A 124,503-nucleotide genomic window follows, 5' to 3' on the forward strand; every position below is an offset into this window, starting at 1 on the left:
CTGCTGCTAAGATGTTTTGAATTAAAATGTATAACAAATATTTTTTGTTAAAAGAAGTTAGTGAATTTTTAAAAAAAAACAATACAATTAATAGTGACAATGAATGTCCTTCAATTAATTAAAAAAAATTATAGATTAAAAGATTAAAACTTATTTGATTATTTTTTCTCTCCTTTTGTATATGTTAGCAAACAATGTTTATGAATGGAGAAATTATTTGAGGAAACCAAAAAACGGACAATTTGACGAGTAATAGAAACCAATTAAAATATTTTTGGTAACTTATTCATTTTTTCCATATAATTATAATATTGTTTTCAAATTTGGCTCTGAGTTTTTTTTAATTTCAAAAAAAATTTTTTTTAATTCAAGATGTTAAAATTTTTTTAAAATAATTGAAATGTTTTTTTCAAAAATTACAAAAAGAAAAAATGATTATATTTTATGTTAAGAATAAATAATGACATTTAAATGAAAATTTATTTATAGACAACGGTTTTGCTCAAACTTTATTTAACGTAGCGAATCAGTAAATAAGTGTTATTTATAAATATAGATGAAGCTATGATAAAATTTGAAATGTATATTGTTGTAATTGTGTATGTTTCATTATATATATAACTTTCTATCATATCCAATGTCTATCAACAATGTTTCAATTTCGTAGATTATATATATATATATGTATATATTCAACCAGTTAAATATAAGAAATCTTTCTATCGGCAAACAGATAAAAATTGGCATCATGCCAGTATAGGGACAGTGAAGGGTACGATATTTACATCAACATCAATTATCTCGTAAACTGCTAAAATACACGGAGTTATAAATGAACTAAAAACTATCACGGCATACCTTGACTTGCGTCAATATCATATTTTGAGTAAAAAGATTAATAGACGAACTTGAATTTGGAGGAAAATAAGATATGTTATTTCTGATAAATGTCGATTATAATATAAAAGGTTATCCTATTATACAATATAAAGGTTATTGTATATATAATACAATATTATTTAAATAGTATAGGTTTTAATATTACAAATAATTAAATAATTCGCTAACAAAGTATATGTACATGTAGACATCTATATTAATAAAGTTTACTATGACCATATTTAGAACTATAGAACATAAAAACTTCTTTATCTGTTTTCATTCTGATATACAAATTAATAATTTTCAATTCAACCCCAAAAAGATATTACCTATTCATAATAGTAGAGTTATAATTTATAAATTCTTAGCTAGTATCATTCTATTTTTTATAGATAATTAACTATGACGTCTTAAATATCAAATTTGTTATATCTTTTAACTAATTAAATTTTTAAGAGGATATAAAATTAACTATATATAATGAGCCAAATTTGAATTTTCGCATTATATTTTATTGCAATTTAAATTAGTTAAGTAAACTCAATATTCATCCAATAAACAAAATAAATTATTCATTATGACCTACCCAGATTCTCTATCTGCTAAAGATGAAGAGTATTAAATATTTTTTTTTTATTAATATGTATCTCAATTAATGTTGCAGATCGTTTGCATATGTTACTATAAAATATCGATTACCCACTATTTTGGGTAAGGTTATAGATTTTTTTAACCGATGTAGCAAAGATTTTAGGGCCAGTTATGGAATTGTAATTTATAATTATAATATTATTATGATTGTTTCAAGGAAGTTGAAAAGGATATTGAGGAAATAAATGGTGCACTTTTAAAATTAAACTATCAATTGCGAAATAATAAGGCCATTGAAAAATTTAGAAGCGATAAAAATGACATCGACTTTTGGAATGTGGAATTTGAAAGAATATTGAATAGTAACTCAAAGATTAATTGGCATGAAAGTCCTTGGTTATTTGTCGAATCTTATATGTACAGGAATATCAATGAAATATTTTATAAAAGGTAACTAAATATTATATATTTTAATTAGTTTATATAAGTAAATATCTACAAGACTTTGATCCATTTTTTGAATCAAAACATAAATCCTTCAAAAATTCAATTAATAATATATACATAATATGTGAATATATATACATGTTAGAGAAAATAGGATGGGAAAACATAGAGTTGCAAGAAATATTTAATAAAATTTTGAAAGTATTATAGTTTTTAATAGCATTTAATTAATTATTCTTACAGATTTCATTATGGGGTAATAAATTCGATTTATCTTTATCAAATATGAATGTCCTACAAGTTAGTGAAAATCTTTTAGACAAATTGCAAACATATGATCAACATATAATATGTGATGATTCTCAACAAATATTTGAATATCTTATCAAAAAAAAGAATGAAACAAATGATAATATTTTAAATGAGAATGGTAACCAAGTTATTAACCATTCTAATAATAGAATAATCAATTTAATCATTGATAACTCAGGATTTGAATTATTTACTGACCTTGTCTTAGTTTATTTTTTATTAAAGACAAATCTTGCAGACAAAATACTAATAAGAGGCAAGAATATGCCTTGGTTTGTGTCTGACGCAACTGCAAAAGATCTGAAAAGTCTTTTGACATGGTTATTGTATCCAGATAATAATAAAGAAGGTAATTGTATATGTAATGGTTTATATGTAAGTGAAATTTTGAATCAATTGCCAAAAACAAATAAGACCCAAGAATTAGATAATAATATGAATTATTATGGAGTATGGTTTGCTCAAGAAATTCTAAAATTAATGGGAAACTTTCTGGCAATACCTGAAAAAGAAACAGTTAAAAACTCAAAACCTAGCCTAATATACATTGATAATATGTATTGGACATTGCCTAATGATTATGATGCAATGATGGAACTTGATCCAAAATTATATGAAGAACTTTCCGAATCTCTTTTGATAATTTTTAAAGGCGATTTAAATTTCAGGAAACTGGTTGGAGATTTGAAATGGGACCCTCAAACTCCATTTAAACACTCCCTAAGACGTTTTACCCCAGCTCCTTTAGTTACTCTAAGAACTGTTAAAAGTGATACGATTGTTGGTTTATCACCTGAAACTATAAAAATATCTAATTTAACTTACCCTAAAAATTGGAAGTTTACAGGTAATTATGCTATCATATATTTTAACCAATAATCACTGAACAAATTGATGTTATTTAATAATTTTTTTACAAATTTTCCCTATTAAAATATTTTCTCTTCTTGTTATGATTCTCTGTCTATTTTTTAAATTTATTATTCATGTGAAAATTTATTATTATTTCAAATATAAAAATATAAAGTAATTATTGTTTTTGTTATGTGTATTATGAACATGACTAAAAAGATATATTATGTAATTTGACCCTGTCAATGAAGTAGATATTCATAATTCGTTTAAATTTTTTCAATATAAATAATAATGGCCAATATTAACCCTTCAATACTCTAATGGATAAAATAAAGTATTTACACTGGTGTAGGTTTAATACCCCAATTTTAAATGAAATCCATTTCCCATTCATTAATTTATTTTTTGATATAAGATAGAACTAAGGTAAACTCTTTAAAATGTATATTTATTTTAATTTATAAACCTTCTTAGATATAAAATGTTAAGCCAAAGTTTTCTAAAATAGGGAAATTTAACTATATATAAATTTTTTTTAAATTATATATTAAAACGAAAACATTTCATAAAAATATAATTTATTTATCAAAAAAAATGAAAAAAATAATAATTAATTACCTATCCTAACTAAAATTTTAAAAAATAAAACTTATAAATTTTCTCTATTGTGGTTTCAATAAACCTCAACTAGTCATGGAATGCATAATCTCAAAAATAAATTAGATTCGGAATATAGATTCCCAAGATATATTTAATGAAAAACAGTGAAAATTCTAGTTCAGAATAATTAACCGTTTTTTTAAATATTATATCTATTCTAGTATTTTTGAGGTGCTATATACCAACCCCTGAATGCTTTAATGAGGGAAGACATTTCTTTTAAAATTAAAATATTCATTTATTATACCTCTTAAAAATAATAAAACCAAATTTAAAATTAATATTATATTGAATAGTTTATGTTGTTGTTTTTGTGTAAAATATTTATTTTTCATTATTATTAATTATCATATGAATAAGAAAAAGAATATTTTTTTGATATGAAATAAAATAAAAAATCAATTGCACTAATTATTTTGACATTAAATTTCGATAACTATTAGCATTAGAGAACTGCAAAGTAATTTTTTTGCAACCCGAGCCCGACCCGAGCCCGAATTTAAAATTTTTTTTTGTCCGAGCCCGACCCGAGCCCGAGCACACATTTTTTAATCCGACCCGACCCGAGCCCGACCCGAATAAAATTTTGCAATTTAAGTTTTAATATTATAAACCAAAAAAAAATTTATGTGTATTTATTCAGTTCAGCCACCTTAAATAAAAGTTTATTTGACGGCCATAATCTATTCAAGATATATATTAAGTTGCATTTTTAAAATTTGTAAAAAATATTATAAAACGATTAAAATACAAGCGAATTTAAAAATTATAACGATTATATAATAAGCATCATTTATGCGAATATAGATATGATGTAAAAGTTAATAAATATATAAAAAATATAATGAACATATTATATTATATATTGACCTCATCAATATCATTATCAAAATTATCACAAAGTGAATAATTATGATATATAAATAAAGAGGCGTCCAGTTTATCTGGCTTTAAACGAGTCCTTCTCTCCTCAAAGGCCCTACCAGCAGCTGAAAACGCCCTTTCACTGCTAGCCGACGAAGCAGGGATAGCCAGGAATTTAAGAGCTAAAATACTTAAATTTGGAAACTCATAATGGTTTGTTTTCCACCATTTTAAAATATTATCGTCATCAACACATAATTTCGGATCTAGATATTTTTTTAGCTCGTCAACTTCGGCGCTAGCATCAGAATACGCATTGTCAGCCTCCCATAGAGAGAAGTCCAAAAACGTATCTACCACCTCTGTAGTTTCTTAAGAAAAAAATATTCAATAATAATATTAAGATATATATTTACACTATTATTTTTTAATAATTTTACATATTTGATGATTAATATTTTTTTTGATATATGATATTTTTTTATAAAATTTATGTAATTATCATTATTCAACATTGATTTAATAAAATTTGAATTTTTTGAATTTTATTTAGTGATAATAAAATAATTAAAGGAAGTACTGAAAAAGAAAATTTTATTTCAGTAATTTTAGGAAAATTTGTCTAACTTTTTTTTGGAAGTAAATATTAATCTAAGATTTTGTATTTATTATCTCCAATATTTTTTAAATATATACTCAAAATTTTAGATCTCAATTTTTAATATGTTTTGAGATATATCTAATCAAAATTTGGGGTAAAATAGACCCCACCTTTGTAGTTAAGGGAGTTTTTTCTACCTTTGTAGTGAAGGGTTAAAACAAATGTTAAAAAAGACAATGTATAGGCTAGTTAAATAATAAATAAAACTTACATAAAATATGTCTTATCTTGTAATTTACGAGAAACACAATTTAGTAATAAAATAGTTTGGTATCCGGTTGTTAGGTTTATAAAATAATAATTAATAATGACATGACATTTTAATCCTAAAATGTGATAAATATTAAATAATATGATTTTATAATTAATATTATAAATTATAATAACTATTTAAGATATTAATATTATTATATATATTTTCGGGTCGGGTCGCGTTTTCGGGTCGGACAGCTTTTTCAACCCGACCCGAGCCCGAACCCGAGAAATTTTTTTTTGATGTCCGAACCCGACCCGAGGCTCGGGTCGGGTCGGGTCTGGCTACGGACAGCCCGTGCAGTTCTCTAATTAGCATTACATTTCAAAAATAATATATATTTTTTTTGTATCTAATATAGATATCCAACCTCTTTTGAAAATTACAACTAAAATTAGATCAGATTTAAGATAATATTATAAATTCACTTTTATTTTTTTTTAATACCAAGATATTTATTATGTTCAATTTTTTTTTTAAATTAAGTTTTGTATTTTATATTATTTCGAGGTTATTATAAAAAGTGTATGTCACAATGTCCTTAGATTATTTTTGGCAATCGTAAATATTAATTTGAAAAACAATAAGAAAATACTTGTATTTGTAAAGCGAAAATATATGTAAAATGTAAATGAAAGGCCTATTTATAGTTAATTAAATATATTCTTGGCAAATGCTCTCACTGATTTGTTCATATTGGCAATAAATTCAAAGCAGGGCAATATATTTTTTTTTGCCAATGATGTTAGTTATAAAGAAAATGTGATTAATCAATGATAATGTTAGGTTATCTATCATAAAAATTATTATCATAGTATATCAAAACCATCGCGGCATTATATAGGCGAATTTAATACAAGACTTATCAAAAATATATCACAATATAAGGGTAATTTACAAGATAATAAAATTAAAAAGAGAATGAATGTCTTAAAACAACATTAAAATCAATGGTTTTTTTAATCTAGTTTATCAAATATTAATGCTTTTTCAACGGAATATTTAAAAAATTATTTACAATGTCCAATTCTTATTTTAGATAGAAAACATAGAAAATTTAGCTAAAATATTTTTTTAAATAAAAGCTTTTAAATATTTTTTTTTATTGTCAATTTACTGATATATTGCAATAAATAAGTCATTTTTTTTAATGCCAATATAGTGCTTATAACAATTGTTTTAAATATCGTGATTTTTCTTATTTTCCGAGAATATGTCAACTATCACATTTATTTTGAGATCTGCGCTTCATACAAAATTAATTAAGTCATCGTATATGACAGTTATCCCATATTTTTTAAAAATATTTTTCCCATACTTTATACACACGTGACATTCAAAACGTCATTAACTTCTCTTTCTTTTTTTTATAGTCTAAACCTAATTGCACACGAACATATGCAATTATTACAATTTATATTAACGAGAATAATATATTGTTTCTAACCAAGATTTACTAACGTCATAATTAATTTAACTGTTTTGAAGTAGAGATAAATAAACAGATACTTTTTTGTTAAAAAGGAGTTAATGAAATTTTAACAAAGTACAATTAATAGTGGCCATGACCTTCATTTAATTAAAGAATTTTACAAGTTTCTTATTATTTTTTTAAAAAAATAATTTTAAAATAATTTGATTATTTTTCCCCTCTTTACGTATATATGATATCAAAGCAATGATTACGAAGACTGATAATTTGGCGAGCAATAGAAACCATATCATGTCCTTGTCGTAAATTTTGCTTATATTAATCTTTTTTTTTTTCAAGAATCTGTGTATATACCTATTCCCATGAAAAAAAAAGAAGGTTAAATCCCATCTAAGAACATTAGAAATATTAAAGATTTTTTGGAACTCACTCTTAAATGTTAGAATTCAAGATCGATATTACAGCTGAATGTAATAATGGGAACGCAGTAAATTTTCGGAGAATATGTTTAGCCACATTACCAAAAAAAAAGATTAAAAATATTTGCTAGTGGTGCTTTTTGGGGTTTTTATAATCATTAATTTTAATTTCAAGTATAATGGGGCAGGGTAAAAATTTACTAGTGATCTACATCGGGCCTAATTTTTCGAGCCCGGCCCGTATTTTTTTAAAAAAAGTTTTGCCGACCCGGCCCGTACTTATTTAAATAATAGAAATTATTTTTTTATAATTACTCAAAATAAAAGACACGTATGTTATATGGCGTCTAGTTATATAAATAAATCAAAATATTTTTATTTTACATAAAAAATTCGATATTAAAATTGATATTTTAAAAAATTTCCAAGACTTCGGGCCGAACGTTCGCATATCTCTACGTTTAATTACGTGAATAATATTAAAGTATTTAAAAATAAATTTATGATGGTAAACTTATTCATTTTTTTTTTAAATATAATGATATTACTTACAAATTTAAAGCGTTTGAAGTGGTTTTTTTTATTTCAAAAAAATTTAAATTTAGAAGGTTAAAATTATTATTTTTTTTAAATATTCAACATTTACAAAAAAGAAAAAAAAATTGTATTAATATTTTAAAAACACAAAGAAAAAAAACGTTAACAAATTAGCGCGATTTAATTATACAATAAAACAAAACGCCATAATTTGAAAGTAGTGGTACCATTTGTAAGGCCCGGTCCAGATTTAAAAAAAAAATTTTATCAACCCGGCCCGGGTAAATTGAAAAAAATTAAAATACGGCCCGGGTGTCTCTTCTATTAAGCTCATTTTCTGTTATTATGATCAGATTATTTTTAATTTTTATAAATGTTACTTTAAAATCTAAATGTATTCCATCATGTTTAGAATACCCAACCCGAGTTAGAATACTTTGTCAGGAACTTTCTAACTTAGTTATTTATATTCCGTTTTTTCCCCCAAAGATTTTTCATAATTAATTATAAATGACTCCAAAAGTTCCTGACAAAATATATCTAGAATTCTAGTTAGAATACTTTGTCAGGAACTTTCTAACTTATAGTTATATTTATATACGTTTTTTTTCCCCAAAGATTTTTCATAATTAATTATAAATGACTCCAAAAGTTCCTGACAAAATATATCTCTAGAATTCTAGTTAGAATACTTTGTCAGGAACTTTCTAACTTATAGATATTTATATTCGTTTTTTTCCCCAAAGATTTTTCATAACTAATTATAAATGACTCAAAAGTTTCCTGACAAAATATATCTAGAATTCTGGGGGTACGTATTCCAAACATGGTGGAATATACATTTCCGTAAAATCAGATTTTTAAATTTAAATAAAACCTGCTCAAAAAATAATTTAAAGTTGAAAAAATAACACATTGCTTGCGGGGAAAAACACATTGAAGCTAACATAAATAATTGGCGATTTAAAATATTTAGCTTTAATATTGAAAAGAATTTAAAATACGGCATGGCAGTGGACCTCAATCTCTGATTTAATATATATATTATATTCAATTTAATTCTGAGTGGACCTTTAGCCATGTTTATTTAAGAGGTCATCTGGAAATGAGGCAATAAAAAAAAAATAGTAAGAATTTCAACAAAAAAAGAAGTAAATCAAACGAATTTTTAGTAAATAGTATAGGTACAAAAACTGTTCCCATGATCAAGCCACTTTGATAGATAAACAAAAGGGTTAATGAGTTTATCGAAGAAACTTTTAGATTATAAACTTATGAATAAACTACAAGAACGATATTTATTATATACTAAAAAAAATAGAAAGAAGAGAAAATAGGTAAATAAATATAGATTTTAATGGAAAAAAATATATGTAGGCCACAGCTAGTGTCGTTAAATGGCTCGATTTAAAAAAAAATCCAATATATTTGCAAATCACCCCAAAAATCTTACAAAAATAAATATTATTTCTGAGAGCTCAGTATTTGAAACATCCTGCTGCCTGAATATAAAATCTGCTACCGTTTTGTATGGTTTAATTAAAGAAGATATGAGAGGCATAAAATAATGAATTATTAGTGGTTAAAAGCATCCAAGAAACGAGGAAAGGAAGATGTGTAAAATAAACCACTAGGTCATAATTTGGTCTTCTTAACCTTATACGAAGATAGTTTTCGATAAATGGAAATATTGTTACGAATGTAAAATATAGAACGTTAATAATGATTTTTATTAATATCCGAGAGCTAAAGTAAACGCTGAAATCTATTTTAATATTATAAGAGTTTTTATTCGAGTATTATGCATGATAAATATAAATTAAGAAGTAGAGTATACAATAAATAGTAATAGGTAATCGAATAACTTTTCTCTTAAAAAAAATACTAAGGACATGATTTCGTTGTTGGAAAAACCAACTCCCTCCTACAATTCAATCGCTCTGAGGAGGAAGGTTAAAAAATTTGGTAATGTCCGCTTTACGTTCGCCAATCTTGATTCGTTTTTTACTCTTATTAGCAACGCCCGCAGCATTCTTAACTTTGTGCTTAACAGTGTTCTTGTTATTTTTAAGCGTTTGACCACTTTTCCTGGTGCGTAGATTGGTGGCCGGGGAATCGTCATACAAATTTTTCCCCCTTTTCTCTCTGTCAACTAACTCACGTTGCTTGATTTTTTTCTTAGCGGCCATCTCTTTGTAGTCTAGATTGTCCCGAATTTCCCATTTTATGCTTTCCGGTAACGATTCGAAAACTTCTTTATCCATTTCCTGCCACGAAGTGGGCGATACATTTTGGCCAAGTAAATCTGATTCCGCTTTACTATTTTTATTATCCACAGTTTTAGCAAGTTTGGAAGGCGAAGCGGACGATTCCGTAATCGTATTAATAGACGTAGAGGGGGGTATGGGCGAAACATGGGCACCAGCTCTGGGAGATTTTTTGCGTGATGGAGATGTTGGTGCGGTAACGAAAGTGTTGATATTGCTATTCCTACCATTTTTAGGATGCGCCGGAACAAAGTTGTTGGCGGATATTGTGATATTAGTTATGGGTGGGCCCCTTAATATTATTATTTTTTTTTTTTCAAATATCTATTTAACATTCATAATAATTCATAATGGATAGTAATGCATCAACAATACTAACACTCATCATTGGTTTCGAATCGATATTGTTGTACAAGCCATGACTGTATATTGAGATACCCTGCGTTCATAGTTTGCGCAAATTCGCAGCAGTTATATTAAATATTATATTTATATATACATCGGCACGAATATGCGCTAATTATGAATGCAGGGTTAGATGGTAAAATAATGTTCTATGTGCCCTCCACTATGACTTTCACTAGATGCACACTTACGGAAAACACGTGACAGCAATGGGGGGGGGGTTAGAAGAGAGCTTGAAAAAGAAGTCTAATCATTCGTATTGAATAATAAAAAATTATAAATAATTATCTTAAAACAAAAAATGTATTCTGGAGCAAAATGAATGGGAATCAAACCCCGGTTCGAATTGCGAGACATGTGAAGCAAACCGGATTTATTATATAATTAAACTTTCTTTTTTGGGCGGAGGGATCTCTGATTTTTAATGGATTGCTATATTCACAAAAATGGCTAATCATTAAAATAGTAAACGATATGTTTAGGTCCAACTATAGTAAATAACCGGGTTTATGGCGTTCCTACAAATTTAGACCGATAATTTATATATTTTTAAATGGTGAATTTAAGAAGTGTACATAACATTCAAGATCCGCCATTTTGTGTTGAAACATTTACTAAAAAAATATTATTACAAGCCAGGAGATTTTGCTCATGGAAGGCAGAAATGTTTGGATATCCATTAAATCTCGAAGCTCGCGTAATGTTATTTTGGCTAAAATCTTAATTTTAAAATTGGCTAAATCGAGCCGTTTAACAAAACTATCGCCATCTAAGGATGTTTAAAAGAATTTCAATTGGTGTCCATTACAGCCAATGGCATAGTTTGCATTAATGTCACTTCCGGTTATAAAAATTTTATTTTATTTCTACGGCTCACAGCTGATTTTTTTGTTCGTTTGTTGTTAAATAGTCGAGTTCATTCTTCGACTCAGAGTTGGTTTAGTTGACTAAGTTCACAACTCAAGATATGAACTAGAGGACGAATATTTCATAATTACCTTTATTTAAAAAAATAATATTTATTTTCGTTTTTTTTTTGAAATAAAATTAAGAATTTGTAGTTAATTTTTTGAATAAGAACCTGTGTTTTCTTATGTGATAACAAAATATATATTTGTATATGAATCATTAAAATGTAACAATCATTATTTTAATTATAATGTGATATCAGCTAAATAAAGTTTTTTACCCCGTTTCTGTATCTACATACGTTTTTAAACGATGTATTTAGTAATATTAAATATTACTTTTTAAGATATTCAAAATTAAATATAATGTATTTAAGAATTTTGGCGTTTCTAAAAAGGTCCATATCTCATCAGCCCAGATTTAAGGAAAAAAACCTTTTGAATATTATATCTAAAAAATAATAAATAAACATATGTTACAAAAAAAAGTTAAATAAATATAATATAAATTTTATTAATTAATTTTTAAATATATATTTCTTATATTTTAATAATAATTTATTTTTTTACACATTCATATTTAAAATTATTATATGATAACAACATTATTAAAAAAAATCATTTTCCTATATTTTTTTTTATTTCACATCTTTCCATACTAAAATGTCGTACCTAAGATAGTGATGAAGATACAGCAAACCTCTACTAGATAATATGGATCTCAACTTGGAGTTATAATTATGTAGCAATTTTTTTGCAATTATAAGTGCGTGTCCTTGCATACAAACAAGATCTTCTGGATGATCAAGATCAAGACATTAATATGAGTCAGATATCAATAATATATCTTATTCCTCGATTAGTACATCGATAGTTAGTACTTCCTTTAATACAATGAGCCTGTTTGAATTAAGCTCCCTAACAAAAATGGCCGAGTGTGTAAAATGTGAGGTGGGTAGGGATAGATTTTGAAGGGCGTTTGCTACCATGCATGTAGTAAAACCTTTTATGGTTTATCCGTTAAAAAGGTATTTAAAAAATTATACTAAAATTATTTATTTTATATTTAGATAAAAATTCAAGCATATTATCATGCTATTCAATTAAACAAAAAAATACCAAAATCATGGATTATTAATAAAATGGCCGGTGAAGAATGGTTTTCTTCATTTATGAGAAGAAATCCAAGATTATCTCTAAGATCTCCGGAAGCTACAAGTTTAGCTCGAGCGGCTGGTTTTAATCAAGAGGCTGTTCTATATTTTTTTAATCTTTATAAGGGAATACTAGATAAAGACCTATGTCAATTTACAATATGGACGAAACAGGCTTGACAACTGTGCAAAATCCATCAAAAATTGTTGCGCAGAAGGGTCAGAAACAAGTCGGATCCATCACTTCCGCAGAGCGAGGCACTCTAGTAACAATGGCGCTGGCTGTTAACGCTTTAGGGAATTATATTCCCCCGATGTTTATTTTTCCGCGTAAAAAATATTATAATCATTTTGTTAGAGACGGTCCTCAGGGATGTATTGGCGCATCCAACGGATCGGGTTGGATGCAAGAGGAGGAATTTATTATGTTTTTAAGTCACATTGTTTCTCATACAAGATGTAGCCAAAAATTTAAAATTTTACTAATTTTGAATAATCATATATCCCACCAATCATATAATGCGATTCAATATTGTATAGATAATGGTATAATACTTTTATCTCTTCCTCCACACTGTACTCATAAATTGCAACCCTTAGACAGGACAGTCTATGGGCCTTTAAAAAATTTTTATAATAATGGGATAGATTCATGGATGCGAAATCATCGTGGAATCTCTTTTTCTCTTTATGATATTCCCTCTATTGTAAAGGATATTTTACCTTTAGCAGCCTCTTCAAAAAATATTCAAAAGGGATTTGAATCTCGTGGAATATATCCCTACTATGAAAATATTTTTCGGGAGGAGGATTTTATTCCTTCATCAAATGATGAAAGATCGTTTATATTAGGAGAAAGTTCAGGACATCCGCCTTCAAATTCGTCAATTATGTTAATTCCTAGCTCTTCTACTAATTCTCTTCCCATGCTTTATTTGTATAATATTCTATTTACAATTATAACATATAAAATAACAATCTTTTTTGGCACATGACCCATGCGCCCAACCTTTACATACTCGACATTGAAACCAATCCTCAAAATTATGAAAATTTTTATAATCTTGTTTACATATAATACACACATCTTTTATTAATTTTTTAACAATATTTTTTTTTGATTTTTTATTCTTTTCTTTAAATAAAAGTTCACTCTTGAATGCGGATGAGGTAAAGATCTCAGCCTTTTTTTTCCTTGATCCTTTAGTTTGCGAATTACCAGATGAGATTGATATCGGAGTAAATGACGGACCTGGGAGAGTATTGTTTGAAGGGACAGTATCCCTAATTGAGATATTAGTAGAGGGGCTAGGAATAGAAGAAAAAGTGGAGCTAGAAATTAACATAATTGACGAATTTGAAGGCGAATGTCCTGAACTTTCTCCTAATATAAACGATCTTTCATCATTTGATGAAGGAATAAAATCCTCCTCCCGAAAAATATTTTCATTGTAGGGATATATTCCACGAGATTCAAATCCCTTTTGAGATATTTTGTTAGAAAGAAAGAAAGCTAGCTAGAAAGAAAGAAAGAGGCAAGGTAAAATATCCTTTACAATAGAGGGAATATCATAAAGAGAAAAAGAGATTCCACGATGATTTCGCATCCATGAATCTATCCAATTATTATAAAAAATTTTTAAAGGCCCATAGACTGTCCTATCTAAGGGATGCAATTTATGAGTACAGTGTGGAGGAAGAGATAAAAGTATTATACCATTATCTATACAATATTGAATCGCATTATATGATTGGTGGGATATATGATTATTCAAAATTAGTAAAATTTTAAATTTTTGGCTACATCTTGTATGAGAAACAATGTGACTTAAAAACATAATAAATTCCTCCTCTTGCATCCAACCCGATCCGTTGGATGCGCCAATACATCCCTGAGGACCGTCTCTAACAAAATGATTATAATATTTTTTACGCGGAAAAATAAACATCGGGGGAATATAATTCCCTAAAGCGTTAACAGCCAGCGCCATTGTTACTAGAGTGCCTCGCTCTGCGGAAGTGATGGATCCGACTTGTTTCTGACCCTTCTGCGCAACAATTTTTGATGGATTTTGCACAGTTGTCAAGCCTGTTTCGTCCATATTGTAAATTGACATAGGTCTTTATCTAGTATTCCCTTATAAAGATTAAAAAAATATAGAACAGCCTCTTGATTAAAACCAGCCGCTCCAGCTAAACTTGTAGCTTCCGGAGATCTTAGAGATAATCTTGGATTTCTTCTCATAAATGAAGAAAACCATTCTTCACCGGCCATTTTATTAATAATCCATGATTTTGGTATTTTTTTGTTTAATTGAATAGCATGATAAAATGCTTGAATTTTTATCTAAATATAAAATAAATAATTTTAGTATAATTTTTTAAATACCTTTTTAACGGATAAATCATAAAAGGTTTTACTACATGCAATTAGATATTCAACAATTTTATTTTCTTCATCATCATCAAAAATTTTTTGTTTATTATCTTGGCCTATCTTGGGCATAGTGCCAACCAGTTTGTATTTTTTGTAATATCTTAAAAAATTTGTTGCAGGTATACCTAATAAAATATATAATAAATTTACTCAAAATTTATCTAATTGTATATTTAAATATATAACATCATTTGAATATCCTGAAAACTAAAATGTTCATATCCAATAAAATGTATTAATTTGAATCATATTATACTGTTAATTATAATTAATATTTATATATAAATATTGTTTGCTTCACATAATTTATATTAAAAAATTGATCTTATCATCAGGCTAAAGTTTATTTACTAAAATGTTCATCCAATAAGATGTATTAATTTGAATCATATTATACTGTTAATTATAATTAATATATATAAATATTTGTTTGCTTCACATAATTTATATTAAAAAATTGATCTTATTATCAAGCTAAAGTTTATTTACTAAAATGTTCATATCCAATAAGATGTATTAATTTGAATCATATTATACTGTTAATTATAATTAATATATATAAATATTTGTTTGCTTCACATAATTTATATTAAAAAATTGATCTTATCATCAGGCTTAAGTTTATTTACTAAAATGTTCATATCCAATAAGATGTATTAATTTGAATCATATTATACTGTTAATTATAATTAATATATATAAATATTTGTTTGCTTCACATAATTTATATTAAAAAATTGATCTTATTATCAAGCTAAAGTTTATTTACTAAAATGTTCATATCCAATAAGATGTATTAATTTGAATCATATTATACTGTTAATTATAATTAATATATATAAATATTTGTTTGCTTCACATAATTTATATTAAATAATTGATCTTATTATCAGGCTAAAATTTATATATGCAATATATCTATGACAATATATATTTAATTATCACAATATATATATATATACAAAGATTTTATTTGCAAGATATTTATTTAGGTCTGCTATTATATTAAAATTGAAATGTATTATGAAAAATTACATGAATAAATTTATATAATAATTATTATTTTTATATTACATTTATAAAATATTATATTTTAACCTGTAATAGTTAATATTTTTCTTGATGAGATCTTATTTTCATATAGTCTAATAGCTTCTTCAAAATCACTATTACTAAATATTTTCCTGTTTTGAATTTTTCGTATATATCGGCGTACCATATTAATATTATAAACATTAATTGATTGCGCCGACTAGCCACGATTCTACTAACCTCAATATGGTAATATTACTAATATAATCTTAACATATATTTAAGCATTATGTATCAATCTGAAACTTTCCCAGATATTAAAATAGATATTTTAATTTCATATATTGTGCATTTTGTCATGTTTAAACTTTTAATTTTTTAATACAGCTTAATAATATTAAGGGAAAATATTCTGAAATTCATGTCAAAAACATGTTATAACAGATAAAAATTTAAATAGCTAAATATTATAAATTATTTTTATCCCCAAATATGGATATTATAGAATTCTATTTTAGAACAAAATTTCAGTTATTAATCGTTACTAGTTTTAAAATAAAATCCTTTGAACCGACAAGCCCCTTGCGCCGACTAGCCCTGGTCTCCCCTATCTTATTCCTCGGTTAGTACATCGATAGATAGTACTTCCTTTATTACAATGAGCCTGTTTGAATTAAGCTCCCTAACAAAAATCGCCGAGTGTGTAAAATGTGTGATAGATATTTTAGTGTTCACACTGATAATACAGTCAATAAGATACATACATATATATATATATATAATGATTTCATATTGTAATATCCCTATTATTTAAGGACATGCAATGTTTAAATGTTGTCGATGACATCCTGTTTTGCTTCCTGGTCAAAAAATCAACTGCTTTTCTGAATGCTCTTTCACTTGGAAAGTTGGACGTTTGTTGAGCAAGGTAATCTTTAGCTATCAGCGACAAGGTTGGGTAAAAGTCTTTATTTTTTGCTCACCAATCAAGTGTATTGGTTGAAGCTGGTGCAACCGGTTCAGCAAATAACAAATAAAATTATGAACTATATTTATTTTTATATCCAATTTTTAAAAAAATCACGTTATAAGAAATCATTCAGAATTAATTGGAAATGGAGAGAGCGAAGATGTACCAAAATGCTTAGTTGGTATTCGTAGATTATTACCTAAGGAAAACGAATGTCTTAACAAATTACAATATTCCTTTCAAAGCTATGGATAGCAAGGAGTTCAGAAATATTTTTTCCTTCATATTCAAGCATGATAAAAATCTGGACAAGACAAACAGCTTGCAAATATATTGGAAAAAATATATGAAAAGTTCTAAATTAAAGCTTATCACAAAGTTAAAAAATGTTAAAAGCAAATTAGCCATCACAACTGATATGTGGACATCAATTAATTCATCGTCTTTTTGGGTAATTACATGCCGCTATATGGATAAAAAGTGGAAAGTTTCCTTCTAGATTTACTGGAGCTACCATATCCTCATAGTGGTGAGGATATAACGATATTTGTTAGAATCTCTCGATGACTTTGAGATCAAGGACAAGATTATCTCCTTTACGCAAGATATGATGAGCTGTCCACATATCTTTCATGATGGCCAATTTACTTTTAACATTTTTTAACTTTGTAATATGCTTTAATTTAGAACTTTTATATATTTTTTTCTAATATATTTGCAAGCTGTTTGTCTTGTACAGAATATGAAGGAAAAAATATTTCTGAACTCCTAATTACTATCCATAGCTTTGAAAGGAATATTGTTCTTTATAATTAAATCTCAAAATTAATTTGTTAAGAAAATTCGTTTTCCTTAGGTAATAATCTACGAATACCAACTAAGCATTTTGGTACATCTTCGCTCTCTCCATTTCCAATTAATTCTGAATAATTTCTTCCAACATGATTTTTTAAATTGGCTATAAAAATAAATATAGCTTATAATTTTATTTGTATACTGAACCGGGTAAACCAGCTTCAACTAATATACTTGATTGGTGGGGCAAAAAACGGCAAATTTTACCCTAACCTTGTCGCTGATAGCTAAGGATTACCTTGCTCAATAAACGTCCAGCGTTCCAAGTGAAAGAGCATTCAGCAAGACAGTTGATTCTTTATGACCAAGAAGCGAAACGGGATGTCATCGACAACACTTAAACATTGTATGTGCTTAAATAATTGGAACGTTACAAATGTGAAGTCATTATATATATATATATATTTGTATCTTATTGATTGCATTATAAAATCTTGTTATTTTGTATTATTAAGTTATCGATAAATAGTGTAATTTTATATATTATTTTGAAGATATTTAGTTTAAAAAAAAATCTATTTAATATAAGATTATAGGCTTTTTAAAAGCTTTTATCTAAGGTTTCACATATTTAAAATTCAAAGATCAAAAAAAAATTTCATAACGCTCTCAAATGGAGATATTTAATCAAATTATATTTAGAATGTTTTTTTCTGTAATGACTAACGAGTAATGATGACTAAATTATAATGATGAGCTACAATATTAATTATATAATAACAAGTTATGAAGCATCTTAATATCGAAAGCTAAATTATAAACCGTAAAAAGAATATCAATACTAGATTAGATCTATGATAGATCTTACACCTCAATCAAACGACAACGGATTATAATGAAAGGAAACACTTGAAAAATCACGGATCTACAATTCTCAAAATGGTTGCTTTTAAGACAAAGCGTAAGGAAAATGATAAAGATTTTAGCCAATCAGATCTTTATACCAATTTATTATTATTCAATTTTAATTTATATATTCTATATTTTAATAAATAATTTTTTATGTAAAGTTAAAAAAAAAAGTAGTTTAACCAACGAATTTATTTTTAAAAATTACCTCAGCCTTAGAAAATTTTTCAAATATCAAAAATTATGTGAAATTCAATTCGCGTAAATTTTTGCAAGAATATTAAATATAGAATTATTAAATCATTCACATAAAATTATTTTTTGAAAATTTGATAGAAGATTTGGGACATGTTATGAATCTCTCAAAACTCAAGAAAGTTAGGCAATTCATGAAACTTTTGATTAGTTTTTCTTATATTTAGGACACAAACTAAAAAAAAAGAAAACTTAAATTAGTTGCCTTTTTTTCCCCAAGAAAAATCTCCTTTTTTTTAAAAAAAAATTGTTAAAGTAAAGATAACATGAAAAAAAATATGATTATTACAATAGAGGGGAAGTGGTAAAATTTCAATAAGCACTGGTGATAAAGACGAGACCCGACGGGTTCGGGAAATTAAAAATTGTTTGGTTTGGGCATCTTGAAACCAGAGAACAAACAGAGACAGATTTTAGAACAACTCATTAAACCCGGGGTAAAATGGACCTGAAGCAGGTTCGGACCCCTCTTAGGAAATCGGTTTCGATTAAATTCTTGTTATCAAAATTTCTTTTAAATGAAATTTAAAATTCTTGAACCCGGGTTCACATCCCTACCTCAAACATTGAACAACTTGGATTGTAATCCTAAATAGGAATTAAGCAATTTTGACGAGGAATCAATTATCTTTTAATTCTATATTCTAGTCCATTTATTATTATTTTTTAATATAGAAAATTAACCAATTGTTTAAAGAAACAAATAGCATTAAAAAAGATATATCAAAAACAAATTTCTGCCTGATTCGGTTTAGTTTTGGCAATTTATTGTATACCAATGTAATTCGTATTTAAAATAATGCTAAATATTCAAATTTAAATAATAATAATTTAATACATGTATATATTTTGCGTTTTTATTTACCAGCAAGAATTTAAAAAAATATATCACTAAATTGTAAAAATGATATCATATTTAAAAATTTATACAGGGCCTGAAACTCTATAAAAAAATATTAGACCCAGTCCGAACGGAAATTATATAAAAAAAACACATCTTTAATAGGAACAGAATACTTTATACTACCCTATCCTTACCGATTGTCAGAGTCGTTAAAGGATACTTTTAAAATGGTTTCAGATATATCGTCTAAAAAAAGGGATTTATACAAACTATCGCCATTTTGAACTGATTTTTAAAAATGATTAACTAAATATTTTCGCCAGAAAAATATTACCTAAGCCTCGAGATTTCGCGAATAGATGTCAAAACTGCCACCCACGAGCAAAATCAGGTTCGATACATTTATAAATGTATCCTGATACATAAACTGAGCTAAAAAAATTTATTGTGCTGATATCACATCTATACCATTCGTACGGCCAGGATCAGATGTTTTTTTTAAAAAAACTTAGGCCCGGCCCGTGTACCCAGGCCGGGCCTTCAGGTCTCTGGTACAAATATATATTTTAATTTTTTCTTATTACATAAGAAAAGGCGGGGATCTTATCCAAAAAATTATCTAGAGATTCTTAAATTTATTTTTTTTAAAAAAAACGAAAATAAAAATTATTTTTTTAATTTAAGAAGGTAATTTTCGTCCTCTGGTTAATATCTCGAGTTTCATAACTTTAGTTTAGGAACTTAGTTTTACAACTCTAGTCAGTTTCGGGACGATTTTTTCGACCCAAAACTTGGCTCCAGTTTTCGGCTAAGTCGATTAGAACACTGCTTTAAAAAAAAATCGGCGTTTGGCGTAAAACCTTTTACGCTGCGGAAATTTATAATATACCATTTATCTCCAGATTTGTTTTCGTTAAATTTTTTAAGGTTGCTAAGACAAATTTGAGCGAATTCTTCGGTGTTCTTGTAATTAGAAGGAAACGGTATTTGATGAGACACTCGACTAGTGTCGTGAATATTTTGGCCCAAAGATAGGTGCAAAGTTTTTGGAGATCTTTGATTCTGCCAATGATTTTAATAATAAATTACATGATAATTAAAAAAAAATATGAAATTTTAATTATTATTATTTTTAAAGCAAAAATAATAAAAGGGTTTATTATATAGGGCATGTTCGATATCCAAATATTGGTTCGCGTTCTAAATCGCGAAAAAAAAATGGAATCAAATATATATCACATTTTAACTATTTTTTTTTTAAAAAAAAATAAGAAATTCAATTAAAAAAATAAGTATTGCCTGTCCTAGCGTTTATTCAATATCAACATTATTTTAAGGATTTATATATATATATATATGTGAAATATTCCCAATTTTTCTAGCGTTTTAGAAATCTCTGTCCAAACCATATTTTATCAAAATTAGAAATTATTTTTGTTCCGAAAACCAAATAGATTATCTTCCTCTATCTAAATCATTATACTAAGCAAGCAGCACACAAAACCAAAACTTTATTAGTGATTCGTTCCCTTAAATATATATATATTTAAAATTCATAAGTTCCACTAGTATAATTTACTGTAAGTATTTTAAATAATTTTAAATAAAGGGTTTTATATTTTTGAAAAAAAATGGTATGTTCAGAGATATGTTCTAAATCGCTAAAAATTTGATACGATATGAGACAAAATATTAAGCAAACCCTGAAGATTTTGGTTATAGATGGCACAGGTTTTAGGCGATATTTTTTTAGGTTAAAATATTTAGTTAGCCGTTTTTAAAAAATCGCCTCAAATCGATCCCTTTAAACAACATCAATGTGAGAGAAGTAAACTCTGGAATCTAAAATTCAGCTTTCAAAAAAAAAAATCGGTAAAGATGGAGAAATCTCTTTAATATTTATAAAATAGATTTATCGAATTCAGAATATTAGTATTCCCGTTATTTCATTTAATTGGATTTATTTGGGGGAATTTTTTTTTTCTTTAATCTCTAAAATATAATAACCTCGATTTTGTCTTTACCAAGTCTCTCTAACAATTCATCAACTAGTTGTAACATCCAATGATATATCTAAAATAATAGAAGCGCAAAATATAGACAAGTAAAATTTCTTTAAAATAAATATATGCATCATTACAGGTATATAAGAAATTGCTCGAAATTCTTATGAGAATTCAGGACAAATCATTATACCTGTAAAACGTGATATGACATGTAATATTTATAGTAAGTAAATTTTAGATGAATATATATTTAAAACATATGTGGATTGTATGATTATATGAACATAGTTAAATATTATCCCAAAAATGACTAAAAAAAAGTGTAATGAACAATCGCTTAACTAATATTTTCGCCGAAATATTTTTTTATTTTTTCAAAAACGTGTGCATTGAATGATTATATGTATAGACTAAATACAATCTTAAAATGACTAAATGTGAGGAAAAGCTAAAAGAGAAGTGAATTTAGCTATATTAATAAGTAAGTATATATCAGCCGAAATATTTATTTTTCTTAAAAAAACATGTGTGGATTGTAAGATCATATGAAAATTGTCACGAAGAATTGCTAAAATAAAGGAACTAAGCTGACTATAAAAAAAGGGGCTAAAATAAATAAGCTTGTAAATCATCGCGTTTGGCTAAAAGAAAAAGAAGAAAGTCGTTGCGAGAATCGATATCGCGCTCATGTTTTCGTTTACACTAAATTTAGTCTTCCTATCTGATTTGACTAGACTAAAAATTTTGATTGTAAAAATAAATTCAATATCACCATATACTGATGCCTGGTGATTTTTGCTCATAGATGGCAAGAATGGATTGGGATTCCACTTGGCAAATCTTAAGGCTCACATAAATATTATTTTAACTAAAAAAATATTAATCGGGCCGTTTTTTAAAAAAATCTACCCAAATCGAACTTTTTAACAACAACAACACATAAAAGTAAAAACACGTTATAGCTAATATTACAAGGGAAAACGGGATATTTTGATATACGGCGAAAGCTAACCATATTATCCGAGTATTGACATATATATTTAACTTTAATAACTATATCAGGTTAAAAAAAATGGAAAATAACTATAACGAAACATTGCGAGATAGACGGTTAACAAAATTTAGCTAAGAATAGCGAGGAGTTATAAAAATGCTGGTCACACACTTTCACATTTGGTCAAAAATTAAGTGTTAACCGTATCTGAGATCACTCTTAAAAAATTTTACTGTAAACTGGGTTAAATAAAAAATAGATACTTACAATTTTGTTATTGTACAAAAACCAAATAACAGCATATTTTTTTTAAGATTCCTTTCGTCATGGGGGTATGCCGAGTTTAAATTTCTGGATATAACCGAGAAATTGAAGCAAGTGTAGATCCAGGGTAGGATAGACCATTAGACCAGGGCATTAGGCATCTGCCATTTGAAATCATTGAAAAGATTTGCTGGTTGAAAGATGAATAGCATGTTTGCTTAATGAAAGCTTGCAACATATATTGTTGCTTAGTGATGAGGTTGACATCCGCAGGAATACTTGCAATGGAGTTGGTACTAGCCTTTATTGCCATATGGTCACAGTCTACACAATTAGATGTTACCACGATGCTGCCTGGCGGAGTGAGATGCTGATTCCCAAGTTTTTCTCCAGTCAGATTTGGGGATAGCCTCGAACCATTCGGGGCAAGTTCTTGCTTTAAAAAAGAGGGTTGAGCGTTCGTAAGATGCAACAGAACGGACAAGGAGATAGTCAGTCTTTTTATGCGAGGGAGATTAGTCTAGCTGATAGAGCTAAGACGTCACATGGGAAGGTAGAAATTAAAGAAAGAATAAATTGTTTGAAATGAAAGGCGATATTGATGGATACAAGGAATCTCACCGGATTTACATGGCAAGTTAATTTGAATTTAAGGCAAGCAGAATTAGAGAACTTTAGGTTTTAAAAGGATATCTGTAAATATTTAATTTTAAATGAAGCCAGAAGATCTTCATCTTTGAAAATAAGTTATCCCATCGCTCATAGAATTTTAAGTAAGTTATAGACATCTTTTTAGTATAAAAAGCTTAAAAACAGGAAAGATTTTTAAGAGTTCTTAAAATTAGGGAAAAAATGTTAACCAAATCCTTATGGGGAGGGAAGGCACTTAAGTGAACTAATCTTTGGATAGGAATGGGTAGGGAAAAAGAGCAAAAGAGGGAAAATGAGATGGTGAGAAAATCTCACAAATGAAGATATTAGAGAGTCTTCAATTAGGTTGGGGATGGAGAGGACAGCTGAGATATCACAGGTAGATTTTGCCATAATGCATTAAATTAAAAAATAATAATATTGACTTGTTTTACAAAAGATAAATAATCAATAAGTACAATTTTATTTTAACAGATCTCATGATTACAAACCTTATCTCTTTTGACTAGACCTCCAGGAAAATTTTTACCGCATCCAATGGATTTAGGAATTAATCTATTTTTAATGGGTTCATTTTCAATTCCTTTGGATAAATCATGCAACCATTCTGCACATTTATTACCAAAATCTTCTTTTAATCTTGCCAAAGGTATTTTAGTCAATTCGTACATATAGGTAATATCATATTTGCTTTGCAGTGAATTTCCCAATTTGCCACCTAATCCACTTCTAAAAAAAAATAGATTATATTTTAAAAATAATAAGAAGATCTTAATTTAATAAAGTGTCTAAATTAGGAACCTGCAGATCTTGCTCAGAGAGTGTTTTAAAATGATATAATTTTAAAAAAATAAGGTGTACATTTCTAAATTGAAAAAAATTTAACAAGCTGATGGGCCTAAAAATATTATTATTTTTTTTACAAGATCCAGTTTTACTCAATTTTTTCAAAATAAATGTAAATTATAGTAATTAATCATTTGTAAATATATATAATGGATCAGTTATTTTACTTATAGTGGCATTTCTAATTTAAAGCAATCAAAACATGGGTCTGCCAAAAAATAATTCTAAAAAAAAATCTAATTGGAGTGAAAAAATGGATGGGAAAGATATCCTTAAAATTTGATCTCTGCAAATCTCTGATAAAAATATAATTTTATACATCTTTTTAAGTGGAACAGTTTTGTATAATTCTTCAATAGCATCTGGTGCAACGATAGTTTGCTTATTAGGCTTATTCAACCCACATCCTAATTTTGCTAAAATCTTAAATTAAATAAATTTAATAAAATATTAAAGTATAGTTTACCTTGTTTTGAGATATACCTGCAGAACATTCGAAACCACATTTAGATAATATAGAGTTTCGAATTTGCTTTGTTAAAATTGCTCCATAAACAAGTGATAGATATTCTATAATTTTATCTGGTTGCTTATCAATGTATGTTTTTATGTCAGCAAAGTTAGACACTAAAAAATAATGAGATTTGAAAATAGTATTATTCAACCTGATTTCAAAGGCGCAATACAAGTATCTTCTGATATTAATGCAATATCATCTGGAGTAAATAATGAGTTTAATAATTTATCATTTAGTATTTTAGTGTTCATAATTATAGTCCTATATTTATTAACTCTAGTCTCTACAATTTTGGTTATATCTAAATAAGCTTCATCAATGCTTGCTCTTTCAATATCAACACAATGCTCTTTAATAACATCCAGAATCTTCACACTTTCATCCCGATATCTATAAAATATTTTGAATTATCAGAATTGTAAAATAACATTCTTAGATAAGTTGGCTTTGCCTCTTGATTCTGGTACAGTGATTAATTCTATATCAGGACACTTTTCCTTAGCATCCTCACCTCTCATGCCTCTAGTAACACCAGCATTTTTTGCTTCATATGAAAGTGCAATGATGCTATAGTATAAACAAATAAGATCATGTTAAAATAATTTGTTATTAAAACTTACCCACCACCTTTCCATGGATTATATTGTACTACTGCACATGGCTTATTTACTAAATTTAGATTTAATAACCTTTCAACCTGCACGTAAAAACAATCAATATCAATCAAAACTATAATTCTCATTAGGTTGCATCCAAATATGTATCAAAAAGGTTTAAAAAAAGACGCGGAAAACTAACAATTAAAGTTTAAAAATTTCAAAAAAAATCATTAAAAATATTATGAATGCGTGATTAATTAATACAAATATCATATGACGGAGAGGAGATAATAAAACAAAATGAATCGTGCCCTAATATAAAATATTCTATTAATTTTACAAAAAAATATAGATTAGCCATTACTTCGCATCTATATATTGATCTGCCATGTCATGACAAATTTGGCTTAACAAATTTGATAATAGATGACATAATTATCTAACCGGGAAGAGGGAAGCGTTGGCTCTATATTCCCCCCCCCCCCCAAAAAAAAAATAAATAAATAATAATTTCTGTTTAAATTTAAGTCAAATTTTTTAGACCAAATTTTTGCAATTAAAATTTTGCTAATCGGAGCATTAACCATAGATATATATTTTCTATTTAGATAAACCTAAATCACATGTTTTCTTGCCTATGTAAATTTTGCTCTCTGCTCTCAAATCTTAAATTAAAATCATATTATATTTACAACTATAAGTATTGAAAGACGCAATTTATTAATGCCACAATTAATGCCAAAGATTACTTTTCAAAAGTTATTAGATAATGTCTTTAAAAATCCAGTCATGAGGGGTAGGGGGAATAGGATGCTTAATTTTACAGAATACGCATATATTTATAAAAAATAATGGTACATAGTCTATATTATGAAGCAAAAATTAGTCAAACATATATTATTTGGGCTCTTGATAATTAGGATAATTTGTTTTTGTTTTGTTAAATAATTAAACATACTACATAAATGATATTATTTTACACACCAAACAAGATATATATTTCAAAATTCTGTTATTGAAATTTTACCATTGTCTAATTTAATAAAGGTATTTTTATGATATTCTTAATTTCTGAGCTAATTCCTACGTGGTGGAGAGTCACCAGCTTATTGCATGCTGGCGTGGAAGTGGCCCCGTACCTATATTCATCTACATATCGGAAATTTTCATAGAGATTTTAGAAAAAACCGAATTAATTATTAAATTAGCCAATACAACCCAATCGCAAATTTACCATATATCACGAATTGGTAAAAATATTTTTGAACTTGATATCATAGTACAAAATCCAGAACTACTAAGATAATACATTGATAAGGCAAATGAAATAGGCGAGTACAATTGGTTCAAGGAGTTTTCTAAATTATCGAAAATACTTGATACGCTAAAAAAACGCATCTACAATTGAAAACCAACGCACCAGTGAACAATTTTTCCAGACCCCAACAAATTTTATCAGCAAAATACGCTATTCTAATCTCACATGTAATACATATCAAAAAGAAAGATGACCATTCGAATTTGTGGAGATTTCAGGCATACTATGAATGAATATCTTATGTAAGTACCCACTCACTACTTACAATACTAACCATTTTTAGTCAGATTGGACAAAACAAGATTCAACATCAATAAATAGATTACCATTCGGAGTATCGTCTTTTCCTGCCATATTTCAAAGAGTGTTCGATTCATTATTAAACAACTGGTCTAAACTTACAGAGACCATTAAAATACTAGACAATAATAACTTGAAATTGAACTACGATTAAATATGTTTTTAAGCAAAATAAATAGCAATGGAATGCAAACCCCGAACAAACATATAACAGCTATAATGAATGTGCCTAAATAAAAAAATATAAAAGAATTACAAGCATTTATTGGACACCTTACGTATTATCATTGTTTCATTCGGAATTTCACAATAAAGGCACGGTCACTAAATTTATTACAAAAGAATAATCAATGGATCTGGTAAGAAGTTTATGATAACGCATTTCTGGATTTAAAAAAACACATAATTGACGTTCCTTTTATAACGCCTTATATATAATCAAGTCCATATTCTTATCGCCGATGCTTCCAATTATGATCTGGCGTCATTTTATCCTATCGATTTGCCGAAAATACTGAAAAGCCTATTGCATTCGCTTCAAGTGTACAAAAAGCTGAAAATTATTCTCAAATAGACCAAGAAGATTTGTCAATTATTTTAGGTCTGAATAAACTTGAACTAAACTGTTAAGGACGGCAAATTGAAATAGTGACAGATCATAAACCGTTATTATCTGTATTCAACCGAAAAAAAAATATAGCACTTATCACCAAAACCAACGAGATGGGCACTATTCTTAACTAAATTTCAATACTACATAAGGAAAAATACCCATAAACACGGGAATGCCGACTGCTTGTCATAATTACTTACGATAGAGCTAGATGAGTTGAACTCCCAACCTAAAATCAATTCGCTACTACCGAAATTAACATCATGCTGAAATAAAAGAAACGTTCTCACGTTACCCGACAAGAAACCCCGAAAATCACCGGAAAGAATTTTCGCCAGGGGAAGCTAAGTTTTATTTAAATATGCCTTTTAATTTGATTTTTTTATCTAAAATCATATTTTCTTAAATATTATCTTAACATTGTATAAGTTTTTATTTTATAATTTTAATTTACCTTTTTTTATCACTTTATATAAGAAATTAACATATTAAGTTTTGGCTATAGAACGAGTATTGAAATTAATAAAGTCATTGTTTTATTTCAAAATATTACAGATTCAAATTTCATTACTTCTCAGTCATAACACAACAGTTTTACTTATTCTTTAGGCGCTTGTGAACTAGGAGGGGCATTGTTTTATTTTATATTTATTTTTCTTTCTCATTTTTTTTTGTTTCTTTCGTTTTTTTATGTTTTTTTTTCTTTTTCCATGGGCATTTATCTTTTTTTTTCGTTTTTAAATATTTTTACTTTTACTTTTTTTTGGGTTGTTTAATTGAAGCTAAATTACCGGCTAAACAGCCCTCTGTTTAGTAATAAGTCGAACCAGAACACGGCCTAAACATTAAAAATTAGTAGAGCTTAAAAACTTATAAAATATTTTTAAAAAAGCACAAGAAAAAGCTATAAAATTAAGAACGTAAGAAACAATAATCAACGCAAATCTGCCTTTTCGGATTCCTGGTTTAAGGTATAGCCTATTAATTATTAAAATTGATTTTAATTAGTTCTGGGGGAAAAAAATATATATCATGAAATATAATCACGTCATATGTAATTTCCTATATTTTTCATTTGAGTTTAAAAATTTGATAAAAAGCATTGAATTCGACGACAAGCGATGATGATCATGATACAATTTTTAATATTAAACTTTGATGTAAAGGTTACATTAAATTTTTATGAAAATTGTAGAATATATTTATCATATTGATACAACAATAATTTATTGGTATCATCAGATGAGCCATTTATCATTAAAGATTCTCTTATCATCAAATCCTGAGATGTTAAAAATTATAAAAATATTTAAAATAGAAATTTTCCAAAACTTATACTACATTGCCATAGATGGAAATTCAACATTGAATAATATCGGAATTGTTATTCATAACTTGCCACACTCTTAACATTTTAGTAAGAAATCTTAGAATTTTAAATCTTATATATTTGGAAACTTATAAAAAATTTCTGTTAAAGAATGAAATATATAATACTAACTATTTTTAAAAAAAAATATTTTTGACTGACATTTCCCAATTAACGGAATCAAGTTTTAGTGACCCGCTTTTAACTGAACAGTGGTCAAATCTTCTAACCCACCGTATCTAAATCGACCCTATTATTTTTTAGCTGGTGCTAACTGTAAATTTAGTGTATGAACATATTGATTTTCTAGTTTACAGTGTGCATATAAAATATGACCGACAATGATGATATTATAATTTATTGCTTAACATTTTTTTTTGACTTTAAATCAGAAGAAAAGACATTATTCTTTAAAATAGATCTTATCATCAAGTTTCCTTCACCAAATTTGTAGATCAGGCTAGTTTTAATTTGAACATCTCTCATTTTAATGGTAAATTAACATAAAAATTTAATCGTCTTAGAGATATAATGCAAAGTAGTTCCGTTATAGATGTTTTGGATTGTTGAAACTGTAATAATTTTCGAATAGTAAATTTTATTTAAAACCTAACAATCAATATCATGTTTTAATAACATAATTATTTTTCTTATACTTTCTATAAATAAAAAAAAACTTGAATTGATTATCGCTTTCACAATCATAAATCAGTTAAGTAAAGATATAATTATTTAAATATAAATAAACTAAAAGGAAATTTAGGAAGTTTTAATTGGTATGTTTAGGTGACGTTTACCAAAAAAAATAATGAAATATTGTGTGCAATAAAAGTCATAAAGTAATTTAAATTTTAAAGTAATATTGCTATATGTATTTATACTTTTAGGTCTGTATCCTGGAAGTCTTATAATAGTGAAGCTTCTAGAAAATGTTTTAAATGGTAAGGGCTTATAAAAGAAATTGTTATGACTTGATCACCTAAGAGGTAACTGAAGTTAAAATTGCTTACTTTATCAAAATTTTCTTACCAACTATTTAGTACTCCGATTTTACAAATACTATTTTTATTTGAATACAATTTATTAAATGAAAAATATTAATTTAAACAAATAACTAGATTTAAAAATAAAACTTTTATTCCCATTTATTTGCATTACCAAAAAAAATAATATAATTGCTAAGGAGAAGAAAAAACTTAGAATTTTGAATTATTACTATAATGAACATGATAATATACTCAAAAAATTATTTTAGGCGTTAAAATAAATATGTATCATTTGGTGAAATGATAATAAAAATAATCCTTTTTCAAGAGAATTTATACATAGCGAAAAATAGAAAAAGTTTCATCACACCTCTCTTCATATATATCTAATTACCATCCCAAGCAAAACAATGACATAAATTGTGAAATCCTATTAAACCAAGAATGAATATTTTTTTAAGTAAGGGTCCATTTACCGGAATTTGTTGTATGTGGCATGCTTCTATTTCAAAAATCGTAAAATAGGCTCAGCAATAAAGGCGTGGAAAGGTTAATTTATTATAAAATGCAATTTATATTTGACATAAAATTGATACTACATGTAATCATCCATTCGAGATTGTAAGAAAATGAAAAAAATTATCATCAGCAGATTAGTGATATCATTAAAGAAGAAGAGGATAATTTGAACTCCACTCCCATATTTAAATACAAGATTACGCATTAAAAATTAATATATTAAATCATTAGAGTAAAACATTACTCATTTTAGGCAAAATAAAATTGTCAAATTTTTTATGATTTATAGTCATTTTGGAACATTATTACAAAGTTCCTCAAAATGTCCCAAAATTCCCTGCATAAAAATTCCCGATATTACCAGGGCGGGAATTTTAGCTAGTTTTGATTTATTTAACCCGTAAATTTCGTTTAGGTTAAATTTGTTATCTTTAATTTATTTTGTTTAAATTCATTTCGCTTAAGTTAATTAAGTTTATATTCGCTTCAAAGCTCATTCATAAAAGACCAGGCATGTTTTGCAATACGCTACTTAATCTCTTTTTTTTTAGAATTGAATAGCATTGCGAATATTCCTATAAAGCTAACCCGAATTGTGGCATTAATCTCAGCAGAGATTAGGATTTTGGAGGAGTTCCATATAGAATATTACAATCCTATTTTATAGTCACTTGACAAATAAGAATTTAAAAATAGGATAAACCCTAAATAGAGTGACTCGTTATGAAAATCTAATGTAAACTGTTAAACCTAATTTATTATATACATCGGATAAAATAATATGCGAGCCTTTTAAGGGATGGACGGAACTTTAAATAAAAAAAGGGTTATGGTTACATGAATCTAATTTCGAAATAGGAGTATGAATTTAATTTTGCTTTTAGACCCCATCTTGAAATTGACCCCCATAATCATTTTTTGGAGACCATTAATGATATCATGCGAGGTTGCATCCTCAACTCTATAACAGAAATAATAACGTTTGATAATTTAGTTTTCTCAACGTTAAATTATTTAATCATCGAAAAGTTGACTTTTTGTAATTTATATCTGTTATCAGTATCTACATTACCGGGGGTGGGGGGGGGGGGTAGGAACAGTTTGCATCCTAATATCTATAAAGGGGTAGGGGGTAGGCATTTTGGGGGGTAGGCTATAATAATCTAGAAAATTTTCCATTACATTTTTAAATTATCTATGGATAACATTTTGGTATTTTTAGGGGCGTAGATATATATTTTTGAGGGGGGTTTGCATCCAGTGAATATACTGTCATGTAGACGCTGTCTGTTATTAAGATGAAACATTAGAAAATACAAATCTTTATAAATTATTTGGTAAAAGTTTAGATAATAAAATTCATAAATTTTGGCTGTAATTTAATGATTTTTTTATCGAATTTTTTTTTTTTTATTAGTAATTGGTATTTTAAGAAAGAATACAACATTTTAATATAAATTATGTTACCAAATGATTTATGCATATTTCCATAAAGGAAAATTATTTAAATAATTTACAAAACGATCGTAATTTACATAAGGAATAAAATTCCCGTTAAAATCTAATCTAATTTAATTTTTTTTTAAACTTAAATTTTATGTTTTAAATTACAATTTAATATTTACACCTATAAATCTTATTTTAATTTGGCCAAAGAAAGTCATATAGACGATTTTTATACATTTCTCTTTTGTACACATATATGTATTACACAATGCAACTTTTTTGGTTATATTAAAATAAATTATGATAATTTATCATAGCATAATAGTATTTTTTTTACTATGGTCAAAATTGCTTTCAATTTCAACTTATTTTTTATTATATTTTTTTTTAACCCGGACTGTGGAAAAAAAAGAGTGAGAATTTATGACATATGTCACATTTTTTTTTGTCATTTTTTCATCATTAAAAATTTATCGCATAAATATTTTTTTATTTTTTTTTTGCTTAATTACTATTTTAAAAAAAAACTAAAAATAAATAAAGTAGAAAATAGCTCAAAATAAATTTTGTCATTTTTGACAAAATGTATAAATTAAAGCATATAATAAACGGATAAAACCTTTCCCTTATTTTTTGGACAAATGTCCTTTTGCACAATTATTTATATATTTAAACATCAAAATATATAACATTATTAATTAACGCTTAAACTCCCCCAGGGAAGCGACCAACCAAACCCGGGTGGTTGAGCGTCTTAAGACCGCAGAAATAAACGGTGTCCAATTTATGGACAACTCATCGAACTCGGGGTGAAATGGACACGATACGGGTCCGGACCTCTCTTTAGAAAATCGGTTTTAATTTCGCGTTATCAAAGTTTCCGCTAAATAGAGGGTTTCAAAAATTATCGAAAATATATAGATCTTAAGCAAAACCGAACCATTAATTGATTTTAAAATTTTGGTATCTTTTATTTTAAATGAAAAGTTTTTTCCCCCTTAAATATTATTATTAATTAATTAATTTTTTTGTTTTTCAATTTTTTTAAAAAAAAACAACTTTTTGCCTGAAATTTATCAATCAATCATTGGTGCCATCTATGGTGTATGTATTAGGTGATCGCTAGGGAATTATATATTTATAACGTATTTAGATTAATTTAGTAATTTAGTAGTAAAAATTATAAACATTGCTTATTATATATAATAAAAAAAATCCAATATTTTTGATTAAAAACATTAATTACATATTCAAAATGAATGGTATTAATGTTATATATATAAAAAAAATTCATCACTCATTTTACCAATTACCATAAATATTCAGTATATAGTATAATATACGTTAATTTCCCGTAGAAGAAAATTTTATCTAAGTTTTTTTTTTTTAGAAAAAATTTAATTTTACATTTTTTTTGGTAAATTTAATTACCATAAAACAATGTTGTGTCTAGAAAGGGGCCAAAAAAATGAAGAGATATTTTGAGCAAATACCCTTGCAGGAATAAGTTTTCATTTGGTAGTGCCATTAATTATTGATTATTCGATCCGTGTCTTTCCACCTTATCACTTATCTCTAGAACCCTTACCTACTTGCTAGTGTTTGTTGGTTCTAGAATAGAAACCAGATAGTTAAGCTTGCTTTTGCTTCCTCAGTCAAGGTCTCTGGCATCCGAGTCACACATGCCCCTCACAAAATAATTATAATTTTTTTTGGTATGAGCGTGAAAACACGAAATTTTAGAGAAAAACTGAGAATATTTCTCACGCAACAGAAACATCTTCGCGATCAATTCAATCTAATATGAATCGATTACTGAAAAAAAATTTCTTATAAAAGGTTGGACCTAAGTTTCTTATCTTCTTTAGAGAGCTAGGAAGGCACTCATTCGGACAATAACCGAATACTTGAAAGTTACTATCATTAAAAATTACGGTTATTAATCAGATATTCCACCTTTATAATCCTTTGAACATCTGTTCGTTTGATAAAATCTTAGCGCTTTAATTATTTACAGTTTTTCTAAATTTATATTTAGAATTAAACCAAATTCTATTAAAAAAAAGTCTCAAAGATCATTCATAGATTTGGCAAACAGATAGCTCACTCCACTATAATTCTGTTAATTTATTGAGGACTTATATCGATTCATGAATTTTTTTTTTTTTAAAAATAAAATTTACAGATTTTTTAAAATAGTTATGATATTCCAAATATTGCATTTTGAGATCTCGGATAGCAGGAAGGAAGGAAGGAAGGGATTTTTTTTTCTAAAAAAATTGATAATATAAAAGCGAACACCCAAAAGTTATATTTCTTTATATTAGCTTTTTTTTATAAATAAAATTATAAAACTTTTTTTTTGATTATTTTAAGTAACAATATATAGTATAATAATATATATAAAAAAATGGGGAATATATTATAAATAACACATATAAAATATTGACTAATATATTTTTTTTGGCTATTGATTTTAAGACTAGTTTTTTTTTAATTATATCGACAATTAAAAATATCAATATAAAGGTTAAGAGATATCGAAATTTAAAATACTCTTTTTATTAGTGCATGTGATTGATGGCTGAGATATAGTATGAAAAATAGGATTGTTGGATTTTAAGGTTGAGATTAAACTATCTTCAGGGTAATTATTATGATTGAACAATACTTTGTCGTCGTGTGGCTTATCCTTAGTTCTTTTTCTTCAATGGGGTTTTCTTGATTTTGAAGATGGTTTGTGCTTTCGTACTTTCTTGTAAAAAATGTATTGATTTTGAGTTGAATAATTATTGGTTATAATAGTAGATTTAAAAATTTAAAATATATCGGGGGGGGGGGATACTAATAACTGACTCTCCCAGTAAGGCTGTATTCAAAAATGAATGCGATTCGCTTAAACAAATTGATTAATTTACTATTCGTAATTTAAAAAAAACTAATCGTGCAATGATTTTATAGCGTTTCTTGAAGGATTAGCTGCTAAAAATTAATCTTTCAATACCAAAATTTAAATTCCGAAATTAATTGGCATTTTAGACCTTTATATATCCTCTGAATGAAATTGAACAAAATATTTGATTTTTTTTTCAATATCAAGATTTAATATATCCACAGAAGAATTTGGTAATAGTAATTTGTTAAATTGGATAGATGTCATATTATGAAATCATAAATCGTTTATTTAATTTGAGTCAAAAATAGTATCCAAAAGTGAAATAAAAACGGTTATTTTATTATACAATTGAGTTCACGTTAATGTTGGAACGATTTATATATAATTTTGTTTTAGCCTCAACATTCAAATAAATATCGTAAAAGTAGTCTTCTAAGTTTTAATTTAATAATATTCAAGATTCTCATAATTAACCTAAGCCAAATCTACATCATTTTTTTTTAATTATATATAATTCTTTTGTAATTAAATAATTTACTAATACATTCTAATGCAAAAATAAAAGATTGTGATGATGGATCAGTTATAATAATAATATCCTTACATAATGGTGATATTGGCTTGGGTTATTATATATTTTTTTTATATTATACTTTTAGGGTTTGTTCAGCCGAATAAAAATTTCCTATTATCCATCACGTGTGAAAAGTATTAATAAAACAAGGATAAAATATTTAAATTAATTCTTAGATTTTTGCTAAAAATTCAAAATAGAATAATACCTATTTGTGATAGAATGCTTTGCAATTCACAATTCATGAAAACCTTTTATATTTAAATAATTTTTAATCATTGTTTTTTTTGCTATGCCCAAATTGGCTACCCACCTCACCCCTCATTTTCTCCTCCCCTATCCCTCTTCAACTTATATTGATCATAATCCTAAAATAGGATCCTTATATCTAAAAAAATTTTCGAAAATGTGTAAGCCATTTAAATGTGTTTCTTCTTACAATAATTTCCAAAAAAAATAAACATTTACTAGAGTATATAATTTAACATGATGCCAAATTAGATAAATATCTACATTTATAAATTTCCCAAGACGTTTATCGTTTAAATTGTAGCTTGCGCTTAGAAAAACTTTGGTTGTAACAGATGGCTGGCAGTTTAAACCACGTATAAAATCCATAAACGGATGTTTTATTACCTTTCCACATTTGATAACTGTTTCAGGGAGGAAGCATCGAATAATGAAGCTTCGTCAGAACGCCTAAATACTAATGGGGACATCCTAAACAATGGATCGTAAATATTCCCTCCCATTTCTCTAGGTGATGTTTCGGTATCATTGCCTAATGTTATAAAGATAATATGAATATATTATAACACATAATTTAAATTTTACGGATGTAATTTTATTTAATTTTGAATTAATTGCTTCCAAATTATATATGAAATGAGACAGAAATTTTTTTTAAAGTTTATCAAGCCCGAGTAACCGTCGTTAAAGCGAAAACATTTTTATATACAGATTACTTTGAATTTATGCACCAATCCGGTTCGTTATTACCTATTGACCAATCAGGGCCTTTAATTATAAATATGATAATATTTAGCATTTTTTCAACAATGTACCTTTGATGGCGGCCTCGAACTTCAAATTCTTATTCAATAATTTATTGCAAAATTCACCATTCGTGCTTGTAATCGCGAGGGCGTTAGATGATATGATAGGAATAATTTTCCTGTAATGCTGAGTGGCTACCATGTGGGATGTCAGATCTGGTAATGACCCGAAGGAATCCCCACACCATATACATTTCATTATGTCCTTAGCCTTCTTGGAACCTTTGGAGAGCCAAGTGTTTTGTCCCCTGACCATTTTGTTACTGTTGGTGGAATGGTGCGCACCATTTGTCCTTTTAGGCCCGATTTTATTTTTATTAGGCTGAGACGTTGTCTCAGATGCTACAAATAATTTGCATTCGTCACTCTTTTTCGATGAAACGCGGGTCACAATTTCGTCGCCTAAAGATGGCGAATTTTTTTGACGAGACAGATTTGTTTTTCGGCAAATATCCATGTATTTCGATTGGTAATCTTCGTTGAACTTATTTGTGGATTGTTTTGATTTAAATGTGTATTGATCAATTGGATCGTTGGATAAGGGGTGAAAAGGGGGCAATTGGAAATTACTCATGTAAGGAAATGATGGGTGAGGATAGAGCATGGGCGATTTTGAGAACATATATTGGTAAGAGTCGTATCTCGATTTCCAGTCCAAAGAATTCAACATGCAAAAATAATCTTCGTAATTGGGAAAAGGAAGATTATCCGCAAGAAAATCGGGCTGTTTATTATGTTTCGCCGCGGAATTATTGTGATAATGATTATCTTTAAACGAAGAAGGAAGCGGAAAAATTGGGAATTGATTATGGTAATTATAAGCGTCGAACATATGATTTTGTAGAGAATTTTGAAACGGAAAGGAGTCCGACTGCGTGAAGTCTATTTGATGATCATTTTCATCTTGCGTGCGACGCGATAATGAACATTTGGAAAACTTTCTCCCCGAGTCGCGTTTCCTTGCGGAGTTATTTGAGTATTTGGGCGACGGCACGTATGGCTCGTTAATTAAATTCGCGCTCGTGGTCGTTGAGTTTAAAAACTGAGGAAAATATTGCACGAAAGGATTGTCGTAAATGTTATAATTAATTATTTTCTTGAAGTTTTCTGGAAGAGCAGAGCTTGACGGTGACACGTTAGGGTGCGAGAACATTTTATTCATAAAGTTGAAATCGTAAGAAAAAGGTGGCCAGTTATTGACGTGCGGCGAAGCGGATATCGGCTGATTCAGAGAGGCGGAGCTGTCAATATCGTCTCCAACCATCGAAATATTGTCCTTTATGCCGTAAAATCTAGACCTTTCTTGATCGGGTTTTCTTTTCCGAACATTGTGCTTTTCGTTTCGGTTATCAGGGCTTCTGCCCGAAATGTTTGCGTTTTTATCTTTTACAATAACGGTGTCTTTAGGGTTCGGATTTATTGAATTCTCAATGGAGGTAATAATAACGCTTGGTTTGGGGGTAGAAAACGTTGGAAACGAAACATGACTAGACTGGTCTGCAGTGTAATTCGTCCGCCTAAGCGGCAAAATTGTGTCCTTGAATGGGAGTGGAGGTATATATATAGGTGCGGCATGGTCATAATCGGCCATGTTTTTATCGCACTTCCGTTTTAGGTGATTCAGCATTAACAATTCTTGGTACAACTTGAAATTATCTTTAGGCGCACGATTACGCTTGGACGATTTCGCGGGATCGGAATGTATAAAATGGTCATAGTTAAATGGACGCGATTTGGTTCTCCTCGCGATATTGTCGTGACCATTCAATTCGTCGCTCGAGGATGACGAATAGGAATCGGGATTCAATGGATTGGGAGAAGGTGTGCTTACCTTTTGATCCAAAAGACCGTTCAAGAATGGGGCGTTGTTATAACCAAAATTAGGATTGTTTTTTTCGTTCTCGCGGATCTTGTAAAACGGTGGGGATTGGCTGGAGGTGTCGATATTTTGTTTGACCTCTGCTGGACCACACTCTTTAAAATCTAAGGTAGTAGGTGGTCTGCTCGATTTTGAGTGTTTGCTGTTTAGATGAGTAAAATTACTTAGCCTTGAATCGTTGTTGACTAAGACACTAATCAATTTCTCGTTATTCAGTATTTTATCCGTTCTTTCAACGTCATTGTAAGTATATGAGTTTTTCTTATGATTCTGGTGTAATTCCGCTTTACGATCTAATTAATATTTTTTAAAAAAAATGAATTAACCGTTATTGTTAAGGTAAAATTAGAAATTTACAAAACCGGTCTGTAAACCGGGATCGGCCTGAAATCTCGGATAGATCCGAAAATGTTTTAAAAATATTTTTTTACTCAAGGGGCTAGAATAAGGCATCATTCATAGTGACGTACAATCCAACACGATTTAACAGCTGATCGATTTATAAAATCTGTTTTATGAGATAAATTTTTCTTTTTAAAAATCGATATTTTTTTTAGAATTATTATGAATAGAATTAAGGATATTATTAATATTAATAAATAAAAAATGATCTCACGAATAGATTTTAAAAATCGATCAGCTGTTAAATCGAGTCGGACGAATCCCACCATGAATGCGGACTAAATCATAAAACAATTTGATTCGGGCCGGGCCGGGTCGATTAAATATATATCTCTCTATTTATTAAGAATAATTAATTATATTAGACTTATTAGGTTTTGTGAATCAATACCAATATATTCTTGATTTACAATATCAATACCAATACAAAACCAAATATTGGTATTTACCAACCAATACCAATTTTACCTAAATTTATTGGTTTGATATTATTTTAAAAACAATATAAACCAATACCAATATTAGTAAAAAAAATGTAAATAATTACGTAATTATTTGAATTTCAGTGGATCAATTAATGAACACTTATATTAGTGACCTAGCCTGGAATAATGTATAAATTTATCCATAATTTCTGGAACCATTTAATTATACCTAATAACCTCATTTGCAAATACTCCATCAATTTCAACAATTAATCCTCTATTTTATAGCATTTTTTGAATATGTTCAGTTATAATAATACTCCTAATTCTGTTTTACAACGACCTTCCTTAGCTACTTTAGCTAAACGGAAGGTTTAAAATTTCGATAAACGTATATATATATAATATAGACAATAATTGCCACACTTTAAAGTATCAAGATACTATTCTAACTATAGACACCCTTCAAATATTATCTAACCAATGTGAATATAATAATATGTATAAAATAAATGATAGTCTCAATTTAAATGAGAACATATGAAACACAAAATAAATCCAAGAAAATGATCTTTTTTGGAAAAATATATCAGGTTGAAGAAAATTATAAACATAAAATAAAATAAAAAATTAGAAATAGACAAGTACATTGATAAAGTCGTCGTCTAATGGGAATCATGAAAATAAATTCAATATTATAGAAAATCATGCCAATTCCATCTAACTCAACTGACTCTGAAAGGCCATTTTTTTCGGAAGGACGTTATGTTATAACAGTACAACAATGTTCACTAGGAATGAACATACAATCCAAGCTTGCATGCCCCAAAAATGTTGGATACACTCATACGTGATTTTAAATAGATATATAATTATTTCCCATACATTAAATTCCTATCAATCTTTAGCAACGGCATTTTATGCGACTAGTCAGATATAATTAGTTTGATATAACATCATCCCTTTTTCATGATTTCGAATCATCTTACTTAAAAGAAAAAGAATTGTTCAGAAAAGTATCAATGGTCCTGTTTTTTGGTTAAACAGTAAAACTTCATATATTTTTAAATACATTTTAAGATTTATTTATTTATCATTATATTAAATAATCACTTATTTTTTTTTAAATTTATTAATAATTTGAATTTAAACCGAATACGTAATATAAACAAAAAATTAAAAAATATTAGGGTAAACAAATACAAAATATTTTTAGAATAACCAGTACACATACAATATTTATTTAATCTTGGTTTTTTAATATTGTCTCTCGGTCCTGACAGTATAGCATACAATGCATAGTATAGGCGAGTTACAATCATTGTAATCGAAAGTGAAGAGTCCATAGAACAATCTAGAATTTTCTCGAGGAGGGGTCTCCCATACCCACCCTCCCCCCCCCCCCCTGAAGAAAACGAGTTAATTTTTCTTGCTTTTATAAAAATGTTCAAAATTTAAAAAAGTAAGTGCAAAATAAATTGAATATCATAAAGGGACTGATGGAATGATATTCCCAAACACGTGATGGAATGGGTTACTTGTAAGAGGAAGAAAAAAAATTGTCGTATGGGAAAACGAATCCAAAAACTTCTTTACAAATAGTTGTCGAAAAAACTCTTTTTTTTTATCTTTATAAATTCAAGTTGGTATTTGCATATCAATTAGATATATATATATGATGCTAGGGTCAATATGTTTTTTTGGAATACCTATTCTATAAATTTGAGATAATTTTGCCATATGATAAATGACTCAAAGGTTAATGGCAAGAATGTCTACAATTTTATAAGATAGGTATTCTAAACATTCTAGAAACTATTTCCGGCAAAAATTTGTGCTCAAAAAGTGATTTTGGCAAATTTGGAGAAGTTTTAATTAATATTCCTTTAGAATATCATAAACTAAGAAGTTCATGCCCCAATATAATAAACGGATATTTATTATTGCTATTATTATATAATATATACACAACAAATACAATATTATCATTTTTTATCCCTTTTTTTTAATCCCAGCCATCAAACACTATGGACATTTGTATTAACGATTAAATTTAAACCATATGACATACATGATAGATAGAGAGATAGATATATTTTATACCAGATAATATTTTAAAAATGTATTAAATTATATATAAAATATTATTTATATATTTAAGTATATATAAATTATATGTATATAATATAATATAATATAATATATTGTAATATTGTTATTTAAAATATGAAAAAATATTTCGATATCTCTCTTGTAAAGTTGTAACATTATACATATAATAACGTATTTGATATATGATAAATATGATGTATAATATAGATTGGTTCAATAAACTTTTAACTATTTCTTCAAAATTTATTAGCTATTTTTTTAATATTTTTATCGTATATATTTCATTTCTGTTTTTGCCTTGATATTTTAATGTATTAATCATTTCAAGCTTTTTCCAATCTAATGATATTTCATGTAAATCATTCAAAGTTATATTATTTTAATTTATTTTTTTATATAAATTTAAATGTAAAATTTAGTGGTATATTCACAGCGACACTGACCAATAACAAAACAATTAAAAAAAGTATATTAAAAAAACACAAACATGGCGGACATTATTTGCCGCAAACAAACTGTATCTGGTAATGAATCTTAATCTTTGCCTAATAGTTTAAGAGGTTTTATTAGCATGCAGTAGTTTTGGAGTTGGGAGTTATTTTAGGATGATTTTGCAGAGCGATTTAACATAGTGTAAGTGAAGGGTACATCTTGGGTCCAAATGATAGGTTATCTTATCAGAACTTGTTTATTTATCGGGGCTTAGAGCCGGATGGCTCTACAGATGATGGAATATATATTATAGACTCGAGAGTTCTATAATGGAAATTACGGCATAGTGTCTAGGTAGTCACCTCTTGAAAGGCGACAATGAATACGGCAGTGAGGCAAGTGGGAGTTACGATGCCAGAGCCTACTCAAAGGTCGATGGCAATTCCTCGCAAGTAAGTAAGAGACTTGGATATGAAATATAAATTACTTCTAGCCATGGATGCACCGATGTTATCGGATCGGGTCAGGCAGATAATTTGTCATATATCGGTTATCGGCCGATATTCCTAAATTTGCCGATGAGATTCTATAAAATGGCCTCATAATCTATTTAAAAAAAATTTCCATCTAACTTGAGTATTAATTTGCTGGGGGAAATGCAAAAATAGAGTTATTTTATTCGTAGTAATTACTTATTGAAGAATTCGCTAATTGTGAGCATAATAATGCCCAGACTATGAAGGGTGCGATGTATACAGATCTTTCTAAACGTTATCTTATGTTTAATGAAAAATATTTACTTCCTAGAAACAATTTCTTTTAGATCCCCGCTTTACAATTTCTTTTCTATTTCAATCAATACTTTATAGACAAAAACGAATTCTAGAATGCATTACGAGACTCTTATGAAGAAATTAATTCATCTAGTTTTACACAAAAAATTTTAAAAGTTTTTTAAAGTAAATGAGGAGTCTAATTTAATATCGAAATTCTGTATTTCTTTGAAATCGAAAATTATCTCAAGGAACCAATATTTAAAGCAATAAATTATAATATGCCAGCAGATCTTTTAAAATATTGGGCCATGAACTGCCATAAATGTCCAACTCTGTCAATATCTGTCACGTATCATTAAATCTGCTTTACGTGAAACTGGTGATATTGACAGTCCATCGACGCACGTTGACCTCGTATAAACTATAAATTTTAGTATTTCTGAGAAGAAAAAAATGTTTTAGACACATTAATTTTAATTATTAATCTAAATATTTATTTAAAATTTCTTAGTATGTTTGTTAATATATAAATAAATGAATATATTAATAAATTATTTATTAATAAAGAATATTTAAAACACATTTATCAGATTAAACATGTATAAAGGGCCCAATCAGAGGTGATATCGGATCGGCCTCCATCGATATTGAATTTACAATTAAAGGGTTTAATTTCGAAAATAGGATTTTGCACATTTTTTCCTTGTGGGAGAAAGGGAAAAGAGAAGGAAATGTCATCTTAGCCTCGTCCATGTGTATATTCGTCTTTTTGCTTGTAGGCGTTAGGGATAGCATTCCTGCTTCAAAAATCAATGACTGCTACGTGGCGTGAATCAATAGTGTTTAGAGTGACTCCAAGAGTTTCGCGTAATTTAGCAATTGGTGAAAAATAGAAGGATTTAGGTACGCGTAGTCACATTTAAAGGTCGACGCGGCCGGCTGAAACCCGTACAAGTTGTCCAGCCATATGCCCAAAAATTTTCTTGAGACCGTGCTTCCAGATCGACCTTTAGTCACAACACTCTGAGTCTTATAGGATGAAAGGTAATAAACTTTAAAAAAAGTGTCTAATAAGATGACAGAGCACAAAGAAATGAGGTATGAGCGAAAGGTTTTGATGGATGAGTTTTAGGAACTCTTTTTTAAAGGGTTTAAAATTGAAAACACAACTCATTCCAACCAATCAAGAAATGGATTATTCGGCGAGTCTGCACCTTTGTTCCTTCTATGAGCAAAATTTTCAGGCTTGCGCAGTATTTTTCTTGGATGAAATACTGAGTTCGCCGTTTTTATAAATCGGCTCAAAACGAGTCGTCTAACAAGACTGCAAATGATATAAAATAAAATTATTAGAAATTTAGCTATTTTCTTAGCCCTTGTAAATTTTATTAGTCTTTGTGTGTGTGTGTATGTAAAAATGATCAATTTAATTTGTTGACAAAAAAAATGCAAATATTCAAGAAGATAAACTTTAAAATTTTATCAGATATATTTTAATATCGGGACATAAAAGTTTATTAGGGAAAAAATCCATTTAAATAAGATTTGTTGATACGGGTCATTGGTCACAAACTAATTTAATTGCCTATTATCGGATGCAATTTTTTTGTATTTTTTATTTTTTTTATTATGATTTTATTCTTGTTCTGATAACATTTAAACATTTAATTTCAGTTAATACCATCTTTTGGCATCTTGATTATATAATTTGGTATTTTATTTTATTTATATATTTATATATATATAAAGAAAATAAAAAATGATATCTGTGGTTTCTTAAGTGGAAATGGAGTATTAAGACTGTAATTTCTTCGTTTTTTTGTAATTTTCTTTAAAAAAAAATGACAAATTTATATGGGATAATAAATTTAACGAGTTTTTTTAAAAAAAATGGTGAGAAGAAAAGTTAAATCCACTAAAATAAAATATAAAACAAATTGATAAGTTTACACTAATGTCCATCTATAATTAATCAAATGGTAAAATTTTCAGGTCAGGCCCGGTTAGAATTTAGATTTTACCGAACCCTTTTCCAATTTTTTACAATCTAGCCCAATAATTTATTTGACGGGTCCGGTCCGCTAATTTTTTCCCCCGGTTTAAATAAATTTTGTGGCTCTACCGGACATTGCAGACCCAAGAATCTCTGCAGAATTTCTTGCAAAGTAAAATTTTAAGAAAATTTGGGTTGGGAATTATTTGGTGATAAGAAAGTCAACAAAGAAAGAAAGAAAGAAAGAAAGAAAGAAAGAAAGAAAAGAAAGAAAAAGAAAGAAAGAAAGAAGAGGGTCTTACTCCAATTTAGTGAGTTTTATATTTTACTAATTTACAACTTTTTAATTTTAGGCCCGGGATCTGACTCTAAAACCAAAAATAATTGGACCGGGCTTGAGCTCCAAGTTTTCTGATCTCCTGGGGGAACGTTATCAGGGTCTCGTTTTGTAAGCGTATAATAACCACGATGCGGAATTTATCGCTAAAACACTACGTCATAGCTGTTATTATTTTACCTAACATTGCTTAAACGGCATCGCTGTAGTTCGCGGTTAAAATAAATTAGCGTCGTTAACCGGACTCGATTCCGCCATTTTGAAATTTAAAAATATTTTAAGCCAAAATAATGAATTAGATGTCCAAACCTTCTGCCATCTATAGAGTAAAATCGCCAGGCCTGTGTAATATTTTTGGCCAAAATAAAGAACTGGCCCGTTTAAAACGCTACTAATATAAATGAGGGCTTAACTTACCAGACCAGTTATAGCGGTAGTTTTACGGGTACAAAAAAAAATAAAATAAATGATTTGATTTGATTGCTTTAAACTCCTGCATTAAAATATATATAATATATATATTTCATAAAATTGGAAAATTTTTAAATTTTTTTAAAAACGAATATTTAAAAATTTTTTTTTTTTAAATTATAAAATTGAAGCACATTAAAAATGATTTTTTTTATTTTTTTTGAAATAAAAATTTATATATAAAACACAATAATTTTCACCAGGCTATTGACCCTTCCTATCAATAATTTTGAATTTATATATATATATTTAAAAAAAATTAAACTATGAATCTAAAAGATGAAAGAGAAAAGAAATTTTTCGGTTAAATTTAGAGGAAGAAGAAGGAGAAAAAAATAATCTTTATGAAGGATTAATAAATTTTAATTCTAAAAAAAGTTTTAAAAATCGATGCTGTAGGGAGGGTGGTGTAAAATGGATTGAATCTCGAACATTGAGCAGGTACTAACCGGAAACGAGATTTATATGTCTCATTCAGATCCAACCTGGTTTCCAGAAGCTAAAATGGCCACTGTGATATGTTTCAGATGAGAGATACAAATTGGGGCCAATACATTTCTAAGATGATCCAAGATGATAAATTAACAAGTCTTTAACTACATATGTTTTCACACCAGACTGCCATAGTTGGGTCGACATTTCAAAAAACAAAAAAAAACCATAATTATAATTTTTAGGAAAATTTTTTTTTGGGATTGTGGGCTACTAAATTTAAATGTTTTTGGCATTATCAAAGCAAGGATGCCCAGATATTTTTGTTCCGATAATCTTTTCAAAATTATGTTCCTTTTGTTTCTCTATTAGTTTAGCGGCATATTCTTCGAAACGTTTTTCAGGACTCTAGTTAATTACTCGATGCGTTGCGACACCATTGGAATGGAAGATAATCCCACATCTAATTACATATAAAAATATTAAGACTGACGATGCATTCATAAATGACGCATTTGAAAGCGTCGTTGATTACAAATCCGCTGGACCCGCCATTTTGGTAACCCATACAGTAATTTATTCTCCATGTCAAAAACTACTATTAAATTGATAACTTGCTTCCTTATTATCTCGATGATCAGGCAATTTAATAAAGTTTTGCGTCAGACATAGGAATAAATTGGCCTATCAAAATGGCGTCCCCAGCTTTCTGAAGCATCGTCAGTTTAGGTATCAATATATGTCATTGCCCACATCCGAATATGTTTGCCATCACGTGACTCACGGAAATAACATTATTCAGAATAGTATCAGTGGCCTAATCTGTTCAGTGTGTGTGTCTGTGTATTACAATCCGATGGTTCTGGATTCGAATCCAGTGTAGGCGCCATGTTTTTTTTCTAAAACAAACTAGGTGGTTCGGTTTTATCCTTGGGGAGAAGATATATAGCAGATCGGACTCGCCCACGTGATTAAAAAATAAATGGATCTTATTTGCATTTTCGATAAATTTTTAGTCGCTGTTTAGCGAGTGTACTTTAAGCCATATATCATTTATACCCCTAATATTTATTTATTATAATATCTTTTTATAATACTTTCTTTTTCCTATCTTCTATAAAAAAATATATAATGTGAAAAAATTTGCAGAACATTATACGGAAGAAAAATAAATACGTAAAAGTGCCATTAAAATATTTTTAATATTCTAATTCAGGCCAATAAAAAATGCAAATCAAATCGAATAATTGTATTATTCGTATTCGATTATCAAATAATTGTATTATTCGTATTCGATTATCGAATAATTGTATTATCCGTATTCGATTATCGAATAATTGTATTATTAGTATTCGATTATCGAATAATTGTATTATCCGTATTCGATTATCTAATATTAGGTCTAGGAAAAGCTGCCAAAATTATTTTAAACAATATTATAATTATAGTGGCCGCAGATATTTATTTTTAAAATCTTTATTACGTTTCTACAGATAATTCTTTTTTGCCATCACACTAAACTATAGAGTTTTAACAAAATCAAAATATGGTCATCAGTGTATTAAAGTAGTAGTTTAGTGGTCATCAAAAGATAAAAAATTATATATATAGTATAAAAACTGAATGAAGATCCTTATTCTTCTCACAGGCGGAGGGTTAGAAGACGGATTAGTTATTATTACAATATTTTTTATTTTTACTTCCATATCATTGCAATCTTGTATAATAATTTTTTTATTGATTCATCATAATGTATCTTCGAATTTATAAAAAAAACTGCTTGAAATAACCATTACTTCTTTGAAGTTATGGATTTATTTCGAGGTTGACGATAGTACATGCCAATCTCTTTTTTTTCAGTTGACATACTTTTGACATGTAGTATGTAAACAAAATAATTACTTATTTTTTAATAAAATATATAATAATTAAGTGAAAAAAATAAATAAAAATCTTAATATAAATAATAATTTACTATAAAAATTTTAAATTTTAAAGAATTATTTCCCAAATTCCAAAATCCAAGAGAATGAAGCATAGGCGGGAAAGCTTGAGTGATAGTTAAAGAGCTATCAGAAAACTGCAACTGCGCAGTGAGCTTAGAACGCCACCAATAGAGCAAATATGACTAGATATTTAGGCGCTTAAAAATTCTAGCCTTCTCATTTTTATAGACCTTAAATCGAAAGGTATCCTCGCTTGTGCAACAAATGTCTAGTAATACGATTTACGCGTGTGTAGGAAATGGAAAATATATTTAAAAAATTTTCGAGTGCATTTATTTGTACAATAAAATTATATATAGTGTAAAATATTCGATAAAATTGATTTTCCTAAAGCAAATTAATGAAAAATCAGCTGCAAATCATGACAATAAATATTATAGAAAATATTTATAATAATTTTTTTTTTTGAATCAGTAATGTAGCGCTTATAATTTCATTAGAAAAATTAAATTAATATTTAAAAATGTCTTAAATTTTTCCCTAAAGGCCCCCAAATTTTTAAAAATCTCTAGCCTCCGTGGGACTTTTTCCCTTTAGACATACTGGCCAGTCAACCCCTGATCTAAAGTTTGGCTGATTTTAGAACAGTTTGAAATAATTGAGAAGAAGTTTGTATGATAAATAAGAAAGGTTCTACAGATATGTTTGGTATTTGTGATGGGTTTTGGAGAATCTGTTTAGTTTGTTTAAGACTCGCATATATTTTCAAAGATGAATTTAGATCAGAATTCTGAAAGAATTGATAAACTGTTGTTAAACGCTACTTTTTAAAAGTAGCGCGCTATCGCTACCGCTATCGTTTTCAAATGAGTAGCGCGATATTAGCTACTTTTTACGCTATTTTGATTTTTTTTTAAAAATATTTTTTACATAACTTTATTTCCACAAATAAAATATTGGTATAAAAACATGACTATAATTTGTTACATATATATATAATTTTAATATTGCACTTTAATAATAATAACATTTTGGTACTGTCATCCCTAAGTCTAGAGCGACGATCAGAAAGTATAAGCTTTGCCATACTAAATAATCGTTCAGCACTAGCACTTGAGGCAACGCAGTATTAAATTTAATAAACAAACTTTTTATATGAAAAAAATCATCAAAGATATTTAAATGAGTATTTTTAGATTTAAAAAAAGCATCTAGAGGTTCAATTTATTATTATTATTATTTATTTCAAAAAAATCGTCTATGGAAGGCCGCGGTTTCGATCTAGCTATAGTATTAGTATCGTGGTTAGGCATGACATTTTTTAACGTTACCATCAGCCTATCAAGTTGTCCTTTAGATTCAGTCAAATTAATGTATGGCCAATTTAAGAAACTAAGATGGACGATACCAGCTATTACATTATCATTATCATACAGATCTGGAAATCTAATTTATATAAAGCGATTGTAATTATTATAAAATAAGAAGAATACCTTTTTAATTTTCAAAATTTAAATTTATCTGAGAATTAAATTCATTTATAAAAAAAATATTAAAATAGCATGGTAAATAAAGATTTTAAAAATATAATTATTATACACAAGGTAATTAATAATATATTAATTTTGAATTTTATATTAATACTATATATTAATATTATAGATTGTTTTGTAAATTAAGCCAATTTAAATTGGCTAATCAAGCAAATTTATTTTATGTAATTGTATAATAGAAAATAAAAATAAAATTTTGACCTTTTCTCAATGCTTTTTAGCATAGATTCTACCAGTGGTTGGCAAAATTTTATTGCATCGAAACCGATATCCATTAGTAATTTTTTCTTCAAGATTAAAGTATTTTTTGAATTTTGGGAAAGGATAATCTATATTTTTCTCATAAAGAAATTTCGCTATCTTCAACAATCTCACACATTTTTAATAACTAGATTTATAATGTATATTTTTAAATATAAATTTAAATTTCAAAATTAAATAAAAAGATTATAATTGAAAGTAGCGCTACTTCGTTATTTTCTAAATTAGTAGCGAGCTACATAGCTATTTTCTAAAAAAAAGTAGCCAGCTAAAGCTACCGCTACTGAAAAAAGTAGCGCGCTATTTTAACAACACTGATAAATTGCATAAATATTGTCATTGGCAAAAAGTTGATTTAGGTAATATAGTTCATTGAATGCGTAATTTTGAGTCTTATATTAGATATCCTGTAGATTCCCAATTGTTTGAGTTTGGTTATGGCGATATCAAGGATAAAATTTACTTCCTATTACGTTTGGGATTAGATGTTGGGAGTTTGTTTTTTTTAGCACAGTTTGATGTTTGATTAAATCACAATGAGATTTAAAATGTCAATGAACAGAACAATAATGTTTTTTTTTCTTTTACTGTAAAAATATGCTTCAAAAAATTAGATGGTTTCTATGGCATTTAATAAACCCATACTTTAAACAAAAACTGTAAAAGTATGCTTCAAAAAATTAAATGGTTTTTATTGGAGTAATTATTCCCTAAAATATTTAGATGATATTAGTTGATTAACTATTCATTACTTTTTCGAGGTGTTACAATTTAAATTTGCATTTAAACAATTTTGGCAACAAATATTTTGGCGATATTTGGTTTGAAATTTCGTTTTTTAAAATTATTTAAGAAGATAATACCTGCCCCGTGATAACACTAACCCCGGTCTCCTCTATCGATATACTTTTTATTAAATCCTTTTAAAAAAAATATTAACCCTACAGGGGTGTCAATCTAATCTTCCCTTTAGCTGCCTACTAGAGTTGATTGGTTTCAGAAAAAAATAGGTCTTACCAAGAATCTTCGAATTTTTTTATTTGTATCACATCGAAACAGCCTTTAAAAAATAAAATGGCTTTTCGACACTTTATAAATATATCGTTAACAACTCTGCTTTTTTTCTCATAAAAATGGATCCCATGATATCACGAGACTTTTCACGCGGTTCAAAATATTATTTTAAAGAGGGACTCTCTAAAATTTTGATGGACAGACGGTTCCCCTAGTGACGTCACTGGGAACAATTAGATTTTTATATAAATTTTTAAATAAATAAATATGAAAATAAACAGAAATCATTACAATTTTCTATGATTTGCATTTGCATATTATCTTCTGACAGGGATGGGCATAATATATTTGATTGTTCGAGTCGTATAGACGATAATAGCTCATTTCAAGTAATGTTCAACTTAAGGAAGTTTGTCAATTGGATGAAATATATTTTAAAATTAAAAATGTAATGAGATATAAGGAGTAGGATTATTAAAACTTTTAATTTAGGCTAATTAAAAGGTTTGGGATATTAAGTATTTTTAGAAATATAAATTTAAATAAATCAGCTGTTATCGGCTATTCCCATGAGTTGGACATGAATATGAATTTAAATAATCAGCTGTTATAACGGCTACTTCCACGAGCTGTTGGACCATAGCCGTATGACGTAGGACTTGGAGCTCAAATGTTTTCTTCATTTTATTGACATTATGTCCGACTTTACAAAATGAAATCGTTATTATTTAGTTAAAACTTTCAATGACATTTAAATCGTCATAATATATCTTTTAAAACTAGTTTTTATTTTATTTTATTTTTTTTTAAATGATATCTCTAAAATTTTACAAATCTGTCATATTTTCAGTTTAAATTCGTTTAAAATAATATTGAATATGATTAAAAAAAATATATTATATATTATTTACTTGATTTTAAGAGATAATGAAGATTAAATAACTAATTTGTGAAAATAAAAAAATGGTTTTTTATCCAATACCACAATTTTTTTATCAATTATAATAAATCCTCATTATATATAAAAGAAAATATTAAAGCCAAAACTTTTGTTTAGATTCTAATCGTATATAAATAACACACACAAAAAATTAATACAATTTTGAATAGTAAAAAAAAATTATAGTAAAAAAATGAAACATAAAAGTTGCCATATCTAAATTCTGTCATAATGTTTTGTGATATTCAGTTTTTTATAAAATTTATTTAAATCGTTTTTAATAAGATTAACTTTTAAGCCATAAAAACAGAATTTTTTTTAAAAAAAAAACGAAAAAAACAAGACCAAAAAAACAAAAAAAAAATAGGGTGTATTAGCACAAAAGCTATTTAGCATATGCTAAAAAGCAATTAAATATCCGAATTAAATCGATCCCTGGACATACTCAAGTTTATCCTGGTTCAACTTAATTTTGATACTTATAGGCTAAACAGTTTTTTAAACTAGGATACCCTGTTTTTAAGTGTTTGGATGGCATTGTTATTTTCTCGTGTTATTTTAAACGAAATACTAAATTTTAAGTCTTTTTGAGAAGCATATATTATAAAATGAGACGACATTTAATGTATGTATTAGCTTTTAGATGCTGGCATCTCTATAGGGAGGATATACAGATTGCTCAGAACATCTAAATTTAATTATATTTTTTTAAAGTTCATCTAAAATATTTTCTACCCATACAAAAAAAAGAAAGAAAGTGCCAAATTTTATTTTTCTCTTTAAAAATATCTAATTCAATCATTTTATTACAAATAGTTGATATTTTACTATAATATATACGGAATAATATGACCTAATCCAAAGTTGCTTATTGATTTGTTTATAATAAAAGTAAATGAATAGATGTTCAAAATTGCAATATTTTGTTTAATTTATACAATGTAGTTATGTTCAATTTTTACTTTAACCATTTTACCCCGATGTTTAGCCACTTTACCCTAGGTATGGGGGTAAAATGGCCAAAATGACACACTTCACATAATTAATCATAGCTCCTAAAGTATTATAGGTAGAACACTATTTTTTTTATTTTTATAGATGAGGGATTTTGACTAAATGTAAATATAAAAATTGTTCTGTTTCGTTAATTTTTTTCAAAAATATTATGGTAAAAATGCAAAATCAATCGTTTTACACCGGTCTACCCTATGGGCAAAAACATCTTTTGAGATAATTAATTATTTTAAAGATATTATTTAAGAAAATAAAATTTTTTACCTTCAATTTTAAAAGTATTATGATATTTTGAACAATGAAATAATAAAAATGCCTTTCAATTCATTATAGCCTACTTAAAAACTAATGATTTAGGGAAGCCACTTGCAGTGCTTTTCCCTAACCCCGTTATTGGGGCTTGTTGGACAAGCTTCAAACTTTTACAAAAAATAATATTTCGAAAATATGATTATATTCTTAAAAATATTCATAGGGCACCTTTATAGATAGTATAGTTATAGGTAACAATTCATATATAGTTCTTTATAATATCTAAAAAAAACACATAGATTTTGCAAAAAAGGTCCTACTAGCCCCAGTCTCCCCTATTTGTTATTTCAAATCGTAATGGTATTTAAAATCCAAATATTAAATATACTCATTAAATTATTAAAATAAATAAATACCAAATTAATTTACATTTATATTTTACAAATAAGATGATTTTTTATTAATAAAAGACAATATTTTTTTTTAGCTATAGCAATGTTATAACTTAATTTTCATAATGAAATTTATAGCATTTTGTTCAAACACCACTTTTTAGTAGATATATGTTTTCTAAGAAAACATGAATAAGGTAGATTCTATGATAATTTGCTTAAATAATCACTCTAAGCATAATCTAAAAGCATTAAAATTGGAAAAAAAACAGGACATGGAACACTATAATACTAAGTAGGCAATTCACTGATGAGTGCTGCTAGATTTGTATAAGGAAATCAAAATATAATCTACGAGTTTCTAAATTCTGGCCATAATTCTGAAACTTTTACCAGTGATTATATCGAGATTCAAATATTTATCAAAATATTGAATTATTTTTTCTTTTAGTAAGTCTGGTTTTAACATTTTGAAAGCATTATAGACCAATAAGAGTCAAGATGGAATGAACAGTCTAGGTCGGCGAAGCACCGGCCGACCCTTTAAGATCGAAACCTAGTCAAAAAGATTTTTGAACCATGCAAACTTGTGTAAATAGCCAGATTTTTTATGGCGCAGTTTAGATCGGTCCACATGGACCTCTAATTACCATATTAAAAGCATATCGCATGTTACGTGCTAAATGGCCAAGGTTTTTGCAAAATTTTCGCCTGAAGCATTATATTTTTTAAAGATATGTTACCAGAGTCAAAGAAAAAAATTATGAGAAAAGACATAAAATAGAAAAATAATTTTTTAATTACCTCGCGTCAAATATTGGTTTTTTTTTCTAAAACAAAACAAAAAAGAACTTTTAGCCAAGACAAGAAGGCCGCAATGGGAGTGTTCAAAGTCCACTTTTTTTAAAATCGATAATTTATGATGTTAAACAAAAATAAAATTATTTTTTAGGGAAAAAGATAAGCATTAAAGCTGCTTATTTTATAAATTGCTGTTTATATTTAATTTAAACCTTTTCGTATATAAATTTTTTTAATTATAATATTTATTTTTTTTTAAATTTGATTATCCTGTTTGATGTAACAAAAATATATACAAAAATATATATATATAATTTGATAATTACTTTTTTTTAAAAAATTTTGTCATATACAGGCACTCTTAATAAGGGGAGAAGGGGGGGGGGGTGTTATATTGGAATTGAAGAGAAGCCGTAAAAGACACGTTATCGTTGAGAGGAGTAAAAGGTAAATAGTGTTAAAGGGTGAGGGTGTGGATATGAGGGGTGGGAAGGTTAATATCGTTTGGAGGGTGTAGAAGTGCCTACGACAAACATACGAGTTAAATATATTTCTAACATAATTGTTAACTTATCTACCACCGATTTGTTAACTCGCGTGACGTCACGGCTTCTTCAATTAAAGAGGCCATTTAAGTAGATATAGTGTAGCTCACTTAATGTGGCTAAAAACAAAAAAAATCGTCTTTTAATGGGCAACTTAACTTATAGTTACAGAGTATGTATACGTGTAAGAAATTTTGATAAAAAAAATACACAATAACGTTAATATACTAAATTAGAGTCTTCGACAGTCAATGTCATTGGCTGTAGTAGACGTCATTAAAAAGCATTTCATCTAAATGATTGCCCAAAGAAGATAAATATCATTGGCAAAATTATACATAAATAACTTAAACAAATTCTTCTTGTTATAAGTCTACCCTGTTACCCGTCCTATGTATTACTCCACCGGATGCAAATATTTATTAATTTTTTTAAAATATAATTTATGAGTTCCTTCAGAATTTTTTTTTGAAAACACCTGACATAACCTGTCTAAAATTAAGTTTTCTCTGGCCTAGCTCAAGCTCTAACAGATGTCAGATGTCAATTACCAATATTTGTTAAAGATGAGAGATAAAAATTAAGAGAAAGGAGAGGGGGGGGGGGTGTTATTCAACTCAACCTCAAATCATTGCTACACAATTACTTAGAACTGAACATTCATTCATTTAAACGCGTATCAATGCAAAAATATGGTGAAACCTTTTGTTGGTTTTTCTATTTGAAAATAATTTATTATTATATTTTAATAATTTTTATTTATTTCTATAAAATTTTTATAACCTTATAAATTTTATTTTAACTGCGTGAACCAATTTAGGTAAGTATTTTATATATCATTTATTACCTTTAAATATTATCAAAAATTATCAACGATTTTTTAAATTTTAAAATTAAAAAAGAAAACCTTAAAAATATTGTATATTTAATCTTTCTTTCTTTCTTTCTTTCTTTCTTTCTTTCTTTCTTTCTTTCTTTCTTTCTTTCTTTCTTTCTTTCTTATTTTCTTTCTTTCGATCTTTCTTTCTTCTATTGTTTACCATATACTAAATTTTAATAGCCCCAATCTTTGTTGTCGCAATTAATTAGCCAATTCGAAAATGATAGTATAATCACTTTCATTTTTGTCATACATAGGCTGTTAATTAATATAATCACATTTTCTACCACATCTATAATTGTGTTTATTCTGGGACACCGGATTGGTTGATAAAAATGACACATAACGATCCCGCCTGATTTTCAATGCTATGATTGGCTAAGAATATTAGCAAACATAAGAAATTAAAAAAAATTTTATAAAAGGACGGGATTGTTTGTGGATAAGGACCTTATCTTATCTTCCACTTATTTTATGACAACTTCAATTATTTAAATAATAATTATTCTTTAGCATTAATTTGTATAATTGTATAAAATTTCACCATGTACTATGCAGCTTTGGCGTACATTGGAAAATGTGGGAAGTGCATTTGTATTTTATGTTCCCTACCTCAACAGTTCATCCCCTGACCCCTCTAAAATAAGGATATATTCTATATTGACATGTGTCGTACGTTGTGTGCATCTCTATTTTAGATTCTCTACCTCAACAGTCCTCATTGAATGGTCAAAGTTACTTCTCACTCTAATGATAAAATTATTTTCAGTTAAATCTTTTGAAATTATATATAAAATTTGTAACGTTTAACTTATTTTTTTGTTAAACATTTAATAATTTTTTTGATAAAGTTTCCCAACAATTTTTGGTAATCTTTTGTTATATTTTTGTCAAGCATTTTATTATTTTTAAGTTTATAAAATAAAAAATTTCAATTTTATTGGTTGGCATATATTGCTTGTAGAAGGAACAAAGGTTCTGACATCTATTGGCTAAATCTCATGGCTTAGGCAATATTTTTCTGGCTAAAATATTGAGTTAACCGTTTTTAATAATCGGCTAAAAACCGTTTTTAAAAATCGGCTCAAAACCGTTTTTAAAAATAGGCTCAAAACGAGTCGTTTAACAACACTAGTTGGCAAATATAAATTATCTTTTCTCCCCCCAATTAAAAGCTTATATTATTGCAAAGCATCTAAGATTAAACACAAAAAAATGCATTAAAACCTTCAACCATATTTTGTTTTTTTTATTACTCCCCCTCTCTAAATTTATGAGAAATTCATCAAATCTTATTTTTTGTTATTTTTAGGGTTATAATAAATTAAACAAGCGGCAATATTTAATCATAATAATGTGTTTATCCAAAAACCCCTAAAACGAATTTCTTTTTTAAAAAAATTATTTCGTTTGTACAATTCTCCGATAAAATTTTAAAAAATATAATATTAAATATTATATTAAAAACTTATTATAATATAATATCTTTAACCAAAAATTTACTTCAAATTATTTATATTAAATACATTGTTTATCGAAATGGTATTTTTTTTGTAAAAAGGAGAATTATAATAAAAAAAGAAGTATTTGTAATCTATTAATATTTTTTTTTAAAAAAAAATTAAAGTACGAATTTAAAGATTTCACTTAGCCGATTAAAAAAAAAATGTGGGAATGGTGTTTATTTTTATTCTATAAAAAAAATGCCTTCTGGAATTATTAAATGTCTTATAGAAGTTTCCAAGGAGAAGGGGGGGGTGGACAAAGGAGCGCCCATAGATTGTAGAGTAGTGTTGTTAAATGGCTCGTTTTGAGCCGATTTTTTAAAAACGGCTTCATCCAGAAAAATACTATACAAGCCTGAAGATTTTTCACGTGGAAGGAACAAAGGTCTAGGAGGCTTAGACAATATTTTATCCAGAATAAATATTATGCTATCCTTAAGATTTTGCTGATAAAATGGCAAAAAGGTTTGAACATCTATTAAAGAAATCTCGAGCGGCTAAGATATCGAGTTAGCCGTTTTTTAAAAATCGGCTCAAATAGAGCCGTTTAACATATTGTAGGGTAATCGAGAAAAAGCTTTTGTTTACCGCTGCAAAAACATTTTTTGAGTACTCATATTAAGTTTAAATTTGTTTAAACTTGAAAACCTTGCTTTATTTTTTCTATGTTTTTCAAAAAAAATTTAGTTATAATTCAATATCCTTTTTTGCAAATATTATAAATTTGAAAAGAGCCGTAGATATATTTGCCGATCAAATATGGTAAAATACTTATAAAAAATTATTTTTTATAAGTAAGATATATCGCATAATTATGGTCACACACTTTGATAGAACAAAATAACATCTTTGCCTGACTTCTTAGTAAAAGGCACTATAGCCAATCTGACTTCTAATCTTAAAGAAAATTATATTTGCTAAAAATAATGATATTTAAAGTAAATTCAAATGTGACGAAGAACTGAAACCTATGGACTTATGGGACAAGTATCTTGATAAACACGTCCCGCAGTTAGATTTTTATTCTATCATGACAAACTCTACTAAGTAAGGATTGAATATATAATGTTTTGTAAATTAGCTAGAACCAATGAGAAGTTAAAATACGATAAAAGGTTCGAGAAGGCCGCCTTCACTATTAACATCAATCATAATCTTTAAATATAATTTAAAAAATTTTTTGAAAGTGTAAATCCTATTTTATTTCATTTATTTGAAGCATTATTAAAATTCACAAAACAGGTTTCAAAGTATTTAATTAACGGTTCAGGAAATTATAACTATTCAAAAAATTTGTTTAAAAATCTGAAAAAAACAAAAAAAATATATTAAAAATTCTGAAAAAAACCTGAAAAAAACAAAAATTTGTTTACATTTAGAAAAAAACAAAAAATTTGTTTTTAAAATCTGAAAAAAACAAAAAAAAAATTTGAAAATATATAAAATATTTAGTTAATTTTCAATACACTAAATGAATATATACCATGTTTTAATATTGGAGATTTCAATAAATATAATGTTTCTTTAAGATGTAAATGTATATTCATTTTTTATATAAGCGGGAAGTTTAGGCTCCTATGCCGGGATCAAAATCTGATAGTTGGTTAAAAGAATGCTAAAGAATACCAATACCGCCATTAGGGACGGAACTCCCTTCCCCCCCAACTTTTAAATAGAAGAGTTTTCTTTTATTTATTTATGATAGAAATACGAATTAACATTATTTTATTTTTTTTATACGAGTTCCTTTTCAAGTTCAGAAGAGCTAACGACGCCAATGAAGTATAAAATACACCCTTAATAGTAAGCGAAGCGCGAAATAACCGCGACGCGTTATTTATCGCTAAACGATAGCACAGCTGTCTAATTAAATATTACTTGGGAGAAATAGCGGTATTTCGCTCCTTTACTATAAACGAGGTCTAATATAGTCATATTATTTTTAAATTAGTTTTTTTAAAAAAAAATCAATAAAACATTTTTCTATGAGAAATAATAATTTTGAAATTTGAAATCATTCGAAAAGGCTTTAAAAATCTAAGTCACAATAACACTTATAAGGAAGAAAATAAAAGGACACAATTAGTTTATGTTTAGTTAACCATTATGAATTTTTCGTCATCGTCACCAAAAATATAAAAAAAAATTCTTTTTTTAAAAGGTAAAAGCCGACATCATAATTTATTTATACGCTATAAAAATATATTTTTTCTTCCATTTATTTTCTTTTTCTTTTGATCCCAGAAAAGAAGAGAAGAAGAAAAAAAAAACAACATTGGTTATTTTTTCTTCTTCTTTAAACATCAAAAAATGAATTTTGGAAGGCGGTGGACTCTTATTAAATATTTGGTTAATAAAATTTGAAGGGAATCTCACAAAATACAATATTTTACGCATATTGAGAGATCCGCCAAGCTTGGCGGGTCGGACAAGTTTCTTAAATAGTTATAACGGACCGGGTCGGACAGAAAATTTTTACCGAGAAATTCGTACATAAAAAATTGGGCGAGGCTTGGCAAATCCGGGCTCAACCTTGGCATTCAAATTTTTTTTTTTTCGAATTTCAAGTTAATATTTTGTATTAATAACCATTTGAAAATAAATGACAACCTATATTTTTTTTTTAAAGTGTCGTCTAAACTAAAAATACTTAAAAAAATCTATAAATAAAATCTGTGAATTCACATATAAATACCAAACAAGTTATTTATGATAAGATACAAATACAAATACACATTAGGATTACAGATGATATCAAAAAACACAATTGATTATTTATAAGACGGGTTATTTATAGAAATAGATGAAAAATTATATATTATATATATATTTATAGAAATTAAACATTAAAAAATGGTGATAGCAGAAAAATTCATCTAAAAATAAACAATTCAAGCCGGGCGTGACCTTTCGTAAAACTTTAACGGACCGGAATGTGAAATCGTAAAAAAATATAGAACCGGAGTAGACTACTTGTGCCAAAAGTCTTAACTGACCCTAGCGGGCCGGGGTTTTGCGGATACCTGATGGGTTTACATTTTTTGACCCTAATACTTATGGATTTAAATAAAATAGGCAACTTAAATTCATAAGTATATTAGAGTTTCCATTTACCTAGGATTAAATTTTTATCTTCTTGCTTATTGGCTAGGATTTTCTAAAACGGGTCACCCAAAATGTAATCCTGAAGGATGTGTCTCCATCCTTGAGGAAGGCTGAACTTGGACGTTTAAAGCCAGTATTATTTTTTTGGCTTTAGGCCGCGTTGTAATCTGCCAAAAGTCAAGTGGCTTAATAATATTAGCAGGGAAGATTATAACTCTATTATCTAATTTTGTAATTTTACTTTAATTTTAAAATAATTATCTTATTATATTTGGGTATTATATTATTATATTTATAATATGCATTAAGTAATAAAAACTGATAATGATGGCATTTAGATATCTGTCTATAATTTATCGATTTTATTTATTTTTCCTCCATGAAGAAAAAGTTTGCTATTATTTTTTTGAATAAAAAATAAAAAAGAAGAGAAAATAATCTTAATTTAGCTTGTCAAGTTTAATAAAAACAAAAAAAAAATAAAGTTTAAGGGATAAAAATTAAAAGTTGACCCCATCTCATCTATCCCAAAAATCATGGCAATTTTTTTTAAATAAATTTATTATTATTCCTCGCGCTTTAATATTATGTGATTTTTACAGAAATATTTTAATCTGAATTATAGCCTTTAAAACTCCTAAAATTTAGGGTACACTGGGAAGAAAATAGGCAGCGAGTTATTTATTATTTATCAGAGACCTGCGGACCCGACCCTAAACCCAGCCCGAATACGTGGGCCGGGCGGTATAATAGTTTTTTTTAAAAAATCCGGGGCGGGTTTGGATGGTTATGAGGAGACCCACGTCAAATAAATATGACCGCTGTCAATTCCGGTTTCACGTTTCAGAACGTTAAGATAAAAATTTAAAAATATTTTTTTTTAAATAACGTTGGGTTTGAATCAGATAAAAAGTAGTGGGTAGTTAGAACTTGTATCGAAAATCCTTTTGGGAGTTGTTTGAAATTAATAGTGTCAAATTTATTTTACTCCACAAGGAAAATCTGGGTAGGCTTTGTTTTTTAAATTTAATTTTTTTTTTTTTACTTAAGAGGAAGCAAAGAAAATGAATATTCTAAAGGATTTCTTACTAATCAAAGGTGTGTAATACTCATCTACTTACATAAAATCATGTTTAAATTTTTTTTTATAAAGGAATAGAGAAAAATTGGCATTTCAATTTTAAACGCCCCCCAGCGGGTTTGCATGTTATCCAAAACTTTTGATCCGCCCTAAAATGTAGACCTATCATTTGTGTAAATTAGATCATTAGATTTTAGTCTTCCAACGCAGAAATATTACGAAGTGGTCTTATTTGACTCTAATTTTTTTTGTAAATTCACCAAGGCATTTTTACTACAAGAGTATGGGGAGGGAAAAATAATTTTAGGTAGTAGACCAGTTATAAAAACTTTTTGTTCCACAAGAAAAAATTTTAATTTTTTAAAAAAAAACAGATGATATATATGATAAAGGATTATTTTGTTAAAATTATTAAGAAATTTAACCCAGGAGAGATATTGAAAACATAAATATTACTAACTGATGAGCTTTTCGTTTCGTATCACTCCTCTCCCCCCCCCACCAAATTTTTATGAATTTCAAAATGTTTAAGATCTGGTCCTATCGGTCTTAGACCGGGACCAGCTCGGGACCTATTAAAAGACCGAATTTTTTTTTGAGGTAAAAAAAAAAAATTATAATATAAAATAGAAATTCTTATAACACGATAGCGAATAATAAAAAGAAAGGTGGATTTAAAAATTTTCCTCCATAATGTCGAACTCAATGTGGTTAGTCAAGGAAAACCGTTATGCTGGTGTAGTAACGAAGAGGAATTGAATTCCCTCTTAAGAATTCACCAATTTCGTGCTGCTGTTAAAAGGTCCGATTAAATTAAGACATCGTAGGTGGAAGAATCTCGAAGCCTATGCCTTTTTTAAAAATCAACCCAAATCAGACCGTTTAACAACCACTACGCTAATTTAAATCAATATTCTACTTAGAAATATTTTATTTAATTTTTATATATTATAATTTATTAATATAAAATATTACAAATAGCCAAAAAAAACGTTATACTATATGATAATGTATATTTAATGATAGGTTCTCATAAATTTGAATTTTGAAACTATTATATCAGATTTAGTATGGCACTTTTATCTTCTTTTTTTAAACCAAATCAAATATTTATGCTATTTTAACCAACTTTAAATCAAATTTAAATAATCTAATTTTTCCGAAAACGCAATTCCAACACGCATTTAGAATACCTAACTCTATGAATTTTAGAAACAATTTTATAAAAAAAAATATTGCGCGATTTGACTAAGGTACGTGTATTGACTGACTTAGCGATTTGACTACTAAGGCCTCATTTATAGTAAACGCGTTTTGGTTCAAGCGTTGCGTTATTTGACGCCATCGAAATCACATTTGAATCTTCATAACGTTTCTGAAATATATACATCGTAAGATATGTTTTTCTAATTTTATCATAGCGTCATCATTACAACACTTAATTATATTTATTTATTTGTTTGATTTAGTAAATAAAGCAACGCTTTGACATAACGCCTTTACTATAAATGAGGCCTAACATTATATAAATATTATTTGACAATGGCTAAATTTTATGTTTTTTGTTATAATAAAATGTTAATAAATATTTTAACAACTTCAAATTCATTAAAAAAAATTTTTTTTATATGTATATAATTTTTTAAATATTTATTTTTTTAAAAATATATTTTTTATTATGATTATACATATGAATTATTATTTTTTGAATTGAAATAGTTTTTAAATAAATATTTAATTTCTTTTTTTCTTTCTTTCTTTCTTTCTTTCCTTCTTGTATTTTAGGGAAGCCAATCTCCTTTTTACCCCTACTAAATTCTGACACCAATCATTTTTTTTACAATAAGTTTTCATATTTCTATTATTTCTATATTTCGGAATATTATGTTTTATATCGGTATATTTAAAATAAGGTCTTCAATCGATTATGACCTTCGTCCGGTTCGGTCTTCATTAGTTTGGTCTTTAGATTATGGTTTTACCCTCTATTGCGCACATCATATTTGAATGCACATATATATTATAAAAAAGAGGTATAAATTTTAATTTAAAAATTTTTTACAGTTACGCACATATATTTTATTTAATTTTATAGTTAATTTTGTCAAAAACGAAAGCCAAGTAATAATATACAAAATCTAAAATTTACAAACTTTATAAATTATATCCTTTCTCTTTTACAAATTTTTTTAAGGAAGAAGGAAGTTAAAAATCTTATTGAATAAAGGTAAAAGAAATGTTTTATATATAATTATATTGTGATACATATTATTAGTGTTTAAAATTTAATCTTGTAACCAAGATACATAATGCGCATAAATGCAATATGAATTTGGGTTTTTTTTTATTAAAATTTTTGTATATTATTAAATGTTCTTTATTTTACGATCTACAGTCAAAATATACCGTATTCCAGAAGATAGTTCTGATTCTAACCTTCCTGGTTCTTCGTGTTAGGAAATTAAGAGCTTCAGATGTTGATTCTTAGGTATCCTCAAAAACCAAAAAAAAATGGGGATAACAAAGCATTTCAATTGTACAGTGATGAAGGGCTGGCTTACAATTTTAAAATATAAACGGGGAAAAAATTGAACAAAGGATATCCGATATTGGAACAAGCGGAAATGCAGCATTTCAGCTATTGGTAAATGTACCACTACATTTCTTGTGTTTTGATAATAGGTTCTGTGGTATGGAACATCAAGTATTACTAGCCTCAAAAAGGAATTTATAGTATTGCTACAGTCAGTGAGAGCTAATAGGATTTATAATTGCCAATTTAAAAAAAATGGTGCGCGGAAGATCTATCATCGAGAAGAAGGCAACAATAAATGGTGTAGAATTACATTGCCACTAAAATGGCATGATAATAGGTCTGTAATTATTCTAGCAATCACCTTGCTGGGAATCGTGAACGGTTTGATAGAAAGGAACGACGGCGGAAACTCAAAATTCCATGTCCAGCAGCTACAAAAAGTTTACAATAAAAAAATATGGGAGTTGTAAATTTAATAGATTCTCATTGATTTGCTTTATCTCCAATCATCGTATGGTATTCCATATTACTTGATACGATGCTCATAAATTATTATTGGTTAATGTAAAAGACGAGATTTTGTAGCTTTAAAGTTATACCAGTAAAAAAGAACAAATGCAATAATTAACTTTTGAAGATTTCAATAGAAGTGGTATTCTGTAAGTCTAATTAAAAAAAATATATAGCCTAAATAAAATGAGTGTTGATTAATGTCAAATATAGAGGAAAAATGTCGCAAGTGACAGATAATATGACGACTTTAATAGCGCACTGGACAAATTAGAGTACAAAGGCGCGGTGAAGCCCTGGATGCAAATTGATTACTAAAGTTATTTGTACAAAAGCTGGTGTTACATTATGTTTTACTTATAAAAAACGATTTGTTTTAAATCATTTTCACGAAAGTTAATATAAATTTAATGTTTTTTTACAATTATATTATTTATCAAATAATTAAAATTTTATATTCTTTATTTTATGAATAGTTTGAAATTTTTAAAAAAAAATATATTATATATTACTTTTAAACACGCATTTTGTGTATTTAAAATACACACACACTGAAATTTTATTTAATTTTTTTTTAAAGTTTATTAAGAGTTAATTAAAGACAAAAAAAAGAAGTCTTTTTTAGAAAAAATTATATCATTTTATGTCGAGCAAAAGAAGGTTTGATTCCATGCAAATGGGTTTAGGCTAATTCGTATCAAACGGTGACCAGTTTCGTTAAAAAGCCCTATTTGGGATTGTTTTTCAAAACGGCCCGATTAGGAATTTAGCTAAAATAATATTAGGTAAGCATTCCAAGCATTTCTGCCAGCTATGGGCAAAATCTTTAGGTTTACTACACCATCACTATTGTATTATTATAATAAATAATATTGGACTCGATATCCGTTTGGCTATTATAAGAATTTAATCTATAATATATTCAAAATAAAATTTAGTATTGAAATATTTCCCTTTAATAAGTAAAAAAAAATATAGTTTAATATAAATAAATAAATAAATTTTTCAATTTTTAAACAATATTTTTAAAAAGTATATTTAAAAAAAATCAAATTCGATACAAATTCTAAAAAGGGTCTCATCAATTCCGATACAAATGCATTTCCACATTAAAAATTCGTTAATTTCTGATATAAAATATCTTTAATAAATAAATATTTTTTTTAAAAATGCATTATCATATATATTGACAAAATAATATTTAATACAAATATATTTTGATTTTATCAATAATTACATGTTATAGAAATTTTTATCAAGAAAACATCCTATCCCTATGAGTGAAAATATGTTTAGCGATACTAGATACGCCTTAAATAAGAAATAATGGTTGTATTAAAAAATGGCCTAATATTTATAATATCATTAAAATAAATAAAAATAAGCGACATTTTTATATGATAATGTTTTACAATTTAGATTATCAATATGTTGTGTCACTATATCTTATCAAAAAGTTAATGCTTTTTTTGAATCTTTTTCAGCAGCTTGAATATGGAAAACTAGGAAAGCTGCTATTTCCTTAATGGATACCTGAGGTTTTTATTTATTTCCCTTTCCATTTTCTGGGCATTAGATTTACCCCATTCCTGCGAAATATAGGTGAAGCATGAGCTATTATGCATCCATCATCGAGATTCATTCATTGAAATGTACTATGCATTGAAGTCCGCCATTGAATAGGTATTTAGATGAAATGCCTTTCATCGGCGTCTCCTACAGCCGAAGTGATTGACTTCTAAACCATTGAATGACATAGACTACAGCTGCGCACTCTCTTCATAAAGGAATAGGTAGTGTAAGTTAGTAATTATATTTTTATAGGATTTAGACTATAACTTAAGACAAAAAAAGTATAACAAATGTATCTATTTTTTCGATGCTGATACAAATACATATACCGTGAAAAGTTTACGTTACAAATAAAAATTTCTCAAAAACTTATTTTTATTAGACATTAAACAAGTGAGAGTTTACAGAATGAATCATCCATCCATAGGCATGTGATATTTTTATATAAATAGAAGGTGTTTTTTGGTAAACCCATTGTTGCTCGGCTGCGTTTTTCTATATATATTTTTTTTCAGATACTTTTTCAATACAAATGTGCCGTCAATAATATTCGATTACAAATAACATGTACCCGTTACAATATCATCGATACAAGTGTTGTAACGGTTTAGCATTTTTTGGGAAATATTAAAAGCTACAAAGTATGACACTTTCTCTCATTCACGTGAAATAACAATAATTTTAAACACATCAAAATTATAATCAAAAAATAAATAAATACAACAAATAAATCACGTTGTTTATATTGTCTTTTTTTATATTTATATATATATAATTAGATGTCATCCTTTCTTTTAGTAATATGAATTAATTATAAATCGCTCATTCAAAAGTGATTTATACCATGAACACATATTGAATCTGTAATTGATGACAATTGCTTTTAACTTTCTCTTTCTCGCTCTGATAAGGATAATAATGGGGGTTTTTTTTTCATCCATCTAATTTTTATTATTTTTTTTTTAAAACATTTTGAAAAAAATGAAAACAGATCCATTTATCACGGGATTGGACATAAACTCTTATTATTAGCTTGGATAAGAAAAAAAATTTTTTTTTTCTCATCATTCCAACCAAATATTTCAAATTTTTTAAAAAATTTAAAATTGTCGTTTTTTTAAATTGTAATATTATACTATGTTCCACAATGATAGTCACTACCAAGTTAACGTATAGCGATTTTCTAAATACCAACCAAATTTGCTAAATACCGACCAAAATTTATTAAAATGTAATAAGACCCTTTTAACACATATTATCACGTGATCGAGTACGGCCTCCTATATAGCATCCCCCCAAGGAGGGAATTACCAAGTTAGATTAAGAAAAAAAAAATATGATCATTGCTGGGATTCGAACCCATAAACTTCGGATTGGTAAGCCACGTTTTCCTAAAAATCACGATTTTTCAAATATATATTATAAATAAATTTGGTAGTGCCTATCCAAATGAAAAATAAACAAAATACAAATTTGATAGGTATTACCTTAAAGTAGTGACTATTCGAGATCTGCAAAGTTAGGCCCGACCCGGCCCGGCCCGAACGGATTTTATTTAATAATCGAGTTCGGGTTCGGGTCGGATCTTGGAATTTTTTTTTAAATATATCTAAATTTATCAATTTTATAATTGAATTTTATTTTATTTTATTTATCGAAACTAAGCGACATATAACACATGTCTTTTATTTTGAGTAATTATAAAAATTAATTTATATTTATTAAATAAATTCGGGCCGGGCAGGGCCGGCAAAACTTTTATAAAAAAATTTCGGGTTCGGTCCGGACTTTAAAAATTTGGCCCGATGCAGATCACTAGTGACTATCATTAACCTCACGATGTCGGCTTTAGTTAATCCGACGCCTTACGCAAAAAAAGGCGCGCATTAATTAGTTGACCCTCCTATGCAACATTTTGATTTTATTGTATTATATAGGTATAGGTATATTATACATTTTAATAAGTTATTATTTTGCTAATGTGAAATGAGGAATAGTAGCCATTTTGTCCCATAAATCGCACAGTAGATCATCTCTTAATTTAAGATTTAACTTGGGCGACATATTCGAATCATTGATATCCAATAAATTAACTAATTTATCCGCAAGTTCCTTTGCCACAAAGCACCCTTTTCGCCAATATTATACGTCTCAAAATAAAAATTAGTTTAGGTAACCTATATTATTATATCTTTTTTTTTAACAAAGCATGCTTCTTTATCTTATTAACTTCCTATTTTCGAATATTGCGAGAAGAAAAAAAAATTCAAAAAGTTCTATCTACAATTGATTTGATTTTTTATAGCATCATGAGTTGAGAGTAGGTTTCTAGACTCTATTCTTTAGAATCAATAATAGCGGGTCATCTTAACATTCTTTTTAGCGTTGAAATCTTTGGAAAATTTTGGCTCAAGGTCATTTTCAACAATCAATCCTCCCACAGATTTTATCCATTTATTTATTTATCGATTCAATTTTTTTTATATAGAAATAATATGCCATATAACCAAATCGGCTATTTTTCGTCATGCCTTGTTGTTGCTAATTTTGTATTAATTTACTTACGAAGTTATTTCTAATTATACCTATATTTTTCATATTTTTATTTATCTTTCCCTAGCTTCAAGCAACAATATTTTTTTTTCTCCCTAATAGAGGGTTTGGTCATATTTTCGTTAATGATTTCAAACAGATAATCATTATATTTATTTTAATTGTAACGAATTGACTATGAGAGCTTTTACTTTGACTTTCCTATCTTTTCTGCCAATCTTTGAACGATGTTAAACGTTTAAATACACCTTTTATTATTCACACAATCTTAATGTTGAAGGTGAATAGATTTCAGAGTCAAAATTGGCATTTTCAGAATAGATAATATTCAAATATTTGAGTGTGATTGTAGCACAATTGACCAATTTGGGATCGAATAGTAATAAATACGAATAGTACATAATTCGTTTTGTTCGGATACGAATATATAATTATTCGAATCATATTTTTCGAACAACTTGAACGAATATTCGAAATTATTCGGATTTTAGATTATTAATAATGTTTGATTACATTTGCCATTCCCATTGATAACCTATCAATAGGAACAGGTGACGTGATTGGCAAAGGGTGTACATCAACTTCTCGTGAAAGGCTTTTCTTAATTAGATGTTCAAACATTTGCAAGTCTTAACCTATATCTCATGGTTATAGCGCGAATCGCGCCGAAGTATACAAAAGTACCCAAAAATGGTAAGCGGAAAATAATTCCCCGGAAAAAAAAAATCCCCTATAATAATTCTTAGAAAATAATTCTCAGAAATTAATTTTCTCAAATTTTTTTAAAGTATATCAATTGAGGATTTTTTATTCCAATAGGAAGTTTTCTCTCCTATTTTTATTAATTTTGTAATTTTTACTATCTTATAAAAAATGGGGATTTTTTTTTCGGGGAATTGTTATTTTAGATTCCACAAAAATACAGCATATTTATGTATGTACTTCAGAGACATGCAGGTCCGGCCCTAAGCCCAAAACGGCCCGGGAAAATAAATCCGGGGCGGGCCGGATAGTACAAATGGTACTTCTGCAGGTCTCTGTACTTCGCCGTGATTTCATGCTTATTGCGAACGCGGGCAGGGTTACAAAAAAAGAAACGATATAAAACTCTTCGCCTCAAGAATTGGCATGCCAATCATTTTAATTTCGTTAATAACTTGAATCGCGTGTTCTTTGTCATCCGATTATTATAATTATTTTAATTTATTTTTTCTCTGGTAAAAATTAGATGCGGCTTTTTTTTTTAAAAAAACAAAAAATCCTGTCAATATATTTTGGTATATTAATTATTTTATTATATATTTTTTTAAAAAAATTATTCGAATAATTCGAATCAATACAAAAAGGAAGTTTTATTATTCGTACAAATAGTGAAATGTTCAGTTCGCTTAAACACATCGAATACGAATAATTCACTATTCGATTTGAGCTGGAATACGAATAGTACACTTATCGATTCGAGCCGGTATATAAATAATGTACTATCTGATTCGAGTTTGAAGACGAATAATGCTCTAAGTAGTATTCGTTTTTGAATAGGCCTATTGCAAAGCATTTTTTTAAAAAAAGCTCCATTTAAACAAGATTAGTATTAGGAGTCCATTTTATTTTCCTATTATGTTTGGTGCATTGCCGTAACCCCTACATCTAAGCTCTTTATATATATATATATATATATAAAGTTCGAAAACTCAAACAATTTTATTAAAATTTCATTAAAAATTAGAAGCTAAAGGTTTACTTAATTTAATAGTAATATATATATTGGGTTCTCATTTTTTTTTACCTAAGCAAAATATAACCTATCATTTTCTCAGTTTGACTACAATCAGGTGGCGTAGGCGGGTTGTGGGGTTGAGTCCCCCCACCCCCACATGGAAAATATTAAATTTTTCTATACTTTTCTATAGTTTTCTAGATGAGTAATTTGCTTTCATTTATTTTAATTTTATAAAAAAAAAACCTTCCATAATTTTCTGATTCTATAAAATAAAAGAAAGAAAGATAGAAAATTTACAGTGTAACAATTCTTAATTACAAAGAATCGGAAAATAACCGGCAGAAACCGGTCCGGTTCGTAATATGGTAAAATCTAAGAATCTGGGATGGGCTTAAAACCCGGATATTCACAATCTCCAAAATGTTTTCGAAATTTTGAAGAAAAAAAATTTGGACCTGACGGCAGTGCCGTCAAATTATTAAAAATTGAAAAAAAAAATCGTGATTGGCTAAAAAAAAAAACTCCAATGCCGGGGGTCAATACCTTGAGTGGATTAATACCCAAAATCAGATAACATGTCAGATTTGAAAAGGCATCAATAAAAATTCTTAAATTTTATTTTTTTAAAAAAACCATTTTTAATATCTTAACCCATCATACCCCTTCAAACTTACAGTTAACCCTAAGCCCAACCCCATATCTCTCTCTACTAACCTTTATTCCTACATTTCTTGGATTGGGTCATTTATCTATTATACTATAAATTGTATCGGTAATAAATATTGTATTTGATCTAATATATAAAGTCGTAAAAAGGGAGTGGCAGATTGGCTTGGAACTAATACCATCAATATTTTTATATTAATAATAAAGTAAATATCAATTGATTGTTATGCTTAAATCTAAAATACTAATGGAGCTTAAAACTTTAACAAGGAAACCACATAGATATTTTTCTCTATTTAACTTTCAGCTTTTCTGGTGGTAAGCTCCTTCAATACTATCTCTCCTCTCCACTTTTATTACTTTAATTACTCGTTCTATCTATTTTTATCTAATTTTATATTTCTGTATTCTTATCGATTCCATTTGGATCTCCCAACGGAGTATCGCTATCGAGGCCATTGTATCTTGATCTTACACCGTAGCAAATTTGTATCTTTATTGTATTTGATCAAAATCATTTTTTTATAAATAATATATAAAGTCGTAAAAAGGGAGTAGCAGATTGGCTTGGAACCTATACAAATTAATATAGTTATTGTATTGTAATAATAATAAACTATAAAATACTATAAAAAAAAATAACAAAAAAAGTAATAAAAATTGAATCTTTAATTTTTTTGGCTTTTTCTTGATGTGTGTAATAACATCTAAAATGATGGATAAGAAAAATTCCGATTGTGTTTTTTTCGTTTTTTTTCTTTCTTCAAATTCCTCAAATTGTTATTAAATAATTTATGTTTTATATATGTATAGTATATATTTTTTTTTAAAAAAACAATAAAGATAGCAATTGTAAGCTATAAAACTTTTGAATTGGTTTTATACTAATATTCATACAAATAATGATATACAGTTTTAATGGTTTTTTTAAATTTTTTATACTTGAGAATTTATAATTTCAAAATATTGAGGACCTGAGGTCCAAAAACGTAACATAACCTTGGGAGAAGTGTAGTTTTTCGATTTTTTTAAAAACAGCAAAGCCCAATATTTTATCCAAAACATATGAGACAAGCCTGGATTCGAAGCTTGCTTAATATTATTTTGGCTAGAATCTTACTTTACGTTTTAATAACACAACCTTGGGAGACCTTAAAGGGAAAGGACCCATTTAGAATGTTTTTTGTTTTTGCTGGAAATCCCCAAATTTTTGCTGTAAGCTTCTGCCTTGCATGTCCGCTAAAACTGATATTCTTTTTAGAAAACGCAAAAATAACGCAATTTATCGTTTAATACTAAAGAATGTCCATAAAATAATAGTAAAGAAATAGTTCCTATACTATAGAGAGATCAATATGGCTCGATCCAATCGATTAGCAAATTTTATGGGTTAAGGGGTAACTAGTGCTAAATATTGTCACGCTACCTAAATGCGATTTTATTTTTAAAAAACAAGTTTATTCGTCATAAAAAAAGGTGTTTTAATGACGCTTCCCCTTTTAAAAACTATTATAAAAAAAAAGGTGTTTTAATGACGCTTCCCCTTTTAAAAACTATTATAAATATCTTAAACGAGTCATGCCATGCTGATCTTACCCTAATAAAGTGAATAGTTACAGGCAGGGGCTTTTTAGTAGATTAACAGGTTTAATTTAACATTGTTTGGATGTAAAAAAGGAGTTTTAAATAACTCTGAACCCGGGTTAGCTTATTTTTTATTTCGGGAACTTTGTCAACTCCCGGCCCCCAAACTGCTCCTAGTTTAAGTGGTTGCCCAAAGATTCTCTGTTTAATCCATGTTAGCAATATCCCAAATGATTTTACATTTTTTCAATCATCAACGGGGTCCAGTCTCTAGAACCTTTTAAAACCTTGGCATTCACTCATTCGATACCATTATAACATCTGATTTCTCTCGCATTTAGGAGTATTGTATTTATGCGATTCACAATTGAACAGTTTACACTGGGTAAATAATATATTGTTATATCTATATCTGTATGGCATTGTGTTTATGTTGTTATTTGGTTATATATATTAGTTACCATAAAGCGTATCGATGATTTTGCCAAGGAGAGTGGGGGGGGGGGGGGTATTAGATGAATTTGTCTCCTTAAATTTTATTGGGGATCTTAAGGCCCACTTATTATAAGCCTTTGGCTATATTAACGAGAACAGGCAAATTTGCGATTCCCCCCCCCCACCCCTTGGTAACGGGCCTGCTTGTTACGTATAATCGTGCGCGCAAATTGAGCGTTTACGTTTTGCCGTAATTTTTTAATTAAGAAAAACGTAACGCGTCCCTTGTTTAAATTGAAGTTGCCTTTATATATTAATATCCGTCGATTCAAAATTTTAAATAAATTCTCCAAAATCATATTTATCGTCTGCCTTCTTAATTTCTTTAATTTCTAAAAATTCCATTTTAGGATTATAAGTAAGTTATTTATATAACATTATTTTATATAATATTTACAAAGTAAAGAATAAAAAAAGCAACCTTGCGTTATTTAAAAATGGTTTCTGAAAGCCAAACGGTAATTTAACCGATTTGCACGATAGCCATTCGAAATGCATTATTTTCGCTTGCAACGCGTGCGCACTATAAGATTACTACTACAGTTTTTTTTAAAAGTGTAATCTACATGGTAGGAATAAAGATGTTTAAAATAATTAATTGATCTTTTAAAAATAAAATGTAAATCAAAATAGATTTATTTGTAAAATATTTATTTTCTCATTAAAATTGACTTTTAAAAGAACTACTAACACTTCCATGTGCTCTTCTTTATAATTTTGAAAACTTATTATTTTTTTAAAAAAAAAATTAATTTAGATTTTCATCAATCATAATATTATATTATACAATACAAAAATATTAAAATTTAGATAAAAATTATTCTTGACATCTTTAAAACTTTTTCTTTTATATATAAAATAAAAAATTGAGACTTTTATATTAAGAGAGGTTTGATGTGTGATGTGTGGAGTTTAGGTTAAAAAGGCTTAACATGATCACTTATCATCAAAAATATTATGTTTAGTAGTTTGTTAGTAATTTTCGTAAAGTTTTGGATTATTATTATTGCTTTTTTAAAAAAAAGTTGATGTTTATAATGTGTAAATTGTATAAATAAAATATATAAGAATTTCCAAAACATGATATTTGATTAGTATAAAAAGAATATGTTATATCTTATGTTGTATTACGTCTGTGATAATTTATTTAGACGATACCCGAGTATATAACTATGATGTTAATTTACTATAATTTTCATTTAAAATCAATATAACTCAATGTAAGAAAATTATGTTTTTAAATAAAAAGTTTAGAAGTTGGTCGACACAAAAGATGTTGGCTATTATAGATAACTGGTGATTTTATCTACCCAAAAACAGGGAAATGACATTAATATTAACCCCCCCCCCCATTTCAATTACGGAGTTCAGTGCATCATGTACACTCTTTAATGAATTTAATCGAATCGTCAATCTTGGTTAGTAATTAATGTCATTGCTAGAGGCACCTGCACATCCCTCTTGTGGGTCTTATTGTAAATAAGTATGGTTATCATTCTATTTTTCCATGTATATATATAAGTGTTATCTCAAAATATAAAACTACTAATCACCGTTATAAAAAAATACGATTAACAAAGGATAGATTTTAATCGAAAGAGTAATAAATTTTCTATTTTTTAATTAGATATTTGTGGCGATGTGCAACTAATTAATTAATTCTTTTATGATTTTTTTTTGAGTTATAAAATAATTTTGTTTGTTTGACAAAATGACACAACATATACATATACACATATCTCTCTTTCAAATATTTATATACTTAATTTCAAAAAAAAAAAAAAATTTGAGCTTAAAGAGAACTAATTTAGACGAAGCTATGTAATTATCACGATAATTGATAAAAAAAAATTTGTTAAATTATTTATTATAACAAACATAAATTAATAACATGTACAATTAAACTATTATCTGAGGAAAAAAAGTGTAATTCTTTGTTTGACAAAACCAATTTTATCAATGTTTTGAAAATTATTATAATCGAGGATAAATACGCCCTAGCAAGGCGGGATACGTGGCGGTATTTATTACGAGTCGTTAATAGAACAGTTCTATTTATTTGTCTCGAGTTATTCCCCCCTTTCAGGGTCTTCGGTAATTTTTTGCTTCTTCTTTCAGAAAACTTTGAGATTTTCTCATAGAAAGTAGAGTTCATCATCTTTCAACTTTATAATAAACACATATTTTATATATATAAATTCAAATATGTGTTTTTTTTTTCATTTTATATCTCATTTTTTTATTTTGGCTTAAAAATAAAGTTTAATTGGAATTGTATTGTAATAAATCATGGAAATACAAGTGAATTTTTTTCACTTTGTTTATTTTTAAAAACACATACGTTTTTTTAAATGTTTTATATTTTTAAATCAATCTGAAAAATAATTAAGATTTGTATTAATTTTTTTTTTAAAGTTTAATAACATATAGATCTACTAAATATAGTACGTTTAAATTTAGATTAAAGAAGAAATAAAACATTATTATACAAGGAAATTATAAATATAGTATTTAAATTTATAATAATTAATATATATATTTTTTTTTTAAATTAAATGCCAAATTTTAAAAATACAAATTATGTCTAATTATATTTTATATTTCTTTTTTTTTAAATATATATTTATATTTATATTAATTTAATTTATAATTAAAATAAAAAAAAATTAATTTTTTTATTATTATTAATGCTAGTTGGAAAGAATAATACTTTTTAGGTCATTAGCCCTCTTCCATCCATCCTAATACCCTTTTTAAACAAAAAATTTTCAGGTTATTATACACAAATATTTTACCACTATCTCTGATGAGTTTAAAAATAATATATATTAACAATATTTATAATTATAACAAAGATTTGAAAAACAAACAAACCAGAATTTTTAAAAAATAAAGGGATTTATATTAAAAATCTTTAAAAAATATGAATAAATCATCGACCGTATGATAAATTTATCTATCTTCCCTCGCAAGTTAAGATAAATTAAAGCTTATTTTAGTCTCCAGAGAGAGAGAGAAATTAATTTAAAAAATGTGAAGGAAAAACTTAAATTTAAGACGCGATGGACTAAATCAAGATTTTAGTCAGAAAAAAAATTTGATGACATAAGTTAAGCCTCGAGAAACTTAGCATGTAGATGGTATATAAAAAAAAACGAAGATATTATTTATTATTATAATTTTTAAAAAAAAACGTTTTATTATTGAATGAAATAGAAAATTATGAGAATACACACAAATTAGGTAATTATTAGAAAAAAACAATTATTAAGTTTTGTTTTAGTGGCACTTTTCCCGACCATTTTTTTTAAATAGCGCATGCGCACATAAACTGCAAGGGTTATTATATTCTAAGGGTGATTTATTTCTTTAAATTTCATATATTTTGAAAGAATCAATTTATTTTATAAGTATTTGAGTGGCATTGTTATTTATCGTATTTTATTCTCGTTTCTTTTCTTTTTTTTTGGCTATTTAGTCGATACTAGATAGCTTATAAGTCGATCTAGGGTACACGACCATGTGGACAATTTTGACAAGAACTTTTTCAGTGAAGTTTCTTAGACAAAATTCTGATCCATGATTCCTGGGAAATAAATGAAGACGCCTCTTCATGAATGACAAGAATTCCATTTCCCAAAAAATTGTAAACATTTTTAAATGTTATTTGATTTTAATAGCTTTTTATAGGTGGCATGGCAAGGTTACAAAAAAAAAATTTTTTAAATGAAAATAAAAAGGGTATTTATTGGAAAATTTGATTCAATTATTTCTATCGAGTACATTGATATTTTATAGATTTATTTATAATTACAATATTACACCCTTTTTTAATCGTCAAAGCCGCAAAAAAGTGTATTATAAAGCAACGATAAATCAATTATTGCTTATTTGCAAAAATGTGAACCTAACTAATTAAGGAGTTGGGTTGATCATTTGAGAGTTTATTCGTCGCCTGAGAATTAGATTATTCCATCTCCACTTTTTTTTGTAATTTTACGGGAGAGCAATGTTTTTTTTAGAAACAATTAAGTTTCATTCGTTTTCGATAGGATGGTTAAAACTTTGTTTTTTGTAAATATTTCAGATTTTTATATTATAAAAAAATTGAAAAGAGAAGAGAAGAGAAGAGAAGAGAAGAGAAGAGAAGAGAAGAGAAGAGAAGAGAAGAGAAGAGAAGAGAAGAGAAGAAGAGAAAGTCTATTTTTGACAAAATAACCTAATGCTCAAACGACGATCTAATACAAAAAATTTTTATTTTTACAATTATTATAAACTTAAAATATTAAATATCGTATATTTAATATTCTCTTCCCCATTTTTTTTTTGCAGTATTTTTTTGTAATGGGTAATGAGAGCAAAAATTAGTCTAAATAATAGATAAAAATTTTTAAAAGCCAGAAATGAAAACGTAGTAATTGCTTTTTATTTACCTTAAGTAAATATACATTAGTATTCGCACTATGTTTATGGGCCAATATTTTTTTTTGTGATAATATTTACTTTAACTATCTTTAAAAATTGATGAGATTCTCAATTATTGAAAAGAAGAAAAAAAATATATCAGTGTCTATAAAGAAAAATATTTTTTTATAAAAATATTTTAGAGAAAATATTCGATTTCCGGTACATACAAAATTGTATCTAGTTAAGTATAGATACACATATATATATTTAGAGTGAAGATAAACATCTGACACATCTAGATTAAAGACTAAAAGGCCTGAGCACAAACCGGCAAATCATGATTTTATAAAAGAAATTTTCAGACCCGACCCATGAATATTTCTGCTCATGAAAAATAAAATCGTAACGCTGCATTCAAAGATAGGCGAATTCGCGACACCTATGAATGCTGGGTAAGAGTTGCCAGGCCAAGGTTGTTAAATCCAGCGTCTACACGAGACTTAAAAAAAATGGAGCCAACATGCTTGAGATATACTCCCCCTCCCTCCCCCTACTCCACTCCCGTGAACTACCTCATATCTTATTTAGGGATGTATGAAGACATTTGCCTACTACCTCACTCCCGCCCCCTCCGGTCCTGTAGATATCGGTCATGTCCCATCCCTAAAATCGGACTGAATCTTTACTTTACAAATTTGGTTTCTTACTGGGATATAGGTTCTAAATCGCTAAAATTGATTTCAATAATGAAAATATAATCAAACTATGGAATATGGATGATATTTCCTCCATTTTTAAGCGATTTTTTTAAAATTTAAATTTTTTCTAGGAGATATAAGGGAAATTTCCAATTTTTAGCGATTCATTACGGGAACCGTTTTAATATCGCATTTTTTTTTCAGTTCCAATTTATATTCTTAACTTTCTTTCATCAACACTCACATACAAAAAAACATTTAATTCATATCCTATTTTTTTATATATTGAATGATTAAAACACATGATAAAATATCATTAATCAGGATACTAATTAATTAATTATTTTTTAAATTATGATTTAATGGTTATTTTTTTTCTTTCTCTTCAAAATTTTAAATCATTTCAATTTTCGATTTCTTTATTTAAAAAAAAAAATCCAGATGATGGTCATGATAAAAGGTCTATTCATAAAATAAAAAAAAACAAAGCAAATCGAATAATTTATTAAAATCGGTATTCGGTGTAATATTCGACATTCGATTCAAACTATCCGATATGAATGGAATATCCTGAAATGGCAATTATTTAAATAAAAACGGAACAAATCAAATAAAAAATTAGTATTCGATATACTATTCGACATTCGATTCAAACTATTTGAAATGAATTTTGAAATCCAATTTTACTAAAATTAGTATTCGGTGTATTATTCGACATTCGATTCAAACTATTCGAAATGAATCGAATTTCTCGTAATGGAATTAAACGACTTCCCTATAAAGATTCCTTTTATTTTTAGAGGGCAGATATTAAACCATTTATATTTTTACCATATATTTTTTTTGTTTGAATCCCATCTTCCCGACGAGGTTAAAGATATGGTTCAAATCCCCCCCCCCCTATCCCATATAGATCTGTGTCAGGGTCATGATGTATTAAAAATAATGGAGGTATAATAGCTACCCACTTTACCATTTGTATAAATAAATATTTAGTAAAGAAAGTGAATTTGCATTTGAAAGCGTCGTTGAATGCAGATCAGCTGGAGCCGCCATTTGTGTTAAAAACTACTGATAACTTGCTTCCTCCTCATTATCTCGATGATCAGGCAATTCTTTAATAAAGTTTGCGTCAAACTTAATTGGCTTTTTTTTAAATTTTGATGATATCGGCAACAAAAATGGCGTCCTCAGCTGTTTTTATTGATGTACACTTATAATGAATGCATAGTCAGTCTGTATTATTATATGTCATTGTCAGGGGAGATCCGCTAATACCATTTTTTAGTATCTCGATACAAATAAAGTAACGGTCGACAATTACGAAATTTTATGTTTTAAAAAAAAAATATTTTAAATTTTCCCCACAAGTCTCCATAAAAATGGCCTCTCAATATTAATGAAACTTTATAGTCGTAATTTATTTTATTGTAATTGTAGCGTTTGTTCTTCCGCGATTTTATCCGCTTTAAAAAATTGTGGATCAATTTTCCCCTTTTCTTCTTAACGATTCATGGCTTAAAATGAGGGTCAATTTTATTTTAAATTTTTTCTTTTTTTATGAGTACTAAATATATGATCGGAAATTGATTATCGATTAATATTAAGTATTAACCGATACCAAAGAATCGATATTTGTAATCAATGTCAATTCACGTATTGTCACTTGTCAGTAAATAAATGTAAAATGATTCTAAAGTTCACGATGTAATTATCGGATATTTATAAAAATAGGTATTCTACATAAAAGAGCACAGATGATTGTGCTATTTACCAACTTAAATCAATTTTTGTTTTTTTAAATTTCAAAAATTTAATTTTTCCGGAAATGCATTCCAAGCCCGTGCAGGATAACTTTATCCTATAAAATTCAGAAAGTTTTATGAGGCATCATGGGATTTGACGAGAGTGATACGCGATTATACGCGTTGACTAGTAGCGCACTGCATTCACAGTTAACGCGAATTCGCTACGAAGTTATTAAAAAAAATAATCTAATTAAAATTTTAAAGAAAAACTTTCTAGCTTCCACTGTTTACTTATACGCCTCATTTATAGTAAACTCGTTTTGTTCGAACGGTACAGTATTTAACGCTGTCGAAATCACAGCTGATTCTTCACGGCGTTAATAATTTTTTTTGAAAAATATTAGGTCGGAAACATATGTTTTTCAAAAATTTTATCATAGCCATTATTAATCGTTTCGCTTCGTATTCATAAAATCATACCCTATATTTGTTGGGCTTGATTTTGTAAATAACGCGGCGATGAATACCGCGCGGCTTGAACAAAGAGCGATATATAAAGTATAAATAAACCTTGATTGGATGCCGCCTTTTGAGGGAAGTCCTGTTTTCTCCTGGTCATTATAACGCGAACAAAAAAAAATTAATTTATAATTGTCACATATTCAATCCACGGTAAAAATATGATTATTATTATTATTATTAATAATATCTTGGAATTATTTTGTGGTTTAATTATTTTTTTTTTAAAGAAAAAATTAAAAATAAAATATATTTATTGATTCATATAAAAGGCGAAAAGGACAAAAATTAATATTATCATTATTTATAACATTTTTAATTTTTTTTGATGAATCAAATTTTTTTTCTCCCTTCTTCTTCATTATAAAATATGTGGCATTTTAACGCATATCTAAATAATAAAATATATATTTTTTTTAATACAAATTTATTAGTTTTTATTTGATTTATTTTAGTTTTTTTTTAAATTTTTTTCATATTTATCTTTTAAATATTTTATGTATTCTTCATTTTATTATTCTTTTTATTTATAATCAATAAAAATGTCATAAATATTTGTAAATTTTATTTAAAAAAAACGAAATTAAAAAAAAAGAAAGATATTTTTTTTTAAAAAAAAATAAAATAAATTTTTATAAAAATGAAAAAAAAATGATATTTTTATTTTATTTTTAAAAAAACTGTTTTAAATTTATTTATTATTATTATTTTATTATTTTATTAATGATTCATATCATTATTTTTATTGAGGTTTTTTTTGTATAAAAATTCAAATTATATTGACCAAATAAAAAAAAATCTTTCCCTGTATTTTTTTTATATTAATATTATCAAAAATCAAATGATTGATAGCCTTCTATTCTTGATAAGCAAAGCCAAATAATTAATTTTTTTTATGTCGAAAACTCGTATGATTTTTTAGATTATTTTTTATATTTTTTAAAGGATTAATTTATTTAACATTATATTTATTTTTATTTTTTAAAAAAAAACTTTATTGGTTAGTTTATTTTTAAAATTGATTAATTATTATTATTATGTATTATCTTTATTTGAGTCGATTTTTAAAAACGTAACTTAATATTTTATTCAGAAAAATATTATAGAAGCTTGAAAACTTTGCTGATAGATATTAGCAAAGCTCGAGGCTTAGACAATTTTCTGGATTAAATATTTCTTTAGCCGCTTTTAAAAATCAGCTCAAAGGGAGCTAGGTTAGTTTATTTTTAAAATTGATTAATTATTTTTATTATGTATTATAACCAGGGATGCGAACCCGAACGGTTGGGCATTTTGAGACCACAGACCACACAGAGACCAATTTATGGCAACTCATCAAACCCGGGGTAAAATGGACCTTAGAAAATCGGTTTCTCTTAAGTTCCTGCTATCAAAATTTCCGCTAGAGTTGATAATTCTTGAACCCAGGTTCGGGATCACATCCCTGTGTATAACTGAAAGTATTAACTCGTGTCGTAAAACGACGTTAAGTCAAAAAAATTAACGCGTTACTTATTTCGTTATCTAGTCAAAAGAAAAGTATCGCGTTACCACCATTCGTTACCTTTATGGAAAATAAAAGGGAAGCGTCATTCTTTATCTAAAAAAAAATACTAAATATTGTAAATAAATTTTCTTCTTTTGTTTTTTTAAGAGCGCTTAGAGGTCAATACAGCAATTTTTGTGCTGAAGGTACCTTTAACTGACTCAGAGGTTGGAAGGGTTAAATTATATTTAATAAATAAATAAATTTAAAAAAAAATTTTTTTTTTTGGGGGGGGGGGGGCTAACTTATTTATATCATCATCACATGAATATTCTTTCAGACCCTCACCCAAATTTTTCTTATCTTTTTCAGAAGGAACTCTGGCTCGTTATTCAGAAGTCTGATTTTTATTTGACAAAAATCTTTTCTCAAGTAGGTACATTATAATGATATAATAGACCGGAAACGACCCCATGGATTTCCGTCTGAAAAAGTGGAGCCATTTTGAAAATAGCAGGTTTGTGTACTTTATCATAATTCTTAAAAAATAATCAAATAGCATTGGCTAACTCAAGATTTTATCCAGAAATATGTACAGCAAACCTGAAGATTTTTTGCTCATTGATAAGCACAAAGGTTCTGACATCTATTAGCAAAATCTCTAGGCTTCGGCAATATTTGTTTTGGTCAAAATATTGAATTAGCCGTTTTTAAAAATTGGCTCAAATCGAACAATTTATCAACACTTTCTTTAAACAGTATTTAAAATAATTTCAGGATATTCTTTTAATAAAATAACTCGATTCGGCTCCGACATAGTCCATCCTCCCAGTTTTCCGAATTGCGACATATCAGTTAATTCTGAGTGCGGACATGGGTCAAATTGTTTAAAATGGCAGGGATCGTCAGCAGCGTCATTCATCGGTAAATAAACCTTTTCCATATATTTAGAATCAAGAATTGCTAAAAACAAATAATTAAGACCAAAGAATATGGAGATAAAAACGAAATTCTAATGAAAAAATCTAAAGGTACGGAAGAAACTCCCCTAATATACAAGTAAAAAGTAGACAAAAAATTCGTTACGTTATATTTTCAATTCGTAAAATTTTATTATATATAAAGGTATTTGAAGTAGTGATTTGCATCGGGTCTACTCTTTCAAGCCCGGCCAGGCCCGATTTTTCCGGCGCGGCTCTAACCCCGAATTTTTTTTAAAAAAATTACCGGCCGAGCCAAACCCAAATTTATTTAGATATAGAAATTGATTTTTATTATTACAAGATATATGTTATATTATGGCGTCTAGTGTCTGTAAAAATAATCAAAAATTTTATATTTTGCATAAAAATTTTAAACATTAAAATTGTTAAATTTAGATATATTTTAAAAAAATTTTCAAGGGCCGACCCGTCCCGGCCCGAATTTTTTTAAAAAAATATTAAACCCGACCTAGCCCGAACTTGATTTTTTCTAAAAAAAAATAGGCTCGGCCAGGGTTAGGGCAGACCTACTTTTGCAGATCTCAAAATTGAAAGCCTAAATATCATAAATAATTCATTTATTTTAATTTATAAAAATTAATTTATTCTCAATTAATGTTGAATAAGTTAAAAACCATTTAAAAGTGATTTAATGAAATAAAAGAAATCGCAAATTGTGCTCTAATCAGGGTTGGGCAGTATAGCGGATAAATTTTGGAAAGTATCTTGTATCCAGTATCTAAGATACATATTATTTAAAAGTATTTGAATCTTAACCAACTTTGTATTCAAAAAGATACAGATACTTTAAAAATTTATATTGGTTAATTTAAATAGTATTAAAATTTAAAATGATATTGTTTTAAAGATTTAAATGAAAAATTTAATCGAAATTTAGATATTTTAAGATAATTTTTGATATATGACGTTGGTCTTCATATAGCAATTTGCTAACAATTAGAACTACCATATTTGAATCGTTTTATATCTGTCTATTTTAAAATTATGGAAGAAGAAAATAGAATAATATGTTTATCTTCGTCTTCAGATGATTCTTCAACCGAAAATTATAACAATAAATTTAAACTAAGCATACTTAATGGCAAATTTTTTGAAGTACTTCAAGATGATCATAATAAAGTTACTGCAGAATGTAAAGAATACCACAAACCTATAAATGGTTCTGCGGATTCGTCATCAAATTTTGTCAAGCATCTAAAAGTATAATATATAATTATATAATGAATCACATTTAAAATCATATTCATTATCAATCTGTTGCAATTTAGAAGTATTTTAATAGAAATTTTCATATTATTGATAAAAATCATTTATGAAATGAATAAGAAAACTAATATTGATTAAAAAAAAGAGGATGTTAAATTGAACACTAGGCCAAAATATAATCCAAATATTTGGGGCAACATTTTTATATGATAGATTACTTAGCAATATTTAATCCACCATGTGTTTTTTTTTTAATTTATACATATATGGTTAAAATATATAATTTTTTATACAAATGTATTTTTTTAATGATTTTACTAAATTTATGTCTACCATTTTTTTTTTTTACAAAAATATATTTTTTTTCGATTGTCAAACAATATGGTCCAAACTTTCTGGCCCACTGAAAACTTTATTTTAATGGGTATTAATTATTATTTATAAATTATAATCATATTTCTAAGTTCATTTTTAGTAGGTAAAAAATTTTTTAGAATTAATTAGTTTTAATAATTAAAAATAAATGTCTAAATAGGTAGGTGATAAAAAATTTTATAAAATATTTTAGCTTCATGGATAACTTTATAAAATTAAACTCTCTAGTAAAATTTTGCCTAATTTATAAATGTTAAAAATATAAACTTCTGTCCGCTAGATGGCATCTTTTAAGATATTAAAATTTTTATTTATACTTATAGCATAGGCAGTATTTTTGTATTTTCCGCGGCTAATTCTTGCTAACTGTGAATCACTAAATCATTTAGAAGTTTTTCCAAATTTAATTTCCAATCCTTTATAATCAGATTGTGGGGGAGGGTAGTGATTTGGAAAATTTTTTAAATGATGAAGACTATAACTTTATTTAGTAATCAAGATAAATTAATAACTAGATTAATTCATTTTTTTTATTGATGCATAATTTATAGATCATAATTATTTTTACCGTTTTATAAGGTATAATAATAAATGTTGTTTTAATATAATTTATTGTAATTTGTTGGGCATCGGCGAACAAGAAGATTAAAATATAAATTTAGGGCAAATGTAATTGATTATATATATTGACAAAAATATATTCGCTCTAGAAACATTGGAAAGGGATTTAACATTTATAAAAAAAAAAATATTTTCATAATAAATGAAATTTATAAATATGTTAAGCCAGACGCGTACGCATAAATTTGGTCTGGGGGGGAGGGGGGGATAATAAAATTTTTTAAGAAATATTTTTGTTTTTTAAAAAATATCAAGCATAAATTTATTAGGACTAATAACTATTTCTAATACACAATTTTAAATTAATTTGAATTATAAAAAAAATTATATGTAAATAATCACTTAAATGACCCAAAATAGAAATTTGAATTTTTTAAACCTTTACACAAAAAGTTTCTTAGGAATAATTGCATTTTGTATGTTATATATTTACAATGTAAAATCCAATCTTCGTTGTGATTGAGCTAATTTTTCAATTATCTCATCCTTGCTTGTCGTCAAATGCCTATGAATATTCAAAAGATCCATACCTTTCAATCTACTTTCAGATGTTGTACATCTTGGTATGTTTTTCAGAGACCTGCAGGACCGGCCCCCGGACAGGACCGTATTTTAATTTATTTAAATATACCCGGGCCGAGCCCGAATTTTAAAAAAAAACACTAAAAAATATCCGGGCCGGACTGTATTTTTTAAAACAGCCTATATTTGAAATCGTTATTATTAGCTATAAAAATCAAAAATAAATATAATTTATTTTTAAAAAATCCAGGCCTGGCCTAAAAATTTTATTTTAAAAAAAGCCGGGTCGGGCCTAGAATTTTTTAGAAAAAACCTAGGCCTTGCCCTGCAAATGGTACTTCTGCAGGCCTCTGTTATTCTTCTTAAAAAAGAGAATGTTCTTTCATTAGTTTACTAATGGGAAGAGTTTATAAAGCCTTTTAATACATTGGGAATTTAATCTAAAATGTGTTTGAAATAATGAAGAGCATTCATAGCATGTTTTGGGACTATATCAACAATAGTTAATCTTATAAACATAGTTATTCAGCTAACGAGGCATCATAAGATACTTTAACATCTTCATAATAAAAATCTAACAAATATTTTTTTTATATCACCATCCGAAAAAGGTTGGGAAGGCTTTTATGGAAGTGATATTTGCATATTAGTAAGTGTTGCATGATGAATTAAAAATATATTTATTTGGGTTATAAATGTATCTGTATTTAAGACATACTCTTTTACTGATCCTATATTAATGTTTTAACAATTTGCCTTGCTACAAGTCGAGGAGACAAATATTAAACACGTATAGCTCTGCTTTTGACTCAACAATATAATATAAAATATGAAATTCTTCATCAACATTAGCCCTAATTTCCTTAAGTTCTGATAAAATGCTCTCAGCTATTCTTATGTTCTTAATCAAGTCAATGTCATGTTTTTGAAAAGTTATACTTAAAATAGTTGTATAATTAAATAATACATTCTAATGAGAAATAAAATTTGGAATAAGCATTGAATCCAATAATTTTCTTGCTTCTGAGGAAATATTTATTTCAGGCCATTGTGATATTTCAGTAATAGCAAATAATTGGCTCTTCTAACTCCTTAAAAGTTGTTACTGCTTGATGGCAGAGACTCTATCTCGTTGGACAAGGTTCCAATTTCTTTTTCCCTGTTGGACAAGAAGTTTCAGAAATAATTATTATTTGACTAGAAATTTGAAAATGGTAGATAAATATTAAGCCACTAAAAATTTGAAAATAATAAGTAAATATTACGCCGGAAAACTTGAAATCGAAATTAATTGATAAAATAATCTTAGTAGATAACTTAGAATATAAATGTGATAATATATGTAATTAAATATATATTTAATATGAGATACGAATTAATATCAACAAATATAAATTAATATAAACAATAATATTTTTTGAAAAATATATCCGGCATCTGCATTTTTTGGCTTTGGGGGGGGGCGGATTTGTCCCCCTGTCCGCCCCCGCTGCGTTCGCCAATGAGTTAAGCAGTTAAGGACCCATAAATTCTATTTTATAAAGGAATATGTTGAAGCTCTGATAGATAATTTTTTTTTATTCTTGTCCAGACTTTTTCTCGAACTAGCCCAGATTGAATATTTTTAGGCCCAGCCTGGCCCGGATTTTTTTTTAAAAATAAAAATTTCAATCCCGGCCCGAGTTTTTTAAAATAAATATTTTATATTTATTTTTAATTTTTTATAGCTAATGGCGATTTTAAATATTTGGTTTCGAAGTAAATGGCCTGGCCTTTCCTGGCCCCATTTAAAACGAGTATATTTTACTTCAATATTTAGTAAATAAATGATTCTCTTTGACGCTATTTAGTAATGAATAATTTATTATGTGGTTGGACTATCTCTCAGCCGAGCATTATTAGACCCATCCAACAATATATAATAAAAATTTCCCATATTTAAATTTTATTTTTAACAAGTGCGTTTTGACTCAAAAAAAATCAAGGGGTTACTTCGTTACTTCTAAAAAAAATGTCATAAATAACCTCTCTTTTCAAAAAAATAAACTTTCATCTACGTTACATCAATTAATCGAGTTTTTTAAATCGATACTATTTATGTGGATTCGGTCCTAGTGATTTTCATAAGACACAACGAACTAAGTATATTATCACCGGAAATGCAGACATTTTCTATATTCTCGGGGTTAAGGAATTCATCCAAAAATACTAAATGTTTCCAGGAAGTGTGGCAACCTCTAACGTATACGGTTATTAAAAGGGTGTAGATTCGAATTATGATTATGTTTATAATTCAGTCCAAGCAGAGATTTTTAAAAAAAAATAAAATAAATTTGGATACAAAGAGCACTGCCTGATCTGGGAAATTGAGTTGTTTAATATTATTTTTTTAAAAAAATAAAAATTCATCCAAAAAACAAAATGACAGATCTAATAAAATTTACGATGTAAAAGTAAAGCTAGGAACATTCTTTGTAATTGTAAACGATACATCCGGTCGTAGTGAGTGAGTAAATTCAGGGTTACCTTATTAATATAAAGAATAGAAAAGGCTAAATATAGAAGTTTGTGTAATAGATAAGAATAGCTACAACATCAGAACAACTCAAAGTAAGGAGAGAAAAACAGGCGAACTTGCTGGGATATTAAAAAGAAAAAATGGGAAATAGTGGGTATGCAATTGAAACAAATATGCGGAAAGGCCTGTAAATGACCAGATAGGGATTACAAATTATGTTAAAGATGACATTATAAATATAACTAATTGGAATCTAAATTCTTTGAAAATTAATTTAGAAGTTGACAGGACTAGATTAAAAAACATTTTGCAAACCTAAAGATTTTGCTCATAGATGGCATAGGATTGAACATCTGTTGGCGAAATCTCGACTTTTAGGCATTATTTTCCCAGCTATAATGTTGAGTTAGCCATTTTTTAAAATTTATTTGATTCGGTGATACAAAGGGTGTGGGGATTGAAGAGGAAAAAGAAGCTAGGATTTTCCTGTAATGGAAGCTAAGAATTTAAGGGTATCAGCTGGGACTAAGCTGCAATAACTATTTATGACTAGGATCTCACAGAGCTTGTTGGGTACAATAGAGATTACTAGTCTTAAAGAAATGACTGAGATTGTATGAAATGGACTCATGATGGGAAGGCGGGAGAGTGGTGTTGCTGATTCTCCCTCTAGAGGGGATGGGGTCACTTCTATTTATTTTTATTTTTAAAGATAAGCTAAAAAAAGAGTAATTTATTACAAAAATAAATAAGATATTTTCCATGTTCTTAAAAAAATTATCCGTGTTCACCAGAACTTTGGTAGTACCAAAGCAACCCCATTTACACCTACCGTGATGACGTCATTGAGGAAAGTTTTTTTAAAGTTTACTAGTTCTATTATTCAAAAAAAATATATAACCAATGAAAATAAACCCCTAAAATATTTGTAAAGACAATATATAAAGCGACTCAAGTGCTATATTAAAATTTTTAATTTGATTCATGATGTAAAAGTAACTAATTCTAGCAACCCCAAGTGTTACATTAAAATTTTTAATTTGATTCGTAATATATAAAGTAAACTAATTATATTTGTAATCCCAAAAATTTTCCCAGAAGTTTTATAACTAAAAATAATAACCTAATTAGAGATCCGCATCGAGCTTAATTTTTCATGGCCCGATTTTTTTTCGGAAAAAGTTATTCCGGCCCGGCCCGAACCCGAAATTTTTTTAAAGAAAATTTACCGACCCGGCCCGAACTTATTTAAATATAGAAATTAATTTTTATAATTACTCAAAATAAAAGACACATGTTATTATAGCGTTTAGTTCCATAAATAAAATAATCAAAAAATTTTTATTTTACATAAAAAAAATTCAAAATAAAATGATACCTAAGAATCTTTCTTTTATATCCTTCCTTACGGTGCTTATTAAATTGAAGTGTTTTCATTTAAATAGTATAAATGTGCAAATTGGTATATATGTTTCTATATATTTTGCTTTAAAAAAACGCAAAAAAATTTTTTTTTTATAGAAAATATCATTTCAAAACGTTTTTTTTTTAGGAATTAATACAGCGCTATACTCAGATTTGTAAGCACTATTAGGTATATAGTTTTTTTATTTTAATAAAACATTCCAATTTTTGTTGAATCCGTGTATTACGTTAGAGTCATTGTGTTTTTTACGGCAATGTGCTATTTTTTCAACTTTAATAAATCATTTTTCGAACGCGTTTTTTCTAGTATAAAATTTGATTTAACCCCGGAAATGTATTTTTTATCATCCTTGTAATATATATTCTATAAATTTCAAACAATTTTATCATGAACCTTTGAAATATTTTTCATATAAATTATAAAATGACTCATAAGATAACGCCAAAATTATCTACAATTTATAAGATATCATCTCTTCTCCTCTATTCTCTTCTCTTCTTCTCTTCTCTTCTCTTCTCTTCTCTTCTCTTCTCTTCTCTTCTCTTCTCTTCTCTTCTTCTCTTCTCTTCTCTTCTCTTCTCTTCTCTCTCTCTCTTCTCTTCTTCTCTTCTCTTCTCTTCTCTTCTCTTCTCTTCTCTTCTCTTCTCTTCTCTTCTCTTCTCTTCTCTTCTCTAAAAGTTCCTTTTTTTTTATTGTTAGCCCATCATATAATTTTTATAAAGTAATTTTCTTCTTTTTTAAACAAATTTTTAAATAATTATTGATTTTAAAATTTTTTTAAAAAAATACGAAAATATCAATTTAAAAAAGTTTTTTTTATTTTCTTAAAATAAACAAACATTTTTTTTTTAGATATACTTGAGAAATATTTTCGCAAAATATTTTCGGTATCCATTAATTATTACTAATTAAAATCGCAGTCAAGCCTCCAAAATCTGAACAAGCTCTGTTCACTAACTCTTTCTATAGAACTAAATTCCCTGGAAAATCTTAGATTCTCTTTTTACTTCGTCAACTAATGCTGTTAATTCTACCAGTCAGAATGATCACCATCCTACGTAGCTTTAACTATTTAACTATTATTTATAATAATAATTTTTTTTGTTCAAAGCAATTATCTTCCATTTTTAATTATTCAAGAAAAATATAATTTTTTTTATGACTTATAATTTTTTTTTTTTTTTTTGAAAAAACCTTACACATTATAAAAGTAAAACATGAAAAAATGAAAAACAAAGGCGATAAAAAAAACGATAAAAACTTGAAAATAAAATCTTGTAATTAAGTGATTACAAAATGGCTCCATTTGAGCCATTTTCTTAAAAACGGCAAATTCAGTTATTTTATCCAGAAAAAATACTACAGGAGAGCCTGAAGATTTTGCTTATAGACTGGGACAAAGGTTTGGACATCTATTAGCGAAATCTCTGTATATATCACTGAGTTAGCCCTTTTACAAAAAATAGACTCGAATGGAGCGGGGTTTTTCACTACTTAATTGTAATCATAACTTAAGGCAAAATAGCAACTAAAAGGATATGACTAGGTAATAATTAAAAAAACTAGGAGTCAAAAAAAACAGATTTTTTGACCAAAAAAACACAAAATATTCATTATTTTTTTCCCTTGAATGGTTCCTTCTATTTTATAAAACCATAAAACTATAAATAATTTATAAATATTAATTTAAAGAATAAAAATTCTTCATTATATTAATAATATTTAACCAATAAAAGATTTATATAAGTTTTTTTTTAAAAAAAATAACAATATGATTATTCGTGCCAATATTTTTTAAAAGATAAAGAGAAATAATAAGACCTGACCGACTAAAGTGGCGGTGATGCGTTGTTAGAATTTCTCTCAGAGCCCAGATTCTGATTCACCCGTAGTAATGAACAGTCAATAAAATACTAGGTCGGATTGAAGCCTAATTTTATATTTTTCCCGAATTCTATTCTTAATTGAAACAAATGAAATCTCTCCAAAATCTAAATTAATCATTTTCCAAATTTGCAGAATGGTATGTGTGGATAATAGTGACGATGCAGATCTATAAGATAAAATCAGAGTTTCAAACCTGAGAAAATTAGCGGGGAAAAAACAAAATTATATACTGTCATCTTCGGCAAGCAGTGAATGAAAAATTCTAACTGCTGCCGACCACATTTTAAGTGAAGAAAGAATAATCCTGATATATTAATTATTTTGTTATTTTTGTTATATTAAATCCATTCATTAATGCTCTAGGTCTAGAAAGTAAGAGTTCCAAGGGTGATTGGTCACAAATTGTAAATGGTCCCTAAAGAAACATCGTTAACTACTTCGACCGTTTTTAAATATATAAAATTTAATGCATTATAGCATTCATGAGAGAATAAAGTAAATATTTTTCTGTTCGGAATATATTTATCTAATTTCATTTGTATTATAAAGTTAAATCAGACCAGGCCAGTCAAAGAACTTTATCTTTGAGAAGCACTTAATTTTAGATTTATTTATAATATACCAATTTAGTTTGGGTTATGCGTACATTACATAATATAATTTTAACTTTATTTGTATAAACCCTTTGAAATATTTTTTAAAAAAAATGATAGTTATTACTGCAATTGATTGTTTCTTAATATTTAACTGGCAAAAACTTAATATAGTTTGGTATAAAATAGTCATTCTTCTTCCATCTAATAAACTGTAAGTTAAGTCCATGCTAGCAAGTCTAGATAGATATTAGTATAATAAGATTAGAATAAGATGGAGTATGGGAATAGATTGTGATTTTTTTTTATGATAGAGAAAGATCTGATTAGCACGGTTAGTTTATTTGCTTTTAAAACTCATCCTTACCTGATTAATAGGAATTTTATATTTCTTCTGAATATATATTTTTTTCCCCTAATAATTTCATCCTTCTCCCAACTAGAGATGACGTCACATTGTACGCCTTAAAATTGGAGACATCTGCATAACCTTAACACTATTAGTCTCGTGAGAGATTCACTATCTTATATGTGACGATTGCTTTAACAAATATTTTTATTACGAACCTGGGAAGTGTGTTAAACGGCCCAATTTATTAATTTTTTTAAAAAGGCCCGATAAAGATTTTAGCCAAGGATAATACTATACAAGCCTAGAGATTTTTGCTCCTAGATGGTCTTACACAAAATAATTTTGGGCTAAAAATTTTAACCAAGCCGTTTTAAAAAAATTGACTCTAATCGGACCGTTTAAAAAACACCGGACCTAGGGTGAAGATTCGACCCAAACAACCATCCCCCCACCCCCATTTAGCCAGTCTCTAGGATAATAATAATAAAGTTTATATACGAGTTAAATCTGATCCATATTTTTAACTCGTTAATCTAGATGACCCGACCAGAATCTTAACATCTTGCTTTCAAGGCTCAATAAGGAAACACTTTAGAGTGGAGATCACTTAATATAAGTTTCAGTTGCTATAGAAATTAGTCAACATTTTGTTTAAGGGTAACGGAGTATTGTTTTCATAAAAAAAAATGTTAATATTTTCTTCTTTGATAAAAGGAAAAGATGATAGGGTTTTCCGTGATTCTACTTTGTCAAAATAAATCATTTTTATAAATCGTTATTCTTTTTGGGAGAAAATGACTTGGGTTTATTACACTTTAACCACTTAGCGCGTTATAATTAACTATACCAGCTTTAAAAGTAACAATGCACTAAAAAGATTACTAGTGGCATTTATTTAAAAAGTAACTATTTACCGTTACATTTTAACAAATTAGTTACATTGCGAGTTACATTATAAGAATTGATCCATTCTTTTTTTTAAATATCATTTTTTTTTTAAAAAAATATATAAAATTGCAAAATTTTAAATAGGAAATTAAATCAAACACAATTTAAACAAAATCATAATTTCCATGAAAACAAAGTGCGATCATATTTCTCTAAAAATTAGCTTCCATAGATTAAACAAGCATTCTACCAGGAGAGCTTTATATAAGTTATGCATTGTAATTAATAAACAGTATAATTTTAAATTTGGTAAATCATCATATAATAATAAATGAGATATAAGTATTGTAATATTATTATTAAACAAATGTATAGAAGTAACTTGAAAGTGTAAAGAGTTACTCTTGTCGTAACGTTCTAAAAAACAATTATTTGTCACATTTTTTTTCAAAAATAACTTGTACAGTTATTTTTTTCACAAAAAAATGGAACTAGTTGCCGGTAAATAACAACGCTAAAACTATAGCTAAAAAGAAAACTAGCGTATTCTTTTAGCGCACTCAAATATAGTTGGTCAATTACTTTATTTTCAGCTGTTTTTACCGTGTTTTTAGCCGAAAACTGTTAATTGATCCTCAGGGTTTTTATTAAAAATACAGCAGCGCTCAAATTTGAAAGAAAGAAACTAATATAACTTTTTATTTCATATTTAAAAATTTATAAATATCGAAGGCTCTAATAAGAGATTTAATAATGAATATGTTCCTAAAAAACAAGTATAATTATGTTTAAAAATATCTAGTTGAAGTTTTTGTTTCAAGAAATATGGATTGGCGGTTTTAGTTTGTTATATTAAAAAATTTCCTCGATTAAAACGCCTTAATTTTGACGGATTTTCTATGGTACACACCTTTAAATTTAACCGAATTCTCCGATATTTAGCTCTCTCTTCTCTTCTCTTCTCTTCTCTTCTCTTCTCTTCTCTTCTCTTCTCTTCTCTTCTCTTCTCTTCTCTTCTCCTTACACTTTGCAGTAGTGATGTTAAGTTACCAAACCTGAGCCAACTCTAAAATGGCGTGGTCAAATTATTATCCAAAATAATATTAATTGATCTTCAAGTTGAAACTCAATTCAGAGCTTAATTTCAATTTTTTTTAGGCCAAAAGCTTAACCAAGTCGCAATGGAGATGGGCAAAGTTAAGAAATTCAACAACACACCTCTTATGTTTTATAGATTTCTTGTAGTCTAAGGATAGATGTTCTAAATTTGCTGGCGCCTCCTTCTCTAAGGAAACCTATAATCTTGTTCTCACCTTTGGAAAAGAATAGAGAAAAGAAATTCTTAATTTTTTTCGAATATTGTCACATCTTCTTATTCATATTTTATTAGTTCAACTTTCGATTCGATTGTTTTTAAAGATTTATAATACTAGGTTAAAGGACCCCTCTCTTCCCTAATTGGTCAATTTTTAACAGTTGGATACTCTTTTCGAATTTTAAAATCTTTAAATTTTGAGGAAAGCTACAGATTTAGCAATCCTAAGACTGCATATCGCGGGAATTAGATCATTACTAGGAGCTATGAACTTTATTACTATAATTATTCGCTTAGCAAAGGATTTTAATTCAATTGATCAACACCTTACCAGATGATTTTCGTTATAAGTATAATAATAAATATTAACTACAAAAATGAATAAATTTAAACTCTTATATTCTTATTTTTTTTTATAATAAATAGCACATCAACGCAAATATTATTTCGAGTTGGGAGAGTGCAACAGATATATAAAACTTCTTTTTAAGATGAATGACAACAAAACAATATATAGTAAGGTGACAAAAACTGGAATTACAATTATATCGCTATTAATCAAAATGTATAATTTTTTTATCAATAAAAATTATGTACATATTTTGTATTAAAATATTCTTATCCTCGTTTAAAACGAATATACGGAACGATTAAATAATAAATATATTAATCATGTTATTTTAATTATATTAATATTATAATGCTTATTTTTTTTTTAGCTTTGTGAACTCATTAATCTTTCTGCTTTTCAAAAGGCTAAGGCGGATTTAATATTTTATTAGATATTATAAACGTAATAAAATGAAATAAAAATAAAGGCAGAACCAAGGACAGATAAATAAATAGGTGCTATACTACTACTACTTTTTTAAAAAAAAAATTACAATGAGTAGTTTTATATGTTTATATACAACAAATAATTAATTTAAAAGTAAAAAAAGATATTAAAACATAAAAGTCTATAAATTATGCATATTTAAGCGAGGGCGATATTAAAGGAATTTGACTGACCTCTTCACGTGGATTCACGGGAAGTTTATTCAGGGAACACAAGTTTTGTGGGATTTAGACAACCCCCCCCCTCAGCCAACTTTATTTTAAAAGTTTATTAAGAATCTTTCAACACTAATTATTGTAACTATTCATTCACAAAATATTGCTCGTTAATATAGTTATAAATGTGTGTTCTTACTAAAAAAAAGTGCATTAGTAATATAGTTATAGGCTTATATATGATTTCTTAATATATTATTCACTGAATTAAGCAATACAATTAGGTAATAAAATATAAAATTATGATTGACATATAATATTATATAAAATTAATGTGTGTAGTTTAAATATAAATTTCAACATGATTTTAAAGAAAAAATTAAATCTAACTAATAGAAAGCCAAGAAATTTTTATAGATTATACTTCTCGTGCTAATCACGATCATGGTTCAGTAATCTTTAAAATAGAGTAATACAAAAAAAAATGCAATGTTATAACTGAAGCGTTAATTTTCAATATTATAAACTTTAATGAAATGGGTTCATTAATAATAATAACCTCTAAAAATCATTAAGAAAAAAGAATGAGTACCCAAGATAGTAAGATCATGCCATAACAGTAAAGATGAAAAGTGAATTTGTTACTGTGAAAGGTATAGTAAAAAGAGAATATCCGATAGTAATCCCAATCGGTTCTTAAACGTTTTATGGATTTAAAGTTTTACCTGAGGTCAAAGTGTATTTATATGAATTTCAAAAAAAGTTAAAACAGTTTGTATATATTGTGTGGTTGGAAGAAGAATAATTTATTTTTATATATAATTATTCAGAAGTTGTAAAAAAGAATAAAATAAAAGATTATTCAATAGAAAATCGTCTCAAATACTTTTTATCAAATATTTCAATGAAAACAACTCAATCTATGGTTGCAATACTAAATTACAAACAAAACCTTATGTATAAATCCTATTTGAAAGGTGCTAGTAGGCATACGTTTATTGATATAAATCTTTAGATTATAATTTGTTTAACTTAACATATTTAGCATCAATTTAGAACTATTACGCATATAATGAAGAATAGAGTTAAACTAAAGAAAAAAAATTATCCAACAAATCGCATTCAACCGACATTATTAAAAACCTCCAGATTGTCTTGATCAAGACTAGCCGCATTCTATTCTTATTTTAAGTAAACTAAAAGTATTTTTTTCGCAATTAATTTCTGAAAGATAATGTGAGAACATGTTCTATACGACTTGAGTATCATCCTAGGATTTCAATAGATGCAGTATCATTATTTAAAACACTTATTTAAAGTATTAAAATTATTTTGATAATATACACTATTGCAAAATATGTTAAATAAATATTTAATGAATGTCATTTAAACACCCATACGAACGTGGTGGCTTGATTTACTAAACAAGCGCTTCGCGTAAGCGCTTGATGGTAGATATATATTATAAAAAATATTTTCTTTACAAAATTTACATAAATATCAAAAATATTAAAACTGATTCTCCATTTATATAATTTTTCTTTTTTTTAGTGAATTATCATTTTGCGATAATATTTTATCAAAAGAAGTTTCAATTTCAATCATATTATCATTTGAAATTCGGATCTTGATGTGGTGTTTTTAATGGGTAATAAGCATGTCTCTTAACATTGTATTGGTCAGTTGAGATTAAATCTTGGGAAAATCATTATAATCTTTGCTGTCCTCTTAAAGTGAAGAAAATCTTTTGCCAATACATTTAAGAGAACACTCTATGAGGGGTTGACAATACTTTTATAAATGTCCTCAATTTGTCTATTAGAATTGTAATAATCGGGGTAGGATAACTTGGTTCTTCCTGTTCTAAAATTTTTACGGCGTTGCTAAGGGCGCCATAACTATTGCATATTCTTTGATAAATAAACATTCCTCTTGTCAAATATTCCTTCCACTTCAGTATAAAGCGATTTTTGCTTATCCACTGATTTGCTCTACTTGGAATAAGAATTCTAACGAATTATCTTAGGAGCAAAATAATTCATCAATTTCTTTAATAAAATATCCCCTATTTCAGACGGCGTATTTTTTTTCTTAACTGTTTACACATTTGGCAAACATTAACCATAATATCCTAAAAAATTTCTATCATTTTTAGCCATTTCTGTACCGATCCTTATAATAAGGTTCAAATTTTTGACAAGAACAGTGATGGTGCTTTGTTAGATTAATTGTGACTAATTTATCGGGCATATAAGCAGATAAACATTAATGAACACTTATTTATATATAATATACAGTCAACATAAATCCAGTCAAAATTTTGAGTAATCAAATTCCTATTAATTACTATTAGAAAAAATACCTTGAAAAATAGGGCAACTGTTCACTTGAAAAAGTTAACAGATCGTTAAATTCTGTTCATTTCGGATGAACCTTTGGGATTTGTTATATTTCGTTGCATTCATTCATTTATATTAAAAAATTGTGTCATTCTAAAATTATTCATATCCAGAGTTGTTAAAGTAGCGCGCTACTTAGTGCGATATCTTATTTGGTAGCTATAGCTAATAGCCGCTACTTTTTTTAAAATTATTTAATTTTTTAGCGCGCTATTTTTTTTAAAAGTAGCGGCGCGCTACTTCGCTACTTTTAAAAAATATAATGAATGTAAGTATAAACATGAAAATTTAAATATAATATCATAATTAATTATAATTTATTATTTAATTTTGAAATTTAAATATATTTTCAATTTTTAATTTATATTTTCAATCTGTGTTAATAATCTAAAATGGCATCGCCTATGGATATCCAAATCCTTGAAAGTGATTCAGACATGGAAGATTCGATGGAAGAAAATGTACTTAATAGCTCTAATAACGATTTCCCATTCCCTAGATTTGGAAAATTTTTTAAAATAAATATTAAAACAAAATCTGGATTCAAATTCCTGTGCTTAAAAAAAAAATATATCATCAAATCAATCGAGTAGTTATAACCTGAAGAAACACCTAAAGGTAAATTGTTATTTTTACATTATAATATTATTTATTTTATTAGACTGTTCACGCCAATTGCTATAAGGAAATAGAGAAACATATAAAAAATTTTGGTATAAGAGAATCTTCATTCAAAAAGACAAATACTATCCAAACCAAATTAACTGATAATAAACATGCCAATATTTCACAAAAATTGGCTGATAAAGTAATTGTTGATTTTATTATTGACACAGTTCAGCCATTGTCCTTGGTTGATAATCCATCATTTACTATGATGATTAAAACTTTATCCCCTGGCACAACAGTTTTATGTCGCCAGACACTTATGAATAAAATAGCCGACAACTTCAAAGTGATGAAAGATGCTCTAATAGTAGAGTTATCAGATATATCTTATGTATGTACCACGGCAGATAGTTGGACACATAACAGAAGGTAAAAACTTATTTATATTTATAAATTGATCTGATTAAATATTTTTAGAGCTTATTTGGGAATCACAGGCCATTGGTTAGACCCTAGGACTTTAAAAAGAAGATCTGTAGGGATAATAGAATGCCAGACATATGACGTACTTGCAAATAAAATTATTGGCATCCTCAAGTCTTTTAGGATTCAATAAAGTTTGCGAGATGGTTACTGATAATGGGTCTAACTACCTGAAGGCATTTAGGTTATATCACAAATTTATTTATAAAATTTATTTTAAGATATGATTTTTTGGGCAGTAAATTAATCTGAATGGAATGGTTATTATTTAATCTGTAAAATATTTAGTATTTTAATATTTCATATTATTTATAGAATTTTTATTAACTAAATACACACATATTTTAGTAATATTATGATTTTCATAATTTATATCAAATTATAAGTAAAATTAGTGAAATTAACTAATAAAATATAAAACAGAGGTGGATTATTTCATTAATTTTTATTGTATAGTGTCATTGAGCTAAGATATGGTTATTGAATATTTCATGGATGATTAGATTTTTACTCTATTTATTTCTTATTGATTAATTGCCATCAATTTATATACAGTACAGGGAATTCATTCAATGTTATCATTTGATAAAATATTTTTGCTTAGTTACATTATAATTCCTGAGGTTCAAAATTTAGAATACTCAGAAATGATTTTTCCACTCCATTTTTGATAAATATTACTAGACATTTCTATTAAAACTGGATGAATAATTTAATTTGTCCTATTTAATATGAATATAGAATATTTGGTGAGGATAATGCTGAAGATGAGATACAGAATGATAGTCAACATGTCTTGGAAGAGGAGGCAATAGATGTTGATGCCAAAGATATTAATGAGATCTTAGAAGAAAGTTTAGATTATTTTATAATACATGTTAATCTAATCATTATTCTATAGGATCTTCAACTAACTCCACAATGTTACCCAGCCATCAGAGATGCTCCTGTCATAATTTGAATTTGATAGCAACAGTAGATGCTGAAGGAGCTTTAAATGATGAAGATTTTAAAAGGGTGTCAAGATCGACATTTTATAAATGTCAAACTTTATGGAATAAGCAGAACAAATCTCCTAAAAGTTCTGACATGTTTAAAAAATATTCGGGAGGTATTTATTAACCCCTAATCGTACAAGATGGAATTCTGTATACCAAGCAATAAAACTAATCGCTTTTTTCTGGAGGAAAGAAGATTAGAGAAGTTTAAATGACAAAATTTTAGCGGTTTGACTAAATTGCATTTGCCAAGGTAAACCTGCAAATGCTTAGGTAAAAATTTTTGATATATTTTAATATACATTAATAGTTGAATTTCTTTTTTATCTCATTATTAAACCGTTAAAACCCTTTAAAATATAAATTATATTTAAAATATTTAAAAATTAAATAATATATTTCAATAATATAATATTACGCCATTTTGCGGATTTATTATTTATGAAATTTATTATTTAATAATAAATTTACATTTTATATTAATAATTTTGATCCATGAAGTAATTAAAATTTTATATTACGTACTTTTTTTATTAATTTTATTTTAATTTACTTTAAGTTTTTATATTTATACGTCATATTTATTTTATATCTCTTACGTGTTTTAGAATTTATTAAATATGATCTTTAAGAATCCATTTCCATAATATTTTGTCCATGAGTTTCCACTTGTATCAATTCCATCAACCATTGATACCTAAATTTTTATTTATTTATTTTTTTTAGAAAAATTATAAAATAATTAATTTTTTATTCATCATACTACTTTCTCCGCTGCCACCATAATAAATTATATGGAAAGCAATTATTGTTTAAGTGAATTTTTATATATTTTAAGACATTTGTTTCGATAAATTTACAACTTGAAAACGAGTAACGTATTTTATTCAATATTTATTTTATTACATAATATTACAACTAACTAAAAAAAATTAACAAAAAACACGACTATATATATCTATAAAAACAAATTAAACTTTAACAACCTAAAGTCATAATCACAATATACTTTAAAGTTAATGTTCAAATTTTATAACCTTTTATCTTTAATATCCCACAGTGATAATTTATACAATTTTAAAAGTTACAATTTCAAAGTTAATTTAAATTTAGATAATTTTCCTAATACAACATTTCCCTCTCTTTTAGTTTCCCCCTTCATTGTATCTATCGATCGTATCGTATGTTGAAGTTGTCACTAAGATTTTTATCCGTTTACGTCCATGTATCTTTCAGTGTTCATTACCCAGATTTAGCTAAAAAAAAATTCATTTTATTTATATATATATTTGATAAATCTTTTTCGGTCTCAGATAATATTTCCGATTTTGTTCCTTTTGATTTTGAACTTGACCTCGAACTTGACTTTGATCTTGAACTTGATTTTGATTTCGAACTTGATTTTGATTTTGATTTTATTTGACTTCTTCCCCCTCTAAAACTCGTTCATCCGTTGTACGATTAGTTTGTCATTTTCGCTATTTTTTTTTTTATTGTTGCATAAGTAATTGTTGATTTCATCTTTTATCGTTGTCTTGCTTTTGTCACGTTTTATCGTTGTTGGTTTGTTATGATCGTTTCGTCTCTTTGTTGTTTGTTTGTTTGCTCGTTTGCCCTCCATCGTTATTATTATCATTATTATTAGTCAATCAAGAATAATTAGGAATAATAAGAATCGATCCAATCGAATATAAGAATATATCATCATAAAATGTTGATTATAGAATCGCGTTTTAGTATTGTTTAAATTTTTTATATTATAGTATTAATTTATATGTTATATTAAAAAATTTTAATCCATGAAGTAATTAAAATTTTATATCACGTACTTTTTTTTTATTCTTTTTATTTTAATTTGAATTTAACTCCTTTATTCTTTAGTTTAAAAAATTTTTTTATAAAAATTTTCTTAAAATCAAATTTCAAACTTTTAAAAATAAATTTTATTCTCAACAATTTTATTCTCTCCTTCATTAAGAATTCTTTTATATGTTCAATTTTAATTTTGTCATCCTTTCTTCTAACACTACTTCTATTTCTTTTAACATTATTCCTACTTTTACACGTAATATTTTTCACTTTTTTTAAATTTTTGCATTTCCTAGAATCTTTATCAATATTAATTAAATTATTTATATTATCACATTTTTTCTCTTTTATTATTATTTCTTCAAATTTTACTATGTGATTAATATAACTATATATAAACGTTTCTACTATATCATTTTTTAATATTTTTACCGACGTAATTTCAAAATTTTTAGAATTAATTTCTAAATTTTCTACAATTTGTGTTTTATAAATGTCTACTTTTTCTGCATTAATTTTACAAAATTGTCTCTTGTTAAACTCATTAGTCGTTTTCCACTCTTCATACGATTTACTATTAATATCACTACGAAATAAAGAACTATATACTATTTCTACATCAATTGGCTTATCCTTCACTAATGGTTTTTTTACTTCTATTTTTACATTGACTGGTTTTTTTACTTTTACTTCATTATTTTTTATACTATTATATTTATGATTATTATCATTATTATATCGATACTTATTGTAATTGATATTATGATTATTATTTCTATTGTTAAATCTCGCATAATTATTATATTCCTTATTGTAATGTCATTCGTAACAATTTTTACACTCATAATGATTATTATAATTATTCCTATAACTTTTGGTTTGCACTTTATCATTTAAATAATTATGATGTAATTTAGGTGTTTCTTTTATCTCATTTTCTGCCTTATAGCCAGATAAATATTTTAATATTGTCATAGTTTTCTCAAAAGTTGCATCTCTCCCTGTTGGTAACCTTGCCCTTTATGTAATAAACTCGTTAAAGTAACCAAATTGGGGCTATTGCCATCTCATCGAAACCAGAATGTCCTCAATCTGGGCTTCCCATCTTATCACCAGCTATCCCTCGAACCCTAAAAGCCTTTTCTGCCCTTGCCCTCGCACAACCTATAGTTACCATTCCCACGTTGACTGATGTGCCTACTAGCCCAATAGTCCACACCTCAACCGCCGAAAATGCTCTCACTTTCAATCCAACCGACTCCACAGATGTAGAAATATTTTTAGTCACACCAAAACCATTTGTGATTTCACTAATACCTAAGGGAGCAAGACTTCAAGTTGCCAAACACCTCTCAAAGAACTTGACTTCCTTGATAAATAATTATTCTTCCATAAAACACTGGCTAGACACCCTGTCATTTGCCTTTACTACCTTGCAAGTTCCTGATCCTGCCAGCAAAAAATCTCTGACACAGAAAATCAAGGATGCTACTATCTACGCATTACCCATCAATCACTTTTCCACATATTTTAAAGGTGATGACACTGATAAAAATAAAAATCACAAAAATGACCTACTCACCAAGGCCAAGCTTATATCTAAAAAGCTGGATAACCTGAATGTTAAATCCGCCACTGGCAACATCTGACAATAAGCTAGCTCCCTACGATCAAACAACTTATCAAGCTCTTCTCCTAAAACACCACCCACACGATCTTAAGCACGAAATACCGTCTTACCCCGAAGCTCCACTAATTGCAACCACTTTTACCTCAAGCGAGGTTAGAAAGGCTATTCTCTCCTTCAAACGCGATTCTTCACCGGGGGTTGATGGGTTTCGCCCAATATTCCTACAGGATCTAACCGCACCTTACATCACACAACAATGCGACGTTTTGGAAAAAATTACTCAACTCATCAACCGTATGCTTGCTGGAGGCTTACCACCCGCCATTATTCCACTCCTTTATGGAGCTAAACTCATCGTCCTCCATAAACCTAATAAAGATATTCGCCCTATCGCTATTGGAACCACTTGGCGCCGATTAACCGCAAAGCTAGTAGTGAGCAGAATATTGTTCACAGTATCCAATCACCTGTGCCCTAATCAATTAGGAGTCAACTTAAAAGGGGGATGTGAGGTATCCCTACACATGACCAGAATGTATTAACAAACAGACCCCAGTGACGATATCCTAATTAAGATAGATTTTTCAAACGCTTTTAACTCTCTAAAACGTACAGCGTTTATTAATCCCATCCTTACCCTTTACCCAGAATACTTGCAATTCATCTTCTATTGATATGCTAGTCCATCGCATCTTAAATTTGGGGATAGATTGATTCCTTCTAGTAGTGGAATACAACAAGGTGACCCTCTAGGCTCCTTTTTATTCTGTCTGGGCATTAATAGCCTAATACAAGGCATAAATGACCAATGTAAACTAAACCTTCATAACTGGTATATCGACGATGGTATACTAGGCGGCTCACCCAGCGAAGTTATGAAGGCGGTCGAAATAATAAAATCCAGCGAGAGCAGTTTGGGACTGCGAATCAATCAAGACAAGAGCGAATATTGTCCTCTTGGAATCATCGACCTTAACTATGATCCTATGTTCAATCATACACCATTGAACTTCTTAACACATCTCGGATCTCACGTGGGTAAAGACGAGTCCTTTGTCAAGTTCTTCGCCGACACTCTACTAGAGATATCCCTTATGCGCGGTACACTATCTCGCCTCCCAGCCCACCAAACGTTCTTTCTATTAAAGAACTACCTCCTAATCCCAAAAAATTTCTACGTATCTTCCAATATGAATTCAACCTCGCTGCACACGAGCTAGAGATTAAACACCTCACAGAGGATATACTCAATCTCAAATTCGGAGACCTATCTTGGCTACAAGCTACCTTGCCAACCAAATCCGGCGGCATTGTCATACGATCGCCTTCCCTACTCTCTGTTAGTGCGTTCATATCCTCTCGCCTGTCCTGCGAGCCCACCATACACGCACTCACAAAACATCCCGACCCTTTACTTCCCCAGGCAATTGATCTATGGAAATCTCTTTCATTAGTCGATCCTCCCTCATCGGCACTGCAGAAGGACTGGGATAAGCCTCTAGTTGGCAACTCCGTTGCATACCTTAAATCGAGGAGCCAACCCGAGAACCATTCTCTACTCTTCTCCATTTCCGCAGACAGCGATATGAATTTCTCGAAGCTTTTCCATCGCGAAACCTTGACCAGCTCCTAAGCAATGATGATCTACGTCACGCCATCGGTCTAAGACTTAATTGTGATATGGTAATACCCTATCACTGCATCCTATGTCAAACGCCGGTCAACTCCAAAGGCCGTCACTCTTTACACTGCAAGCGCTGTAGAGGAAGATTCATTAGACATTCAAAATGCAATGATACTATTGCCAGGGCCCTAAAATCTGCCGGTATCCCATCAACCCTCGAACCTACTGGACTCTACAATTCTGATGGTAAGCGTCCCGATGGCTCTACCATGATCCCTTAGAAGAGGGGGGAATTCCTAACCTGGGATTTCTCATGCATCGATCCCCTTGCCCCTTCCAATATAAATAGAGATGCTCTAGTAGACGCCGAGACGAATAAACTCGCTAAGTATTCGCCATCGCTTCCGGCCAATCACACATTCCTACCACTAATCTCCACGACTCTAACGTCGTTCGGCTCTCATGCCCTGGCCTTCTTTAAAAAGCTAGGGAAACGGATCTCTACTAGGACCGAAGATCCCAACGAGGGTTACTACCTACGCCAAAGATTAGCCCTCAATATAATAAAATCCAATTGCCTCAGCTTCATATTCTCAATGACTGATACCCCCTAATCACAGAATCGGCGATGAGAAAAGCAATTAAGAACAAGAGAGGGATATTCAGATGGAAGTCAACAAAAGAACCAAACCCTAATCACAGAATCGGCGATGAGAAAAGCAATTAAGAACAAGAGAGGAATATTCAGATGGAAGAAGAAAAACTGAAGGGCAAACTATGATAACTCATAATTCTTTTAAATCATATGCTCAATTTATTATATTAATTTACTGTATATTTATTTATATTATTTAAATATATTATTATTTATCCTTAAAAGATATACTAACAAATGTGATTATTTTTTAAATTGACATATTAATTATTTAAGTTAAGTTCAGTATGATATAATAATGATTAATATTTATTTGAAATTAAAGTTTTCTAAAAATAAAAAAAAAAAATTTATATTTTAAAGGATTTTAACGGTTTAATTATGAGATAAAAAAGAAATTCAACTATTAATGTATATTAAAATATATCAAAAATTTTTACCTAAGCATTTGCAGGTTTACCTTGGCAAATGCAATTTAGTCAAACCGCTAAAATTTTGTCATTTAAACTTCTCTAATCTTCTTTCCTCCAGAAAAAAGCGATTAGTTTTATTGCTTGGTATACAGAATTCCATCTTGTACGATTAGGGGTTAATAAATACCTCCCGAATATTTTTTAAACATGTCAGAACTTTTAGGAGATTTGTTCTGCTTATTCCATAAAGTTTGACATTTATAAAATGTCGATCTTGACACCCTTTTAAAATCTTCATCATTTAAAGCTCCTTCAGCATCTACTGTTGCTATCAAATTCAAATTATGACAGGAGCATCTCTGATGGCTGGGTAACATTGTGGAGTTAGTTAAAGATCCTATAGAATAATGATTAGATTTTAACATGTATTATAAAATAATCTAAACTTTCTTCTAAGATCTCATTAATATCTTTGGCATCAACATCTATTGCCTCCTCTTCCAAGACATGTTGACTATCATTCTGTATCTCATCTTCAGCATTATCCTCACCAAATATTCTATATTCATATTAAATAGGACAAATTAAATTATTCATCCAGTTTTAATAGAAATGTCTAGTAATATTTATCAAAAATGGAGTGGAAAAATCATTTCTGAGTATTCTAAATTTTGAACCTCAGGAATTATAATGTAACTAAGCAAAAATATTTTATCAAATGATAACATTGAATGAATTCCCTGTACTGTATATAAATTGATGGCAATTAATCAATAAGAAATAAATAGAGTAAAAATCTAATCATCCATGAAATATTCAATAACCATATCTTAGCTCAATGACACTATACAATAAAAATTAATGAAATAATCCACCTCTGTTTTATATTTTATTAGTTAATTTCACTAATTTTACTTATAATTTGATATAAATTATGATAATCATAATATTACTAAAATATGTGTGTATTTAGTTAATAAAAATTCTATAAATAATATGAAATATTAAAATACTAAATATTTTACAGATTAAATAATAACCATTCCATTCAGATTAATTTACTGCCCAAAAAATCATATCTTAAAATAAATTTTATAAATAAATTTGTGATATAACCTAAATGCCTTCAGGTAGTTAGACCCATTATCAGTAACCATCTCGCAAACTTTATTGAATCCTAAAAGACTTGAGGATGCCAATAATTTTATTTGCAAGTACGTCATATGTCTGGCATTCTATTATCCCTACAGATCTTCTTTTTAAAGTCCTAGGGTCTAACCAATGGCCTGTGATTCCCAAATAAGCTCTAAAAATATTTAATCAGATCAATTTATAAATATAAATAAGTTTTTACCTTCTGTTATGTGTCCAACTATCTTCCGTGGTACATACATAAGATATATCTGATAACTCTACTATTAGAGCATCTTTCATCACTTTGAAGTTGTCGGCTATTTTATTCTAAGTGTCTGGCGACATAAAACTGTTGTGCCAGGGGATAAAATTTTAATCATCATAGTAAATGATGGATTATCAACCAAGGACAATGGCTGAACTGTGTCAATAATAAAATCAACATTACTTTATCAGCCAATTTTTGTGAAATATTTTGGCATGTTTATTATCAGTTAATTTAGTTTGGATCAGGGATTCGAACCGAACCCGAACCCGGAGAAGTGAACCCGGGTTTTTAGAAAAAAACTCTGAACCCGAACCGAACCTGAACCCTATTTATAAAATTTTCAAAACCCCGAACCGAACCCAAGAATTTTATTTGAACCCGGGTTCAGTGTATTATTTAAAATCATATATTAATATATGTAAATACAAATATTATATTTTCAAATTTCCAATTAAATGAAGTGTTAATAAATTTTAAACAACTTAATTCATTTATGCCATTTTTAAATTTATTCTCGATTCCTATTGGAGTGTTAAAAAATTTTAAATAATTGAATTAATTTACGCCATTTATTTTTAAATTTTTATCTTATTATTCTTAAAGATTATTAATTAGAAGAAAATGGTTAAGAAATCAAAGTAAAAATTATTATATTGTTAATTTAAAAAATTCTAAACATCTAACTTAAAAATTGTTAAATGTAGGGCAGTTTATGTGAACTTATTAAAATGATTTTAAAATTTATATATGCTAATCATTTATTTTTGGTTCAGATTAATTTTTACAAGATATTAATGAAGTGCATATTATAAATGAAATGAAATTTATAAATATCTCTTTTTTAATTCTGAAATCATTGCTATTTAAAAAAATTGTTCTCTTTTTATAGATTTAAGATTAAAGATAAAGTCATATTTGATAAGCATTTTACCCTTAATACAATAGAAAAAAAATCAATATGTTCAAATTGCAAAGTAAAAATGTCTGGTAATCACTTGTCAAATTTAGAAAGACACCTGGAAAGAAATCACAACAATAATTATTTAAATGAAAAAACCAAATATCAGGAATTGTTATTGGCAAAAAAACCTAAAATTAATATAGAAACCTTTTTTCCAAAAAAGCATATAAGTATAAATATATCATCTAATGATTTGATGAGTTCTATACTAGAACTTGTTACTGTAAATGGCCGGCCTTTATCAATTATTGAAGATTCGGGATTTCAAAGAATTATAAATCCACTCCTATCTGGGCTCAATTTAGTTATAAACAAAGAAAATTTATCCAGAACTATTAATAAAACAGCCCAATCAATTAGAGACAAAATATCGAGAGAGGTAGAAGGAAAATTAATAAGTTTAAAAGTTGATGCAGTTCAACAACTAGATAGGTCAATTCTTGGTGTAAATATTCAATTTATATCAAAGTCCATTATAAATTTGAGGACTCTTGGAATTGTAGAGCTGAAAGAGAGATGTACAGGAGAATATATAAAAGAGAATATATTAAAAACTTTACTATTTAAAATTAATATTGAACAAATATACACAATTACTTCTGATAATGGTTGTAATTTTTTAAGAGCTATAAAGCTCCTGCAACCTGAAACTGATTATGATATAAGGAGTGAATCAGCAGATGAGGAAAATATGGATGTAAATGTATATAAATATGATATTGATGATATACAAAATACTTTTTTATCAACTATTATATCCTATCCGATTTATAGTGTACGGTGTGCAGCTCACACACTTCAGCTGGCACTTCAAGATGCTATAAAATTATCACCTATTGTGGAAACCATTGCAAAAGCTAGGAGCCTAAATTTAAAATTAAGACATCTCACTTACCAAAAGTTAAAAAATATGAAACTCCCTAAGCCTGTGTTAGATTGCCACAGATGGCATTCAACCCATGATATGTTAGAAAGGCTGATTTTACTAAAACCCAATATCGAAGATTTTTTTCAGAGCAATCTGATTATTTATTGACTGAAGATTGGAAAGAGATAATAACGATTGTTGAAATTTTAAAACCGCTAAAAATCGCAACCAAACAATTCCAATCTGAACAGTTAACACTGACAGATTTTTATGCAGCATGGTTAAGATGCTGCATCGAACTGGAAAAAAATCCAAACCATTTTGCTCAATTACTATATTCTTGTCTTAAGAACAGAGAAGAAAGGTTTATAAAGAACGAAATTCTCTTAGCTGCCATATACCTGGACCTAGTGTTGTTAAACGGCTCGATTTGAGCCGATTTTTAAAAACGGCTAAATCAATATTTTATCCAAAATAATATTATGCAAGTTTGAAGATTTTGCTCATAGATGGCACAAAGGTCTAGACATCAATTAGCGAAATTTCGAGGTTTAGGTAATATTTTTCTAGCTAAAATATGGATTTAGCCGTTTTTAAAAATCGGCTCAAAATGAGCCGTTTAACAACACTACCTGGACCCAAGATACAAGGTTAATTAAAAGCTTAGTAAATTAATTATTTTAGATTTATATTAAAATTGTTATTTTATGGAATATTTAAATATAAACAATATAAATCCTTAAATATTACAGGTATTACTTAGTGATGATGATAAGATTTGTGCGAAAAGGCATCTTGTCAATTTATGGAGACGAATTAAAAGCTTAACAACGCCGATTTTATCTGATGATATTAGTTCCGATGAAGTTATTGAACAAGAAGATGATTTAGAGAAATTGATACAACTTAAAGAAAGGCAGGAGAAAATACTTAAAAGAGGGCCAACAATTGCTGAGAAAAGTATTGGAACAATAATTACTGGATTTAGCGATTATAAAAGATTAGATAAGAAGGAAAATATTTTGCATTTTTGGGAGTCTGCTAAGATGGAACACCCTGAATTATATATTTTATCTAAAATCTTAATTGCTGTTCCTGCAACCCAAGTTAATTTATCATATTTTCACATATAAATACATTTAACATAGGTTAGCGTTGAAAGATCTTTTTCACATTTGAAATTCATTCTTTCACCACATAGATCGAGGATGAGTGAACAACTCTTGGAAGATATTATGCTAATACGTCTAAATAAAATTTTTAAAATTGATACATGACTATATGCTTTGTATTTTTAACTATATTTGCCTATAAATAAAATAAAAAATTTATTTTTTATATCAAATTTATGTCTAGTTTTTTATTATGATTTAAATATAGAATTTTTTTTATCAATTCAAAAATTCTTGAACCCGAACCGAACCAAACCGGGTTCAAAAATATTTCCCTGAACCGAACCCGAACCGAACCCAACCCACTTTTTTTCATACCCCGAACCAAACCCGGGCAAAAATTTTGTCGAGTTCGCATCCCTGGTTTGGATAGTATTTGTCTTTTTGAATGAAAATTCTCCTATACCAAAATTTTTTATATGTTTCTCTATTTCCTTATAGCAATTGGCGTGAACAGTCTAATAAAATAAATAATATTATAATGTAAAAATAACAATTTACCTTTAGGTGTTTCTTCAGGTTATAGCTACTCGATTGATTTGATGATATATTTTTTTTACATTTTAAGCACAGGAATTTGAATCCAGATTTTGTTTTAATATTTATTTTAAAAAATTTTTCAAATCTAGGGAATGGGAAATCGTTATTAGAGCTATTAAGTACATTTTCTTCCATTCCATGTCTGAATCACTTCCAAGGATTTGAATATCCATGGGCGATGCCATTTTAGATTATTAACACTGATTGAAAATATAAATTAAAAATTGAAAATATATTTAAATTTCAGAATTAAATAATAAATTATAAAAATTATAATTAATTATGATATTATATTTAAATTTTCATGTTTATACTTACATTCATTATATTTTTTAAAAGTAGCGAAGTAGCGCGCTAAAAAATTAAATAATTTAAAAAAAATAGCGGCTATTAGCTATAACTACCAAAAAAGATACTGGATCATAACAAATTTAATAAAGAAAACAAATATAATTAGTTATTTTACCGTTAATTAAAAAAAAAAAAATTAATTTTAAAATAATTTTATATTACGCCATCTTGCGGATTTATTATTATTGAAATTTATTATTTAATTTTTAAATATTTTAAATATAATTTATAATTTAAAGAACTTTAACGATTTAATTATGAGTTAAAAAAGAAATTCAACTATTAATGCATATTCAAATATATCAAAAATTTTTATCTAGGCATTTGCGGGTTTATCTTGGCATTTGCAGTTTAGTCAAACCGCTAAAATTTTGTCATTTAAACTTCCCACAAGTAATGATAATATTATTTACAGTTAATGAAATTGCACTTCACTTTAAATATGGTTTTAACAAAATGATTTATACATATAAATCACAAATTTTTTTATTTTTAGATTCAATATTTCCTACATTTTTTTGAACCAAAAATTCAACATTTCTATATCTTGAAGTTTGTTTCGGATACTATCCGCAATTATTTTTCTTTCAGCATTATCTTTAGCCATTCATTTTGCTATCAATAATAAAAAAAAATACCAATAATTATTTACGAGGTCCGATTTTTGTAATCCAATCCCACCCCCATAATAGTTTCAACAAATTTTTCTACTACCCATAAGTTCCATACTTAGAGCAGTATCATTGAAAATAGCATCCCATTGAGTTACCATCAAATTGTTTTACACACATATTTTTCATTTTCAATAACGCCATTAGGCAAATATTTATAAAAAAAATTAACTAAATTTTGTGTCCCTTGAAAAATTAATTTTTTCATTTGGACCATATTTTGACAACTATCTGACTTTTATCACAATATTAATCAATTCATATATATCACTATAATTACAATTGATCACTTTTTTTATATCTTTTAAATCTTGGAGGATCACCACTGATCTCTCCATACCTGAAATATCGCACAGATTACCCGACACCGTAGTGTCCTTCATTAAATTATTATTTTGTACCTTGGTCACTACCTCGTTTCTTTAACATAAATTTATATATACTAAATAACACATATATTATTATAAATAATATCGTAAATTCAAATAATTATTTTGTACCTTGATTACTATTTCAGTACATTTTCTTATCAGAATTTTATAAATAATGAATAGCATATATATTATTACAAATTATATAGTAAATGAAATAATCAATTATATACCAAATTTTCTAACCAAAATTCTTTACAATTGACAATTTTATCAAAATATTATGTTTATTTTTCAAAATTAACATAAAAACCCTCTTTACAACCTTTCTAAATAACCAAATTGATACATATTTTTATGAACCAACTCGCCTAAATTTAAATTTCTTTATTTTATTTTAGTTCATTTTTATGATACTAAGTGTACTTGCTTTACAACCTTGTTTAAAATGAGGTTAAAGTTCATATTAAAATGATAATAATTGTATTTTAAATTAATTTAATCATAAATATATATCTAAATATTCTTAATTTCTTTATGTTACCTCAATAACCGTTAAAAAAAAATTTAGCATTTCCAAATTTTAACCAAATTATTACTTTTAGGTTAAAAAAGTAATAATAAAAAATGTTCCATTTTTCCCTTTTAAATAGGGTTAAAAAAATTGCTTACCAACTTTATCATTTTAAAATATTAATAATTTCCTATATAATCATCCTACAAAGATCCTTGTTCTATAAATAAAATTCTGGCTTCAACCAGTACATTTCATTATAATTTACCGTTAAATTTAATTTAAAAAAAATTAAATTAATATGTAAGTGTAAAATAATTACTTACCTGTTTGTTTAAGTAAATCCGTATCTACCAGAATTCGACATCTCAGGTCACGTGCAACACTTACACCCCCCCCCCCTCAACCCTCCTAAATAAAAACACAACTAACTTCTCAAACACAAAATCTTCTACCAGATAATATTTTTATTTCTCAATTCAAATCCAAAATTTTCATAATAAATTGATTGACGTTCATTAAAAATAATCAATCTTCGCAGTATTTTATTGAACAACTGCGACATTAATGAATTAATACAGTTTTAAAAAAAATTATTTGAAAATGGTTGAACATATTGTCACTTTTTGCTAAACTATGAATATATCGGATGGTAAAATGTTTTATAAAAAGTCTTGATAAATTGGTCAACTGCTAATCTGGATAAATATCTTGATCCCAGCTGTGCCTAAATTAGATAAGTTTAATAGTATTAGCTAAAAAAAAATAGTCAAAGGATCAAAATTTAACAAAACGGATATTGATCACCCATTCCTTATTTATTTCTTTAAAAAATGGTGCCAATTCGCTAGATATAGGATCGAATCTCTTTTATAAACAAAACTTTCATACTTTTCTTTTAGATCAATTAACAAGCTATTATAGATTTTGCACCGAAACTAATCCCTCTCATAGTCTATTTCTGTTTACTTTTGATTAGAAAAAAAAGTACATTATTCAAAGTCCATTTATGGATGAAAATATTTAATTCCGGTTATTAGCTCACCCATCATTCATAATTAGCGCAAATTCGTGCAAAATATACAAAATATGATATAAATATAATAATACTACATTCTTATTTCTATACTTCGACGCAGTGCCTAAAACATTTCTAAAAAAACGCGAACGTATTCGCGTTTTAACGCTCACCTTTTTCGTTTAAAACTTTATAAATAATATTTTTTAAAAAAATCTCATTTAATATTTTATTAAATTAAATATAAATAATTACCATATATTTTTAACGCAAAATATTAGCCATGTTTATAGTGAATAAAAATATATTTTCATTTATTAAAAAGATATTTCTGATTATTTTTCTATATATTGAAACTTCTATCTATCATATAAAATTTAATTATTAACAAAATATATAAATTTATAATACTTTGAATTATGTTCAGCTATTAAAATATAAAACACTTGGTAAAACTTTAAAAAAATGGCGAACTTCATAATCACACTAAATATAAAAATTCTAAAAAATTAACTATTTTATATTTATATAATATTTCTTGATTTTCACTTTATGTATTTACTCTATGTATTATAATAATAACAATGATAATAATTTATTAAGCCTATGAAATACAACAATCTAAAATAAATTATTAACAGGATACTTATAGTTTTATAATATAAAATAATAAATATTACAATCAAGGTTTTTAAATTAGAACTTGAAAATTTTTAAATTGATATTTTACTTTTGGACACATTTTACAATGTTAAGTTAGAATTAGTTTATTGAATATATGATGTTCCTGTTAAGTAGTTATATTTGGGACATGTTCAGAAACAAATGATGTTGATGTAATAACAAAATCCATGCTTTGTCAATATATAAAATATAAATAACAATATTAAAATGAATAATCTATACTATAGAATTTAAATAGTAAAAATTCGTCAAAAATAAAAGGAACATATTTCAAAAAAACAAATTTTTTTTACTAACATGTTCCAACATTTCTTTGTCACAAATTTGCGTTAACTGTGAATGTAGGGTCATGCTTTTTCGAATCGTTTACTAAACCTCCTTTAGTGAGATATCTCATTTTCAATGAAAACTTTGTTTGGTTATAATCTTTTTTAAAATTATTCATATAAAAAAAATTAATATATTTAAAATAAAAATTGATTTTATAATACGCCATCTTGCGGATTTAATATTATTAAATTTATTATACTATATTTAAATATTTTTAATATAATTTATATTAAAGGATTATAACGATTTAATTATGAGATAAAGAAGAAATTCAACTATCAATGTACATTAAAATATATCAAAATTTTTTACCTAAGCATTTGCAGGTTTACTTTAGGCATTTGCAGTTTAGTCAAACCGCTAAAATTTTGTGATTTAAATTTCTCACAAGTAACGAAGTTGCAATCTTGGTGATAACATTAATTCCTTGTTATCCTTCTTAAACAAATGTATCAATGGTTTATGATCCGTATAAATCACAAATTTTTTTTTATTTATCGATTAAATATTTCCAGAGTTGTTAAAAGTTACTTTTTAAATGGATCTAGATACACATACAGATACATAGTCTAAAAATTTATCTAGATACAGATACAATTTAAAATGTATCTATGTAGAGATACATTTTTTATTATACTCTTAGATAAGTTTTGGATAAACCTAAATTAGGATTCTACTGTGAAAATTCATGAAATGATTTAAAAAATTTATTGACTCGATATCACATTTATCAAAATATAACTAAAATAATGATTTTTAGATTTTAATATAATAAATGATTAATATAAATATATTTTTATTTATCATTAATAAAATAATATAATATATGATTAAATGGTTATAAATAATTATTAGATTTCAGTAACAACCACTGTCTGTCGGCAAATTATATTTTTTTGTGGAGCTAATGTTTTTATCATTTTTATAAATGAAGGATTTTCAACAATTGAAAATGGCTGAATGCTATCTATAATAAAATCAGTTATTAAATCATCTAAAGTGGTTTGGGTTAAAGTCTGAGGTCTCTTGGAAAAAAATCAATGGACGATGAGCCTAGTCCAATATTTTCTTTAATAGATTTTTTCTCCTTCCGCTTTTTTATTTGGATTAAGAGTGTTTGATGTTTTCTCTTAAAATTTAAAATTGTAAACATTTATTTAGTATCTATACCCTTAAATGTTTTATAATGTTGCAAGTTGAGGTAATGCTAACTGAAATTTGCATATTTTTTGGTAGACATGGCAAACATTTTACTAACAGAGATTTGTTCTCCTTATTTTGAGATGTTATTTTAAAATATGGTGTACATGGAAGAATGTCGTCATTTTCGTCATCAATATTAATCTGAAAAATTAATATAATAATTAATATAATAGAATAAAATAAAATAAAATACCATTTTCATTGCAATTAAATATAACAAATTCCTTGAGATGGATTATAATATCAGAATTTGCTTGTTATTGATCGGACATAATATTTAATTAATATTTGTATATTCTTTTTTATATAAGTTTTAATATTTTACATATATATATATCTAATATATATAATCTCCATAATCACATGATGATCGTTTTCGTATCTCCGTAATGTATTTAAAATTTAAGGAGACTATATAGTGTAATGTTAATTTTTAAAAAAAGAATTTTTTTTTAAATTTTGCCATTCAAAGGCATATCATTTACAGCATGCACCAACTTGAATATAAATAAATTTAAACATACAATAATATTAATTATAAAGATGTTGAAGGGTAATTATTTAGTTTGTGTGTATGGTATTAAATATAATTTATTAATAAATTTTATATAAATATTAAAATTTAAGAGTAAAAGATGTAAAATTGGTCCAATGTATACTGTTAGCATGTATTAGAAATATCAAAATTTAAAAATGTGATGGAAATCATATTGGATAATTAAAATAGAGGTGCTTTAAGATTTTTAAATTTTAAATATGGGTTATAGATTGGTCTGAATTTTTTTTTGCAGACATAGATAGGCCTGATCAAATCATTAACACATTTTATAAAAATAATGGAAAATTTTAGAATAACCCCAAAATAAATATAAATTTTTAAATAAAACCTCATAAGATAGGAAAATTTTGTATATTTACTCATAACTTCATAATTGTAGAATATATGTTATTCATAACTTATAACATTTTTGAATAAATGTATAACCTTTTTGTTTTACTTATATATAATTTGACTATGATTGAAGTTTACCTCCTATTATTTGTTAACTTAGACATATCTTTTTATTTTTTCTATTGTAATTTAATAACAATTTCTTAAATTTAATTTAATATTTTGTAAATAAGTAATAAATCATTTGGTTTGTTTAAAATTTAAATTAAGATGAACATATTTTCAGAATGGTACTTTAATATGTATTCATGAATTTCATATAAATACCAGGAGCTCACCAGTAGAATCATAGGTAAATCAGATATTTACCCTTCATTTGATTTTTGAAATTAGACAGATTTAATTCTTATAAACCCCTTACATCAGACCTATTTTCCTGGATCAAAATAAATTATTTGGGTTTTCCTGGGCTTGGGAAATATTTTTCACCATTAATATGGACTTGGACATAGCTTGAGAAACATTTTTCATAATTATTATAGTCTAAGATTCCTGTAAATTTTTTAATCTTAAATATGGGCTAGAAATTGGCCTTAAAATTTCTTTTTAAGATATGGCAAGGCCTGATCAACCACCCATGCAACTTTCATATTCTGATTGTATTTTTAAATGCATTGTGACTTTTTATATATTTTATTTCTGTCCTCAACTATCAAAATTATTATGGTCTTTGTGGGTTGAGAAAACCAAGTGCGAGGACCTGGCTTGGGAATTTTTTTAATATTAGGCATAGGTGTAATATTTAACACAGAATATTTATATAAACCTCAGGTAAAATCTAATTTAAATATATTTTTATTCAAAAAAATAGTATTCACTCTTAGTCTTAATAGGTTAGCCTTGGTTGGGGTGAGCTGGGTTAAAATAGACTAAAAAATAGATATGGTTTTTAGAGATTTACCTATCTCCAGGCTTGGAAAAAAAAATTTAAATTACTATCGGTTATCCAGGTTTGAGAAATTTTTTTTATAAAATTATTATGGGTTGAGCTGGGCTTGGAAAATATTTTTATAAATTATATTGGGCTGGGCTTGGGGGAAAATTTTTCAAAATTATTATGAGCTTAGACACTTGAGAATTTTTTTATTATTAATTATAGGTCAGACATTGGCCCAAAACAAATTTTTTTGCAGGCCTGGGCTTGACCTGATCAAAAAACCAAGGCCTATGAAAATCTGAATTTTGATTGTATTTTTAAATTCATTATGATTATTTAAAATTTTATTTCAGTTTAACTACCAAAATCATTATGATCTTTCATTGGGTTTGGAAGAATTTTTCATAATTAACATGGCTTTGGTTGCCTGGGAATTTTTTTTAATATTAAATATTAGGTATAAGTAATCATTAATATTTAACAAATAATATTGGTATTATCAAGTAAATGCTTTAAATTTATTTTTACTCAAACCATAGCACTTAGTTATAATGGATTAAACCTGGCCTGAAGGGATGAGGGGGTAAGAAGAATAAAAATTGGATATTATTTTCAAATAACAGGTAACATACATAAAAGTAAGAAGAAAATTTTCATTCCCCGTCATTTTTGACGGGCTATCTACTAGTATATATAATTGTTATATATATATATTAATATTAAGTTATATGCTTATATGAAATAAAATAAATTTTACATTCAAGTATTTTTATTTATAATATAAAAAAGCTTTAAATAGAAGTATATCAAAATATATCTTAAAAAGAAAAAACAGATACAGATACCTCTAAAATAATATCTAGATACAGATACTTTAATCAAAAATCTATCTAGATACATAAACCACATTTTTATATATAGATACAGTATCTAGATACTTTAACAACTCTGAATATTTTCGACATTTTGTTAAACCAAAAATTACGATTAATGTTTACTTTTCAATAAATTGAACATTTCTTTATCTTGGAGTTTGTTTCGGATACTATCCGCAATTATTTCTTTCAGCATTATCTTTAGCCATTTTGCTATCAATATAAAAAAAGATCCCAATAATTATTTACGAGGTCCGATTTTTGTAATCCAACTCCATTATAATTTCAACAAATTTTTCTACTACCGATAAGTCCAAACTTAGAGCAGTATCATTGAAAATAGCATCCCATTGAGTACCATCAAATTGTTTTACAAACATATTTTTCATTTTTAATAAAGCCATATATTTTATTAAATAATTTAACTAAATTTTGTGTCCCCTTGAAAAATTAATTTTTTTTTATTTGGACCATTTTTTGCCAACTATCTGGCTTTTATCACAATATTAATCAATTCATATATTTCACTATAATTAGAATTGATCACTATTTTTATTTCTTAAATCATGGAGGATCACCACTGATCTCTCAATACCTGAAATAACGCACAGATTACCCGACACCGCAGTGTCCTTCATTAAATTATTATTTTGTACCTTGGTCACTACCTCAATACATTTCTTTATCATTATAAATAATATTAAATTCAAATAACTATTTTTGTACCTTGATCACTATTTCAGTACATTTCTTTCATCAGAATTTTATATATAATGAATTGCATATATATTATTACAAATTATATAGTAAATGAAATAATCAATTATATACCAAATTTTCTGACCAAAATTCTTTACAATTGACAATTTTATCAAAATATTATTAACATAAAAACCCTCTTTACAACTTTTCTAAATAACCAAATTGATATATATTTTTATGAACCCAACTCGGTTTTAAAATTTAAATTTCTTTATTTTATTTCTAGCTCTTTATTATGATAACAAAAATTTACTTGCCTACAACCATATTTGAAATGGTTAAAATTCAATTGATATTTTCTAAGAATCCCACTTCGCCTTTAAAATTTAAATTTCTTTATTTTAGTTCATTTTTATGATACTAGTACTTGCTTACAACCTTGTTTAAAATGAGGTTAAAGTTCATATTAAAATAATAATAATTGTATTTTAAATTAATTTAATCATAAATATATCTCTAAATATTCTTAATTACTTTATGTTAGCTCAATAACCGTTAAAAAAAATATTAGCATTTCCAAATTTTAACCAAATTATTCCTTTTAGGTTAAAAAAGTAATAATATATAATGTTCCATTTTTCCCTTTTAAATAGGGTTAAAAAAATTGCTTACCAACTTAATCATTTTAAAACATTAATAATTTCCTATATAATTTTTGCTAAACTATGAATATATCGGATGGTAAAATGTTTTTTAAAAAGTCTTTATAAATTGGGCAACTGTCTAAGTTGGGCAAATAGGTCCCAGCGGTGCCTAAATTAGATAGGTTTAATATTATTCGCCAAAAGAATAATCAAAGGATCAAAATTTAACAAAACGGACCATTCCTTATTTATTTTAAAAAAAATGGTGGCAATCGGCTATTAGCTTACCCATCAATCATAATTAGCGCACGTGGCTAAATATACAAAAATATGATATAATATAATAATTCTACATTCGCATTCTCCAAAAAAAAAGAACCCGTTTACTTTTCTTTAAAACTTTATAAATAAATTTTTTTTAAAATACCTCATTTAATATTTTATTAAATTAAATATAAATAAATACCATATATTTTTAATACAATATATTAACCATGTTTAAAGTAAATAAAAATATATTTTCATTTATTAAAAGGTTCTTATTAATTTTTAATATATAATAACTTATATATCATAAAATTTAATTATTAATAAAATAAATAAATTTATAATACTTTGAATTGTGTTCAACTATTAAAATATAAAACACTTGGTAAAACTTAAAAATAATGGCGAAATTTCAAATATCCACACTAAAAATAAATAGAGCTATTTTATATATTTATATAATTTATTTATTTTTACATTACGTATTATAATAATCGTAATAAATTAATAAGCCCATATAATACAACAATCTAAAATAAATTATTAACAGGATACCCATAGTTTTATAATATAAAATAATAAATACTACATACAAGTATATCTTTAAATTAGAAATAGAAGATTTTAAAACTGATATTTTACTTTTTTGGAGATATATTACATTTGGTAAGGATAGAATTAGTTTATTGAATATATGATTTTACTATAAAGTATCATTTATATTAGGACCATGTTTAGAATCAAATGATGTTGATGTAATAACAATATCCATGCTTACACCAATCTATAAAATATAAATAACAATATTAAAATGAATAAACTATACTATATAAATAGTAAAAGTTCGTTAAAAATAAATGGAACATATTTCAAAAAAAATAATAACCTTTTCACGAACATGTTCCAACATTACTTTGTCACAAATATGCGTTAACTGTGAATGTAGGGTCATGCTTATTCGAATAGTTAAACCTCCTTTAGTGAGATATCTCATTTTCAATGAAAACTTTGTTTGGTAAAAATATTTCATTGCAGTCAATCTTTTATTAAATACTAATGATTTTTCTACAGCTTTTGAATGTTTGTGCAATTAATGCACGACATTTTCAATGTATGTAATACATCATAAGCTATTAGTTTGTAGAAATCATTTTTTTGAAAATATTAATGGCAATGAAATAGAAATTTTCTAGAGAAATTTATAAAAATTGAATCACACAATGTACCGTTTGAGAATAATTAATAATTTATTATAGTTTTGATTAATTATTATGATGGGTTTTTTTTTGGTTAATAAAAATAAATACTAAATTTTATTGCTCCAAATGTTAAATGTTTAGAGGAAATAAATTGTTATTGATGATTCTAATGCTGATGCCAAGTTTGTAATAATTAGATATAATAATAACTAGAAATAACATTGACTCATTAAAATATAATTTATTTTTTAAAAAATATAGTAAAACGAGCTAGGCATTGTATTTTTTGGCCTCAAAGAAGCCCCAACTCTGCAATATATTTTATGGGGAGTCCAAGTGGGCTCTCCAATATTTGTATTTTAAGGGGTCCCTAGGAACTTGCTCTAGTATTTATAGCTAGTCCATTATAGGATAGCAATTTTTTTTATTTAACTTGTAATCTATAAAGTTTCCCATGTTTCGTTATTAATGAGGAGATGATAGAATATAAAAAACAATTTAGTGAAGCTAGCTTTCTATATGTATTATTTCGTTAATCTATTCAAATACTGGAATAGTACTCTTTAAATATATTTATATATACCATTAAAAATATTCTAAAAGGTACAAGATAGTTTAATAAAGTTTTAAGGATCTATATGTAGATAAATGGAAGCATTTCGAAATCTATTTTATTTTGTACAAATTTAATATAAAATATTAATTTTTTTTTAAGAATCAAACCCTCTAAGTGAATTGGTCTCAATCAAGAAATCAATCCTTCAATCCCATTTTGTTTAGTATTGAGTACTCGTTATTGTAAAGTTATTATTAATACCTACATCGGAAAATTGTTAGCCTTCACTAGAGCTTCGGTCACAAGAAATTATCGAAAGACTATTTTTGAAATCGAGCACATATGCATGTTATCTTCTCTAAATTATTCCATAAATTTGTTTATCATATGTATAGTAGATGTTAATTTATAAGAATTAAAACTATAATTGAATTTAGACTCATTAGGTCATCTTTTCTCTTGGAACGTAGGCTTCAATTAAATTCCCCGATAGTTTCTACATTCTTCACTATTTTATTTTTGTTAATAAGAACCAAACAACTAACCCTTTATTAGTGTGGATCGATAGCTATTGTAATGACTAGATTGACAAAAGTTATATTTATTTGGAAGATAATTATTAAAAACCATTAGATGAGAATTGAAAAATAAAAAAGAACTTTAAATTAAAACATAGTATTACGAAAAACAACGATTAATGATTCACTCGGTAAACAAGTTAGAGCGATGGGATCAGATACTATTCATATGTCAGGAGTGGCTCTGACTAACAATATTACTCTTTTCTTGACTATCCCTATATATTATATTCTCATTTTCTTTCCTATTAAATTTATTGCTAAAAACTCCATACACTTTATCTTCATTTGTCATGTATATTTCAGCCTTTACTTAACCTCGATTGACATTCAGCAAATTCTCCCCCCTCGTCTCTTAAGTTTCATGAGGTCTTCATTTTTTTTCCAGAACATAATATTATATAAAATATAAATATATAACACTTTTAAATATCACATCATACTCATATCCTAGCATGGAAATTGTTGGTAGCATTCATATCTAGTCTCCATACATGACTAAAAGACAAAGCATTTCGATCCCTTAATTTTAATATTTTCCTTGACTGGAATAACAATATCATTGTTGATAATCTATACCAACTTTTTTAGCCCTATCTAAATCTGGATGTTATAGACGTTTTGCTCCTTCAAAAACTGTACAAATATATCATCTTAATCAAACAAGATAATGGAGGAGGTTTAAATATTTTATAGGACTATAAAACACCAAAAACTGAAAACTTCGATTTACAATGTTGCAAATATAAAAATGTATAGATAAGAAAACTCTTGTAGAATTTATCGGTGAATAAGATTTTATTTTAAATTTGGGAGTATCGCGGCTGATGGCGATATCCTATGATATTTTTTTTATCTTTTGAATTAATTAAATAAAAATTTACGAATAATATAAGTGAAAATGATATTTTAAACTTCTTTTAAATGTAAATAATCGCAGGGGGCTCAAAATCTTTTAATTTTTTTTTTCAAAATTACCTTTTTTTTCTTAGCTATCATTATCCAAAATTACTCAGCTTTTCAAAGTTAACTTTTTTTATTAGTAAGCATGAAAAAAATTTGAGAGGGCTCTTCAATTTTTTCAGGGGGCTCGACGCCCCCCTCCCTACCTAAACTCCCCAGTGACGTTACTGTATTAAATATAATAATATGCAAAAAAATGGAAAATACAATTATTTAAAAATTTTTAATAGTGATTTAATACATCATAACATAAATTGATTTAAAAATAAAATTACAAGAAGAAAAAAAAATACTCTTTATGAAAAAAAATTGAAAACAAGACAAAATTTTCTCCCCTCCCTAAGACACTTACTTACATCCACCCCCCCCCCCCCCCACCCCATTAAATATAAATAATTTTAAAAAAATATACAGGGATTTTATCAAAGCTCATCAAATATTCAACCGTTTGTTAAAACTTGTACAATGCTCCACTTTACTATTCTAACTTCTTAAGTTTCTTTAAATCTATAGCAAAGGTATATAAAAAATTGTTATATTTGAATGTTTATATATATTTTAAAAGGTTACGCTATTTGAATTATATATTTCTTACATTTTA

At 27.2% G+C, this 124,503-nt stretch overlaps 3 protein-coding genes across 8 annotated transcripts; 1 reads left to right on the forward strand and 2 right to left on the reverse strand.

Moving 5' to 3' along the window:
- The first annotated feature begins 1,343 nt into the window (after positions 1-1,343).
- LOC135927804 (damage-control phosphatase ARMT1-like) lies at positions 1,344-3,262 on the forward strand. Its single transcript, XM_065463996.1, has 5 exons — positions 1,344-1,497; positions 1,547-1,652; positions 1,691-1,923; positions 1,962-2,121; positions 2,164-3,262. The coding sequence occupies exons 1-5, from the start codon at positions 1,460-1,462 to the stop codon at positions 3,109-3,111; spliced, it is 1,485 nt and encodes a 494-aa protein (XP_065320068.1). The 5' UTR covers positions 1,344-1,459; the 3' UTR covers positions 3,112-3,262.
- Positions 3,263-9,710: 6,448 nt separating this feature from the next.
- Positions 9,711-25,997, reverse strand: LOC135928054 (DNA polymerase eta-like). 3 transcript variants are annotated; one of them, XM_065464384.1, is made up of 10 exons: positions 25,865-25,938; positions 25,788-25,818; positions 25,600-25,734; positions 25,316-25,557; positions 25,117-25,277; positions 24,970-25,073; positions 24,296-24,533; positions 21,897-21,962; positions 20,779-20,951; positions 9,711-10,472 (listed from the first exon to the last, which is right to left on the reverse strand). In XM_065464384.1, exons 3-10 carry the CDS (start codon positions 25,683-25,685, stop codon positions 9,845-9,847), a joined length of 1,698 nt encoding a protein of 565 aa, XP_065320456.1. In that variant the 5' UTR covers positions 25,686-25,734; positions 25,788-25,818; positions 25,865-25,938; the 3' UTR covers positions 9,711-9,844. The 3 variants fall into 3 exon arrangements, with proteins under 3 accessions (XP_065320456.1, XP_065320454.1, XP_065320455.1); XM_065464382.1 differs by having other exon boundaries at positions 25,788-25,997; XM_065464383.1 differs by having other exon boundaries at positions 25,792-25,932.
- Positions 25,998-34,621: 8,624 nt separating this feature from the next.
- Positions 34,622-80,741, reverse strand: LOC135927857 (uncharacterized). Of its 4 annotated transcripts, none has more exons than XM_065464082.1 (4): positions 80,450-80,741; positions 36,852-39,014; positions 36,424-36,568; positions 34,622-35,068 (listed from the first exon to the last, which is right to left on the reverse strand). In XM_065464082.1, the coding sequence occupies exons 1-4, from the start codon at positions 80,496-80,498 to the stop codon at positions 35,011-35,013; spliced, it is 2,415 nt and encodes an 804-aa protein (XP_065320154.1). In that variant the 5' UTR covers positions 80,499-80,741; the 3' UTR covers positions 34,622-35,010. The 4 variants fall into 4 exon arrangements, 2 of the variants coding, with proteins under 2 accessions (XP_065320154.1, XP_065320153.1); XM_065464081.1 differs by having other exon boundaries at positions 34,622-35,072; positions 80,450-80,740; XR_010572197.1 differs by having other exon boundaries at positions 34,931-35,068; positions 36,301-36,568.
- Positions 80,742-124,503: the final 43,762 nt, after the last annotated feature.

The sequence above is a fragment of the Gordionus sp. m RMFG-2023 genome, chromosome 4 (genome assembly GCF_954871325.1).
Source record: "Gordionus sp. m RMFG-2023 chromosome 4, tfGorSpeb1-WG-v2, whole genome shotgun sequence".
NCBI classification, from domain to species: Eukaryota; Metazoa; Nematomorpha; class Gordioida; order Chordodea; family Parachordodidae; genus Gordionus; species Gordionus sp. m RMFG-2023.

What these genes read in the sequence shown, in the direction of transcription:
- LOC135927804 (XM_065463996.1), top strand. Translation starts at nt 1,460, where the DNA reads ATGACCTACCCAGATTCTCTATCTGCTAAAGATGAAGA. An exon ending in CTATCTGCTAAAGATGAAGA is followed by an intron (nt 1,498 to 1,546) that starts GTATTAAATATT and finishes TTAATGTTGCAG; the next exon opens with ATCGTTTGCATATGTTACTA. An exon ending in AATGAAATATTTTATAAAAG is followed by an intron (nt 1,924 to 1,961) that starts GTAACTAAATAT and finishes AGTTTATATAAG; the next exon opens with TAAATATCTACAAGACTTTG.
- LOC135928054 (XM_065464382.1), bottom strand. Translation starts at nt 25,909, where the DNA reads ATGAGAATTATAGTTTTGATTGATATTGATTGTTTTTACGTGCAGGTT. An exon ending in AATCCATGGAAAGGTGGTGG is followed by an intron (nt 25,735 to 25,787) that starts GTAAGTTTTAAT and finishes TTTATACTATAG; the next exon opens with CATCATTGCACTTTCATATG. An exon ending in TTGGTAAAGACAAAATCGAG is followed by an intron (nt 20,952 to 21,896) that starts GTTATTATATTT and finishes AATCATTGGCAG; the next exon opens with AATCAAAGATCTCCAAAAAC.
- LOC135927857 (XM_065464081.1), bottom strand. Translation starts at nt 80,498, where the DNA reads ATGACCAGGAGAAAACAGGACTTCCCTCAAAAGGCGGCATCCAATCAA. An exon ending in AAAGGCGGCATCCAATCAAG is followed by an intron (nt 39,015 to 80,449) that starts GTTTATTTATAC and finishes AATATTAATTAG; the next exon opens with ATCGTAAAGCGGAATTACAC. An exon ending in GTTCGAGGCCGCCATCAAAG is followed by an intron (nt 36,569 to 36,851) that starts GTACATTGTTGA and finishes TTATAACATTAG; the next exon opens with GCAATGATACCGAAACATCA.